At 44.2% G+C, this 144179-nt stretch overlaps 5 protein-coding genes across 8 annotated transcripts in view; 3 read left to right on the plus strand and 2 right to left on the minus strand.

The window, feature by feature from the left end:
- Positions 1-40921: 40921 nt before the first annotated feature.
- Positions 40922-64603, plus strand: LOC119387969 (acyl-coenzyme A thioesterase 9, mitochondrial). 2 transcript variants are annotated; one of them, XM_037655562.2, is made up of 13 exons: positions 40922-41377; positions 43726-43844; positions 45518-45560; positions 46503-46684; positions 47625-47824; positions 49671-49747; positions 51193-51260; positions 52801-52912; positions 53772-53862; positions 57930-58015; positions 58711-58798; positions 59667-59823; positions 64020-64603. In XM_037655562.2, exons 1-13 carry the CDS (start codon positions 41364-41366, stop codon positions 64187-64189), a joined length of 1407 nt encoding a protein of 468 aa, XP_037511490.1. In that variant the 5' UTR covers positions 40922-41363; the 3' UTR covers positions 64190-64603. The 2 variants fall into 2 exon arrangements, with proteins under 2 accessions (XP_037511490.1, XP_037511491.1); XM_037655563.2 differs by lacking the exon at positions 40922-41377 and adding an exon at positions 45665-45799.
- A 1318-nt stretch (positions 64604-65921) lies between these two features.
- On the minus strand, positions 65922-93697 carry LOC119387968 (cullin-3). Its single transcript, XM_037655560.2, has 16 exons — positions 93275-93697; positions 89343-89540; positions 88769-88882; positions 88365-88525; positions 87689-87803; positions 85773-85952; positions 81655-81703; positions 78756-79252; positions 77577-77684; positions 76948-77072; positions 73675-74021; positions 70841-70909; positions 69973-70045; positions 69258-69327; positions 68146-68252; positions 65922-67294 (listed from the first exon to the last, which is right to left on the minus strand). Exons 1-16 carry the CDS (start codon positions 93326-93328, stop codon positions 67270-67272), a joined length of 2292 nt encoding a protein of 763 aa, XP_037511488.1. The 5' UTR covers positions 93329-93697; the 3' UTR covers positions 65922-67269.
- Positions 93698-94110: 413 nt separating this feature from the next.
- On the plus strand, positions 94111-95123 carry LOC119387973 (probable tRNA(His) guanylyltransferase). Its single transcript, XM_037655566.2, has one exon. The coding sequence runs from the start codon at positions 94201-94203 to the stop codon at positions 95101-95103; it is 903 nt and encodes a 300-aa protein (XP_037511494.1). The 5' UTR covers positions 94111-94200; the 3' UTR covers positions 95104-95123.
- Positions 95124-99018: 3895 nt separating this feature from the next.
- On the minus strand, positions 99019-113995 carry LOC119387972 (bifunctional coenzyme A synthase). Its single transcript, XM_037655565.2, has 9 exons — positions 113745-113995; positions 112688-113409; positions 111430-111644; positions 107659-107790; positions 105909-106163; positions 104971-105055; positions 102679-102776; positions 100722-100868; positions 99019-99748 (listed from the first exon to the last, which is right to left on the minus strand). The coding sequence occupies exons 2-9, from the start codon at positions 113316-113318 to the stop codon at positions 99686-99688; spliced, it is 1626 nt and encodes a 541-aa protein (XP_037511493.1). The 5' UTR covers positions 113319-113409; positions 113745-113995; the 3' UTR covers positions 99019-99685.
- A 228-nt stretch (positions 113996-114223) lies between these two features.
- The window catches only part of LOC119387971 (serine/threonine-protein phosphatase 6 regulatory ankyrin repeat subunit A), a 57778-nt gene continuing 27822 nt past the window's right edge, over positions 114224-144179 (plus strand). For 2 of the 3 annotated variants that reach the window (XM_049413772.1, XM_049413774.1), the window contains exons 1-12: positions 114224-114438; positions 117150-117198; positions 121484-121717; positions 122814-122858; positions 124725-124925; positions 125341-125493; positions 127675-127878; positions 129971-130254; positions 133684-133830; positions 137337-137405; positions 140811-141084; positions 142798-142872. In XM_049413772.1, the coding sequence (XP_049269729.1) occupies positions 114434-114438; positions 117150-117198; positions 121484-121717; positions 122814-122858; positions 124725-124925; positions 125341-125493; positions 127675-127878; positions 129971-130254; positions 133684-133830; positions 137337-137405; positions 140811-141084; positions 142798-142872 (1740 nt within the window). In that variant the 5' untranslated portion in view covers positions 114224-114433. The remainder of the gene's footprint in view (positions 114439-117149; positions 117199-121483; positions 121718-122813; positions 122859-124724; positions 124926-125340; positions 125494-127674; positions 127879-129970; positions 130255-133683; positions 133831-137336; positions 137406-140810; positions 141085-142797; positions 142873-144179) is intronic. The other variant, XM_049413773.1, reaches the window with a different exon arrangement.

Consider the following 144179-nt stretch of genomic DNA (forward strand, 5'->3'; position numbering starts at 1 on the left):
TATATAAGAAAGCTTTAAAAAAACTGGCTGAGAATGAAACAGTGAGAGCGCGTGTCAGGCAACGCGCAGCCTGGCATGTTCCTGTCAACACCGCTCCTTTCCTCGAGCCATGTATTTGCTACCCGTACTCTCTTTAACCTCATTGTTATTCATGTTTGCACGTTCCTTTCTTCTATACCTTTCAATTTTTTTTATTCGCTACGATTTCGTTTTTCTCCCTTTATCTTTCACTCTGTAGCTTAACCGATCATAGGATGTGTAACCGCCGCTGAACAAGCACGTAGGATCAGACACGGACACGGCTTAACGTTGCGATATGTCCCGCATTTTCAGTAAATTTTTTAAGGTGAAAGCCTTAAATGCCTCAACAAACACACACAAACCACACAAATGATGCAAAAATCATCATCACGTGATGATATCACCATACGACGTCATCATGATGTCACAGATCGCCAAAATCTGTGCCGTCATCATGACGTCACCATTTTTGGCGTGACATCACGTCTCCTTACGTCACATGACGCCGTCATCAAATGACATCGCAGCTTGGTCAAAAGTGGGCAGATCACGGAGGCAGTTGAAAACCAGGTGAGGTGCCTCCGATCCTGGAGGCTATGCAAAACCACGCTAGGTGCACAGAGCTGAGAAGAAAAAGAAGATAGCTTTCGCCTTCGAGTCGTTTTAGGTGAATGCATAAAGGACTCCGTGAATTTTTTACACCACACATTGAAAGTTCTATATTTGTTTGGACGACGATGAATCTCGTGTATATGCGTCCAAATGCGTGGATGTTATGGCACTTCATCATAATGCGGGCGAAAGATACATGTATGCCACATTTGAAACCTTAATCTAACACTAGCAAAACACCGTGGCAATAACTAACCGACTCAGTGCTGTTCATCATCGTTTCTTGAATATCCTTTAGCTCTTCGTACGTTACATATGATCACTCTGGTGGGATAGGACTGAGTGTTGGTTTTAACGCGATAGCGTTATGCAGCCCACGCCACGAAAAATCCGATGTCAACGAACACCTTGGCCTCTCCATTTCTTTATGCTGCACATTAAAAAATGAATAAATTAATGGCAAAGCCAAAATAAGTATGCTAATAAAACTAAAATGAGACAAATAAAGATAATCGTTATCGAAACGGTGAGCTCCGCGACTTCTCTCCGTGCCACTACTCGTATAATAACTACTATTTGTAGCAATATAATAGACATATACCATGTCCTCATACTCCTGGACGTACCAAATGGATGATAGGTTCAAACACACGTTCGTCTGAGTTCCGTCAACAGCACAGAGCAGATGCTCGTTTTAATATTACAAGAAAACGGAAAAGAGGAAGGTAATGTAGGAATGAAATCCGAGAAAAATGAGAAAGAAAGGGTGCAAGAAGTATGGCGCTTGAAGTACGCATAGGAAAAAAATGGAACAGTGAAAATACAAGACACAGCGCTGACTGTCAACTCTGTCAGAGTTGATACAACAGAGCTACAGCATGGTCAGCGCTGTGTTCTGTGTTTTTACTGTCCCGTTTTTCTTTTTCCGCTGTTCTGCAAAAATGTTCATGAATCAACTAGCCCACCTAAGAACGCTTGTGTAACCATGTGACTCGTAGCTCATGTGCTTGCCGACGTAAAGAACTCAGGGCTGAGTCTGTACCGCTATATACCAATGAGGAAGCTGCTTGCCTGTATCTTCTCGTTTTATCACTTTCGAACGTCATCCCGCAACAGATGCTTCGTAATATGCATCTGCGTCTGCTTTTTCCGAGACGCAAGAGAAAGAGAGAGAATAAACATATTTATTTCGAGAATATACTAGCTATGGTCGCGATGCGCACGCTGTTCACGTGAAAAAAGTTACTTATTCAATTATCCTTTTCCACCTGAGGCCACCAAAAATGCCAGCCCATCCTTCACAATAAAGCTTATTTCTTTTTGAGCTCGTTGTTAAGCATTTGTCGAGGGCCATGAACGTACCGCATATCCGGTAGGCGCGGTGTGTGAAGTTTTCGCCGACTAGAGAAGCACATCCCCTCGTCGCGGAGTCCGTTTATTTTCTCATTTCCGACCGCCACCTTCGCGAACAGAGGATCACGAGGCACACATATATACGCGTATACGTGAATGCACATATAACCGTACATTCTGAGTTCCCTGTATCAACGGAACACCCATAGATCGCAGCCGCACACGAACGACACGCGGACACTCAGCTCTCCCGTAAGCCCCAATATTTGCGGTGGCGTATTGGTGCAAGGGCATCGCAGCACGCGTTGTAATCACCGGTCGGGAAAACTCGTAAAAAAGTTGCACTTTGCGTTCGCTGTGCCGTCTGCATTCGTTCCTACCGATGCGGTAGAGCTCGCGTGCGGTATATGGTGAACACGTTGCGGATGTAAACATGCAGCGAGAGCCTGTGACGCCCGTCGAATGTGCTGCCTTCGTCGTGATCTCGTTTTACGATTACGCTGCAGCGTGCAAACGCGAGCCCAGGAACATGTGATATAGGCGGACCGATGACGAAATTATAGTAGAGTACTCGGAAAGGGCACCGCTCTGATTGAGGCGCTGTGCATCTGTGTCAATAAACCTCTGTTAGCTCTGAATATTGAATTATACTACAGGAGCAGTTAAAAAGACATGAGCTCCTAAAGTAGCTTAAACGAGTTCCTCTCGAAACACTACAGAGTCGGTAAATCTGGATTGTTACTCGAGTTTCTGCTCTTATTTTGTTTTAAGATTTACTTACACACAAAAAAGAACAATTGAATGTTAAATTAGAACCGGATAACTCAACCACGTTGTTTTGTCTGGCTCTCTTCTTTTGTGTCCCTATCTGCACGTTTAGCTTTCTTTCATGTTGGAGTGCAGATTACATGATTATATCACAACCTATTTCTTATGTTTTAACACGCACTTCCACTCTGGAATATTGTGTTCGGCTCTCGTAATTATAAGTTAAACATTTATTCCGTGAAATTTAATTGTGTTTTTACCGATTTATGTGGACTATGGCTGTCAGAACTAACGTAGGACTTCCTGTCAGTTCTTCAAGGGTGAACTCGTATCAGTTCCGCATTTCGTGGAACATCAACCATGGCGGCTTCAATGACATTAACGCTTCTGATCTACGTAGAGTTGCGTTAATAATTTAAATGCTCGCTATAAATAAGCGCGTTGGAAGCTCATGGGCAGTGACGGCTAAATGACGAGCAAACAATACAACAAAATCGGAGTGGATGGCCATCACTGCGCGTGCTCAAAGTGTAATCAAACGCCAAGAAAGGAGCGTGCTTTTCTTTAATGCAGTTGAACAGCGAGTGGGTTTATTTGATTTAATTTGCATGATATTTTACCTGTGTTATTATATTAGAGAAACGGCGCAGAACTACTTCCACTGGGGCACAATATCGCTGCACAACAACTACCTAAGAACGTTTGGCCTTTTACTGTAGAGATTGTGCGACTTCACACATACACTGACAATAATTGACGTCGTGCGAACCTAACAGACCAACCAGAAAAAAAAAGACGATGAAAATGATACAACTGGAAGGACGAGGCGTATATACATCGGCTGCCCTTAAGCTAGAAATTCTGAAAAACATCACCGCTACTCGATGCATTTCATTTCCACTCACACGGTCATGATCATCTAACGTCGAATGTATTGCTGATGTATGTCCTCACTAAAGTTGCGATTTTTGCACAAGCCAAACTTAACTGACTGGGGCCAGTTTAATACGCAATTTCCACGTGAATATTATTCGACGTGCACAAACTAAATATTCAAGCTAATGTTAATAATAATCACCGGAATTTATACGTGCCAAAACCGCGATATGGTTATGGGGCACGCCGTAATAGGCGACTCCGGGTTGCTTTTGACCATCTGGAACTCCTAAATCTAAGTACGCGGGTGTTCTTTGCATTTCGCCCCCATTGAAACGCGGCTGCCGTGGCCGGGAATGAAACCCGCGCCCTCTAATTTAGCTACGCAACACCATACGTGCTATTCTACCACGGCAGGTCAACCTAATCATCAGCGCTAATTCAGCTTTCACTTAAGAGCTATTTCATTAAACCATACAGAATTAAGTTTATATCGCACAAATACTATGCGTGAATTGACACAACACGACTGCCACCTTCGGATAATGGCGGCCGCTAGTTCCAGACATTTAGGCTGAGCGAACCGCAGGCATCAAACCGCCACGTACGCACGTATCCCGCCCAATAAAAAGGGCAGTGATCGCCACCCTCCCGAAAGCCGCCGTCGGGCCCGCCCGGCTGAGTAACGGTAAGGGGCCAGGCCAAGGGAAAGAACAGGTTGGGGGGAGAGCGATAAAAGAACAAAAAATTTGGCAAGCGCAACTTCCCTCCCTTTCCCAAGACTAAGCAGTCCCGGAAGCGATTGGCTTCCATTCATCTTCCTTTTTTCCCAATTTTCGCCTCTCGCGACGTTCTTTCTTTCTTCATCGGTTTCCACACCTCGTCGAGACTGCCCACAGCACTACCTTCTCACCTCCATTGCTTGCTTCTTCTTCATCTTGCTCGTCATCCTTCACTCTTCCCCTCTTAGCTCTCCCGCGTTTTTTTTATCTCTCCATTTGTTTGTGTTCTTTCAGTAAAAGTTCACTGAACGTGGAGGCACATATACGGCATAGAGTGCGTTAATAACAATTAGACGGTTGGCCGCCGCACACGCGCTATTAACGCGGGAGAAAAGTGGGGAAGCGGCGGTGTTGTACGTTGTATCTCCTCTTCTTTCTCGTCCCACTTCCTTTTCTGTCAACCCCCCGCTTTTTTTACCCCCACCTGCCTTCCCATCTTCGCCTCCCCATCGGGAAGCCATTCTGCTCTTGCGTGGCGTTTAACGCGGCGGCAGCAGCCCCGCGCGCGCTCGCTTTCCTATTTCTCATCATCCCTCCTTCTTATCTCTGGCCAGATCCTTCTTCACCCCCCGTATCTCGTGTTCCTCCCCTTCCCCCCCCCCCTTTCTTCCTCTCCCCCCCCCCCCCCCCCGGTGCCTTCGCCGGCCAGCATTTCATCTTTTGCAGCTCGTTTCCCACTCGCCGGTGCTAATTAGGAACGCGCGCGCGCGACGCGCCAACAACCCGAAGATGTGGGCGGGAGAAGCCTGCACGCGCGTGCTCCAAACCCCCCCGGTCCCTGGCGTACCAACGACGTCCAAAATTCTCTTTCTTTTCTCTCCAGCCATTTTCCCACTGGCTATACCTGCTTTATTTTTGCTTTAACTTTTGTCACACTAGCAGGCTCGGTGCTTCTTATCGCTCCCGATATTGCTGCTGCTTTAGTCCCTGTGGTAACACTTTCTTTTTTCAACACTTTTACTCGCACTGTAAGCGTCGTAGTACTCCCCTAGTAATATTTTCTGTTAATGTCGCCCTCTCGGTACGTCAAAATTTTAGTATTATGAACTTTCTCTCCCTCCTGCGCTAGTTATTTTTCTTCGTCCTTTTCGTTCACTGCAACTTAGGCGTTGTATATGCCTTTCATTTTCTCGATGTAACTAGCCCCGGAGAAGTTCCTTCGGGACCTGTAGGAATTTCTGTCATAGTCTGTTTGCCTTTCCTGTCGTCACCTTTCATTTCTTCAACTGTTTCAACTGTTCCTTTTTTATAATCAAAATGCGGTCAAACAATCTTTCGAGCCGTTTTTCAAATTTTACTTTCAACCCAGAGCGTCGTCATGGATATCTCTTTGTTTTATACTTCTTTTCTTATTCCCTTTCTTCTCGCTTCATTGTTCCTTAAGTGCAACTCCTTCATTTTAATGCTCCCTAATTTTTCTTCTTACCCACAGACTCATCGCCCGACTCGCCGCACGTAGAACGCCTTTATCTTTTTATTTAGCCTCAGCTTTTCCTCCTTTCCTTTCTTTTCTCCATTTCCTCGGATCCGTAATCCTGCTTACACCGCTTTAGTATTTTTTTACATCCTCAGTAATGAAGAAACGCGCGTGAGGAACAAAACCGTCGCCATTTTGATTTCTTTGTTTCTCTCTAATTTCGCACTTTTCCTGTACCTATTTCGATCTCTCTCTCTCTCTCTCTCTCTCTCTCTCTCTCTCTCTCTCTCTCTCTCTCTCTCTCTCTCTCTCTCTCTCTCTCTCTCTATCGCTTGCCATGCAGCGTATCACACTTCGCGCTCGTATTTCATCTGTTTTACGCTTCCTCCAGACCTATATACTTTTCGCAGGCAGCGTGCACACCCTGCGGCTGTTTAAAAAAAGAGAGAGAAACGAAAGAACAAATTAAAGGACCTAGGATCGGCCAAAAAAGAAAGACGACTTCACACCAGGCAAGTCGCAGTACCGAGCACGCACGCCTTCTCTATTACGACTGCGGGTGGCGACGTTCCAGCAAAACGTCGTCGCCCTGCAGCCGACGTTATCCCCTAGAGGTAGCCCCCACTGAAACCGCAAAAACAGTGGCCGAGCACTATTTTCGTGCCGCCTGCCATCCACCAGCGGGATGACAAATTTTTAATGATTTCGGCGGGCCGTCTGAGAAAAAAAAAGCCTGGCGGCTAAGAGACAGAGCATGATTAACGCGCTTGGTGAGCGAAACAAAGCCAAAAAAAAATGAGACCGCGGGCGAGAGACTCCGAAACAAACGTGGACGAAGAATATGAAGAGCGTGCGAGTCAGTCAAGAAGCTCGCGCCAATAATAGGCAGCAGGAGTTCGCTTTTTTGAAAACGAAGCATGGTGACGAAAGCGGTCAGTCTCGTTCCTAGGCAAAGTAGCTCCGAGAAAAATGGGAAATAATTTAATTAACTGAGTCGCTATAGGCGCTATGTGCCAAAAGGCACCGGCCCAAGAGGGTAGTTATTAGCACTGTTGGTTTTTTTCTTCTATATTTGACGTTTCATGCACGCGAGGATCCTTTTTTTTAAATGCGGCCAACTTTCACGCCCCGTGGGTGCGTGACGATAGAACAAAAGGTTATGGTTAAACAGAACATCATAGAAAACCAAAAACAGCTTTAGAAAGTAAGTACATCAGAGAAGTACACTGGCGATACAATTCTAGTAAGCGCTTTTGATACAAAACGTTCGAGTTAAGAATGAAGTGAAGCTGAAAGAAGCCTGGAACGATCTTGTACAAGCGAAAGCAACACTGTTGCTGCGAATAAGCGAAGGATTGTTGAGAATCCAAGCAAAAACCAAAAATGCGGGAAGCTTGCACTAAGTTGAGCAAAGCTGGGCACAGCGAACCTAGTTGATCCTCAGCTCGTCGTGCTACAGCCCCAGAATCATAACGCCAGCGGCGATTGGATCCAGCGTGCCTGGCCGAAGAACCGGCAGCCAATAGACGGCGACGGGTGGATCCGCAACACGCGCAAAGCTTGCCACTCTGAATGTGTTGAAATCACCGTCCCTTAGCCACGGTGTAAGAAACTGTGGCGGTTGCTTTGGCTACGGCTCGGCGGCGGCTGCTCCACGGCGCGGCGGCGGCTCGGCTATTTTTAGCACAGGCACGGCGTAGCGGGGGTTCTGTGTTAACGGACGTCTTACTGCCATCTTTAACAGCTTCGCTGTTAAAAAGCTTCGCAGTCAAAAGACTTGTGACGAAACGCATGGTGTAAAGCTTTATCTAAAAAACTGCTTTTAAGCCATTGAAAAGTTGTAATGAACTCAGTTAAGTATTGCAGTATACCGCAAACAAAAGGAGGATAATGGTGGCAACTTCTAAATGTTTCAACACAAACAAACTTAGATTTGACTTGGACAAACAACGACTTGTGCGGGCATGCCTCTCAAAATCCAGATAACTCTAGTTTCTCCTGGATCTACAATTAAGGAAAAATAACGGATCTTTCGCGTATGTCCACACATACAGTGTTTTATTACACTTGCAGAAGAGTGCACTGAAACGCAAGACAATAAAAAAATATATTAAAGTTCGTTGTCTGTCTGTCTGTCTGTCTGTCTGTCTGTCTGTCTGTCTGTCTGTCTGTCTGTCTGTCTGTCTGTCTGTCTGTCTGTCTGTCTGTCTGTCTGTCCCGAGGCTGTAAAAAAAATGCCTCTAAAGCAAGCTTTAGGTTCGGCTTTGTTACTCACTCACTCATACTGAGGCGGTGCACGCTTTACAGGAGCTTTTTCTGTTGGTGGTGGGTGTGCTGTTTTGAAACATGCATAGGGAGGGGAGAAGGGAAGCTCACTCTAATACTTTCTGTCCCATACTCAAGTCTAACTAGGCTACACGGGACACACCGGTTAGATGAAAGCAAAAAAAAAGTCACACTTTCGCATCAAGGGCGAAGCAATGAATGCGATAGCAAGAAAATGGAATGTCACAGGAAGAACGGCAAGCAGTTAGAAATTTGATGCGCGCTGCTCAATCACAAAGGATGCAGGAAAAGAAAACACACAAGGCGAGTGCGAACTAACAGCTGTCACAGCTCGACAATTGCAGCGCGCTGCTCAAACACAAGGAAGGACTCATGAAAAGAACGCACGGGTATACATAGGACGAGCGCGAACTGTCACAGTTGTTACTTCAACTAGTCCCTACTTTGGCTCTTTTAGCTAGCAGCTCACTCGCAAACGCGGCCGCTGCATCGAGCAAAGTGACCTTCGTATGGTCTATAGCTTCAACGCAAACATTGCGGTGAAAACACAAGACGTACAAAACGCCTCCTCAAGAGATAATCACGCGAGCACTGTCGACCACGCCCTGTATGCCAAAGTACAAGTCGAAGGCGCACATCCCAACTCCGGCGAAACACTAGAGAGTTTTAGAATTGGAGACCCAAGAAATTTGCGAGCCACCAGGACGCATGCGCAGAACGCAAGCCACTCTCGGACTCTTGTGCTCGCGTTGTCCTAAGACCCTGCAGCGCCTTCCTTTGGGCGGCGAACAAAACCGGAGAGCGCGCGACCTCAAGAGAAGAAAATAAAGACTGCGTTAGGCAGTGGCACGTGAAGCCATGGCTCGCGTTCCCTGCGGGCGTCGATTCTGGTCACTAAAATAAAGCTCCATTTGGGTCTAGTTTGTACATACTGCCTGAGGCTAAAATTACAGCGCAAACGCACTTCTTTATCCTCCTTAATTCTTCTTTACTTCTTTGTCCCTGCACCCATCTGAATATGATTTCATGGTTTAGCGTATCTAATACACTATCATCTTTGTTACACTTTTTGGTTTAGAGCTTCGTACGTTTCTTTTCTTCGTGGATGTCTTGTGCGTTTGCGCTGTAATTTTAGCTTCAGGATTCTGGTTACTGTGTAACATATATACTGTGATTCTGATTCAGCCGTTTCGTATCTTCGCTCCTGTGGCATAAGCCTACAAGATCCAAAGCGCTGACACCACGAGCGACGTGACGCTCTTCTTTTTCCCTGGCCGACTGGCCACGAGTGGCGCGGCACTACAACCCCAAAATGGAAAACTAGCGTGGGTCGCCAGCGATACGACGCAAACGCAGTGCGGGCAACGATGCATCGTGGCCCGCGTTTCGCATAATCTTAATTTCGCCAGCCACGTGTGGCATCCCGTGCGTATTTGTCCTGGAGAATGAATAAGGCATGACGTATTTGTCTAAGGCAACGCGCTGTGGAGCAAGGGGTCGTAGATTCGAATCACCGGTCGAGCGCTTCGCAATTCGTCGTTTCTCTTTAGTGTTCCTTTAAATTCACGACTAAACATGTGCGAAATGTTTTTTTGCAACTTTGTCGCCAGCTGTACACACCATTTCACGCCATATACGTCTCAAACAATTTTTTGGCTACAGTAAAACTTCCTGGCGATCATTTAATACAAAATATCACGTTTCACTTAATGTCGCCTTCCTATGAAAAGCCCCAATATGGGCCATATCGTCCATATTAGAGGCCGCATAAAAAACCCACGAAAGCGTAAACGTTCGTGAAACCTATTTCAAGTGAAAAGCCTACGGTCGTTCTGTAGAAAAAATTTTGTCCTAGCCTAATTTAGAAAGAAGATATTTTTTTGAAAACGCGTTTTACGAGCCATAGTTTCGAGTTTTCCGAAAAACTTCACATGCGGTTTGCGCCGCTGAAAATTTTTTTCGCCAAAAATATTTGGCGAAAGGAACATGAAAGCACCATTACTTTGACATGGTCAAGAAATCGCCGGAGTTGGCCTTGAAAAAGCAATACGCTCATCGCAAAACCGTGGATTTCTTCTATATTTCAGATTCTCTTCACTACCCGAGATGATTCTCGTTGTGGTTGCAAGTGTCATCGGTAAATATATGTCCTTCTTTATCTTTTCTTTTTAATATTTGAGACGTCACCTCGGTACATCTTACGACCTCGTTAACAAAAATCGGGATTCTGAATTCAATTTCTTTAGCAGTTACATTTTCTTACACAATCACAAACAAAAAAATACGCGCGACAAACAAAACTAAAAATTAAGAAATGTCATATAACTAATTATACGTTTATAAGCAAGTGCAATTGCGCCTTCTCGTTAATGTGCACGTTGTACAGCTCGTGAAAGCTATAATCAACAATATTAGCCAACAGAATTTCAGTTCGAGTGAAGTGGTGCTTGCGAAGGCTTGCTTGCGAAAAAAGAATACCACAAAAAAATGATAAAGTGCAGAGATAAGGGGTGGGAGGAGGGAGGGGGGACACAAACACATCGAATGGTGCGCCCAGGACGAAAAACACCATATGTGTGTTTGTGGTATTCTTTTTTTTTGTCAGTGGTCCGTTGCCCTTGTGGTAAAAAAAAAAATAACTCAACCATAATAATGTGTTCTCGTCCTTTTTGTATTACTAATTTTTTGTATTACTAACTTTATAAACATGCATGTATTACTGTCTCTTGTATTTCGTTCCACTTTGTCCCAGATAGTACTGCGACAGTTTCATTAAGATTGTACAGCCTGATGGTATAACATGTACCCCGTGGGCAAGTGCTGCCACCATCTATCATTTCTATAAAAATACCACGAATCGGGAGTCAAGCCCTGTCGTCCTGCGACTGTGCGAACGCTAACGTAATCTGCTAAAAAAAGGTTCTAAGCTCAGTCATCGCTAAATCGATGTCATCCAGCAACCCTGAACGCATTTTAAGCATCAGGAATCGTTTGCTCGTTTATCAATACTGATATAATATTTATCAGGTTTCTTCTTTCACTGCAGTGTGTTCGGTGGCTTCGAGCGAGGTTCTACGCGCAGAAGAGAAGGTGGGCTTACGCACCGCAGACTCGCAGTTCATCGGCGACGAGAACTCGCAGCAACTCGAAGATTTGCCTCTGTACCAGCCGACAGTGGCAGACGTACTCGACCTAATCAAACATCCGCCAACGACACTCGCCGCTCCGTACATGAACAATGAGTACGGAAATGTGTACAAAGTACGAGGAGACCACGACGTCCGAATGAGGGAAATTAATAAACGCGTCAAAGAAAGAAAACGCTCCAGCGCAGTGAAGAAAAATGCACTAGGCGAAGCCGCGGAAGACTCGACGAATTCAACTACGTTTAACGGTGATACGGATTCTCGTATTCACACGCGCCGTATTCCGGGCCCAAAGCAACCTGCCAGACCTCAGGGTCAGGGAAGACCTGAGGATCGTCGTAGAGGGATTCCGAGGCCACCACCAGATTTCGATCGTCGCCATTCCGGAGAGCGTCTTAGTTACGAGCCACGTCCGGAGCGACTTCCGCGATCTAGGAGGCCTGTGTGGCGACCGGACGACAACGGTGAGCCTAGGAGCGCGCGTCGAGGTACACGGAGGCCCAACAGACGACCTGGAAGCGTCGACCGCACGACCACACCCATCACGCACGCAGAAACGTCGCCACCGTACTCGACAGAACTCAAACACGGCGTGAAGATTGTGTCTGAGCCCGGAGCGAAGAGGCCCCGGCAAGGACCACTTCCAAAGCCGGAAATATCATCGTCGCTGCCTCGAGGTAGCATACCCAGAGGATCGGGCACGCAAGGAACAGATGTCAAGGACGATCCCATATCCGTTCACTTGGCGGAAGCATTAGAGCAGGAACCACTGTTGCCTTACAATAAGGTCGTGGATGAAGACACCACGGAAGCGGTGGATGTGAACCGACTCGTTGAAGAGAGTTCCTTCGATCACAGGCTGCGCAAACTCGAGGAACAGCAAGAGCTGGCCGAAACGAAGATGCTATTGGACGACGGCGCCGAACCGGATCCGAACTTGAGTCCCGTAGAAGACGATTCGAAAGAAGGAGGCGACGAGGAAAAGAATGTGAGCGTGATCGGGCAGGAACCGCTAATAAATTCGCCCATGGCGCCTCAGAAGCCAATCGCCGCAGCCGAGGGCGACCAAATAGTGGAAATCGAGGACTTGGGGTACGAGTTGGCTTCGAAAAAGAACGCCTCTTCGCAACAGGGGCGGTTCTTGGTTCCCATCGTTGACGACTCATTTGATACGGACGAACTTGCGAACGCTACAGCGAACGCGACCGCAGAGATTCCACTTGATACAGGAGTCGATATCACGGACGGTGAAATCGCAAACGTCACTCTGACGGAGGCCAAGATGAAGCGCCGTAAATACTCGATTGCATCTCGCCTTCGGTTTGGGAACGAATCACTTTACGTCGAGCGGGCGAATGCAGCCAATTCGTCAGACACAATACAGAGTGGGCAGTCTGTGGATTCGAATCCTAGAATCCAGTCTAGAAAACGTAGAAACAATCGCAGAGACATGGCACAGGTGAAGTCAGCAAACGATACTCTAGACGTCAGTAAAACAAACGGAACAGGCGCAAGCTGGAAGGTCGTAACTACAATTTCACCGAAATTAAGTCAGGATGTAAGCGCTGCGAAGCTTACCACGACAAACGGTACCCGAAAATTAAGGAGAAAGAATTTAACAAACGCGAACGGGACAGTACTAACTACAATGAGTCCGAATAAAACTCAAGGTGTCGGCACTAAAAAGCCTATGATGGTGAACTGTGCACGAAAAGTTAGGGAAGAAAAGGTCAGAAACGGAAACATGACAAAGCTCACTACAGTGCCTCCCTTAAATTGTCGGAGAGTTGGAACCAGAAAGTTTAGGCCGGAAAACAATACTGAAAAAATTGTAGAACAGAATGTCACTAGTGTAAATAACGACACACTATCCACAGTCGAAGCTCATGGTGCACGAAAATTAAGAGAACGTGACAATTCAAGTACCACTTTGTTGGAACGAGTTTCGAGGAGAGGCAAGAGCAGGAAAGGTGCAAAAGCCACCACGGCTAAAAATATAGTCGTCGTACCTCCCAACAAAACAAAGTTTGCAGAGAACAGCAATCACTCCGACACACTGATCGAAATAGGAGGTAGCCAAACAAGCAGCAACTGCACGATTGCTTTACCCAAGAATCATCCGCCCCTTACGCATCAAGCTAACGTCAGCGACCTGGTCTCACAGCTGAAATATTTCGAAGACAGGGTACAACCCCGGCTACCAACCGAGACGACGACTCCTCAACAACTGCTCATTACTGTTACTAAACTTAGAAGTTATATTATGCAGAGCAAGCTTCCCCGCTGGAGCATCGATTCCGACTACTTTAGAAAAGCCGGCATTCTTACTCGTCTCTTTGCCCAGTCAAAACGGGGAGTCCCGGTCAACTTCATGTTTTATTCGCGCAACAACTCCGGAACTCCTATTACGCTGCAGCATGACGCGAAATCTCTTCAAGCTCATTCTCTCGGTCCAAAAAGCAAGTTGCAAGTAATCTGCCACGACTTCGAGCAAGGCGCCTCGGAGCGTTGGGTGAAACTACTCAAGGACGCGATTTTAAATGAGGTGAGGGTTGTTGTGAGAAGCGTAAAATCTTGAAGTGTGGTATTACCATGGATCTAGCAGGACAAGCCGATACTCCACTCAATCACAAATTTGTTTTCTACTCTATGTACTACTTCTTTGTACACCCTCACGTGCACTAACGCTCATCGACGATCTAGTTTCTGCTCACGTTTTTCCAACACTCACCAACACTCACTCACGTTATTTACTTGGATATCCAACCATACATGAGATTTACGGCTAATTTTCGTACTGTGCACTGCGAGAATTTTCCGCTTAATTGCTGTTGTGGTGTCGTAGCTGTAACTCCATAAGAACAGATTTTCCCTCTGTGATAAACGCTTTTTGTTCGCTTCTATCGCTCTCTCTCTCTCTCCTCCAATATTTTCTTCCGGTGCATATGATTACAAAGGTTACATCTCACACGTACGCGCAGGACAAGGATAACAACGTTCTGGTCGTGGGCTGGCGTCAAGCCGCGTCTCGCAACTACTGGACGGCCGTGGCCAATTCGCGGCCCGTGGGGCGCAAGCTGGCGTGCCTACTACAACGGCTGAGGGACGAGCGCGGCCTGCGGCTCCGTAGAGTGCATCTCGTAGGGCTCGGACTGGGAGCCCACGTGGCCCGATACGCCGCCGTCTCGGTCATCCACAAGCTGTGCGAGAGAGTCGGTCGCGTCACAGGCGAGTTGTAGCGTGGCCTTGGACGCAAATCGCACACGTCAAAGCTCATTCACAACGGCGGCTTGTCGCAGCAGCGGGACCAAGTTGGTCGCAAGTGGACGCTTTTGTTAAAAAAAGCGACTGTTTTGTTTTAGTCGCCGCTCTGTTAGGCTTTTCCAGACGCGCGAATGCAGTCGCAAGCTTGCGAACCAGTCGGACCAGAACATCAGCTTAGATTGCTAGAGTTACTGTACATGCTACTTTTAGGTAGCAGAGTTGCGCGTATAGGTCTGGCTAGCAACTACAGCTAAAATGAATGTTTGGGCGAGTTGGTTCATACTTAAGAAATATATTAACAGTACGAAAAAGACGGAACACACAGAAAAGCACCCAGACAGAGCGCAGAGTTTTAGCTGAATTTATGTCTGGCAACCACAGCTATGCGGCGAAGCCACACATTGTTTCTGCTGGCTACATGCCTACCGTGTCACCGATCGATATGTTTCGCGTGTCAAAGACCCGTGAATAACCTGACTGTCGATGACTAGTGTCAGTCCAGTTCGCTACAGCGGCGGCGGCGTCGAGAAATGCGAAAATTGGTCCGAGCGCCAGCTTCTTCGCAGCCCATGGTTACTAGCGACGTTTGAAAGACAGACGTGCAACTCTGCTACCTAAATGTAGCATATATAGTAACTGTACACATAGCGAGACGATGGCGGTGCAAGCAGACGTCAACGGCACCAAACGCGATGCATTTCGATGCGGCGACGGGTAGGCTGCGTGAGCCTGTGGGAACATCGGCCACCGTGAGACCCTTCTTGCTCGCCAATCGCAATCGGTCGGGCGACCTCTGCCGGTAGCGATTGTAAACGAGCCATTAGCCTCCCACTTTTACATATTCGTTACGATTAGAAACATTGAAGTGCTTTATGAAAATCTGGAATTATATTCCAAAAAACGTCTTACAATAGAACTTTTTGTTGGTACAAATTTCCGCCGACTGCCGTATTATTATCAGTAGCGACTGACTAATGGTAACGAGCACTTACGAAAGGAAAGGAAAGCTTTGTGAATTTCACTCCTGATCCTATAAGCACTTGTTCTGAGATGTTTCTATGCTGTTTATCGAAGACAATGCATCGGCGTATGACTCTGCAGCGGCAAGACGGAAGTGTGTAAGATAATTATAATGGCGTGTGTCCGTGGACGTGAAAAGATGGTAAAATGAAGTACAGGAAAGCATCAAGTACCCTCCCCCTCCTCCCCCCCCCAAAAAAAAAATAATAAATAAACGTAAGTTACAAACTCCTCTCATCTGGACAGCAAAGTAGTAGTATTATAAAAATCAAGGCAAGCTACTGGTTAGCACTAATTAACGCTTTTCGCTTAAGGTTAACTCCTCGTTAGCGCGGCTCTATAATTCATTCAGGTTGATGGCAAAAGCTTTTTCTGCCACACTGAGTGAAGCTGTGACAGAAATACTTAGTGCACAGTCAATGATATTTCAAGCATATTTCATTCTTACCTTGCGTACATCATTTTTATTCGGTGACTATATCATTAATCTGGCGAGGTCCTAATAAACAGCAACGATAATGTCAATATTCCTTTATGCTGAATACCCTAAATTAGGAGACTAAGCAGAATAGCACCAGCCACTGCGAGAACCTGCGACAGAGAGTACTTTAAGGACAGAGTCGTTGAACGCAATGCCGTCGTAAAAGCTCACAGGGTCTCTTAGGCATTCGCCTTATGCATATGAAGATGATGATGATGATTCATATGCCTAAGACGACTCGAAGGCGAAAGCCATCTTCTTTTTCTTCCTAGTCGATGTAATATTACACGTGATATCCGAGTTATTAAACAAAAATAGTTTCGTTGCTTACGAAGTCGCTGGCTTTCTTTTCTCATTATATCTTTATTTAATTCGCGTGTGTTTGTATATCTCCAGTTAATATTTATCTTGTTGTAATGAAAATTATGCCTTTCATAATGTAGGAGTAAGCCCTTCTTAAGGCTTCGCTTTTCACAGTGCTTTAGAATAGAGACTAGCCACAGCGAGACACTCATATCATCCGAATAGCTGGTGTTTGCCTGACATTCGCAAGTGTATCATCAAGCTTAAACTCTGTCGCCACGATAAAAACTGCTTTCCGATGAAAAGACCTTGACAACTTGACCTGTGCTCATTCTCACAGGCACAAGGTCACGAAAGCCCTATTGTGTTTCCTAAAAACAAGTCGACGTTAGAAACGCTGATGAACTGTTCGTGCGCATTTGTTTGTTCCAGTGGCAGCCGCTTTGTTATTTTTCCTCCTTTTCTTGTTTTCTATTCTATCTATTACCCTCCCTTCCCCTCTCCCCAAGTGCAGGGTAGCCGGCCAAAAGCGTCCTTTGCTAAATTCTCTCTCTCTCCTTCGTTTCCCTCTCCCGGCCGCTCAGGCTTGGACGTGTCGGCGCCGCTCTTTGAAGAATTTGGAGAGACGCTGAACGCGGCAGTCGCCGAGTACGTGGATCTCATCCACACCAGTGCGGACTTCGTTGACGGACTGCGAGGGCAGATTGCGGCGACTGGACACGTCGACTACTACACCTCGGGCGTGTTCTCACCGAAGAGCTGCGTCACTGCTAGGAGAGGTGAGCAGCGCGTGCACGAGGAAAGAAAGCCGAGTAAGCTGAAAAAGAACATAACACTTGTCATTTCCTTTATGTCCTTGCCATTTATGTTGTGGTGTTTTTAAACTTCAGTAAAGAACGTCTTGTTAAGAAAGATCGCTTAAGGGCGCTAGGATATCTGCGTTCAATAAAGGTGGTAAGCTCGGACGTCCTTGCAATTAACAAAGAGTTGGGCTAGTAGGTGTTCATGCATTTCCTATGACATCGTAACTAGCGCGAGGAAACTTAACGAAAGAAAGAATGAAATAGGAAAGAGCTCTAGACCTCAAGTGGCAAGCTTGAATCAGAAAACATGCAATGAAGTAATCATATGCTCACATGAATGCGCAGACAAATGCACAAACGAATCTACCATAAAGGAGGAAACCAAGTGCGCAAAGTGACGAGAGGCGGATAAGCGCTTACAACGAGGTATCACGAGTCATAGATTACAGGGTTCTTTTCAAAGTACAACACTTCATTATCGGTGAGTGCCAGAGATAGTGCGCATGCACATTCATCATCACTACTTTTGTTTAATAAGCAAAATGCCTCAAATGTTTCTTTGTCTAACTGCCTGACGAAACATCCTAGCATGTGCTCGTTATGAAAATGCGGGAAGCAGTTACATCTCCAGAAGCGGCCAGGTGCTGCTAGAACACTTACAGAAATCTGGCGCCCCCTAAGCCGATCATTCAGACGTCTGTCTGTTTGACCTATATAGCATTTTCCACATGAGAGCTAGTGGGGTCGTGCAGACCATCCCGATACTGCAGTTCAATCACGCGACCTACAACTTGAACAGAAAGTCAAAATGTCCCTTGTGTATTTATCTAAGACGACTCGGAGGCGAAAAGCAATCTTCTTTTTAGGGGCGAAGCTCCTTATAGCGGCACCCGTTCGTCCCTCGTAGCGTAGTATGTAACCAGTCTTACGCTTTGACCTGCAAGGTGGTGCCGGTGGGAGATTTTTCCTGTGCGTTGTTGAACAATAAAAAATTCGCAGCGTTAGCTAAAAGCCGACTTCTTCTGTCTCTCATTCCCATTAGCAGCCATTCTTTACCTCCAAGGTAGTGCCTGGTGAGATTTCTCCTGTGCGTGATTAAACAATAAAAATTTTGTTCAAAACGCCGTTGATTGATGAAATAAACCAACAAAAGACGCCAGATGTTTTGTAAAAGCAAAACGAAAGAACGCCAGATGTTTCTAAAGCAAAACGAAAAGACGCCAGTTGCTTAACGAAAGACGCCAGATGTTTTCTAAGCAATGGTTTTCTAAACAATGAAAATTCACAGCGTACATGTAAAATTAAAGTGCGCTGCAAGTCGTCATAACTCATCGAACCTTTAGTATAAACGCGCCCGATCTCACGTCGGTGATGATGTACTGGGCAGAATTCACGGAAGATTCACGGTTTACCGATGAACCTCCGCAGCTTCGCCCACTCATCATCATTCACTCCGTGGATATGCTGTGATTTTTTTTCCTCAGTCGAATATATTGATCCCACCCTCCCTCCCCGAAAAACTTTCTGCACTGCACCCACCTTGGTTTTGCACTGCCTCCGGGATCGGAGGCCCTGGAACCTTTCTGCACATCACGTGTTTCTTCAGTGCATCCGGCACCTGCCAACCTTTGACCAAGAGACGATGCCATGTGATGACGTCATAATGTGACGTCCCGTTATGTGACGTCATTTTTTGTGACACGATGATTTTTTGCATCACTCGTGTTAACGCCGGTCTCTTTTCGCGTTTAATGAAGGGCTTTCGCCTTTATAAAGTAAGGCGGTCTATATTGCCTGTCCTTGTTCCCTTCCTCCTTGCAGATCTACAGCGAGACTGCAATCACGCCCTGAGCGCTGATCTTTTCATCCAATCTGTACGCGACGGATGCGGCTACCGGTCCACTTCGTGCGAATTCTGGAGCACCACCGACACGTGCAATGGCTGCGGCCCGCGAGGCTGTGGACGCATGAGCTTTAGCTCGCCACGTGCCAATGGAACAGGAGCACAGTTCCTTTCTATGCATGAGCCAACACTTCACTGCGAAGACAACTCGTTGCTCACTCGTTTAGCGCTCCAACATGAGCGTTAGAACTGTGTACTCGTGTAACTTTTCAAAACTGTGAGCATTATTTTAGGCTTTCTGACCATAGAGAATGACATGTTGGAGTTCGTGATAGAACTGTCTCATGGACTACTTTACATGTCAAATTAAACGTCCAGTACATTTTGTAATTGCCATCTCTTGATGTACCACTACCTACAGCTGGGCCAAATGCAAATATGATTGTCACTCCTTAATTAATTGTCAAAAAGAAGTGAAAGCGGCTCGTTCTACCCTTTGATGTATTTGGGTTGTTTAGACATTTGTGTACAGTGTATATTGTTCGACATGCTGAAAGGTTAAGGCAAGAACAAAGGCATGTTTAGACACTGAAAGCATACTCTTGAACCCTGCCGTCGTTAAAGGAACATTAAAGGCAATAACAATTTATGTCAGAGTGAAAGGTCAATGTGTGAGAACATCTAAAACGTCGATAGTATCAACAGCAGTGCTCTAGTAATCGAGAAATTAAGGTAAATGTACGACACGATGTGCGCCACGAGTGAGACATTTTGGAAATGATATCGATGACGTCAAGAGTCCCGAGTACAATTAACCACTAGTAATCAATCTAGTTGCGATAAAAAAAGAACCTTCCGTACATCACAAGAAGTAATAAAATGCTGCGTCTTCGTTTCTGTTTGATTCATGGAAAGGAGAACCTCTTGGCGTTACCATGGGGAATAGCGCGAGTGGTTCAAAGGTTCCGTTTTCGCCGAGCTGCGCGTCTGACTGCTGCGTGCGCTTGGCTCTCGCTATTTTCGCACAGTTGATAGTATACTGCTGCTGCTGGCCAAGCTAAGCTCCGTTACAGTAAACTATACAGTTTCGGAATGGCCCGTGGCTGCGTCTTGGCAAGGCTGATGGCCGCTGTTGCGCAAGGAACCGTATAGCGTCGGCGGCCGGGCAGTAAAGGTGGGCAACGTTGGGCACGTCAACTGCTACGTCGGAAGGCCCCTTCAGGAGGGTAATTTGAAGTGCGCTAACGCCGTGAGGACCACTAAAACGTGATTTTCTTTCAAAATAAGCATTTCCTTGGCACGAAACAAGCACTACGAAGTTTCTGGAACGCTTTTCGACGATCAACGTCGACTTAATATTTGCCTTTAGTTCCCCTTTAAAGCTTGTCAATAAGAAACTGCCAAGAGTGTTTCACCGAAAATGTAAAAGACAGAACTTGAGGCACAAAAAGAAAGCGAGCAAAAAGAACGTAATTTTATACTACCGGCACGTACAGTCGCGCTCAATATGACTTGCAACACGGAAGCGCGTGGCCTCATGAGTTCAAAGATTGCACATGGGTTCAACGGGTTTTCATTTCAGCAACTAAATAATATTTTCTTATTTGGAATCATCCCCGAGTGCAAGAACAGCATTTAGTTCTGGAAATAAGGGCTAGCGGAAGCCATGAGCATTCTTTGAACTCGCGAGGCCACGCGCTCCCGTGTTGAAAGTTATGTTGAGCGCGACTGTACGTTTCAGTATATTAACTTCAAGCTAATCAATACGCTCTGGTGTGCAACCCCAGACTACGAACACGCTCACTATCACAAACCTGCCATTGCACAAAATAATGTGACTTCAAAAGCGCACGAGTACAATAAATGTGCACAAAGTAGCGGAGAACTATACTATTTAAAAAGGTAATGAAGAATCATAAACTGCGATAGTTACTAACACCGAAGGGTGAAACTTTGGCAGAGTTTTCGTGCTTATTTATTAGCATTTGTTAATGTACACATGTCCATGAAGGCTAAGCCATTATAAGTTACCCCACTACATTTCGCTTGCCTTAGAGGGCTAGGAAATTATGACATTTGTGTGCGTCCGCATGATAGTGTTTTCTGCGCATTGGCCCTTAACATCTATTGACGTTAGTGGATCAGGACGCTTCTGGCGATTGGTTCTTTCTTTTCAGTTCTTAATGCTCGCTTGTTTCCTCTCTCTCTCATAGACTTAGTCTGTTTCTCTTACTGTGCAATGTGTGTGCGTCTTATATAAGAGAAGGGTAGCTTCAATTTCCTTTTTTGACATTTCCTACAGCCCGCTTTCACGCAGCCTACGTTCCTGTCCCCCAACATCCGTTAAACAACAAATGCGTCTGAGCAAATGTGACGAAAAAGCTAGAACACGACTACACTGGACCACGACGCAAGGCAGCCGATATGACAAAGCGCTCTCGCCAGTATATCAAAACTCTTAAAGTCCACATCACCTCTTGCCGGCGATCGTGCGAAATCTCGGTAAAATCGAGAATGGGCGGCCAAGTATACCGAAAAGATAGAGATAGAAAGAGAAAGCATGGATGAGAAAGACAGGGAAGTCGGCCATACGAGCGTCCGGTTTCCGACATGTTTGTTTGTTTTTTCTTGCTTTTTTTCTTTTACAGGAGAGGCTGAAAACCGTTTCTTAACGCGAAATTGCGCATGAATCTACATGTGTACCTTAAATATGGGGGTGTTGCAGTTTGATCTAATGAAAGTAAGTTACGTAAAACACTAACACTGCTAAAAGAGAATATAAAAAGAAAGCTTTTATGTTTCTGTTCGAAAGATATACGTGCGCGAAACATCACGTGAAAGGCTATAGATGCTCCGAAATTGTCTTATAAGCTTTTTAAAAAGAGTGAGGGCGTGGAAAAGGAGTGTAATCCTATAGAGACGAGGTGTTGGAGTGACGTAAAACAAAACAAGCAAATTCAAAGTGTATACCCCGAAAGGCACCCTTCTATAAAATTGCTCGGAATCCTGTAACGGGGCTTCTATTTTTGTTTTCTTTTTCTTGTCTCAGCTGACTTCTCTAGGTTCCCTCTCCGCATGGGGATGCCGCCATAATTGATAGTGCGATGAAACAAAGCTTGCCCCGTGATCCCGACGCAGAGGCAATGACGGCGGATCGGCCACCGAGAAGCCGTAGGGCAGAATGCGAGTGATCGTTGAAGAAACAGAAAAAGAAACCAGGGAGGGTCGGGATGCAGCCATGTTTCCCGCGGTGGCAATAGGAGCAACAACAGAGCAAAAAACTGACAAAAGAAAAACGCCGAAACGCGGTAAAGAAAACGAGCTGCAAGAGCAAGCGTGGCGGGAGTCAAACGCCGTCGGCGATGCCCGTCCTTCTTCAGCGGCTCTCATCCCGCTCTCCTCGTACCCGGAGCGGAGCAAGCCGAAGCCCCCCGGATCGCTGCAAGCGCTCGCACAAGTGCGGCGTTAATGTATCAGTGACCCAAAATCTCCGACGCATTTCCTTTCTCTCAGCCCTCTTTTCTTGCTCCTCGCGGGGCAGCTTTCTCAACTCTTCTCTAACCCGTTTCATTTATTGCTTCTTTTTTTGAACGCTGTCTCTTCTCTTCTCGATTAGTGGGCTCTTCTTACGGACAAGCCGTCCGTTTCTCTTTTTTTTTGTATGTTTGTTTGTTCGGCGCTCGAAGGCGGTGAAAGCAAGGAAAGTGAGCGAAGGGCGTTCGAGGATATCCCGGGGATATCGGATCTGGAGTGTGTCCTATATAGCGAACGGCAAGCAATCGTCGCTGTATAGGTGTAGCCAGTAAGAGGAGGCAAGATAGCCATCGCTGTAGCACCGGCCGTCCGTCGCACTTCTCCGTCCATCACGGCGTTCAGCGTCGGTCCTTGTAAGCGACAGCGCCTTGCTTTGCTACGTCCCAAGTAGAAGCAGCAATCCCCGATGCTGCTGCTAGCGTCATTGTCTCTGTAGCCTCACTTGTGCCCCGCAGCGATGCGCCGACAACGTACAGTGAGAACGTCGTCCGTGGGAAAGGAGATCCTACAGTCACTTTGATGCGACCCGCAGCGCGCCGTTTCTCGAACCCGATCGCTCGGATGATAGGACTGCACCGGGGACACGAGACAGAATAGCGCGAGAATAAAATGTTTCAGCTCCACTAAAGTGAAACCTGTGGAGGGGCGAAGCATGCAGTGGGCGCCGGTGTTTCCCAGAGCGAAATCATTGCTAATGGGCAATGAGAGACAGAAGAAAGATTACACACAGAGACCCGCAGTCTGCTTTTAGTTAACGTGCAGGCTGCGAATCTTTATTCAACTACGTACAAGAGAAATCTGCCACCGGCACTACATTGCAGGTCAAGATCCAGTGCATATATGTACGCGGTGGCCGGTGAACGGTTGTGCAGAGCGAGCAGTCGGTTTTTTCAATCAAAAATTGCGGCTTTGCGCAGGAGAGAATGAGGCGCGTGAGAGGGGGGGAGTCTAGGAGAGGAGGGAGAGGGGGAGGAGACGCGCATGCGCAGTGGGGGTGTGGACGCCGCGGGAGAAATGGACAATGCCCCCGCCTTAAGATGCTTCGCATCTAAAAAAGAAAAATAAGGCGACAAGAGAATCGCTAGTGAACATCAGCTTGCAAATCCGTTCCAGCTCATTCCCCAACATCGAGACACGTGTTGCCCGAAATTCACTGTTATGAAGGCATCGGCTTTCTAATTGAAACACTCTCTGTCTCCAGGCGGCGTATTTCTAGTTTCGTTTATATATTTCTAGTTTCGTTTATATATTTTACGCAAGTGGGCACGCGTATACATTCTTTTTTTTAACAGTGCACGCGAAAACGGGCGTCACTCTGAGTAAGCGTGTCACGTGATGTCATACGCTGGCTACCTGACAGAGCCGTCGGCTGATAGCGTTGTTATCAAGTAGTTGGGACTCGACCTCCTTCGCATTATGGATACGTGATATTTCCGAATAACAGTAAAAAAACTGGGCTTTTTCGCAGTTCAATACATTTGGCACTCGAGAAAAATGTTCTCATGCCTACGGTTTTGTTGGAGGAGCACAGGGAGATGCAGTTCGAGATATTAATTTTGTATTCATAATGTAGCTTCAGGTATGTTATTCGCAAAACGAAAACTTCCATTAAGTTTTACAACTCTATAGCTTGGCATCGTTGGCGCTCAAGATAGCTCACAGGCAGGCTTCACCGTTAAACTCCCAGCTACATGGCAACCAATTCTTATCGAAGCCTTTGGCTCCATAATGAAATATTTTTTGGGAAAATATTTTAATATTATTTCGTGATGCATGAAAGGATTGCTTGTTCTATCAGTACCTCTATATTCCCTTTCTATTTTTCAGGACGCCGATTATAGTACACCAGAGCAAACCCTGGAGCGGAACTCCTGGCTTTCTTCTAAACAAACTCTCATTTCATGCTCTATTCATCGTGCTCGATGAATACGCATGTGGTTTTATGTAAAGTTGGTCATTCGCTTTCCTCGTCCGTTCAACACTCCTTAAGTAAGTGGTAAAAAACAGCACTGAAGCCTTCGTGACTACGCCTTCATCTTTCAAATCGCCAACTAAATTGGGCTGCACGGCTTCGTTAGATTATCGCGACCATAGGCGCGCGCAGGGTTCTCAATTAGGGGAAGCCAAGTTTCACCTAAACGCCTATCACACTCCTCCCTCCCCATTCGTCGAGTCCGAAAGAAACAAGTTTCGCGATGGATGCAAAAATGAAAATTAGGCGACGACCTGCTTCTCACACCGGCCGGCTTTTGGTCCCCACCTTTCCAGGGGTACAGGTGAGAAGTAAACAGTTCTTGGAAGGCGACACCAGGGGCTCTAGGCCGCCAATATTGTCAAAAACCTGCATCTCCAAAGCCCTTCGCATTAAACAATGACGAGACAGGTCCGAGTAAAGGTGTGGCGCACGGCTTGAAGCCCCCTTTAGATGTTTAAAAGGGCGACCGCCCTACCCTCTGCCCGCCCCCCTCCCCTGTGCCCAATTATGTGGTCACTACGTTTACAGTGCATGACCGAAAAAGGAAAATATGTAATTTCGTACTGTCATAAATGTTATACCTAAGAAGCGTACCTTGTCATGAGTAAAGGTGCACGAGGCACGTGCCGAACGTCGGAAAGTGGCGATTGTGCGCGAGGCATGGAAAATTCCTCGATGGTGTGCACCACTGCCACGTCCGCGCATGCGACTGGTCGGAGAAGGGCTCGCGGCACGCGACCCGAGCCGAGGTGAGAAACCCCAGAAGCGGAAACTGGCACTTTTTGGTGGAGCGCCGTACGAGGAAGGTGGCAGAAGTCAGTGTCGCACTCGCGGCGAAAGCAGCAGGCGCCAGGATCTGGAGGCAGCGGCATGACAGGCCCGGGAAGCAGCCGTCGACCTTGGTAGACACCGAGCGAGGCTCCCCGGACCTGCAGCACCTCACCGCAGCAGTTCCCGGTGCACCGGCAGCACTTCACCTTCTTGGCCGGACGGCGGCAAACCACACGACAGTCCCCGGAGCGCCACGTCATCAGTTTGGCCGGGCGGCACTCGGAAGAGAAGGCCGAAGACTGTTAGGCCTAACCCATCGAGACCGACGCCGACCGGTTTACCAAGAATGAAACGAACGGCTCATGTGGCAGATTCTGAGCAACGGCGACCGCAGGCACTGCGCGAGAGCGTCGACGGGGCACAGCAGCGGTGTTTCCTGTGCAGTCGCCTCGGGCATATAGCTATGAATTGCCAAACGAGAAATACTTCGAGCAATACTTCGCTTCGACACGAGCAGTAGACCCCAGGAATCGCCAGTGATATGCCAATTATGCCAAAAAAGGGGACACAGGGCTAACTAGTGCAGAAGTAGACCCGTAGAGAATACTGCATGTGCAGTGAGGTCCGAAGAGAAACCAGAGACCGTTAGCACAGTGATGGACATGTCGGCAGGCAGTGATATGCTAGTGGAGGAAGGAGAGGTAAACGGCCAAAAGCTAACTGTGTTGAGAGATTCGGGAGCTGATGCAGTATTAGTCAGGAAAAGTCTTGTGAATGAGAGGGATTTTACGGGGAGAATGGGAATGGTATGTGTTTGTAGACGGATCAAAGAGAACATTATCAGAGGTGATAATAAGGCTAGATACATCCTATTTCGCGGGTGAAATCACCGCTAAATGTATGGAAGATCCATGGTATGATGTGATCTTAGGAAATAGGCCACATGTGCGAAGGGTTGATGACCCAGCGCCGCGAAATATCTATGCCAACCAAACAAAGCAGGATGTCAGAAAAGGAACAGCCAGAAAAAATGAGGGGAGATTTGGAACTGTAGCGAGAGTATTGGCAATGAAAGGCAAACTGAGATTATGTTACCTATCTTGAGCATATAGGCGTAGCCTCGGAGGAACTCTCCAAAGATCAGAGGAAAGACAAAACCCTGAGGTACGCAGTAAACGAGATCGGGCGTAAGCCGACAAGAGAAGGTTAGAGACGGAGTGTTCTATGAACCGGTCAAGGATTTGATTTTCCGGAACTTTTGGAAAAGTAGAACACTAATACACAACTGATGGTGCCAGCATGTTTAAGGCAGGTCATTTTAGAGTATCGTCATGCGGGTGGGTTCAGAAACCCAAAGAACCTACGAAGGGAAGTGACTAGGGAGTAGTGATGCAAAACTGTCGGTAAATTGACTATCGATAGCGTCGACAGTTTTTTTGAAACTATCGATAGTGTAAACAAACTATCGATATTAGTACTATCGACAAACTATCGGTAGTCCAATCGGTAGTACCATCGGTAATATTACTAGCGATATTGCTATGAAAAAATCCGTAAACAGGGGGTGGGTGCTCGCCTCGAGCACCCAGCCCCTGTTTAAGGATTTTTTCATCGCAAGCTTCCATCTTACACTTCCTGCCGTTTTTTAGCGATATTACTGTCACGCGTGTTTATTGCTTTGTTTTGATGTATTAGGGTTTCACCAGCAAAGACTTCGCAGCGTTTGATGCAGACCGCGCCGCAATTTTCGGGAAGCTTCGCGATTGTTTGAGATCATTTTGTTAAGATTACGCACCGGACGCGAATAGCTAAGTTTATTCGAGAGCTTACGCGAGCACCAGCGATAACGCTGGAAGGTTCGATGACTTATGTATAATGACGAAGCGTTCCACCGATTATCAGATTACTCCAGGGCCAGCGACTGTTCTCGCGCTATCAGCGCGCAGCGTACATCGCTTGTACTTTGAGTTTAGATTTCGTGGGCACAACTTCGCCCAAATAAAGAGCTCCGTATTTTTCAGTCTTTCTGCGGCATTCTTCACCCTCACAACCATGTGACAATACTATTGATAATGGTGCGAATAATGATGCTGTCGCTGGCTGGCAATATTGCCAAAATATTTGCGTTAGGCTACTAGCAGCTTCGCTTAAATTATGAGCAATTTTTGGCGAGAGAAATAAATTATATCCGCAGCGAAAATGGCGGAATATGTCTATCAATAAATTCATATTCAAAAGCAACCAGTTACACGTTACAATTAAGAAACTTAGTTCCTGATAATGTTCTTTTATTTTGAAATCATAAAACGTAACATAAATTTGAAGCCGCGCAGTTCCACCACATGTAACGGCTTCCTTTCCGCTACAGCTGAACAGTTTGACTATATGATCATGTGTCAGCGAAGCACTCTGGTGAAGAACACAAGCATGTCAACTTTCTTGCCCTTCAGTCTGCTCCTCCGGCTCCCCTATGTAACACACGCGCAGGGAACCAAGTTTATGCTGCAATGAGTTCCCGCTGTTGATTTTATACTATCGATAGTGTTTGCTATCGATAGCGCTATCGATAGTATTTTTTACCATCGATAGTTCGATAGTGACTCCGCTATCGATAATATCGATAGTACCATCGATAGTTCTGCATCACTACTAGGGAAGCATTTTGGTCAGGCATACACAAGGGCGTGAATCCCTTTGTGAAAAGGCTTGGTCAGAAAACTTGCCAGTGAAGCGATATAATCACGACGCCGTGGAGTCTCATAGAGATTGTGGATCATAGTGTTCCGGACAATGAACACGCAAATTGTGGAACAGTGACCGAAGATTTCTGATGTGTTTGCGTGGTGAAATGTGTGATAGTGTGGTGATGTGACAAGTGAATATCGCGAAAATGTGTGGTGGTGGCAACTGGTAAGCCAGCCCGAGCATGAGGAATCACAAGTCATCGGCAGAACAGAAGGCCGCAACCCTCAGAAGGAAGAATTAAGCAATTTAAAAAAAAAATTGGCCGCGTATCTACGTGCTTCGCTACGAATGTCGTCGAAAGACGATAGTCTTCTGCCATTTATGTTTTGCCTTGCCTAAGACAGCGCCTCCTCTATGTTGAATCGGCCGCATCTGGCTGGCATTGATAAAACAGAGGAGGCGTTACGTGAAATATGAACGCCATCTGGCAGTGGCGTCGGGAAACATGAGCTTGTGCAGAACCCAGGGCCACAACCAGGTGACAGCACCATGTCGTCGGCAGAGGGCTTTTTTGTGCATTTCCAGCGCAGCCTAAGAAACACTAGGGCCTTTAGAATTACGCATCTATGTATTTCCTAGTAAAGGAACACACCGCCTAATGCTTACGTATATTGATGTTGCGCCTCAGATATGCGTATTATTTGCTTTTTGATCGACAATGTTCACAAGTATGATCGCAGCTACCAGTTCGAGATGGCTGGGCGTTCAGCAAGTGCTTAATTTTGACCGGGTATCTGAATCGTGTGACAGACAGACAGAAAGATAAGAAAAACCAAAATTTCTGCGTTCAAGTATCCCAAGAAAGACTATCGTATTTAAAGAAACTCTTAGAAAGGGGGAATTGTCATGAGTAAAGGGGCACGAGGCACGTGCCGAACGTCGGAAAGTGGTGATGGTGTGCGAGGCATGGAAAATTCCTCGATGGTATGCACCCCTGCCACGTCCGCGCATGCGACTGGTCGGAGAAGGGCTCGCGGCACGCGACCCGAGCCGAGGTGAGAAACCCCAGAAGGGGAAACTGGCATTGTTCGGTGGAGCGCCGTACGAGGAAGGTGGAAGAAGTCAGCGTCGCACTCGCGGCGAGAGCAGCAGGTGCCAGGATCTGGAGGCAGCAGCATGACAGGCCCGGGAAGCAGCCGTCGACCTTGGTAGACACCGAGCGAGGCTCCCTGGACCTGCAGCACCTCACCGCTGCAGTTCCCGGTGCACCGGCAGCACTTCACCTTCTTGGCCGGACGGCGGCAAACCACACGACAGTCCCCGGAGCGCCACGTCATCGGTTAGGTCTAACCCATCGAGACCGACGCCGACCGGGTTACCAAGAATGAAACGAACGGCTCATGTGGCGGATGCTGAGCAACGGCGACAGCAGGCACTGAGCGAAAGCGTTGACAGCGAGCGCGGCGCATCACGGACGACGAAGAGCCGACTTAGACGTCGTGCCGACTGCACAAGTCGTTGCGTTTTTGGACGTGACTGAGAGGCAAGTGTGGCCAGACAGCTGAGCCTAGCCACAGGATTTTTTTTTGTGTTGAGTAGTTATATTCATGTATTTCGTGTGAATTTTGAGTGTTTGTTAATTTTTGCCGTGTCGTGTGATAAAAGTCTGCTTGCCATGCCACCATTGTCTCCCGTCCCTCTCTCAATCCCATCTGAATTGCAAGCATTCCCGATATACGTGGCATACCTTCTCATATAGCTTCTAGCAGTGGTAATTAGTCATAATGCAATTATCTTACTCCAGAATATCCAAATGTCTTCTGCCAGTAGCCTCGCCTCGCCGAGTAAACGAAGAACATGCTAATGAGTACTTCTCAGCTGACCGCGTATACACACATCACGCTGCATAAGCTTGACCCTAGAAAACGAAAAGAACGCGAAAGGAAGAGCAACGGTAACGCATTGCCGCAGATGCTAAACCCGTGGTCAACATTGATTACAAGCCGTTAAGTCGCTTGTACCAACGCACAGACGCATACACAAAGAAATCCGTTGGCGGCAACAAAACAAAAGTACGTTTAGAAAGATGACAGACAAAAATAGATAAAAGCGGAGCCTCTAAAAGCAAGAGGAGAATCAGAGCCCGCCCTAATCTCTATACCAGAGCTCGGAGCACACTCGCTTCGCCAAGCTCCCCTGGAAAAAAGCCAGAAGCGGCGGCCAGGCAACGTTATACGCTTTGCGCACTGGAGATCCGCCCGTAATCCGTCAAAATAAGATCAAAGGGCGGCGAAGGAAGGTGCGGCGAGGGGATGGGGAGCCGTCCGATCGGAAGGTGTCCCGCGGATGGGAGCACGAGGGAGTTGGGAGTAGTCACGTGATCGGTGGACGGGACAGGGAGGAAGACTTGGAACAGCAAGAGGCGCGCGCGCTAGTGAGCGCGAAGAAGAAGAAGAGTACCCGCCCGGAACATTATTTACTCTCGGCACGAGGAAATGGAGAAAGAGAGAGGGCGCGGAAGTGGAAGGGAGGGGGTGCCTTGGGAACTGTGCTGGTCTCGGGCTCGGTGGGCTCCCGCCACCACCGCCGCCGCCGCTGCTGCGTTCTGCCGTTGTCGCGGACGCTGTTCCGCTGCCCCCTTTCGCGCACCTTTACGACCGAGGCGACTCCGGGGACCAACACAAAACGTGCGCCCGCGCGAGGCTTCGTCGAGCTCCCGGGGATTCTTTACTTTCCCGGGCCACTACTTTTTTACGACTCGCCGCTATGGCGGTGCACGGCAGCCGATCGTAAAACGTTCTCCGTCCCCACCGCTTTCCCGCGTCCTTTCTGTTCTCTCCCGGTTCCGGACCTCCTATCTACCCATCTCGGCCAGTTCGGTTTGTCCTTGATTATTGTCTCCTTTCACTTCGCCCCCCTATACACCCCCCCCCCCCCCCCCCGCTCCGCCGACTTGCCTCAGTCGAGTTTCGTCCCAGCCTTTCTTGACCTCCTTTCCAGCGTCTTCCTTCCCATTTACCTTTGTTTTTCTACCACTTTGTTCGTGTATGCGAGTCCTGCGTCGAGCGGAAGAGAAAGAAGGTAAAGGAACATTTCTGGCGGTTCAAATAGTGGAATGAAACATCAGTTTCGGTGCCGAACAAAAAAGAAGGAAATTATTGAGTTTGACGCTGGCGACACGGCGTATCTCGGTTGAGGGAACACGACGTAGCAGAGAACGAAAGAAACATGTATAACAGCATGAAGAGGCGGCGAGAGGAGGGTAGTATAGCGCTCGCTGTTACCGGAGCGAGGGATGTCGTTGCCCGGTCAAGACGGGCTCGTCATTCGCTTTGTGCTCCCCTTCCGCGAGTGTCTATTCAGAAAGGGAAGTCGTTACGGCAACAAGGAACGCTTGACTTGCCCACAGCGCAATACGTACTCCCTTCTTACCTCTTTCGTTCTTATTCGTTCAACTTGTTTCTACGTAGCACGTTCGTGCTACGTTTATGCCACGTCTACCGATATGTATACAAGGGTATAACAAAAAAATAATAATAATAATAACCAAGGCTTGAGACACACTACATGTCACCGAACCTTCATATTTTGTTCCTTCGCTTCGGAAGTCTTCGTGATCCAAGTATAAGTCGAAAAAAAGAAGAAGAACGAGTCTTGGGGAGAGTAATGTACAAATTCATCCTCGAGCGCTCAGACGTAGTTAGCGACGCGAAGAGTTCGTGCTTACTGGGCGTACGAAAACAGATGAGGTCAGAATTTTCGGTTGATCAAGTCTACTGGTAATTGGGTCAACGTCAGGACGACGCTAAAAGGCAATGAGCCCTGAGAACTGCTTGATAGCTGCAGTCGCAAGAGAAACGAAAACTTCGAGGAAATAAGTGCAGTACGGCACGGTAAGGATGGATTTAGTGGTGTGCACAGCTGAGCGAATTTTTGACAACCCGCACGTCTTGGCAAGAAAGGAGCGCTTACGTTTACGGAACTTAATTAATTTAGCCGTCATCAATATACCTATGGAAGTGTTAGCCCAAACTCACGCGCCGACAGACGTGTTTTCCTAACTTTCCTCAACGCTAGGCATTTTTCGTAGGCATTGTTCATGTAATAAAGGTATTGAGATTTATCTCCAAAGAGTCTGGCTCTTCGGAGCTCTTACCAATGGTAAATGCGTAAATACATGAATAGAAGGCGGGATGCCTTAGACACCGAGGATAAAAATCTGAAATATGATATTGTCGTTCACCTGGGTGTAACACGAAGCAACAAATGAAATTTGCATTAGTTTATCAGTAAGAAAGCTCCGCCGGTTATTAGGACCAATTTCTTTGCGAGGTGATCGTAACAACCTATATCAAATTCTAACCTTCCACTTTCGCTTGTGGGCTTCCGCAGTACTGTTTGTCATGTGTGAGACATCTCTTCCAAGCATATTTTTTCGAAAAGGGAATGCTTATGGAGTTGGTGCGCATGCGCTGCTCATGCTGATTTCCTCGCTTCGCGCCATTCGAAGGCGCTTGCCGGCCGGCCAGTAGACTGAGTGTACCTTATTTCAAGCGAAGTATAGAGCCCCTTTTTTTTCTTTGATCCTCTCTTTCTCTCTACAGTCATTTGATAAAAGTTTGCAGCTTTTAAAGCCTATGTCGAGTAACACTGACCCATTTTCAAGCAGCCTTCGCGCTCTAAACGATGAACGGTCGTCATTAGTAAATTGTAGGGAAAAATTTGCACGCGAACAGATGACAAGCTACGCGGCGTAATTGCCATAACTCGATGTTTTTAAAGAACTTCGAAGGTCGCTGCGATGAAGAAACAATGTTTTACATTTGTTTCGTTTTATTTCCAGGGGCACGGAACTACCGTGGTTTTGGGACGTAAAACCCCAACAATTATTAGGGGCATGGCATTTCGTCCGTTCCGCTGGACCTTATCACAACAGTATAATAGGCTTCGTCGTGGACGGCACAGAAAGATGGCGAGTAGTGCTCGCGTGGTCACTTCCGGGTGTCCTTCGTTTCCGTATACGCCTGTCCCACACAGCAATAGCCCTTCTTCACATTAATGAACCAGCATGCTCACTCTTCATTACAAGGCCGTTGCGCTGCCACATCAAGCGCGATGGGTGTTATTTTCGTGCTGTGTTCAACAACAACGAATTGCCGTCGTGCAACGCGGAACTTTCGCAGCGGACTCCGAACGTCCACGTAAATCGTAAGCAAACGATGAGATGGACACGAATTCCACCCGCGCTTTAAAGTATCGAGGCGCAGCCTCTAAGGAAACGCGTGATGTACCCTACTTTAGCCACTCTAAACGATCCTTTCCTATACGGCGCTGCTTGTCCACTTCCATCTATGCCACGACAGTTCCACCTCCATCCCGACGTTGGCAACGGCCGTTCCCGCAACCGCGTCGTGAGCTCCATAGACGCACAGGCGAGCGCTTCGCGCGGAGGAAAAGCGGGGACACGGTGAGCGCCATTGACACGCCTTTTTATTTCCTCAGGCGGATCGGAGGCGATTTCTCCTTTTCCGCGCCCTGGGCAGAAAATGGGCTCTGGCAGCTTATCTCGAACCGCCGGTCCTACAGGCAGGTAAGGAGGAAGGTTCTCGCAACGCTGGTCCTTTCGCGCAACGACCATTAAAAGGTGCAGCCTTGCGGTGTATACACGCTGTCGTCACTGCTGCAGGACGGCAAACGCAGAGGGGGGTTCAAATCAATGGCGTGAATCACGAGGCTCACGAGCTTTTCTCGAAAGGTGCGTTCTTCTCGACGGGATACAAGCACGCACGACGCGTCCGTAAGCCTAGTCTCAAAGCAGGATCCGATGACCGTAAGGCTCGTTTTACGGGCTCGTCAAGACGGTGCTTAAAGAGGAGAGGATCAAAATGTGCTTCCACTTCTCCTCTCTTGCCCCAGAACTGCCCTGTACGCCTCCTCCTCTCGTTAAAGCTTTCTTCTTTTGTTAGAGACGACCGGGCAAACGCGCGAGCGTTTGCTGGGGTGAGAGAAAAGGGAGAGAGAGAGACAAACGCGATACGAACTACGCGATGAGAGTGATTACCGATCCAGAACTTGGCGCAATGCACAGACGGAGCCTCGGGTCACGTTACCCAAAGGGAGTGTCGGCGCCGTGCGGATTTTGCAACTGGTTGCACACAGCACAATGAACCGCTGGGGGTTGCGCTTTTTCCCGCTAATCGGTGCTGTTGATGCTGCTTGCTGCAGGTCCTCTATCGCCGCTCGCCAGCGTTGCGACACGGCAATAAACGGCCGTGTAAACTGTGGAAGTTAAAACGCACTTGCAGCGATTTCACCCAGAACGGGATTCCGGCGGGAACTCAGTTGTGTAGGCGTGCACAGCCAGTAAGTCCTTCGCGCATCGCCACATATGCTTGCGAGGCGTGAACAACTTCGATGAATTGCCGATGAGAGGAAAGGCAGTGACGCGCGTGGTTCGCGAAACTGGGTGATTCATTTTCCTTATAGACCCCGCCACGCAATAAAACCAAAACAAAAAGAAATAAAGAACAGCAATATCGAAAATATTCGAGCGTTAGTGGTGAAATGCCCCCGCGTTGCGACATCGTTTGAAAGAAGTTTTGAACTTTCATCGTTTGTGGTTGTGACAACCTTCAATATAACGTTTCTGCTTGCACGCGTTGTAATAACGATTTGGAGGCAACTCCAACCGTTAAGCATGGAGCTTGCACTGTAATTCTTGTACACACACTGACCTGGAATGCACGATATAGTTCTCTCTTCTTTTTTTTTTTCTTTTTCTTGAATCAGGCATTTATACCTACAGCGTCACCATGGCTGAAGAAAGAAAGAAAGAAAGAAAGAAAGAAAGAAAGAAAGAAAGAAAGAAAGAAAGAAAGAAAGAAAGAAAGAAAGAAAGAAAGAAAGAAAGAAAGAAAGAAAGAAAGAAAGAAAGAAAGAAAGAAAGAAAGAAAGAAAGAAAGAAAGAAAGAAAGAAAGAAAGAAAGAAAGAAAGAAAGAAAGAAAGAAAGAGCTAGTATGTGTAAGTTAAGTATTGGTTTGGCGTGAAAACCACCGCGAAGAAGTAGTGTACGTGACGCATAAGTATAGCGTACAAAGTGACGCTTCCGCTTATTGACTTCTTGGGAACGCGTATGATTCTCTTCTTTTTTTTTCTTTTTGCTGTTCTTTTCCATCGATGTAACATATACCAAGTGGGACTTCTGCAAACCCTCCTGCGGTCGACGAGTTGATATGCTTTTCATGCCTCTAATGGTAAGGTAGTGCGAATAAATTATACAGAGGGAACGCTTTCTGCAAGGCTTCGTGTTCCACTGTTTTTGGGAAACATCACGACCTAATGTAACTCTACAAGAGCGCTCTGTACCTTTTATTCTATTTTTCCTTCCGTTTCTACCATTATCAAGTGTTAAGGGAGATACCACCGTTTTCATTCGTATACTCGTATTTGTGGATAATGATATAGGTGTCATTTTGTTTCGTCCGGTGATGAAGAGTAAAACGGTAAACATTGTTTGCTTGTTTTTTCCGTCGTACTGCTTTGCAGCGCGACAACAAGAGAAGACCCAACCTGGTAGGCTTGTAAATCATTGTATTCTAAATCAAGGCAGGCAAAAATTCAAGTATGCATAACCAAGTAGTCCCAGTCGGAGCACTGCTAAAATGGTGAAGATCCTTTGTTGTTATCAGACTACAGAATGACCACCGCCAAATATCTCCCACTTCAAGCAATGTTTTTTACATATTCTATACGTTCAGAAAAAATATTAAGTTGTTAAAAGTAATCTTCATGATGTGTGCTTTCTCCGAATTTGTCTTTAGCGTGCTGATGGTTGGTTCAGTGTTTCAACCTTATCATCATTTGCTAACGAGAGACAGCAGCGTCAACTTTATTAACAGCTGCTGGTCTATAAATTGAAATCGGGAAGTAGGGCTTGCAAATGATGACGACATCATTTTCATATTGAAACAATCGCGCTTGAGCTGTCGTGTTTGTGTAAAGGAGCCCACAACAATGACTGTCACTAGGTAAAAGCGAAAATTTTAACCTCGGAAAGAAGCTGACGGGAAGGTAGCTTCACTGCAAAAATTGTGTGCTCATGGTGGTGCACCCTTTACAGGGGAGTGGACCGCTGAGGAGCGAAGAGGGCGGGAAGGAAGGAAAGGCAGAGAGGTTAACTCGACCTTATTCAGTTTGCTACCCTGCACGAGGCATGAGAATTGGGGAGCAAAAGAATAAAAACGGAAAGCATGAGTCTATATCACTCACAAGTGTGACTCAGCGTGTCTACACTTGTGCGCATAAGCACGACGCACCCATGTACAGCAAAAGAGAACATTTAATTATTCGGGCTGACGAGGTGTGAGAGCCAAGTTCCCAAGATATTAAGGCGATAGCCTTAGATGCCTCATCAAACGCGAAAAGTGACCATCGGTGGCGTTGGCGTCAACATGAGTGATGCAAAAAAAAAAAATAATCATATGATGACGTCACCCTATGACGTCATCACATGACATCGTCACTTGGTCACAGGTGCGTTGATCCCGGAGGCACTGCAAAAGCACGCGAGGTGCAGAAATCTTCCAATGCCTCTGATCCCGGAGGCAGTGCAGAACCACGTTGGTTGCAGAAAACCACGTTGGGTGCAGAGACGCACGGGGCGGCCTGACATTTGTTTGTCAAATCAGGAACAAGGACACGGGACGTGATCAATGGCCACTTCATATTTGCACTTGGCGCACCCTCGTGAATAAGCCATTCCAATGCGATAGCTGTACGAGTTAGTAAAGGGCGGCCCCCGACCCACAACAGATACGGCAGGGCTGCGTCAACTGGAAAGTGTGAAGTGTGCGCTGGGAGCAGGATCTCGGCGGCTTTTGCGTCGTAGTTAAGGGAAAAGTGGTAGAATGACGTGCGTGATGTCTTTAATCAGCAGGGTAAATACCACCTGGGAGCATGACTTATTTTCACGTCGTTGGTAATGTTCTCATGTAATCACATACTGCCTACTAGTGGACAAGACGTTTAACACGTGCCTCGGTACATATTTCAGAAAGCTATAAAATGCATTGATTAAGCAGGGAAGTGGGGCGTGGTAATTGACGTTGCAGCAAATTAACTCGTTTGTCGCGAACCGCAATTGCTTGTGTAATTATTCTTGATGCAATACATTGCAAACACGCTATTGTGTTTCTTTATTTAAATTATTTTACATAAACCAGAAAAAAAACACTCACCCAAACTTATTTTTATACGTATGATATCGCACCAGAAGACTCTGTCCTTTACGTTCATTGTGAATATACAAAACAAAAATGTATTCCTCTTATAATATTGTTTATAGGTCAAGTTCTACAAAAAAATGAAACACAAATAATTCGTTGATTATTTTGCGCTCTAATCGTCTAAATGAGCCGGAATCAAGCCCAGAAATTCTCCGTGGTGGTAAGTTTTCTGCCACGGAGTCCCGCCAGTGCTTCACGCTCCTTCGGAGCCTTCGGAGAGGAGGCATGTTATCAGTTATGCAAATATTGCATGCATGGCAGAAGCTTAGAATAGCACCAGTCGTCACACCATGTGAATTGCGTAATGTGTGGGTAGTTTAAAACTGCCCACCAACTTTACAGGGCTCAACCATAAATCATCATCATCAACAAAGGTTGCAGCTACGTAGGTGCACATATTGCCTTGCAGACGCGTTGTGGGTAATTCGCTACTTCGCAAAATGATGAATTATGGCGTAGTGGGTATTTCGCAGCTGTACTTAATGGAGGCGCTCTCTAAGAGAATTTACAAGGGGCTTTTAGAAGACCGCTTCTCCAGCTTACACTGTGACTGTGTTGACGTATTCCACGCAAGCCTGGAGTCTTCTTATGTTAGAGATCATATTTTCACTTTTTGTATGAACCCTTGAATATCTCTGTACGTGTTGGTTTGTACACTTTGTCTGGGACGGTGCACAAACGCGGCTCAGCCATAAGCAAACGGTATGCGGCGCAGAGATGTAGTGGCGTATAAGACAACATCACTAGACCCAGTTGGCACCTACCTTATAGTTTAGCATTCGATGCGCATTAGATCTTGTCCATGAACTCCACAGAATTTAAGTCACGATTTCCCCTCTTGGTACCATCCTGCATCAAGTAAGACGAAACAAAGTTTTAAGACTAGAAGTACTCTATCTCACAAGCTGGTTGCAACAGGGTGGAAGCTGCAAGGTGTAAGCAAACCACATGCTTGCGCAGCAAAACATAGTTCTGTTTGTATTTGCATCATAGTTGGAGAAGGTTAAGACAATTGTGTTTGTTCGGAACATGCTACGTCACAGCAGTACGTGATATGCTATAATCACGATTCGCATGTACGTCATAAACATTTAATTATTGTATCAGTAACTGCCGATACCAACATGGCAGCGCTCATGCAGACACGATCGCCCGCTTCAATCTCAACTCGTGCTTGCTACTCGAGCAGCAACTGTGAACTTTGATTATAAGGTCGTGGTCGCGATCGCTGGCGCGCGCGCATCTCGGCATGCATCAGCAGACGGCTCGTATACCCATCTACGTGCTGTGCTCTCAATGCGAAGAGACTGTGCGAAAACCGCTTCTCTCTCTCTCTCTGGAGCGGCCGTATTCTCTTACACCACCGTTTTGTAGAGTTACGCGAGACCGGATTCAAAAGAGTTAGTTACCAGGCTTACTTCGTATAACATCACAACTTGTTGCTATCGCATTCATTGCTTCGCCCTTGCGGTGAAACAGTGATTTTATGCAATCATCCCTGCCACAATCGCGCAACCGTAGTTGACACTATGCGCACGAGTATACATAACCTCCGAGAAAGCGTCTTGACACAGCGTCCGGTGGCGAGTGGCTACGCCCAATTTCCAGTTTGTGTACCGTTAGTCATAGGCTATGTAATCCTGATACTCAAAGGAACGACATGAAAGCGTGTGGTACCGCGTAAAACCGCATGCACGCCACGTGATTCTCTTTACTGTGTTCTCAGGGTCTCATGTGTTTGCGGACATAGACAAATAAATACCGCAATCGCTGGCGCGCGCACGCGCTATCTCGGCAGGCATCAGCAAACGGCTCGTATACCTTTCCGCGCGCTCTCAGCGCGCAGAGACTGCACGAAAACCGCTTCTCTCCCTGGAGCGGCCGTATGCTCTTACATCGACCAGCGTTTTGTAGAGTTACGATTGATCGGATCCAAAAGAGTTAGCTGCCAGCCTTACTTCGCACAACATTACAATTTGTCGCTATCGCATCATTGCTTCGCCCTCGCGGTGAAACTGTGATTTTTTTTTTATTTGCTACTGAAAAATTCAGGAAAGGCCGACCATATTTTGAGGACCATCGGGACCCTCTTTTGTGCTTAATTGGTCTGTACGTTATCGCAGTCGGAGATTAGGAATGATATTGTGGGCTTGTATGATGAGCCTACGCACCCGCATCACTGCATGATCACTCTTTTTTCTTTCCTTTTTTTCTTTCTTTCTTTTTTTTTTTTTTTGACTGCGATACGGGCTCTGTGATTCGAACTAGGCACAGGAAGCAGTGTCTGTACAATATTGCAGGGCAAGCGTAAAAATAAAAGGTGGTTTTAGCTTCAGTGAATACATCGCAGCATGAATTTCGTTGTTTGTTTGTTTTTTTCCCGCAGATTCTGCACTATGATTCGAACCAGCGTCCTTTCGAATAAGAGCTGAATACTGTAGCCACTCGGCTACTGGAGCGGCTCCAGTAACACGGTTTACAAGTTGGTCTATTCATTATGCAGCTCATACTTAAAATTCTGTGGTTGTGTGTTCGGGCCTCGATGCACACTTCGCTTTATGAATAAACATTGCTGGCATTTTTTTACAAAAATGGTAAGGCTATATAGCTTTTGGAAATCTTGAACTTTTAGATTTTTGAAGTTACCTCGCACTTTGATGAAATACCTTTTTTCACCATTTTTGCAAATCCTCAATTTTTCGAGTTTTTAAAGGGTATACCTCACGTTTTAATAAATTTCATGTTTTCGCCATGTTGACCGAAATGCTATGCAAATCTTGATTTTTTTTTATTTTTCGAAGTTACTTTGCACCTTGATGAAATTAATTTGTTTATCATTTTTGACCAAAATTGTAAGGTAAATGGTATAGGTAAATAGCCTTTGCTAATCTTGAATTTTTAGATTTTTTGAAGTTGCTTCGCATTTTTGATTAAATTCATTTTTTGACAATTATGGGGACGCCGAGCAGACGACGCGGAGCGGATGAATGCATCGTGAGGGGTTTTCGCTCCTCCCATTGGCTGTTAATTCTTGTGTGTCGTATTAGTCGCGCCTTCTTGCAGCGTGAATCAACACCAACTCGGCCAACTTTTTATTGTACAGCCCTGTAGCTTTCATAGTGCTGCAACCAGCTTGTGAGGTAGAGTGTAGTCGATGGGTATTCATCGTAGAAAAAAGAATGAAAAAATTAAGGCGTGTGGACACGGAGGCAGTAGAATACAAATACACAACATATTCATTTATGCCTATGTTAAATGGCTACTTCGACAACACAGCCTAACAGAGAACACGAAAACGCAAAAGCTTAAGATTCAAAATATACCACCACAACGTCCAGGTGGTGTAGGATGTACTCTCTCTTTCTCTCTCTTTCTCTCTTCTTTATTTCATTATTATTACGTGTTCTAGCAATTATACTCGACGCCTATGCATTCTTCAAGCCTTTTGGAAAAAGGTATTCATAACAAAATCCTATAAATAACAATTAAACGAGCTGCGGGAGAGCGAGCGTCATTAACCCTGCGATGAAAAATATCGAGGTTTTAAATCTCGCGCTCTAGGTAGCGCAACGATGATGATGGTGGTGGCATAGGTGGGGTGGAGAGCCGGTTAGCGGTGCTGAATAGCGCACGCGCTTGTTGTAGGAGCGGTGTGAAATAGTCGCGCTCGCACCGCTCGCACACCTCTAGTGCCGCTGCCACACCCGTCTACGTAGCTCGGTTCATGAATATTCGTATATCTCGCGCTTTTGTGCAAGCGAACGCGTAAAGACGTATACGTGTGAACGCAGCGAGACTATCTTGAAATCATACATGTGGATAAGCGTTGGCAACAGCGATGTTAAATGGCGATGAAAACACGAAGCATAAAACGCCTAACGAGTAATTTGCGTGTTCATTCAGCTTTGTCCACTCGAGTTTTGGCATATTCCTCATAGTGGGTATGAGCCTCTATTTGAGAGGACAACAACAAAATTTAGAGCAATCGGTGCTTTGTAATGTGACTGCTTGATTGAGCCGCTTGCGTAATACCTGGTAATACGCCGCGCGCACAGGTAATCGCGAGTAATCGTGTGTGACCGTCGTCACCCTTCAGGCCCTGCTCGTAGTGACTGGACATACCTCGGTGACGGACGCGATGGCTCTGGGCAGGTGAGCATGTATTGGTCACGCTCATTCAATGCGCGATTTGATCACGACTGTTATGTTCCGTAAGGCTGCGAACAGCATTTTTGAAGGGCGTGTACGAGCACTTCCATGTTTTGCCCGCTTGCGCAACACTGCTTATTACACATGTGACGGTCAGTGGGGCACAGATGCATACATTTAATGCGCGATTTAATCACGACTGTTATGTTTCGTAAGGCTGCTAACAGCATTTTTGAAGGGCGTGTACGAGCACTTCCATGTTTTGCCCGCTTGCACAACACTGCTTATTACACGTGTGGCGGTCAACGGAGCACAGATGCATACATTCACTGGTAGAGTCAGTGATTCATTTGGCCCTAAAGCTCCGCTTATGCAACCCAGTGAAAAAACAACCATTGGCACCAATTGGGAATTCCAATTAGTCTCAGTTGGCCCCAGTTGGTGTGACCCATTATCCAACGGGTTTGAATGGGATGGCCTGAAATATCCATTTAGAATCCAGTTGGTCCTCCAACACATTGAAAAAAGTCAGGTCCAACTGGCCACCCCAATTGGCCTCCAATTGGAATGAGCTAAAACCAATTGGAACATCACACTTCAATGGGATAGCATAATTGGAACAGAAAGTTCAAAATGGTCATTACAGTTGGTGTAAGTTTTCCATCTGGCCATCCTATTGAAATTTTGGATAGTCCAGATGATTGCGCAATTCCAGTTGGGGTCAACCCATATTGGAACATTGCAATGCTCATTTGATCGGAATGTTTGGACGTCATTATTAGAGTTCATTTGGTATTACTCATTCAAATTTGACATTGTTATATGGGACCAATTGGAGCTTGTTATGGGTCCAATTAGTGTTCCAGAGGACAGTTCCAGGTGAACCTCATTACATAGTTAATTGATATTAGTTACATTTTATATCCACTCGAGAGAAATGTATCAGGGGTAAAATTGATCGAATTATTATACGAGCTTCATAGTAAAACTTATAAATAGGAGTGTGCTAAGGACCCTCCACGCCGGATGGTTCTAATGAGAATTCAACCAAATGGCTCCAATTGGACTTAACCGATATGCCACTTGGTTTCAACAGGACATCACAGAAATGAGTACAGCTGTGAAACAAGAAAATAGTTCCTAGAAAGATGTTTGCAATTACGCTATGACTCCTGAAATAAGATATCTTTGTACTTTAATATGATCTACGAGGTGTGTCATTCATTTCATCTTTGCGTTCTACAGTAGTCCACAAAAATTACACAGTTGTTCTGGGGACCTAGCACAACTTACTAGGCCAAAATTGCTGGCATCGTGAGCGAGTGTAATATTTTGAAGCTTGTTGATATGTCTCTAATGAGATTAACAGGTTAGACCCTTAATTCAGAGCCACTGGTGGCTGCCATTTGGATAGATTGACCTGACCAATTGACCTAAATGGTCAAACCATTTGGATTATGTTTGTGCTACCGATTGTTTAAGTTGGTTAGACCCATTAACACAACTGAGAAATCCAATTGGAACTGTATACTTTTTCAGTGGGTGAACTGAGTTCACCTACTAGTCTAATTGGTTAAATCATTTGGATTTTGATTGCGTTACCAATTGGTTATGTTGGTCAGGCCCATTCAAAACAAATAGGGGGTCATGACAATTGTTATAGCGCTAACTCGGGACAAGGACAAAAGGTACACGAAGACAAGCGCTCATCTTCATGTACCTTTTGTCCTTGTCCTGAGATCGTGCTATAACAATTACGATATGGAAATCTCCAGATGGTTTGGGCAACTTTTTTTTTTACTCGGAGTTGATGCTTTATCAACCCCACGATACAGGAATCATTGTTCGCATTAATCATCTCCTGCTGAGTAAAATTTTTTATTAAATCGGTGTTCAGTCCAGCCTAACCTCCGGCATGTCATGATACCGTATGAATGTATAATTGTAGGACTGCGATGAGTTGCTAGCAGCTAGCTGTATTGTTGAAAAAAGTTTTTATTTCAATATGCTCAATCGTTACTAAATAACATTAGCTATCGTGCCTGTCTCGCAAAATTGTACGTGCGCATCCTCATCTGAGGCAGTTTTGCACTGAATTTTTTCAACACAATCATAGGTTGAAGAGCAGAATTGGAAGTCAAGAGAGTATCTTCAAGTGAGCATTTCACAATGCCCAGTTCGCGTTCTGTTTGGTTGGTGTTGACTCAACTGAGTTCTAAGTTGCACATATTACATTACAGGCTACAAATTAACTTGGCCAGAAATACAACACACTTGGAGCTCTCCTGCGTATTCTACTTGAAGTGTGCGACACTGGCATAATATTGATGCAATTCTGCATCTCGTTTCAGAACGTTAGCCACCCTGCTCAAGCAAGCCGGTTGTCAGAGGATGACAGGGACTTCTGTCTGCTTTGTGCGCAGTATCATAACTTATAAAGAGCCACTCCGCCCGAAGGCAATGTCAGAAGGTCTGTGAACTACATTGTCTTTTTTAAAAAATATTTCTGGACGCATTGAACTAGAATTTCATATAAAATCTATGTGTGTGTTCTTTATAGCTAGCGTCCTGTAACAGAACAGTTCATCAGCCTTCCTGTGATTTTGAGGTAGTGTACAATTTTCAAATACCTGCCAGTTTTTGCGATTTTCTCATGAAATGGCCAAATGGTTCAGTTTAACTTGGGCTGCAGTTGTTATGGCTGACAGTGCAATTTTTCATACACGTCCCGAAACCAATATCACAGGAACATAAACACAGCAGTTGTGGATCGATTTCTCAAACCCTAATTTGATGTAATCACTCAATTTTTCAGGCCTACCCACAGCTGCATTAGCCGCTCGCAGAAGCAACATAGGAAGGCGAATGAAACTTTGGTGACTGTCCCATGAATATGTTGCGAATAAACTTAAAATTTATCATTTGTCTGTGGCAAAGATTCTTGTTGCTACAACCATGAAGCAGAGTGCATTCACACCATGCCCACGGAACAAATTTTGCAAATTTTTCACTTTGAAGGGGAAACTAAAACACTGCACACAGAAGAAGACGAATCTTCTTCTGTGTGCATCCTTTTAGCAGCAAATATGCCTTCAAATAGACACCAACTAGGCCAAGAACACATTCTCCTCAAAACACTGCAATAGATTTGTAGCTAGCTGTGGCACTGCAATGCTGGGTCACAGGTTCGACCCTACCTGCGGCAGACACATTTCAGCGAAGGCGATATGCACAAACACTTATATACTTATATGTAATGTTATATAGAGCACAACAAAAACCCTGGGTAGTCTAGATTAATTCAAAGTGTCGTCCTATGCCATGCCTCATAAGTAGATTGTGATTTTGGCATGTAGAACCCCAGAATGTAACCACTTTTATAGAGAGAAGACGTGGGCTCTCCACTATATAGGAGGAGATTCTTTCTTCCAAGTCCTTGATGCCAACCACCCTCTTGCCATTCTCTAGTTGAACCATGACTTTACAGAATAAAATGCTTTATTCATTTGGTCTATAAAAGGGGGGTTTTGAGTAATGAAACGACTTTTAGTATTTTTGAGGAAATTGTATTATTTTTGAAATCTTAAGGTTGGAAGACCTCTGCATGGTTATTTTGGAATGTGTTTTATTGTAGTGTCATCGGATACAAAGACGGTGACATTGGTATCTGGGGCACCACAGCATGCACCTTGTTTTAGGTTTCTCGTGTGGTATACTGTCATAACTTCATCTGCCTTTTAATCCAAACAGCAACTATCTCGTTATAACCAATTTTTCAGGGTTCATAATTAATAAAAGTTGTGTGTTAACAAAACGAGCCAAAGGCAGCGTTTTGTTAAGCACACATTACATCCTGTCTTCATTTGCATCTTAAATAATAATAATAATAATAATAATAATAACCCTCAGGAGCTGTACTTGTACTTCAAATACAGTGGCATGGTAAGAATGTGTGAAACCAATTTTCTGAGGAGCCTTTTATAAGCAGAGGCCTCTACGCAGAGTGTGTCAAATCCAAAAGACATAGCAGAGATATTCAGCTTTATCAGAATGTTCTTTGAAAAATATGTATAACTGAAAAGTATGTTTTCTTTTAGCATGATAGGTCCCCTTGGTTCTGACATTGATTTGTTACATTTCCAGTGATGGAAGCTCTCAAAAGCTACGTGGGATATGTAGGTGACATGTAAGTGTACCCAAGCTCACTGCATGCACTGTTAAAAAATGCTTGCATCTGTGAATAGCTTTGACACTTACGAATGCTCCCTGCTTTCATCTTTTCTCTTGCAGAAATGTTGATGCAAATATTACCAGGCATGTTGCTAGCTTGGCTGTTTCTAATTTTTCCTGCTCTGCCATACCTTACGCCTTTGCTGCATTGTTACAAGAGAGACCTAGTGCCTGACTGACATGTTGACATGCTTTGTGAGTGCTGATGTTGATCCCCTCCTCAAAGCTTTGTTATGTTTTTGTCTAATCCCTGCCACTGATTGCCAATTATGCATGGCATGTTTCCTTTTCTCACCAGTCTTGCATTACGGTATGTATGCACGCGAAAGATGGTAATGTTGGTACTTAATGCATGTGGCTGGTAAACACTGTTGAAGTTGCTGTCAATACACATTGGGCTATGTTTATGGCTCTTTTTTTTTAACCAGAGCATTTCATGCAGTGGTTGTTGTCTTGAAGTTTAGATTACCATTGTGGTAGTGATTTAGAACACACTGCAATCCTCTGCATCGTTTTGTGAGCCCTACTTTATTTTTAGGGAATATTATTGGTCATTAACATTGTAACATTGTAACATTGGTCATCCTAGGCACACTTTGAGTCTAAGGGCACTCCTTTACTTCAGCTCTCCACTATCTTTTTGAATAATAGGAAAGAAAGTTTATTATGTCAGCAGCAATGTGTGTGGCAACAACTTGACTCGGCTATGACAGTATTTATGTTCGCTTGCATTGTAGACTGCTCTATTCACACAACTCGGTCATCAAAGCAGAGATGTGTCCAATTCAGTTAAAGAATAGCTGGATGCTCACGATTAATTTCTTCATCGTTTATTTATTAATAGCTGCTTCACTTTGCATAACTGACCCATGTGAACTGCATTTATTTGGAACAACAGAACAAGTGCCCACACGAAGCTTCCGAAATCCCAAGATGAACTGCCAGTACGCAGCATGGTGGACAGCTATGACGAGTGCATCATACCACTGGCCAGCTCTTCGACCATGCAGAAAAGACACACCTCTGGCCAAGGCTTTGTTCGTTTTGGCCGTATTCTTGAGGACATGGATGAGTTTGCAGGCATGTTTTTATCTTTATAAATATAAATAGCCTCAGTGATTTTATTACAATGTTGCCAGTAACATGAAATAATCTCAGTGATGCTTTGATGGACCATTTGGGGCATCTGTCCAATTGTGTATTGTCGAATGCCATACCGTATTTATTCGAATCTAAGCCGATGTTATTTTCAAAAAACGATGTGTGAAAGTGGGGGGGTCGGCTTAGATTCGCGTACAATGATAAATTTTTTTTTTTGGCCTTGCGAATTTCGGGGGTCAGCTTAGATTAGGGGCCGGCCTAGATTCGAGTAAATACGGTACATGTTTTTGCAAATAAGTTATGCAAGCACTGTTGTGAAGCTTGATGTTCAGCAAAACCTTCTGTGAAATCCAGCCTTTGCAATGTGTTTAGTTTCTGCAAGCAATAAGTGTTGCATAATGGGTACTTGTATAATTTGATTCACATTCATTTTTAAGCACAAAGAAAGGAGGAGACGAAAAGAGAGGAGCTACAAGTCCTTTTTTGCACTCTAAAAATTAACATATACAAACTAGCCCGCATCTCGACACTTCTACTGAATTTGAACCTACGTGAACTGCTTATGACCTGCTTATGACCAACGTGAACTGGTTATGACCTGATTATACTTTCAAAGAAAGCTAAGTAGCCACAACATAAGGAAGGCTTGAATTGATTTTCACTGTACAAACAAGGGAAGCCTCATTAAGGTACTGTTTTGACGAGAAGCTAGACACCTTTCTCAAGGCACTGGTTATACATTATGATCCATCATGCAGGTAATGTCTTTTTGCTTGAAGCTATTTATTGTAACCAATTAATGAAATAAATCTGGGCAGAATCTTTGAAAGCGGGTGGCATGGTGCAGTACATTTGGCTATGAACATGTTTGCATTTTCTGATATGCTTCTCCTTTTTTCTTTTTTTACGAAATCCACAGTGTGGCTGTCATACCGGTACGTACAGTACCCAGGCCTGAGCTTCGGCGTACCCATGCCAGTGAACATGGTGACCGCTCTAGTGGACAGCATACACAGTGAGGACATGGAAATTCGACCGCAGCATGACCTCAAGCTTTGTGGTCACATTTCTTGGGTTGGCAGGACATCCATGGAGGTCACTATGGAGTTGCTTCAAATTGTACGTTACCTTGTGAAATATTGCAGAGGAACATCATCACTATGTGCAAATTTCGTGTGGTTTTCCATGATGGACCTCAAAGGAGGCACTCTGTTTCGTGTAGTGACTGTTTTATTTCATCACCCTCTATTAGTAGAGACTAAGGAAACACCTCTTTACTTCTGATATACACATGGCAATGCTGTGTTGTGCCTCTAGCAAGCTTGACGCACTGCACTGCACATTATCTGTGGAGTTTAGACTTGTTTAGTAGTGAATTCAGCAGTTCCTACTAGGGGTGTGCGAATATTCGAAATTTCGAATATTTTTCGAATAGTGTTTGCTATTCGATTCGATTCGCACTGGAATTTTACTATTCGAACTATTCGAACTTCCCAAAAACAAATACAGTCAACGTCCGATTGAAAGTCACCCCTTCAGATTTTCAATATGCTTCACCTAATTACACTCTCGTATTGCGGCAAAGCTGCCTTTCAAGCTCCGTTACGGTCTAACTTTGCCAAGACACAGTCAACGTCCGATTGGAAGCGGTCCCTGGATTTTCAGTATGCTTAACCTCATCACGCTCCGGTATTGCGGCAAAGCTCTCTTTCAAGCTCCGTTACGGTCGAGCTTTGCCAAGAGACAGTCAACGTCCGATTCGAAGTGGTCCCTAGATTTTCAATATGCTTCACCTCATTACACCCCGCTATTGCGGCAAAGCTGCCTTTCAAGCTCCGTTACGGTTTAACTTCGCCAAGACACAGTCAACGTCCGATTGGAAGTGGTCCCTGGATTTCCAATATGCTTCACCTCATCACAACCCGGTATTGCGGCAAAGCTGCCTTTCAAGCTTCGTTACGGTCGCAAATGTATTAACTCCAGAAAACGCTGGTTCCAACATAGAGATAAAAGATGTGGCAGAGGTGGGTGCTCAATTAATGCTGTTTTGGACCTGAAATTTAGGCAGGAAGTCCGAAAAATCGGAAGCCGAAGCTTTTTAGCATCCAAAATTTAAGATGTTCTTTTATGTCGACGTCTACGAGGCAGATTTGGAACTCCGGACTTGAAGGGAGCACACCCTTGTCCGCCACATCAGTTGGGCTTCCACAAAAGTTGAAAGAGGGGGAGAGGCTGAGGAAATGGTATGTTTGCCTATCACGTTGTAAAGTGTTGTCGGCAACACTTTGGTTGCACCAAATCATGTACATAAATATAATTCGGCCTCTACATTGCCTCATTCTTGATAAGAAAACTGTGAAACACCACCCCGCCAGTGCTTCATAACCTATCGAAAAGAAGCACTTTCATGTTGCTATCTCATAAGAATATGCTTAGGAATCCTCTCCAACTTTTTTTCTGCAATTTCACTTCGAAGTATTCAAGAAACATTCTAGAAATATTCGAGAAATATTCGAAAAATATTCGATTCGCACTTACACTTCAATATTCGAATTCGCTTCACACCCAGAATTTTAATATTCGCACAGCTCTAGTTCCTACTCTATCTTGAACTGCAATAACATTTCAATTTGATGAACTTGAACTTGTGCTTATGGATATATGATGGAACGATGGTGCATAGCACAGGACAGGGCAAGGTAGGAAATGTTACTAATTAACTTTATGATAAGAAATGATGCATGTAAGTAACCTCTAGATCTTTACGTGGTGCATGTTTCAGAATATATGTAAAATTGTGTGCTTAAATCTAGTGCTAAAGTGTAATATTGGGTTATGTATTTCGTTCAACGACCAAGCAACGCCATTGTAGTACATTTATCCATCTGTAGATACACAGTGTCATATCTAATAAGTTGTGCTAAGTCATAATATGTGCAGTTAAAACAATCATGTATTGCTGCAGCTGGTCCCGCAACAACCGGCCAGACATTTGCTTACTGCGAAGTTTGTGATGGTCGCTATGGAAGCTAATGCCTCCAAGTAAGTGTTTCTCTGCCCTGAGGCATAAAAACTGACAACAAGTATAGTCTTAACAGTCAGACAGAAGTACCGAAATCTGAACAGAATTGCTGTGTAAATTCAAGTTTCAGTATTGAAGACGCACAAATGAAATTTGACCGTCGTGCTGTTCAGCTTTTTTTGCTAATTTATACCTACAGCGATAAGAAGAATGTTAGTTTTATTGTTTGAGTTTATTGCTAATTTATTTTCGGAATGCAGGGTGTCTTAAAAGTTCTTCAGGCAGCTTTCAATTCATATGTACAGTGCATGTCCGTACTGTTCACATGAACATTTTTTGTGACACACACAAAATGACTACTTTTGTCATTATCGGGACACCTCGTCACACCCACACAGTTTCGCAATTGCCACAGCATGAATAATATAAATGTACATAACAGCTCCACTAGGATTTAGACCCGCGCCAGTTAGACAATGTGCCTTTGGGAGGTGAGTATGTTAACAACAAAGCTATCGCTGAGCAACACATGTGGAAAATTGCTGCAAGGTGCAGCACAGAGACTCTGAGATCAATTATGCATGTAGTGTGTGTATTTCCGAGCACAGAACGGAGCAGTTCTGTAACGGACGTGATTTAAGTGGTGTGCGTCACATGAAAATTGCTCTTCACAGGATGGCAGCGTGTTTCAGTGCAATTCCTCTTTTGAAACACTTTTGAAAACAGCATCAGCAGCTCAAACGACGCATGCATTACAATGATGATAAGAAGCCACAAGCCTCAAGCATGGCTCATACAAACATTGTATCTGTGCATCAAAATGATGATGATGGGTTGTAAGCATGGCGCAGACCCATATTTAGGGATGTGCCGATGGTGGTACATTTGGTGGATAGCAATATCTAAACCATGCATGGCTCACACAAACATTGTATCTGTGCATCAAAATGATGATGATGGGTCGTAAGCATGGCGCATACCCATATTTAGAGATATGCGGATGGTGGTACATTTGGTGGACAGCAATATCTAGACCATGCATGGTGGCACTCTAAAAGGTCATACAAGAACATTGTGACATACCAGCTTGCACGTGCATTTATTGAAACCCAATTTTCAGCAGCTAGATTGTACCATATATATGTATGTTATATGTTAAGTCCCTAATTGGACATTTTAGGGAGTAACTAAAGGATGTAGATGATATTGATCTTTACCTTGGCCAATCCCACATAGCGGGCATGAGTCAGAGTCATCCTTTGTAGAAATTAAAAAGAAAAAATTATGCAAATCAGGTAGATAAAAAGTGGTGCTGTTGCAGTACATGAGGTCGGAGCTGGAGGAACCACTGAAGTCTGCCGTCTTTTTCTTTTTTCATGCTATAGGGTGAACTACTGAATGCTTCATAATCTTAGCCATATTGAGCAGAGTAATGGTGCTACATATGTTTTCTTTTATTTGCCAGAACTGTTCCAGTAAATAAGCTTGTACCGAAAAACGAAGAAGAGCAAGCTATTTTTGATGAAGGAGCAGGTAAGATGGACTTAATATGTACCATGTGTATGCATTTACGCTGCATTTGGTGTAGTAGTGAAGCATCATAAAGACATTAATATAGCATGGCTCTGAAATCCACTTGATGAAATTGTAGTTTGACAAGTATAACACCCAAAATTCAATTAACATCAATGAATTGGCTAGTACAACATGGGTAATTTGACATTACCGGAAGAGGTCTTCATCCTAATGTGTGCATTAAGTAGCGTCTGCGGCTGATGATGACTTACTGTTGCCTGTTGTGGGACAAAAAAAACAATGTAGCACATTTGAATGACTCCTGCTTTATTGAGGTGACAGGAAACTATTCCGTATTGAAATGTTGTGGCCTAAGTGAGCTGGGACAAAGTGAACGCCCACTGCATTATCCACATTATTTGAGCACTGCATACAACCTAAGAACCATGCAAAATTTAAAATGAAGCGATTCTTATACCTGCTGCTATGTTTGCTTAAAGAGGCCCTGCAACACTTTTCCAAGTAATCGTCAAATGGCTTCATTAAAAGAGCTTATTGCCTCACGAATCGACTGCCGCAAAAGTTTTTATAATCCGTCAAGTACGACCGGAGTTAACAGGGACTTGTCGCACGCTTCAAGCGCTTTCTCTCTCCTTTCGTACTAGCGAGCTTGCTGAGGGCTATGCAAGGAATTGGATGACAAGGTGGCAAGAAAGTGTGTCTCTTTGTCAGTGTGCGTCGTGACCTTGAGCGATTTATTTTCTTCGGACGCGCAACTTACTTTCAGTGTAGTCATGAGCGCACACGCGCGGGCACGTGGTGGCATCTCGCGGTGCTCACGGTATCTATGCAGCTCACGATGCCCAAATCAGGTCCGTGGACTTTGTGCTTATAACGTGGTAATTTTGGGTATATGGCATCATTTGTCGAGAGAAGAGGGAGCGATTTCTAGCTGACTTTGAGAATTAATTGTAAGTTCCAGGTCGCATGCTGTGCTATAATGTTTGGCTAGCGTGTTCTCAGGAACCTCGACTACAGATCAGCAGCGTTTTCTGACCATGCTGAAAAAGTGTTGCAGGGCACCTTTAAGCTTGTGGCTTGCAGCTTAGATATTTTCAGGTCATTGTTTATGGATGTTTTTAAGTTAAAACAGTTGCAGTTTAAGTTAAAACAGTTGCAGTTTTGAGTGTCAACAGATAACAGTGGTTTTAATAGAAAGTTAACATTGGCACATATTTTTTCTGCTAATGCTTAATGTAATAAAATTTTGCAGTTTTGAGTGTCAACAGATAACAGTGGTTTCAATAGAAAGTTAACATTGGCACATATTTTTTCTGCTAATGCTTAATGTAATAAAATTAAATAACGTTTTAATTTATCCCAGTAAAAGTGGCCGTCAAATCTGGGACTCCGTCTAGTAGTGTTTTCACATGTGCATACGTTCCCGCTCTGTAACTGCATGGCCATAGAAAGTTGTCCACAAGTATAATTAGAGCAGCATAACATAAGTGGCGAAATATTAAGTGCAAGTTGGTGTCTTCTTTTCGGTGTCTTGCAGCCAGTGTTGCACGAAGAAAGAAATTCCAGGAAAGTGGCATTTTAAGACAACCACCAACACAAGAAGAGAGGGATCTCCTTCACAAGCTTTTTCTGGAAGACTTTGATCCAGAGTAAGCTGCTTACATCCCACTGAGAACAGATAGCCTTTAGTTTTAAGGATTATGCATTGTTTACAGTTCCATATTTTCACTCAAGAAAATTGTCATCAGTCTTTCGTGCAGGTACAGACGAGTGTTGTTATAATGAGGTTGCCAGAGTGAAAAATATAGTAGTGATTCGGTCAGACTTGGGTTGAATACACTCCGATTTTGTCCCTGTTCAGTTCCAGCTTGAAGAAATAAAATCTTATAATGGTGCATGAACCATTCCACAACAGTGAACTGGTTCACAAACTGGATTTTTTTTTTCTGCCTCATGGCAATGTGTTGCATGGTGCTGTCAACGTGTCCGCATGTTGCATGTGTAAGTATCATTAAGAGGAGGCAGAAATGGGCTTCCTGGAATGTGGGATAGAGCAACTGATGTTTTTATGTGAGTATCCGTTATAATGAAGTTCACAGTGTTGTTCAGCTGTAGCGGGCACACAGAAGAAGACAGCCATGCTAGGAAGCGGCATTGCTGGGGCGAGTGTTGGTATCCTGCTGGGTATAAATGTGGTTCCGAGTGAGCTGGTGAGCTTCCTCGGCTCTCTGGATGACTTCACCAATATCAATGCTCAGCAGTACTTCCCTTTTTAAAACCGTGTACGCACTATTTTTCTGTCGGAAACGGTGTGGGAATATTAGTTTCACTGTTCTTTATTTTGACGGGATATCCCGACAGGAAAGTGTCAAGTGAACATTAAGGAAGGAAGTTGTGCACAAGATTGACAATTATTGTTGTGATACAAGAATGCAGTGTTTAAAGTGCTTGTCTCTGGGCCCTGCCATTATGGTCAGCTAATGCTCACATTGCGTCTTTTTATTGCAGGACATATATCTTGAAATCTGATGAGTGTCCCGCTGGTGCCATTTGGATGCAGGATGCAAAGCTGACCAACGTGGTCATTTGTCAGCCCGAGGTAACAAAGCCCTCTGGAAGATAACACATTCATTGCAACTACCTTAAATTTTGAGGTCCTAATGACTCCCACGTCGTAGCTTAGCTGAGGATGACATGTCGTATATATCAGATGCATAATGATCCACCGGTAAACCACACACCTTTGCTCGAGCTTCAGAGAGATGGCACATCTGTGTCTGCAGTTGGAACCTTCAAGAAGTTCTTGCGTAACATTGACAAAGACATCAGCTCTGTACTACAGGAAAGACCCCCCAATTTTACAACTGCTCAAGGGAAATGGCCATTCTGAACACTGTAACCCAGCCTGCAGTGAATGTGTTAGTGGGTGGCACATTATGTGGGGGAAATTTTCTTCCTCATAAAGCTGTTCCTTTGTAGCACATTAAGCTCTATGTATCACCACACTCTGTAACTGGTGCGATTTCAACGACTACAAAGAGAGCTTATAAAACTGTCCTACAGAAGTTCTGAATTGCTGAAATGCACTAAATCTATGAAAACAAAGGACCTAAAAGCAGTGATTTCACTCCTGCGCCAACTGCGCCAAAGTGCGCCAAATTGTATTTACTGCGCCGTCCTGATAATATCGACGAAAATTGCACCAAACTGCGCCCAAGTCTCGGGTTTGGGGGCGTCTATCACCGGCAATCGCAGCTGCGCAGCTCGATCTTGGGGCTACCAATAAAGTCGCAACCATAGACCAAGAATTATTCCACTGAATAAATAGCGCTCGCGCGTGCGTTCAGAGTAAGCCACGATGCCATGCACGGTGCCGACGCAGCTTCTGTTCTACAAGTCGGCTCGACAGCAAAACGCGCTCTCCGCAGAGGCGTGACTAGGCTTATCGGTAGCGAGAAAGTGCGACCGCGATTCATCAGCAGACGTTGTCTGTTCCAGAAACGCTGCTGATAGCTCGTTTCAAGCGTCGCACGGCACGTAAGGAAAGCATTGTTTCAGTAATAACTACATGCGTGCCGCTAAAATGTCTGTCACTTCTGTTTCCGGACATGGCGGAATGAAATCTGGGATCGCTCGCAATAGATATATGGGACAATATCGAATTTTCCTTGCTTCGCGTTTATGGAAGGGCACGCGAACGGTGGAAACGCGTTGGCACTTTTCCTCAGATATACTTTATCCATGGATCTTCATCCAGAAGAGCTTTTTCGTAATTCCTTCCGCCAGCACGCCCGAGTTTGTAATCACTCTGCGGTAAATACCCCCTAAAAGGCCCTGCCCTTTCGAGCTCACGTGGTAGGGTTCCAATTCGAATTTTTTGCTTGCTTTTCTAAAAATGTCATCTCATTAGTAAAAGCATATCTCCTGGTCGGAGCAGCCGCAAATGCGCAGCTGTCAGTAGCGGGCCCGTCGCTGACGGCCCATAGTGAAGCGGCTGCGCCATGTTACACGTCCACCCCTCGTTTTCAGGGCTCAATAGCTAACGGTTAAAAAAACTCAGTTTCACTTAAGGGCGAAGCAATGAATGCGATACCAAAAAAATTGTATCGTTAAACTAAGTAAAGCTAGCAGCTAACTCTTTTGGATCCGATCTCGCGTAACTCAACAAAATGCTGGTTTAAGGGAATATGGCCGCTCCAGGAACCTAAGCGTTTTCTTGCTCCGAGTTCTCTAAACGCGAAGTAAGCGTTGAGAGCACAGCAAGTTTACGAGCCGTCTCCTGATGCCTCGAGATAGCGCGCGCGCAAGCGACTGCGCCCTTCGAACGATGCTGTCCCCCCCCCCCTCCGCTCCCCTGGCGTCCCTTCATGCTCCTTACGAAAGACGGGCGGGGCGTTTCCTCTCTGTTTGATAAGCAATCGATGGCAGGCCCGCATGCGGGAAGATGTTGTCATGCGCTGTCCGTGCGACGGAGACCGACGGCCGGCTAGTTTAATCTCCGCTTCAGCCGCGTTCGTCGCCAGCGCTCGCGAGCTTTTACCCGCGGCTAGAATGCGCGTGGTGATGTTATTGTTTTGGACTTTATACAGAAAATTACGGCAACGGCGACGGCAAATGTCCGCCGAGAGTGTCCATATAATTGCTATCACAATAAATTTTTTTTTTAAAGTTGAGGAGCCATTTCACTCTGTGACGTGGATAAGCGAAGCTGTTTCGCGCATGGCACAGAGGTGACATGGTGGAGGACAGTTTGGTATGTAAGGCCAGGCTGTTAACGTTCAATACACAATATTAATGAGAAAGCCTGAGATGCTTTATCAAACACGAAAATTGACCGTCGGCGGCGTCAATCAGTTGATGCAAAAATAATCATGTTATGGCGTCATCATCACGTCATAGATCGTCAAAACTTGTTACGTAATCATGGCGTCATATAGTATCGATCGTGATGTCACGTGATGACGCCATCACATGACATCGTCACTTTACACTGCTTCCGTGATCGGTGCGCCGATCATGGAGCTAGCGCAAAGCCAGGTGAGGTGCAGTAAGCTTGCAGAGAGGGAGGGGGAGCATCAACCCGTCGATCGAGAAGAAAAAGAACCTGGCTTTCGTCTTGGGGTTGTCTTAGGGGAATGCATCAGGGACAGTGTGGCTCTTTGGGATTGAGGCACTGCTGTATATCACGGCGTTTGTCATGTCTGCTGATAACCACATAGGTGTATTTAGAGTGTTATTTCATAAAGTACAATTTTCTTGACCCGGTATTCTGTTTATTTGCTAGTGTCGAAAATAATCGCCGAAGAGGTTAATCCAGAACACTCAACTGCATGAGCCCTTATTTTTTCATTAGCGAGTGAAATATGGAGTCCTCCTGAGCATAGGCGTGCGCAGGGTTCCCCATAGGGGGGGGGGGGGGAAGGTTCATCGCAGCGCCCCCCCACCCACTCTACTAAGTCAATGTATGGGGCAGATTTTGTGCCCCCCCCCCCTCTTAGGTGACTAGAAGGGTCAATGTACGGGGCAGATTTTGCGCCCCCCCCCCCCCCTCTTTAAGTGATTAGGGGGGGCGCCCCCCCCTGCCCCCCTCTGTGCGCACGCCTATGCTCCTGAGATGATTTTTACCATAAGATTTGCAATGAATCGAAATATTTCTAGCCTACATAAGAGCCCCATAATAATATTCAGGTGCTTGAATGTTAATGCAATATGCTTCTGTAGTGCACTCCAGGATGTAAAATTCGCTGCTCCAGAGTGCTCCCAGATGCAAAATTATCTGCTCCAAAGTGCTCCAAGATGAAAATTTTGCTGCTCCAAAGTGCTCCAAAACGGAAATTTTGCTGCTCCAAAAATTGCTCCAAATCAGAAGTCCTTGGTGGCATCACTGTAAAAGCCTTCTGCAGAGCTCATCAGAAAATCCACGTAAAGGGATGCATGAGAGAAATCTGTCATTAAGTGGGATTGGCAGATCACACTTCTAAAAATCTGTGGATAGACCAGTCTTATCTAGAGAGGAGGCTGCGTAAGCCATTAAGAACACCAAAAATAAGAAATGGTGACACAGACTTGAAATTCATGTACCATCTCCTAGCTGCCACAGTACGGTCAGCACTAGTTAATGAATGTGTATCTAAGAAATCGACTAGACATTTTAATCTAGTCGCTTTTCAGTACTTTTGCTACGCAGCTCAGATCACTGTCATCAGCACTACAGTTTGGGTGCAAATTTCTCAAAAATAGAAGTTTGTATTTCAGTCTTCCTAATAAAAAAATTTCTACTAATTTGACCGTTTGTAAGGCAACAGGTGAAATAGTCATCGCAATGTACAGAAAATGTATTAAGGCTGCCGTTTGCATTGTGAAAAACCTGATTACATGCCTAAATTGCTACTACTGTAGGTAATTCAAAATTGAGGACCTACTGAAGCAAAATTATTATTATTATCCACTTTTCCTCCTTTTTTACTTTCTTGTCTTTGTAATGCTGGTATGAAGCCTCAGTTTTTTTAGGGCACCATGAGTAATTAATTGCAGCTTTGTTTATTTATGTAACAATATTGTCGACACTTCACTAAAGGCATTTATAACTGTAATTCACAGAAGTTTAAGGGTTTTATTTTTCACCACTAAATGCCAGTGTTTTTTCTTCTTACATTGGGTGTTTAGTTTGAGAATCTCTACAACAAGGTGTTTGGTGGCTTTCTCATGAGAAACGCTTACGAACTCGCATGGGCAACAACTTACATCCTCAGGTCAGTGTAATCTTTCTCATTTCCATGATGTTACTGCACCATGCCAAACTAGTTAGGGCATCTCAGTCATCAATGAATGTTAAGCAAACTGGAAAGTGGATAAGTAGTGCAAGTTGTAAATTTTCAGTCATTATAATAATGAATCTTGCCAATGTTCTATTGGCTGCTTAAAATTGCTTTCCAAATTGTGGAACACGCTTGACTTTCCAATTTCTGACAACTACATAATTCATACCATCATTGTTATTCATGGCAAATCTTTGCTATTTCGTTTAATTCCATAAAAAAGTTTCTTAGAACACTGCTTTTTTTGGCTATAACTTAACTACATTCTTACTGTGCTCTCTATATGACAACACAGTTAATGCCATTTATATATAATCAATTCATCAGTTCATGGAGTGAGTTACAAGTTTAGCACATTGAAATCATTTGGTTAGCCATTTTTAAAGATATGAATATGTTGTTGCGTGTGCTTTTATTACAGTTAGACTCCACTGTATAGCAAAATAAAGCCTTGAAGCTACTCCTCTGTTAAATCAACACAGGCAAGCCGAATGTGAACTTTGTAATAATTAAAGGTTTAACTTTATAATAATGAACAGAGTTTATGCCAATGTAATCTTCAGAGTCTAAATTTGCTAATTAGGAACAGATGCAGTGTCATGGCAAATAACGAACTTTCTTTTCCACAGCGGACGTCGCCCTAAGACGTACCACACAGATGACATCTGGTTCAGGAGACCAGTGGAGTTGGGCTCTCTACTCCATTACGAATCACAGGTATGAAGTGCCTATGTGGTGTGAAGGCCATGCATGGAATTCCTGTTTCTTCTTTCTCGTGTGTGTGTGTGCACATTGTGAGGCAATTGCACAGAAGAAACAATAACTGATGCTCTACCATTTAATGTTCTTTCCTTTAAGTACGCTAACATAGTCAGTGGTCCTCAGGAACACATTGTGATTATGCTTCGTGTTGTAAAATAGTACTTATTTCTATCTCACTGCTAATGTTACATGCTATTTTAGGCAAATAATCATGTAATTAAAAAAATAACTTTACTACAGTTGCAAATGTGTTACGGTCATTGGTACAGATATATTGAATTGTAGACTAACTCGTTTCTTTGCAGTCTTTCTCTTAGAGAGCCAGATCCCTTTTTTACTATTCTCTCAGTTTTATTGCTACACTTCACACTGTTCACACTGCAATTCTTAATCTCATGTTCTCACATTCTCTTTGTTGTCAGGATGTTTACCCTTTGACATGCAGCGTACACTTGGCAAGTACTAGTACTGTTGCTTGAAGCATGTAGCATATTATCAGTAGAGCACTAGGCCCAGAATCAAGAGATCAGGTGATTAGACCGCACTGCAGCTGGTATGGACATATTCACATTACCAATGACGGCAATCATTTGGAAAGACTCTTCCAAGACAGCAAAGCTCAGCGAGAGCTATGCAAGCTTGGTTGAAACATACTCAGTACCGCTTGTAAGCATTTCATGCAGAAAAAGAAACTAAGTGCAAGTGCCTAGGTTATCAGTGTTCTGTTAAAAAGAGAAAGTATTATATAAATTAGTCTGACAGGCTTTTGTACAAGCTTCTTGCCATGACAACTAAGACTGCCTCTCTTGCCATTGTTACACAGGTTGTGTACACCCAGGACCACTTTGTCCAAGTGAATGTGAATGCAACAGTGATCAAACCTGACGTAGGCACGAAAGAAATAACAAATGTTTTCCACTTTACTTTCTCCCTTGATGGAGATCATCCGGCTCCCAGAGTGATCCCCAGGTCTTACCCTGGTAAGTTCTAGAAACAAAGGCATATACCCAGCACTGTGAGTGAGTTCTGCTTTTGAATCCACCAGGAAATCTCTCTTGGGAAATGTTAAAACTATGTTTCTCATTATATCTAAGGTTTGCTCATGCATACATCGTATGTTTGTCAGCAATGTGCACTGCCTAAGGTAAAGCAAGTTGGCTCGATCGCAAATGGGCTTTGTTTTTAACCAAATTGGCTCACAGACTCCAAAATTGGCCCATAGACTCCAAATAATTGCAGAAGCTAGCATGGTTCGTCATGATTGTAAAGTACTACAATCATCCAGAGCCGAAACGCTCTTGTATACAGTTGAACCCCTTTAAAAGAGACATGCACCGGGGAGCAATTCTTGTCTTTTATATGAGGTGTCTCTTATAAGCAGGGTACCACGTATGCCTTTTCTTATCAACCTTTATTTTTATGTAGGCCCACTGGTGTCTCTTATACCCAGTTGTCTGTTACATCAGTGTCTCTTATAAAGGGGTTCGACTGTATATGCAACGTTGCGATCATATTGAAGAGCCCCGAAATCAACTTTGATAAGAGTGCTGTATTTCTTCAAACGAAGTGCCCTTGTTTTGTGCAAGCTCATAGCATGCAGTTATTTTATTATTATCAGCACCAGTCAAATTCAGTCTTGTTTGTCAGCATAGATTCCAACAACATGTCACATTGTAGTCCCAACGGTGTCAACATCTGAGCATAAAGTGCCCGACTGAATTAACGGCAGATGTCTGCATATAGCATATGCGTAAAGTTTTGGTAGAATTGACGGGTGGGCGAGTTGGTGCATGTATGCTGTAACGTGCAATTCATTCGTTTTTAAAATAAAAATCTTTGCCAGTGAAATTGTACTCGTATGCTTAGAATATCACCTTAAAGAATGGTGCAATGCACGCACGTACCGCAACACCCATCACACGTGGATGTTGCACACAAGGTACCAGGTTGTGAATGAGTGCATATCGCACTAATGAATTGCCAGTATCCCTTGTGTTGTAATGTTAGAAAAGGAGTGTGATGTGATGTGCTGTAGTGAGCCACCGGATCGGGGCATGGCTGGCACATTCACATAACAATGTCACCTAGATGGGTAATGCTGCGGAGGAACTGTCTAATAGACATACACTCCCCAGAAAAGATAGTTTATTGCAGTTGGTCTTTCGTATAATTCCTCCCATTCACTTTGTTGCTCCCTTCATATTCACAAGCCAGTGCCCCTTCGAAGCTGCTAGTTTTTTTTACAAACCTTAATCGTGCAATGGCTGGACTTCCTTTGTGCTTTGAATTTCACCAATACAGGAGATATCCAAACAAGACGGAAGTTAAAGGGGCCCTGCAACACTTTTCCAAGTAATGATCTAATAGTTTCATGGGCTTATTGCCTCACGAATCGACTGCTGCAAAAATTTTTAGAATCCGTGAAGTACAAGCGGAATTATAGGGATTTGCTGCACGCTTTAAGCGCTCTCTCTCTCCTTTTGCACCAGCGAGCGCGCTGAAAGCTACGCAGGGAGGGGGATGACAAGGGGGCAAGATGCATCCCTTCGTCAGCGCGCAGCTTTTTAGTGCGATCGCAAGTGCGCGTGCAGGCATGTGGCGGCATGCTGTGGCGGCCACAGTAACTATGCAGCTCATGATGCTTAAATCAGCCGACGGCTGTGGAATTTGGGTATATGGCACAGTAATTTCGGTATATGGAATCATTTGTAGAGAGAAGAGGGAGCGATTCTAGCTGACTTTGAGAATTAATTGTAAATTCCAGGCCACGTGCTGCGCTATAATGTTTGGCTTGCATGTTCTCAGGAGCCTCGACTATTGATCAGTAACGTTTTCTGACCATGCTGAAAAAGTGTTCCAGGGCCCCTTTCAGGGGAAGATAGAGCCTTGAAGTGATGAGAAATTAAGGCATGGGGAATGTTGCTGAAGACAGCATTTTTTTTTTACAAAGGGGCATGTCCCTTTGACGAAGACAAATTCCCTCTTTGCTATGGTGGCTCCAGCGACATTCCCAGTTAGACTTTTTCTGAACACCTGTACAGACAGGTAGTGCTATTTATATGCAGAAGAGTACCCCTCACCACCAAATCCAGCGCACACATTTGCACGTTGGATAAAAATAAACACAACGAATGGTACCTGCTCGCACTCAGCTTGCAGAGTGTTGAACTTGTTTTAAATGTTTGATTTTTTAATTGAATAAGCATTAAATCACAATATTAAAAAAATTCGGCAGATCCCACGTACCGTGGGAATCGATGTTATGCGAAGCATGCGGCTGTATGGTGACTGGACGTAATTTTTGTTACTGAGAAAAACGTTCCAAAATAACGCTAAAGATCTTTATAAATTTTATACGCACACATATATGCTGAAGAGCCACATATGTGTTATTTAACCAGTTGCTTACAGTTGGGTAACGCTGCCAACGGCAACGTGCGTATTACCAACACTAGAAGCGGTAAGCTGATATGTTGTGCTTATACTTGTCTCTAATGATGGAGAATGCACGCACGTTTCACGAACCCGTGTGCATGTGCGGAAGCGGTTCTTGACAGTTCTTGAAGAAGGTCATCATGACCGTGGTGAGTAAGCACGAGCAGCTGGTCATGACTTGTTACTGAATTCGGTCGTGATCGCGGTGACGAGCGGTCCATGTTTAGTGAAGTATGAGGTATAGTACAGTTGTTGGAAATCGTGCATGCCTCGGTCATTTCGTCGACAAATTGTATGTCAATAGAGCCGGCGAAATGTCCGAATCTGAAGTCACCCTTCGCGTTGGTGAGGTCTAGGCCATCGAGGCTGGTAGGCCTCGATAGTGCTACGTAGACCAACATCAGTGGATGGCGCTTGTTGTATTCGAAGACTACATGGGCGTCTGTGGCCTACGTAGCCTAGTCTACAAAGCGGTTGTCAATAAATCTAACATCATCATCGGTCAGCATGAGGCTATCGCCCAGCCTCATAAGGAAGGAAGAGGACACTGCGTCGTTCTGGCGGACTAAGTGCATTTTACGGTGCGATGATGTGAATACCATACGTAACTTTCGTCAGTGTATTCCTCCGGGGTCGAGCAATGCTTCAATATAGCTTGCTGAATCATAGGAATATAAATGTAACGTTTATTAGACTGCTATAAAAGCAAAGCCAACACTGGAACCACAGACGTTAATCTGATATGACGCCTGTATCGTAGAGTACACATCGTAGGGGTATCATGTAGTGTTTATTGCTTTCTTGTAAAATTATATAGCAAGCACCACAACCACATTTGACGTTGCACCGAAATTACGCCTGCATAGGCTGTTTTTCCAAACCAGTTTATAGAACTGGCGTGGCTCTGTGGTAGAATACCTGATTGCCACGCAGAATGCTTGGGTTCGATTCCTGCTGGGATCCTAATTTTCATTCTTTCCATTAGTCAGGTCAACACTGCCGATGTCGGTTTTTCTTACCGCTCTCGCATTTAAGTTACCAATGTCTGTTCTCGCCATTCCTGGGTAGATATAAACTGTCAATCACCTGTGGTGCATACCCGTACACCGCGGCCCGTGGTAAACGGGTATGTGCCACACGTGTCTGGAGGAAAGGGTTTGACGACGTACGCGACAGGATTTCCACGTTATTCATGTCCTGACCCGACAGTCACGTTCGTTAAATCCCCTTACCCTCCCATGCCAATTTTGGTCCACACCTAGTTGAGGAGGCAATCGTGAGAGCACCCAGACGTAGGCGGCTAGATAGATAGATAGATAGATACGTAGATAGAAACGCTCAAAGTGCCAGAGGTTCGCTAAGAAATGCTTCGCATTTAAAATTTCCATTACTCGTAAACTACTAGAGGTGGCATCACTACAGGAATGATGGGAAAAAATTATATTCACTACTTAACTCATGCGACATGAGCAGGCGTTTCTTGGAACTCCATCAGCACAGTGTTTAGGCCAGCAATAACGTGATAGTTAAGATAGCGTTAAGATACTATTTGGTACAAGCAACATGTCAGAAACGAAGTTGCCATCATAGTGCAGCATTTCAATTACACATATTGCCTTGCATTAATTGCAGCTGTGCAGATTTATTGCAGGTTCGTCCATGTAAGGCTGATGTTTGAATTTTTTCACTAAAAAAAAAAGAAAAAAAACTTACTAATAATTACTTGTTGCCCTTCATGCAGAAAGTATGCTGTACATTGAAGGAAAACGGTACCTGGATCATGCCTTGTCAAAGCGAAAGCCTGCATCAAGCCACAGTCACAGTCACAGCAAAATCCACCGCACAAGCCATGGCTCAACCCACGAGTCAAAAACCAGAAGCCATGATGAATCAAAAACCAAGGGAGCATGAGTTCAGCAACAGTAGAGCATTGTGCAAAACCACGACCACTGAACTGGATGCTCGACTTGAGGTTGTGAAGATGCATTTTATGGCAGCCAGACAAACCCGTGGCCGAAGAAAGTTGAGCCTTTACAATGCTGTATACGTAAAACAACAGTCTGTATGCCACCCATGCAACTAACAAGGAAAAAGGGCTTTGTTTATTACGTTTGTACTTATCTCATTATTGCAGAGTCTTTGGTGTCCATATTTACAGACTTTTTAATGTTGGCCAATACATGTGCATTTAGCTTTTACTTGCAAGGTTTTAAACTTTCACAATATGCTACCGCGCTTCAAAGTTGTCATTTTTTTGTTTTTACATTGCTGTTACGTAAATGTATTCATATACAATGTATATTAAAGAACTAATTTTACCCGAGACTGCTTCTGCACTCCCAATTTTTTTTTACATTATGTTACAAGTACTATGTATAAAATGTATGTATATATACCACATCAGAACTAATTTTACCTGTGGTAGCTAATTAAAGGCTTTATGAACTTTTCGGCATGAAGCACAAATACTGCACCAGATGACCACTATTAATGCCACATTGTTGCATGAAGTGCAAACTTTAAATGAAAGCACAAGGATGAAAACCATGCATCTTTATCTTCACACAATGATTTAAACAATTACATTGAGGGTTTTCTATGCGAAAACCACGATGCGATCGTAAGGCACATTGCAGTGGAAAGAGGCTCTGCATCAATTATGAACACCTGGAGTTCTTTAAAGATGCATCCGAGTTCACAAACATCTTTTGGTGTCTAATTTTTCTGAACGGCCACTGTGCTTTTGCAGCAGCTACACACAAACAAAAAAAAAGTATGCCTATTTCATCCTTAGGCGAATCTGCAGAAGCTAAGTACAGTAGAATTTCGCCCTTACAATTTTGCATAATTAATATTTCGGCATAAGCTCTTTCTTTTTTCATGCAACGTCCCATAGGAGCAGTGTATTTTCATACAGTTAATACAACAGCATTTTCGCCCAAAATCTAGTATACGACTGAAGTCTGCCTTTACTGACATCCAAGTTCATAGCTTTGCTTTCCAGCGCACTAGCTTAAATATTTCAACTACGAATATGTCGCATGCTCACAGCCATGGCGGTTCTGCAGCAGTAGTGCAAAGAAATCTCCACAGGGAGAGAGAGGAGAAAGCCATTGCCATATCACCAAGTCTGTGTTGTCACTACACACTGATATTTTCAAACTTTTCTGAGCTCGCTTTTGATAATGCGATTTTTTAACTTTTATTTTTCTATTTCCATGAAGATTGTATCGAGATTACACTGTAGTGTGGCCATAGAAGACTACACGCATTACCCAGTCCAGTCGAGTTTGATCAACACTTCCTATGGAATAACCACTTGACATAACTACATGTGAATTTAAGGTTACAGTAAAGTTAGGATAAATCTCGCATCTGTGCACCTTTGTGGTTCCAGCAAGCAACGTGCGATGTCTTAGTCATGAGTGCGCGCAGTTTGCCGTGGCTGCTGGGAGCGGGGACACAATAATTCTATTGCTGAATGTTACATTAAATAACATGAAGCCTATCAATACACAATGTTTTGTGGTTGCAAATGCAAGCAGTCTGGAGTCTTCAACCTCGGCAGCATTGCCTGCTTCGCACAAAATTAAGTATTGAGCAATCAGCCGAATCGCTAGAGGCGACAAACCACACATCCACAGAAGGAAGAAAAATTCTTTACTGAGACAATTTATGTACATCACATAACACTATGTACAACATTAAATGAAGGCATTAAAAAACTGCACCCCATTTCCCCTACTGGGAGGCTTGAGCCAATAAGACTCGTGGGGCAACACACTTCTCGTGGCAGCACACACTTTGAAAAGCGTGCCAGCAAACTTAGAGAGACCCAGTGATGCAAGCTAGGTTTCTTCTGTACATACAGTAGTGTACAGCACACCGGAACGGAAAAAAGAAAAAAAAAAGGAAATGTACACTGTTGTGACGACAGACTGTCCAAATAAGAAGGCATTGACCTTTAGTCAATCACATGCACACACTTTCTCGGCGCTGGCAATGCAAAGCTCGTATGGCAATGCTTCTTTGGTGCCTAGGCTTTCACCCAAACCCATTTATTCCCTTTACTAACAACTGTATCTATAACTTTCTACTAGGCAATGTGGCAGGGACATTTGCATCATAGAACTTCTCACACGAATGTTGCAGCTTACGATCATCGTCTCACCAAAAAAACCACAACATACTACACGCTGCTTGAAACTGGACAACTTTTACAATTAAAAAAAACGCAAGGAAAAAAAAAGAAACCTCGCATCCCACTCTTCATTGAAACAGCATTACATAACTGTCGCACAAAAACTGAATAAATAGCTGTTATTAGCTAATATATAAAGGTGAGGCACCTTGTGTGCTAACGGAACACAGCACATAGAAAGGGGCACAATTATCCATGCACGCAGACTCGCACGCATACAGAGACAATATTATGTGTCCAGTTATCCACAGCCTGTACAAATTAATGTCCCACATTTAACCTTACTTTACGAGCCATTGTAGAAGTGAGCAGAAATTGATCTGGACATCAGTCGGAGCATTTACATGGCAGCAGACTTGTGAGACATATCCGTTCCCGAACAAAGAGCAGGTGCAATTTGTTTTCAAAAAGCCTCTTCACTTCAAAAGAAAAAAGAAGAAAAAAAGACCCCTAGCCTTATATGTGTGCCCAGAGAAAGCTTGGAGCAAATGTGCCTAAATGCCTCCATAAAACTAAGGTACTGAAAAACAAAATCTGTTGAAGGCATCTCCTAACGTGGAATGAAATGCAAAGAAAAGAAAGGAGGACTTTGTTTTCTTTTTTTTTTCTCGGCAGCAGTGACCAAAGGTGAGAGAACGAGGGCTGCCAAAACCGGCCTTCCTTGCAGGCTGCACTTAATGCCAGCACTTTCGCTGCGACTCAGTCCATTTCCCCTGCTCCAATAAATAACCGCACATCTGCAGCCACAGGCACCAGTGCTCTCTTTCCGCAGGCTCCAACACCACCAACTTCACGCCACGTAGGTGTACACCTTCCTGCAAGTTAAATTCAGAAGTCGTGAGCTATATGCACCTGGAATTTTTAAAAAAGCAAGGCTGTAAGCTACACTTACAATTTGTAATACACATACATCCTTTGCAAGAATCAACCATTCTTCTCCACCGATCCGATACATTTTTCAAGGAAGCATTCATATCCAAATCCTCAAAAGTGGCACGTCATTGCTACTGTGCTATGCGAAATTTTTTTCCCTCTCGCAATAACAGTGGTAATGATGCTGGGCCTGACAATCAACTGCCGCTAAAAACGTGAACAAGGTTTCGGTTTTGTATCGCACTGTAATCTTCAATTTTCAGACCACTTTTGAAAGAAGACACCTTAAAATCAGCTATACAGTTATTAATTGCGAGCTGTCATTTACACTTCCAAAATTTCAAAACAAAGTATTTGGTTTTTTGATCGTAAACAATGTTTCCTTCAACTGTCCCTTACAGCCATAAGACATTTATGCAGCCAGAATAGGAATAATCAGGGATAGGCCAATTCATGACCAAAATAATCTAACTTCTGACCTGCACAAATGTATGGGAGCCATTTGGGACCTTCAGTCACAATCAACTGAACCGGAAAATCAAATGATCTGAAGTCAAATTAACCAAAGTCTATCGCATCACATTCAAAGCAAGTAAACCTACCATCGCCTTCCTACATATAGCATTTGCTCCAAGCTGTGTTCTTTGGCGTTAAGCATTGCAAGCCATATATGACTTTAAACCTAAATATGGCAGGCCACTGAATTTTCGCTTGTCAAAAAGCAATTGGAGCATGAATGTCTCCCACCACAAAGTGCATGCTCTTGAGGCAAGTGAGACGAATATGTCCTTACCTGTCCTCAGCAGTCCTGGCTAGGTATTCCCTCTCTATAAGGCCTTCGATTCTCTTCTTGATGACTACAGGACTGGGATAAAACCTGGACCGCAACTGGCTGGTCACCTGCAAGAAAGAAAAAAGGGGCCAACACACACATTACTGCATTTATGGACGCTATCAATGCTCCAGCCAACACGAATATTTTGTACATGCTGGCATGATGGTGATATAGAGGCTGGAAAATCACATCAAGGCAAAATGTATTCCAGATACACTGCACTGGAATGTGGGATAATCATCAGCCCTACTTTTGTTTCCACTGCAGGATGAAAACATCTGTGAGCTATCCTCAATTACGTCAGTCTTGCAAAATTTAATTTCGAGCTGTGCCTACAAAACACAGCAACTAAGTTGTGCACCTGAATAGTGTGCCACACTGGATTTGTAAAAAATAATTTTCACATACATATATGTCATTCAACGACATTTCTGAAACTAACTGCAATGTGGGAAGTAGCACAAACAGCATAGTGCTGCTTCCCCTTTCAGTCGTTTTGGACTCTGAAATTTATGCACAACTTGTTGATGCCTTACCAAGACATAGTAGGCACTACACAAAATTGTGAAGATAAAAGAAATCATGAAAAAACTTGCACTTATGTAGGATCACCATAATATGACATTAAATTAAAAAATTATCGGAACAATTGAAACCTGTTAGTGTACAACACACAAGTGTTCTTTAGCCCGTTTCTAAGCATGGAGCTGTCTCAAGTGTATGTTTTGCTGCTCTAAGCAAGCAACTGTTACAAACGCAGGCAAAAGCTTTACTGCAGGTTTTAAATGTGCTCAACAATCACCCAGTCTGTGAGGGATGATGTGCTATGCGCTAATGTCATGGCACTGTTATGCAAAAACTGCATGTAATAGCAGTCGGGCGGAACAAATAAAAATCAAATATGCATTGAATACTCCAAACCTGTGCATCTGTAATGTAACTCATTGTGGAAGTATGATAATGTGCTGCGTTGTGAACTATGTGGCCCCTTGACATGCTTCCTATCACCTCTATCTCTCATCACATCGAAATATAGGTATACACAAGACGACGCAAACGGGGCAGCTTACCTCAGTGACAAGGACATTATGTGACAGCTTCTTCCTTGCTTTCATTATCCTCACAATGGCAGCCTCAATCGTAAACTCGGAAGTTAAGGAAAATCAACACAATCAAAAGTTCATGAACGACTACAAAAGCAGGCATCAATGATGAAGCAAATTCCTTGCTTATAACTGACCTATGCCAGCCTTGGTTCCTACAAGTAGTGCTCATTTTATGAGCACATGAGAAAAAGACAGTAAAGTTGAGAAACAAGGACTTGTTTGTCAACTATCTGTCTCTTTCATAAAGAGTGCTGCAATCATAACACAAATACAGTCACCAAAACACCAAACTTTTTCTACCATAGTACTCACTTCTGGCATAACAAAGCTCTAACCTGCGAGACTTGCTCGGTTTGTCTCAGGCAGGAGAGAATGACAGGACAGCTGCGTTACCCGGACTTTTAAAAAAGTGTGTTTAACGAGGCCAGTTCTCACAGGATATGCTGTAGTTAGCAGTCATACAGCTAAACTGATAAAGTGTACCTCAAATGCTAATCTAGGGTTTTAAAGAAGCATGAACGTTAACACAAGCTGCATCTTACCATCACTTTTGAACAATTACAAGATCAAAAATAGGTGCAATTTGAGACACACTACTCCATTCACTGCTCTAAAAAGAAATTGCACACCACCAATTCAGAGTGCAGTATACTTGTGAAAAGCTTTAGACAAAGGATATTCATGCTTTCGGTCTTCGTCCACCTTGCTCCTTGTCTCATTCCTCTCGGGCTCGCTCTCCCCCTTTGCTGCAACTAAAGGAAAAGACAACAAAACGACAAACTTGGAGTCATTTAGGCATTCTTTCCAGTCCTTTCGTGTAGCTGTCAACCATATCTCTCTCTTTTTACAGAAATACAATGTGTCAATCATTTTTTCAAGCAGTTTCTCGTCCCCCATTGCAGAATTTCAAGTCTTTAAAGTTTATTTTGGAGAAAATAAGTACACTACTTTGTGCACGCACTATATGGGTGCACACAGCACTAAACCAAAGAAAGAATGAAAGAGTGCAGTGCACTGCATTGATCGCAGAATACATTTACTGTACATTGCCCCTTACAGGAGCAAAAAATGCAGATTAAGTGCAAGGTTTCTCTGGCAAATCAACAGCAACGTGACTAGTATCTAGCTAAAGCAAGAAAAACAACATCTTTGTCACATGCTGTGAATTCGCTTAATTTGAGATCTTATTTCCCAAAAGACTTAATGACAACATCTAAGGGGGAAAAAAAATCAAGGAAAAATGAAAAGCAAGTATGGAATGAGAATCACCACACTAAATAACATAAAGCATTTGTTACAAGACAAATCAATGGAACAATATGTAGCGCATTATATTACAGCAACTTTTGAACAATTTTTGTTGCTGCAATTTCTTGTGGCACAGCAGAAGTTTTAAAGCATATCCTATCAATTTGCCATAAACCTACTGCTTATAAAACATTTGCTACTTAGCACCCATTTTTTCTCAACTAAATTAGAAAACCTCAATCTAAGAAACTTCTCAAGCAAGTATAAGAAAAAGAAAATTGCAACAAGTATCTCAATACCTGCTTGAATCTTGACACGGTACAATTTGGAAGTGAAGGAGTCATTGACAGTGAACGTGTGACTTGGCTCTGAAATGAAAGACAGGAGCACTCGCTTATAATTTGTCTCCAGCAAAGACACCACGCAGGCTAGATAACTTCAATGCAGGGGAGACAAAAAGGGGGGGGGGGGGGAACTATGTCAACAACTGTGAAAGTGCAAAATAATCAGGAGCACAAAAATAGCAGACATAAAATCCAGGCTACAGAATTCTAAATAGACTACACCAACAGACTTCAAAATTTTGGTTACGAGAACATGCATGAACAGTGGGTGCAAGGTTTGGCACACTGAACAGCCCTTAAAGGGGCCCTGCAACACCTTTCTTAGTTATATTGGAATAGTCTCATTATTGACGTATGACTCTTCACGAGTCATATGCCGCAAAAATTTTTCGAATCCGTCAAGTCTAAGTGGTGTTACCAAATTATAGAGATCACGTTCCGCAGCTTTCTCCCTCAACTCAACGCAGCGAGCGCGCAGAAAGCTGTGCGCGGCGTGAAGGGAGGGAGGGCGGAAGTGCGAGGAGGCGACGTCAGTGCCGGCTCCATTTTTTTTCTTCATTTTTTTCTCTCTGGCGTCTCGGCGCAACCACGTGGTCTGTGGTGCCACTTCCGGTCGGCTCGCGCGGTCGTCGTCGAGCGGCAGAGCCCATGGCACCGTGTATCGCGCGTGCTTGAAAACTGTGAGTCGGTTTGGTAATGTTGGGTGTGCACCTCGAACTGCCATAGTGTTTTCATCGCTCTGCCAACCGTGGACGCAAACTTGCGTGCGCGTTTGGAACGAATGACAGCTGAGATGGGTTTCGACCCACACTCCGATACACCGCCTCGTCGCACTGCTCGCGCTTGAATCGTATTCAACACGGCAAAGCTGCGTGCACCCTTCTCCCAGTGGCGGTACTTCGATGCTGTTTGCTCTTCGAATGCGGGCGCACAGCGAGTGCGGGCTGACAACAAAGAACTAAAGACTAGAAGAAAGAATCGTGGGGCATCGGGCAGGCGCGGACCCATCCCCCGGCTGTCTGCAGCTACCGTGAAAATGCGAGTCTGCTTGGTTGCTGTGTCGCGGTTTCTCGGGAACCTGAGACTACGGGGAGGATACGCCAAGGTACGGCTCGATGACATACTGAACAGACAGCGAACGGGACTCTCGCCATACAGCGAACACAGGTATCCTAAGCTAGCCGGCGCCAGCATTGTTATCGGAGAAATGCTGCACCGCTGCCTCGGTCGGTCGTGAGAACGTGCCGACGATGCAGTTTCCAGCTGACGAGGCAACACTCGAACGGTTGCCACTCTCAACAGCAACCGGCGATGGTCAAAAGCACAGAAATATATTCACGATTTCGGCACTGCACATGGTGAAGAAAACGCAACCACGCAACTACGAGCAGACGAGCTGTCGGTGAGACCGGAAGTGCTAATATTAATGTTTGTTCGGTGTTTTAACGGCATAACACAATATAAACATACATATTATCTACTTATTGAACTCAAAATTAACAACTAAGGTAATAATGAGGGTGTTATCGTGATTATAACATCAGCCAATGGTGGAACTGCCGACAATCGCGTCATATATTGCGGACTAATATCATTTGTCGAGAGAAGAGGGTGCGATTTTCAGCTGACTTTGAGAATTTATTGTAAATTCCAGGCCGCTCGCTTCGCTATAATATTTGGCTCGCGTGTTCTCGAGAGCCTCGACTACCGATTGGCAGCGCTTTTTGACCCTGCCCAAAAAGTGTTGCAGGGCCCCTTTAAAGGGGTCATGAACCACTTTTCCAAGTAATGATCTAATGACCTCAGTATCGGAGTTTACTGCCTCCCGAATCGATTGCCGCAAGAATTTCTCGAATCCATCAAGAATCAGTGGAGTTACGGGGGTTTGGCGCACGCTCCCAGCGCTTGCTCTCTTTTCTCGTGCCGACGAGCGCACTGGAAGCTAGACAGGGAGGGATGGCACGGGGGAAAGAAGTTACGTCAGCGTGTGTCATGAAACGCGATCGCTCTCCCGCTGTGATTCGCTTGCGCGAGTGCGGCTACCGTGTACTGAGGAGTGCGGCGCCGGCAAGTGGCGGCACCCCGCGGCAAGAAGCGCATCTGATCTGAACGCCGCTCCCGATTTACGTCGGCTATCGGCCAATAAGCATGCTATGTCTCTTGCAACGTAAACTGGCAGATCCGCGACGTAAACGTGCAGACGCCCCGCCCACCGACGAGAGTGAGAACCGGCCTCTGTTTGAAAAGAGGGCGCCTGAGGAAACGGCAACTTCGCGCTCCGCTTGTGGCCTTTACGCGGCGTGCACGACTGTAATATTTGGCAGAGCAGTTCATAGGCGTGTCAGCTTTCCGCAGGATGTGTTTTTTCAACAAGCCCAAGGGGTGCTTCATGGCCCCTTTAAAGTCTCGCAACTGCCTTTTATCTCTCTAAATTAAGAAGCTTAGGAAAAGGCAGCAATTAATTGAGAACTTCATTCAATACTTGCACTCAGCTGATCTATAAGATAAAACATAAGATTTGAGTTGTGTAAGAAAATGTACAAATCTGCGCATTTTTGATGAGTGGCCCTTGTGTGCGTTCGTGGTTCATTCTGCAGAAACAGATGGCCAACTAAGCCAACACACATCCCGATACTGAATGGAATACAGATACGTAACACTATGCTTATATTATTGAGTTAAATGTCACTGTCTTTAGATGTCTCAAGCTTGAACCAGAATAGCAACACGGAGATGTCAACATAAGGAAGTAAACCCAGTAAGAGAGTTCTAGCCCCATGGATACTCACCAATCTCCTTAGTCTTCGGGCTTTTGATGAGAATGCGCTGTGTAGGCTTTCCCATGGCCAATGACTGAAGTGCACGCACCAGATCCTTTTCGGGGATGTCTGTCTCAGAGGCAATCTCCTCGTAGAGCAGCCGGTCACGGCTGTTGAAGAGCATCAGAACACACATCTGATACGTAGACACTTGGATGACGTGCTTGCGTGGTGCACCCGCAGGCAAGTTCCCCACCGAAGATGACGACGCTTCATTCTCCTCCTTGCGTGGCCCGTAGAACACTGCATTTAGATCCGCCCAGCCTAGCTGTGGCTGCAGGGTCAGCTGCCGGCCACTGTGCTTGGCCAGGTAGAACCTGAAAGATGACCACTACCTCTTTGAATGCCTGTTCTCTTTCGTCCTCTTTTCTCCCTTCTGGCACCTTTATACACCGCCATGGCACACAATGCAGCTGGGTTCGCAATCGGCACTTTAAACGTGCCTCCAGTCTGTGTTGTCTCTGCAGTGTTGCTCTATTTACTAGGTATACAGTTGGACCCCTTTATAAGAGACACCAATGTAAGGGACAGTTGGGTATAAGAGACACGAGTGTGCCTACATCAAAATCAGTTGTTCAGAAAATGAGAGCTTGGTATCCTGCTCATAAGAGACCCCTCATATATAGGACAATACCCTGCTCCCTGGTGTGCTCCTCCTATAAAGGGGTCCAACTGTAACATGCATCAACCAGCTGAAATAAACACTCTTTCCTTTGGTGTTACCCACCGTTGCAAGAATTACACAGCGACTACAGACAATGTTTGCTCCCTCAGGAAAAGCTAGTTGACAGAGTTAGCATTACAAAGCAGAGATTGTACATTTGGTTGTGCTCAGTGGTTCACTATGGTATAAGAGCAGCTATAGGAGCTAGTTGGTTGTGCATCTTTGGTAATCGCTAGGCTTGTGCGAATATTCAAGCACATCGAATATTCGAACGAACAATACAGTATTCGAATTTGCTTCGATTTGAATTTAAATTATTGAAAATTTCGAAGTATTTGAAATGAACGAATAGGTGTATATTAGGGGTGTGCGAATATTCGAAATTTCGAATATTTTTCGAATAGTGTTTGCTATTCGATTCTATTCGCACTGGAATTTTACTATTCGAACTATTCGAACTTCCCCAAAACAAATACAGTCAACGTCCGACTGAAAGTGACCCTTTCAGATTTTCAATATGCTTCACCTCATTACACTCTCGTATTACGGCAAAGCTACCTTTCAAGCTCCGTTACGGTCGAACTTTGCCAAGACACAGTCAACGTCCGATTGGAAGTGGTCCCTAGATTTCCAGTGTGCCTCACCTCATCACACCCCGGTATTGCGGCAAAGCTGCCTTTCAAGCTGCATTACGGTCGCAAATGTACTAACTCAAGAAAACGCTGGTTCCAACATGGAGATGAGAGATGTGGCAGAGGTGGGGGCTCAATTAATGCTGTTTTGGACCTGAAATTTGGGTAGGAAGCCCGAATCGGAAGCAGAAGCTTTTTAGCATCCAAAATTTCAGATGTCCTTGTATATCGACGTCTACGACGCAGATTTGGAACTCCGGATTTGAAGGGAGCATACCCTCGTCCGCCACATCAGTTGGGCTTCCACAGAAGTTGAAAGAGGAGGAGAGGCTGAGGAAATGGCATCTTTGCCTATCACGCGTAAAGTGTTGTCTGCAACACTTCGGTTGCACAAAATCATGTACATAAATAGAATTCGGCCTCTACATTGCCTCATTCTTGATAAGACAACTATGAAACGCCACCCCGCCAGTGCTTCATCAACCTAGTGAAAAGAAACACTTTCATGTTGCTATCTCATAAGAATATGCTTAAGAATACTCTCTTTTTTTTCTGCAATTTCGCTTCGAAGTATTCGAAAAATATTCCAGGAGTATTCGAGAAATATTCGAAAAATATTCGATTCGATTTGCACTCACACTTGAATATTCGAATTCGCTTCGCACCCGAAATTTTTCTATTCGCACAGCTCTAGTGTATATTAATCCGCTTATAACCCCCCCCCTGTAAAGGTGGTTTCACTGCAGTGCAGGGGTGTTATACCGTGAATACACCTTTCCAGAAAAAAATCCGCACGGTCTGCTTGTAACCTTTTGTAAAGGTGGTTTCACTGCAGTGAAAGGGTGCTATACCGTGAATACACCTTTCCAGAGAAAATCCGCAATGCCGCGAAGCCCCACTTTAAGGTTAATTGAACACATTACCCTCACATCAATTCATCATTTTTTAAGTTTAAAAACTTGTTATACCGGCTTATATGCTCCAAGTATAGTAAATTTTAAAACTTAACATATTTTTCAGGTTATCATTTGCATTCTACCGAAAGCCAAATCCTGCTACTATTCAAAGTTGCTTCCACTTCCTTTGAACCAAAAAGAATGACATTTGCACATGCCTTGTTACAATTTAAAAAAAAAAAAACGTTGTGCAGGTTGGTTGGGTCATGACAGATATGCTCATTTTTCTTTATAATATGTGATATATACTATTCGAATTCGATTCGAAATTATTCGACCAAAATCACTATTCGCTTCGAACCTAAAATTTACTATTCGCACAAGCCTAGTAATTGCGCTTTTTTGAAACGTACAGGGACTTACTGAATACACCACAAAACACAGAGCGCAGTGTTTGTAAAGTATTCAGTCAGTCCCTGCGCATTTAAAAAAGTACGATTACCCAAGATCACTAGGGAAGGTACGTCTAAATATAAATATGCTCAGTACACTATAAGGTTAGGAAGCTTTCCTAGGCTAGTTAACCTTTCTAAAACAGTGTATCTAGAAAAAACAATTTAGTGATCAATAGCACTCAAAAGTGCATCATTGCCAGTTACAATAACCAATAAAACTCAAGTAGTGCATAGCACAGCTGCCTTTAAGGTAAAAAAAACACTAATGAAAAAGGAATGTCTCCTTGTAATAATGTTTACTCCAGCGATATTCCTCCTCCAACAATTTTTCATCACATAACTCTATAATTAGTAATTTGTGACATGTAAGTGTCAAAGGTTTAGTAAAGAAAATTGGTTACTTGAAAGTACTGAAGTGTGCATGCAGCTTTCAAGAGACTACGTGGAGAAATAAAAACAATTTTGTTTTGTCTTCCTTGTTCCCATTGATGTAGGTAAATCAATGAACACCACATAACAAAATATGAGTGCCAATGAAACAAACAGTTCCTCTAAATTTTTTCGACTCGTGTGACAGGAAAGCAGTAGTTGCGTACCTGCGGAAAGCCTCGAAAGCATTGCGAGGAGCTGTGGGAATGTTGCTTTTGGGTGTGGAGGCAGGCGTGGGCCAGAACCCCGTAGTGAGCACGCGCACATTCAGGTCCACTCCGTACAAGTTCATCTGCCCACATGAAAGACATACAACACATCAATAATATACCATATCAACATGCAATAAATATTCACAAAATATAAAGAAATGTCAATTGACGGTAAGCCCCACACAGATACAGCACAACATTTTTCATGCAGAAAAACAGAGTTAAATTATGCTGTCTGTAAAATTGCACTACTGTGAGCGTTGGCTACACAAAAATTATCATGAAAAGGTTCAAAACAAATTTCACCGTGAGGAGCATTGCACAGCAAGCCATATCCATGAAGTCTTCAAGAGTTAGGTTATGTAGAGAACTGCTCATTCTAAACATGGCCACAGTGTTGGATTACGTAAGGAAACTATTCATTTTAAAAACATGGCCATAGGTTGGATTATGTTAGAGAACTATTAATTTTGAACATGGCCACAAGCTTTAGATTACGTTACAGAAGTGTTCATTTTAAACATGGCCAGACTTTTCAGTAACACAGAACATTGAGAAGATAAAAGGTCATGGATGCTACTTACATTGGAAGAGGCCACAGCAGCTTTGAATTCATCCATCATTGTGTTTGAGACTGACATGTCCTTGAACATGCCTTCCAATTTAGAGGTAAACTGGCAACCACATTCCGTCTGCAAGGACACATCTCATGTTACTTCAACCCAGTATGAGTATCGCAATTTGGCTTGAACACATTACACCACAGTAAATATACACAGCGCAATCAACAGCATTGCTCTGCATGAGGCGTTACATATCAATTACATAGGCTAGCAACTTTTTTTTTTTATTCATTTATTTTACGAGGACACACAATGTTCACAGAGAAACTTAATACAAGCTGCAAATGGATAGCAAATTTCTTTTAACAAGTGGGTGTCTGAGGCAGAGAAAGCCCTTCTGACACGAATTCATGAAGTGAATTGATATGATGCAGCTGTATCAAACGATGCTTGACTGCATGCTAACAAAAGCCCTGCCCTAAAAGTTATTGCTCTGTTGATCCTTGCACATCAGTGTAGCATAGAATTTACCAAGTCAACAACCGATTATGGGAGGTTTTATGTGCCAAAACCCCCGAAATGATTATGAGGCATGCTTTAGTGGGGGACTCCAGGGTAATTTTGACCATCTGGTGTTCTTCAACATGCAACTACATCGAACCTAGTTAACAGATGGAACATTTAATGCAGATGTACAAGAAATGCAAACACAGAAATGTACACATGGCAAATTTTTCTTTTCATTTACCATTATACATAACACTGAGGTGATCGTTTCAAAAAGGCTTAGGGGCCCGTAGCAGCCTTAGGATCTAGCTAAACCTCAATCCCATCTAACTTAAGTAATCAGTAGTAAGTGGCCCTAAAGTTTTCATACAGATTGGGTTTTACTCAGAGAAAATAGTGCACCTGCTTAAATGTTGTTGCTGCACTACATACCAGGTGCACGTTACTTTTACAGCTAGTTTCTCCTGTCAAAAATACAGTGTAACTGCTGATCACACAGTAAAAAATACACCTCAGAGCTTTTCCAGGTAACTCAGTGCCTCCAACCCAAACACGTACAGCCATAATAAAGCTTTTCAGTCAGAGAAAAAGATTAGCCAGGTTTATGTAACAGGAAACCTGTACAACAGGATACCAAGACCAAAACATAGCCCATGCACCAAAATCACAGGCTATAATGATCCAGCCACTTGCCTTGAGCTTGGAGATCATGTTCTTCTCGGAGTCGTCGGAGACACTCTTGTTGAGCAGCAACCGCTTGGCCAGGTGCTGCTTGTAGTATCGCTCAAACAGGTCCTTCTCCTGCAGGTAGCGAAACAGCACCATGGTTTTGTCCAGCACCTGCTCAATCTCCTGCTCAGTCATGCCCTTCAGCCCCTTCTTGAGCTTGTCGTCCACAAACAGGGACAGGTACTCAGGCGACTTGCGGTTCAGGTTGAGGAAGTACTCAAAGTCGCTAGCAATCATCTGCTTGAACTGGCGTTCGCCATTGAAGGAGTGGTGCAGGAAGTGGTCGAAGCGATCCTTCAGGTCCAGAAGGTTCTGCACAAAACTCAGAGCGTCCCCCTTGCCACCGTCCTCCTCGGTCACCAACGACTTGCCCTGCTCACGCAGATACTGGCTCACACAGTCTACCACTGTCTTGAGACCGTCCTGGACCCGATTGAAGAGGCGGAACATCCGTGCCAAATCTGCACAGCAAAAACACACGCGTGGCCACTGCATGAGATAAACAGTAACGCTGTAAAGTCCTTACACTCAAAAACAGCCTTGATTTGCCTGACCTGACATCAAGAAGGAAGCTCACCGGTTTGTCTCTCTTCCATAAAATTTTACGAACCCAGAATTAAAAAGCGACCTTCTTGCACTACCCACTTACACATCAACGCAAATCGACCACAACTTCAAGGTCCAAGTGCCAAGTTGCCAGACGAACCTTTTCTTCAATTCATTCCTGCCAAAGACAGCATCTGAATGCAACCGCCTTCCCTCCTCCGTCGCCAACAATCCAGACCATTCATCTCTTCAAGCTGCCTTGTATAACATTGCATAATGTACATGTATTAACCACTCCTCTCTGTAATGCCGTTCGGCATTGAGAGTATTTTAAATAAACAGATAAATATTAGTAGAAAGGGGTTATGTGCCGAAACCACAGTATGATCATGAGGCATACGGTAGTGTGGGATTCCAGAAAGATTTTGACCACCTGGGATTTTTTTTAACACGCACCTAAACAGAAGTATGCGGACGTTCTTGCATCGCGCCTTAATTAAAACGCAGCTACGATGGCCCGAAATCAAACTTACATCCTTGAGCTCTGTGGCGAAATGCCACAGCTGGTAAGTATTTACACATGAATGCACATGAAAAAAACTATAGATGTTAGATTACAGATGAGAAGTGCAAACTAAATTCTTTAGAGAATATTTCAGCAGGTTAAGCAACACTGGTGTTTAACCCTTTGAGGGTCGAATTTTTTCGCAAAATCCAGTCCAAAAATGTGTAATTTTTTTATTGCTGAAATAAATTCTTCAGACGATTCTATTTCAGAAAAAAATTGTCTAAAAATTTTTTTCGTGACCGTAAAGTGACAAGAAAATCTGTTTTCTTGTTACATACACATGGTTTATTCATAGTAAAATCAAGCAAAATCCTAAAAAAAAAACTTAACAGTTCTTTTATCAATCAAAATTATGCATTGTATTAAACATAGCTCACAGACATACAAAAATAAGCGCGCCAGAGTACTTTTCCGGTTAAAAACGTTCGTGCTCTAACACTAAAAACTTTTCAGCGGGTGATAGCCTTTGAAGCATGGCTCTCCGCGCACGCGTTTCGGATGTCGCTCCTTGATCGTCATCGGAGTCTGAACTTGTCAAAAAATCCTCGTCTGACAAACTGAAATCCAATGAATCAGATCCTGATTCGGCACTTGGGGAATAGTCCGCATCGGAAGAATCGCTGTTCGGCAGCAGAGCAACCGGCGCGCGCTTCCATAGCGCAAGCGAACTGCGTCAGTGAGCGCACGGAAGAAAACTATGGTTGTGCGCCCGTCCGGAAAGCAAAACGAGTGAAAAAGCTACAGTAATCCTTCGCCTTATCGCCAACAAGACGTATTTAGTTTTTCCGAGACCCCTAAACTGGAAACGCAATCACGGCGGCGTCGTTTGTGTAATTTAGCGCCGCACGAAAACAGATGTAATCGCGCGCCGGGGAGCAATAAACGAGAGAGTAACAAGCGGTCACCCTTTGAGAGATTAGAAACCAAACAGTCATCAGCTTTGCGGGCGCAAGAAGCGAAAACCACCCGAAGGACGAAAACGAAACCAGCCAGACCGCGTGCGCGCGTTCTGATGCGAGACTACAAGCCGTCGCGCCTCTTTGGAAACAAAAAAAAAAAAAAAAAGACGAAGAGGCATTGGCGCATTAAAAAAATTTCACGTATTCCCGAAGCGTGGCAGCACATTCCAAGCAAGAGAAATGGAAGAAGGCGCGCGTTTGAAACCAACCGCGCCGCGGGCGCGCTCGGTTGCGCAAGCGATAGCCGGCGCGAGGCGCGCCATTTTGCGAAGCATAAAAAAAGCAACAACGGAGAGACATCGGCGCATGAAAAAAATTCTGCGTATTCCCGAAGCATGGCAGCACATTCGAAGCAAGAGAAATGATCGAAAAAGGCGCGCACTTTAAACCAGCTGCGCCGCGAACGCGCTCGGATGGGGAAGCGATAGCCGGCGCGCCGTTTTGGGAAGCGAAAAAAAAATACAATAGAGAGACATCGGCGCAAGAAAAAAATTCCACGCATTCCCAAAGTGTGGCAGCACAGGCCAAGCAAAAGAAATGATCGAAAAAGGCGCGCGATTTAAAAATAAACGCTATGCCGTACATGTACGACAAAAACCCTTTGGTACCAGGAAGCTTCTGCCGTACATGTACGGCGAAAACCCTGAAGGGGTTAATGTCATATGAACCAGCTCCCATGAAATCTGTGCTAGTTCTTCTATTTATAAAGCCATGACAACTATCTTATTATATTCAGCCTGAGAATTAAAAAACATGTCACATGTACGAAGAGTTAAAAGAAATCTCTCACCCTCAGTCTTCTGATTCTTGAGCATGTGCACTACACCAGAGTTCTCCATCTGTCGGGGAGTAAATGAATGCAGAGCAGTGAGATAAAATGACAACATTTGTTATCTTAATTGAAAAGACCTTCAAGGACGAGGAAGCTATCAGCCAAAGGTTTTAGTTCCAAAGCCATTCCTATGACAAGATAGTAACACTGCTTTGAATACACAGAAGCACTGTACTCAGTCGGCCTGCCTCCGATGGAACTGTTGTTTCTCAACTAAACAACTGGAACATTTAATTTGTCCAGTTCAACCAACACATAGCACCCAGATTCTGCACCAGCAACTACAATTATCATTATACTCATCTCACACTACTTAAGGGGAGACTCTGGTCTTCTAAAAAAAACTTTTGTTTATTGTCATATTCAAATGAAATTTTCAGGCAATGTATATTTTAACCTGCTATAAACAGATATGCAATCCATTTTTTCTTAGCTCAAGTAGTTTTTGAAATATTAAATAAATAATGAATGATCAAATTGCCCAATTGTTCTGCAATTTAATCATTGAATATCCTAGAAAACTTGATATGGCCATATTCTGGAACAATCAAGGATCCCAACTAAACCATTACTGTAATTTTAGCTATATTTTTATAAAAGTTATTGCCATCTGTAATGTAATGGTTGGGAACATGAAAATTTTTATCAGTTTTATCAGCATATAAAAAATTTTCTCTTGACCAAGTCCATAATTTAGTAGTATTATTGTGTATAGGTATTCATAAGCTTTCAATTGCAACAAGAATCATTCACATCTGATCACAAGATCAAAAGATACTGTGGGCAACAGTATAGCACATAGGCGAAAAACGGATTTTGAGAAAACTCAAAAAGAAGTTTGAAGACTTGGTACAGGTTTCTTCTTGCTACTAAAAAGCAACAGATGGAAGTCCTTTTCACTCTAGAAGCCACCAGGCACATAATCACTATCATTTTCTTTCACACGCCTCCTCTTCATGGCATTCTTCATGGCTTCTTGTCACATGCCGCTAGCCGCCCCTGGTCCTTTTCTAGACACCTTTCAACATCTGTGCTGCCTTGACTCAAATGCAGCTCCTTCAAAATGGCCTCAGAGGCACGTTTCTTTCCGGCATTGAACCGGGCAACTGCTTCCGCAACAGCAGTTTCGACTGTGAAGAGCGAGGCGTGCCTGGTTTTTGGCACAAGCGACCAGATTACTGAATGGAGGCTCTCATTTGAATTCTGAGTTTTGCCTCGTTGACAGCGCTCCAACAGCTTCCGATCTGAGAGGCGAGTGTACACTGGGAGGAGGGCTTCAGCAACGTATTCAGGGAGGTTGTACCGGCGCTTGGGAGGAGCCTGCTGCCTTGCCACTGCCTTGTTGTGTGCACACCATGATTCTTCGCCTCTTGGGCACCGTGAATGTTGTGGCTTTGTATCTGTGGAAGTCACATGATAGTACGTGGCAAGGACAGCATTCTCCATCTCATCAATGTTTCCCTGGTGTGCCTTGAGTGCCCAGCCATAATAATTCGTAAGCTTTGTAACAAGCTCAGCAGTGAGCTTGCCTTTGCCACCGAGGCTTGGCCGACCTTCCCCTTTGCTCTTCTGCAAGAGGTTTCTCAGTGCAGCACCCATTCGTTTATGAATGTGATTAACACAATCCTCCTTTTCGATGGGCACAAAGCCATACACTTTCTCCTCCTGAAGGCTGTTGAAAGCGCGGCTATCTCCGTCGCACAACATCGTTGTGTAACGCAGTCCATGTTTTTCAAGGGACCGGCCAAACAGAATTTTGGCAGCCTCCACCTCCATTTGGCCAGGCTTGCTCGAAGAGTTTTTTTGGCACTTATGTCGAGCTCGCCACTCACTGTATCGTGCGTCACCGTCCTTGGGGCCGATTTCGCAACCCAAACAGAAGTTCGATAGAACTTTGAAGTCCAGCACGTATCCCGAAAAGAGTTCGATCACAGTTCCCACACAAATGTGTGACAGGTGTCCACGAGTGAGCCAAGTCCCGTCATATGAAACTGCGATATTGCCGGGGTTCCCGAAGTTCAGTTCGGAATAGATGGCCTTCACAGCTGTCGCGCACTCACTCATGACGCCCGCGGATGCGTTCACGGCGGCAGGGTTCATCTTTGTTTTTACGTAGTTTTGGTAGGTTTTGTTATGCATACCGCGACGAGAAACGTTCAGCGCCGAGAAAATGTCGTTTAGCACGGTCTGCCCATTGCCCGTGCTCATAACTGCCCGAGCAGCAAGCACATTCACCTCGAATGGGTTGCAGGTCGCATTCCCCCCTGCTCTCGGCGAGCTCCATCCGGTGCTGACATCTCCACAGACGGCACAGTTCACCACTATTTTAACTGCCACTCCGTACTCACGGTCGCCTCTTGAAACATTCAAAGGGCCGGAGCAGAATTCGCACTTCGCGCACCGAAGCAGTTGGTTCAGCAGCGGTAGGCTTAGCAGCGTAAACTCGGTGCCGCACCCCGCCGCTTCCGGGGAATCTCCGATAAGCGACTGCTTTCGGCGGGTAGCTGATAATGAAGACAGCTTCTGACGTTGCTCTTCTGCGCGATGCTCAATAGCCACTTTCTCATCTTCTGAGACAAGGAGCGTGTCGACGCGCATTGTCCTCGACGTGCCGTTGGCCACAGGCATCGCTTGCGCGGCCGCAGCTTCGGTGGATGTCGTACACCCGCTAGCGCATGTCGCAGAGCTCGTCGCCGTCGATCCACTCAATGCTGCTTTAGGTATCCGAAACCGACGCTTGCGTTTTTTGCCGTAGGCATGAGCCGTCGCGAACTTGCGTCGCCCGCCAGCCATCGTCGCGTCCGAACAATTTTTGACAAGGCGTCTCGCATTGTCTGGCAGACGAAACTCCGGTCGTCCAATCAGAGAGCAGGATTCACCCCACGTGGTACAAACGCGCCAATGCCGCGCGAGTATTTCCTCTTTTTCGGTGGCGTGCAGCTCCATAGTCGCCAGACCTAGAGGTGTTTTCTCGCTAGAAACGGAATGTAGAAGAATTCAGCTCTCGAATGATTCGAAAATGGCCGCGCTGCGGCCAACGGTTACCGCAGGCGACGGCATCGAATTTGCCTGTTTTCGGGGGGCGTTTTCGAGCGAAAGCGATCATGAAGCTCTCTTTAGAGCGCAATAACAAAATAAATACTCGGCGGAACGCGTTAATATCGCAGCAATAGATTTTTTAGGACGTCTAGATTGCGAAAAAAAATATTTCAAAAAGTCGATTTTTTGGCGATTTTTTGTTCTAGAAGACCCGTGTCTCCCCTTAAGGTAAGGGTTCATACTCCCAATCTATCACATTTTGGGAATGCTTTTACTTTTAAATGATTTGCTGTCAAGACCAATGCCTCAGTGAACATATGAGCATCCTGACAGCTGGCTCAGTCAACAAAGGCACATTAAAGGAACATCCTTGAAAGCAAATTATGAAGAACATAGCTCAGGTTGTAGCATTTACTTGTAGAGAATTCACAGCCGAGACTAGAAGCAACATCTTTTAACACAGCAAACATCTTGACAGTAGCATGTCCGCTATGTTTTTCAAATACCACAGCCACAAGGATCGAGAGAAAGTAGGAGGAAGTTAAACTTGCTACATGGCATTACAAGCATACACATTCAATCAACAATCATCAATAGTGACAGTAAAATTCAGAACATAAGCAGCAAAGTTGAAACAACAGTTGAGACCACAAGCAGCTGTGTTTTTAAATCACAGCTTTGCTTTTTTGTTTTTCAGCGAATGTGCTTTTGCTGATCTCGCCTGCTTGAAGAACCTATCACTATAATTTCACTCAAAGCAAATACCTCTCTAATGTACTTTTACCATCACAGGAATCGAAACCAATGCACTAAACGTTTCTACAAACTATCTATATTTAGTAAAGACTCGTACAGCACTCTTAAAATCATAACGGATAGGCAAAATTTGACAGTCTATGAGAAGCATGCGACGGTTTGCAGTACCAACATGAAGCGGAGAACAGGCAAAATGTTCAAATTCCATCTCAGTCTTGACAATCGGTACATAAGAAAGAAAGTGTAAGGCAAAAGAAAGCCTAAGTGAAACAGGAGGTTACCTCAACAATTGTCTTCATGTGGTTGGTGATGAGCTCCTTCTCAACCACCTGCACAATAAGCTCTTCGGTGAACTCGTCCAAGTAGTGTTTGGCTCGTTCCGCCTCTTCGTTGATGCGCTGCTCCACTTTCTTGATGTACACGCATGCACTGTTCTCCGTCAAAAACTTTTGGCTCTCCGCCTGCATGCATATGTGTTGTCATTAAGAGGCAAGGAATGACAATTGCTCTCTAGCTAAAGCTACGTCGAGTTGTCACATCCCATTGCGACATGGTGTCCTCATTAGTAGATACGACATTAAAGAATTTGCATAACAAGTTAAGCACAGCAGAAGTCAAAGATATAATGGGAATTGCTAAATGCTGGGATTCAAGTAATTGCATCAGTTCTACATGTTTATGTCATCGACCAACAAGTATTTAAAGGGGCCCTCCAACACTATTCAACCCCCCATTTTTTACTTGCGGGTTGCGTAGACTGATGGCTGGGGATAATTTTAGCATTAGTTTAAGCACCGATATCAAATTATTTAGTATTTTAATCACGCGTTGAAGTCGCTACATCGCTGCTGACCGCATCAGCGCGTAGTGGCGCTTGCCAGAATTATTGCGGGCGGAAATGACGAAGATGGGCGCTGGCCTATGATTGGATAGATGTAACGTTAGAAGTAATAACGGCGTTGCATCAAAGTTGAGATTACTATTGTGTTTCGTTTTTCTTTTCTGTGCTTTCTCAATGAACTCCAAATAGCCGCCGTCGCAACAAAAAATATCACTACAACCACAAAGTACGACAGAGGCGCCGGTTGCCATTTCGCCTCTGGTTGCTCTGGCTTTCTTTTTTTTTTTTTTTTTTTTTTTTTTGCCTGCGCCGGTCGGATGTCCATATGAAACGCTTGCCCCTCTTCCTTCTTTTTGCGTCTGTACGTTTGCGAGCTGCCTCTTTCCGCATGTGCGGTAGGCTCATGATTGTTGTTGAAACGGTGCAAGTAATCCTCTTCGTTGAATTGTTGTCGCTGCACACTTGTAACTCGTCGGGCTGCTCACCGAACAACCCGCGTAGGGGCGACCGTGTTTAACCGCCCATGCCGCTCCACAAATTCCCTTCTCAGAATGAGAAGAGGGAATGACATGGAATGTCGTTGTAAGGAACAGCAGACAAGGCCTCCCCAGCCTCGCTACGAAGCAGTAGCGCCCGCTCAAGTTCTGACAAGTCAGGAGGAACCACGTTTGTTACTATGGCAACGACGTCAACAATACGTTGGAAAGGAGAAGCAACAATGGTGTGCGAGCTTCCCCTACGTAAGAGCTTTCAGCCCATTTCATTGGAGCGCCATCCGACGTCACAGCAGAGAGTGAAATGTGGTCACGTGACCCCACGAAAATCGAGTTGAGGGCAGGCATTTTTTTTCTTGTATTTTGAATTTTCTAAATTGAATAACTTCGTACTGCGTGCCGCTATCGCTGCCGTTCTTGCTGCACTAGTTCGTTCGTACTTCAGTCTACGCAATCCACGAGTAAAAAATGGGGGGGTTGAAGAGTGTTAGAGGGCCCCTTTAAACAAAGAAGTGACCACGAGGATGGCAGAGTAAATCGAGCATACCAAACATTTTCGGGGGCGAAACTTCTTTACAATACTGGCATCGCATGAAGCTCATTAATAGAGTCTTTGTTTGGCTGCAAATTCTACTCTAGATTTCAAAACACTTGTGCATTTTGAGCTAGCTCAACATGCTTGATACCATTATATGTCACACGTTGCGCAAAGTGCCATGAAAAGCAAACCTAGGCAGAGTACCATCATTACTTAAAAAAACTTAGCTTGGAGGTTTAATTTTTTACCGTTCACATCTCGATGTGATTTAGTAAAAAAACATTGCTTAATGAAACCACTTGCAAGAAAGATAAGTCGGCTTACCATATAGAATTCTGCAGATTGTGCTAGGAAGGGCCGCTCGAAGTCTTCCTCATAGACTGACCTTGAATCAATCCCCAAGTGTACCAGCATTTGGCAGGCATTCTTGATTGCTAGCCTAAAAAGAAAAGTATGTTCTCCGTTAGTAGCCATGCAATTGAAAAAAAAGGCTATGCTGAATCAAAGACACAAATACTGCAGTAAAATAAAGCCAACGAATAAAGCACTAAACAATCAAAATAAACAAATTTTCTTGGGTCCTACATAGTTTATTCACAAATATTTGTTTCTGCATATCCTAATTTTCTCAAAAGTCAGGGGGCAACACAAATATTAATTTAAAAGCAGGGCTGCCACGAACACTCTGCTAACTGCTGCTGCAGACAAGGCTGCAGGTAGGGCTGGTTCTTTGTCAAGAAACCCATTTGGTCAAAATCAATTTTGAGCTGACCTCTTTCATAGGTCCTGTACTGCCTCTGAGACATTAGAAACAACGGTAGCAGTTCTTGTATTTTATTGATAAAAGACCCTGCCACTTTTTTGTATGCAGGCTTTTACTGAACTGCACAGCATAACGGCCATTAAGCCATCAGGACAGTTTGCATATGGCATCGCATCACACAGATACTGCAGCTCAGAAACACGACAGTAGCTGGAATGATGAAGACAGAAGGCAAACCTATCAACCACTTCTCCCTTGCGTTCCTGCTGGACCATGCCAAGGAGTGTGTCCCGAAGATGGTCCCGGATGTTGCCATACCGCACTACCTGGTCTCGAAAGATGATCAGGCCCAGGTTGTACACGTTATCCACATTGTTCTGCTGTACATATACTCGGTCCTGCACCAATGCAAGAAAGCAACAGTACCTCAAAAACAATTTCTTCGAGGAGCACTTGGAGAGCTACGCTAGACCAAGCAAGCAGCTGCAAGAAATAATGAGTAGCTTAGGTGGAAAAAGAAAAAGTTTATGTTTTATTTCCTCCTTTAAAAACTAATTTATTACACAGCTCCTATGCTTGCTTTTGGTCAATGTCCCAATAAAATATGTATGATACAAAAAGAGGAAATGACAAATACGTACCATGTACATGAGAATGTCCCTGATCATGACCATACTTGTTTGGTGATCATTCCAGGCTTGATTTAGTGTTTGCAGGAAGTTGTTGTGCAGGGAGGCTAAGACATCTGCCCGAACCTGAAAGTGGGAAGGACATATATTGAGCCTGCACAGTAATGAAGAGATTACTACATTATTATATGAACTTGCAATGTTGCATAAAAGGTCAGTTCAATAAGGTGCCCACTGCATTTGCTGGCACAACACAAAAATACTCTGAACTGTGACCTAAAACTGAAACGCACAGTTTGAGGATTTAAGCTAATCATTTTCTGAATGTGAGACCATTTGTTTGATTTTCATAGCATATTGATGAACAAGTGAATGTATGTGTGTCTCTTATAACAAATGGAATAGATAGGATGCATCCGCTCCATAGTTCTTACATAGCAAATCTATGCCTTGGATGGACTAGCAGCTTGTGTGGAACCCAAAAGCAAGAGACAAACAGAGAAGAGCAATAAACTAAGGAATACCAATATCCAGGAGCTAGCACATGACTTTCCGATATTGGCTGAGATCTGTTGGAGCCACAAACCTTGTTCACTAGATGCTCCGTAACCACCTCCCTCAGTCCAGTGTAGAGACGCTCTCCGTGTTTGTGCAACACCATGGTGTATGCATTGCGATACAGCTCCTCAAAGCTCAATCCACTGTTGTTCTTTTTCTGTATCTCCTGGATGGCATTCCGCAGGAGACCCCAGATGTTCTGGACATACCTCTCATCCATAGACATCTGTGTGAAACAAAAAAAATTAATGAATTGCAAAGGGGAGGAGGAACACCACACAGCATAGAAAAATTATTTAAACTACAATAATGGGAACTTATGCTTGGTTTAATCCACGATTGAGAAGGACTACTACTTAAAGGGTCCCTGAAACATTTTTCCAGCGCGGTCAGGAAACGCTGCCAATCGGTAGTCGAGGCTCCCGAGAACAGGTGAGCCAAACATTACCACGTAGCACGTGGCCTGGAATTTACAATGAATTCTCGAAGTCAGCCAGAAATCACATGCTCTACTCTCGATTAACGATGCCATAAACCCAAAAGACCGCGCCATAAACCCAAAGTCCACGGTCATTGGCTGATTTGAGCGTCACGGGCTGCAAAGTTACCATGGCCACTGCGGATGCCACGACATGCTCACGCTCGCTCGTGATCACAAAAAGTAAGCCGCACATTCGAAGAGAAAAAAGAAATGAAAGTGCTCAACGTCATGATGCATGCTGAAAAACGGACATATCTTCTCGTCCCCTTGTTATTCCCCCTACCCCAAGTAGCTTTCAGTGCGCTCGCTGGTACGAAAGGTGGAAGAAAGAGCTTAAAGCGTGCAACAAATCCCTGCAACTCCGCTTGTACTTGACGGATTCTAAAAATTTTTACGGCAGTCAATTCATGAGGCAATAAAATAAACTCCTTTAATGAAGCCATTCGATGATTACTTGGAAAAGTGCTGCAGGGCCCCTTTAAGTTAACCATCAGCACATATTTGTTGTGCACACCTGCAAAAGTTCAGGTTTATAATGCCAGTGGCCAACGAGTGCAGAGAGAACAGCTGAAATAAGTTCATACACCATTTTCCAGACACGCTCAAGCGCCGCCATCTTGGACTGACAACGTTGCAGTTTTGTATCCGTATCAAATAAACAAACAGTGCTACGGTGAACTCGCATGCGCGAAAACACTTGGGCCGGTACATTCAACGTTTCATGACCATGATCATTTCATATTACGACATAGAAAACAGGCAAAACAATCGCTTATCAGTCCAAGATGGCGGCGCCCATGAATCGAAAATAAAATCGTGTATACAATCGGCCACTCTTCAACATACAAACAAGTCCTAAAATATAAATGAAAGAAGGCTGTTTTCAGTTGTCACTTCTTAAAAACTATCAGCCGTTTCTGTCTTCCCATAAGATGAATCATTACAAGAGCCAGTCGTGTACGCTTAAAATAAGGTCACATAGCACACCTGCCTCTTCAAAATTATGTACCTCACTTCCGCGAGCACTGGCAGCACTGTAACCACATAGAGCAAGCTCTAAGAGCGAGGCAAGACCACAAGCAGATGGACCCGTAGTTCTGCAATGAATTACATTTCGTCTCCATTTGTGGTAAACCACTTTTCACAATGTTTGATACTACACTGGTAACATCTATTGTGAACCAGGCAGGCACATAAACTCATGTGCCTTGCACTCCATTTTGAATTTGTTCTGCAACAATCCCGTTCATTTTTCTATAATCATCATCATCATCTATTGCACTGAACGGTCAACTTCCAGTTCATAGCAGCCCGACATCATCAGAGCAAAAGACGATGAACAAATAAAGAAATCAGCTGGTAAGCAAATAATGTGTACATTTGTCATCACTATTTCACAGCCGCGAACACTAATTACAGAAGCCAAGACTGTGTGTTCTTTGTCAGAAGATTGAAATTTGCGTGCCACTTTTCAGAATTTGCTGTAACTGCAAAGGACTTTGCCCTCCTTATAGATTCTTAAAGCAGTGATCTGCTTTTAGACGAAGGTTTGAGCGACACGCAAGCAATCTGCCAACAAAAGTACGCTTGGTGTTTGGGGAAAGCTTTTCTGTCACAAACTCTACAAGTTTGTGACAGAAAAGCTGGAACCAAAACAATAAAGCTACATTTGGTCAAAACACAAACCGTCAAAGTGCAATGGTCGACGGAGGCAGAGGGAGACTTGAGAACTTTTCATTTAACAAAGCACAAATATAAAACCCTAAAGAAGCGCAATTTCTGCATCTCAATTCCAAGTTTCTTCACCTCACTAAGCACATGACCACTTGCTTGTGCTTCTCTTGAAGTGGATAACATTTTGCTTCCAGTCACCACCCAGTATGGTATGTGTCACAAACATGGCTATCTCTGCTAGTTGGCAATGTACAACTGCATGCCACTTGTTACAAGCCATCTTCTTTACCTTTACCCTCTGTACCTTCTTTCTGTGTGTCCCCATCTTTTGTGCGCACTACAAAATTTTTAAACGTGAAGCCATAGCATTGATGGCAGACTTTAAACGTAAATACAGAAAAACCACAACAACGATATCCATTCGTCTGAACTGCACAGGGCTTTGGATTATTATTTATCAAATAGGATTCCTCCAGGCACTCAAGTAAATGTACATAACCTTGGAAAAGTTGCTTGAATGCCTATGATATGCATACAGGAAAAGCAGAGTTCAACCGGTGTCACAATTACGTATGCAGAAACATAGGGGAAACGAAAGGTTAGCACGTGAAGGCAAACTGTTGCAGCTACAACTATGGCTGCGCTATCTCGAGCTTTCGAAAAACGAGCAGCACAACAGAATTCGCATGACATAAAAATGTCTTCTAAAAGATGGCGAACTATATGCACTTTCTTAACTGTAAAAATTTCAAAGTGGTTTCAGCGGCATGCATGAATGTCTAAGGTCTGTCATAGTCACCCAAGCTATGGTGAACGAAGATCACAATTGTGAAATTGCACACTAGTGAAAGAGTCCAGTGCCCTCTAGTTTAGGCCGAGGTGTCAGCGACCAACAAGTCTGTGGGTGTGGTGGGCGATGCAAAGCTGAAATAGTCTCAAAAAACAGATGCCCCAGGAGTGTAAAGCCCGCGTTATTTCTTGACATTTCACGAGGGGCCACAACTTTAGACGATGTTACTGCCTTGTGTTCCTAGCTCACACAAGTCACATTTGGGATTTGTCGCGATCAGACTAATGAAACGGCCAATGACTTCTATGTGAAACTCTTGCAACAGGGGAAAAAATGCCACCTGCGATCACGATAACGCGTGCTTCCTACGTATGACCGTTTTACTGATTACTGATTAAAACTGTGACCGAAGCGTGAAGCTGAAAGGCCTTCTTTAGCTTGAACGGTTGCCTGCACATCACCCTTATAACAAACGAAACCAAGGGGACGCACACAACACTCTACCACCAATGTCACTGTCAGTGAATTACCTATCGTTTCTGCAGAAAATCTGATATGAAAACCATTATTTTGTGCAGTAAACTCGAGAACTTCTTAACTCCGACGAAGATCACGGAACCGGGCCAAAGCAAAAGAATAGTGTTGTAATCAGCAAACCGCCGAGGCTGGCCTTGGTCGCAGTGTCACGAGGTAAACTTGATATCGTGAGGTTGCCTGTCCTTAAAATTTGTTTAAGGACATCGTTCACAATTAGAAAAACCGAGGTATTTGGGAAACAACACAGTTGAGCAGCACTAGTTTACAACCCATTTTTCGTCGGGCTAGAAAAAGAAACTTCGATATCGCAGCTGCTGCAAAATCACTTATAATGAAACCCATTTCACGGCTTAAGCGTGCTAATCGCGTTACGTGTCAAATACAATTCGCGATCTAGTTTTTATCGGCCGCTAAAAGCACTTCATGAAAGCACATTAGGCCTAGAAGTGATCGAAGTAAAAGGTTTGCAGACACTCACAGGAAATGCTCGGATACGCATTTTGGTATCCTTCTTGCCGGGCTTCAAGCTCATTGTGCGTTCAGGACACGGCAAGAACTCAGACGAGCGCACGCATCCACGGAGAAAGCTCTAGGCGACCGTTCTAGCGTAGTTCCCAGCCACCGACATCAGTAAACAACTGTTCTGACAGGCTTAGCACTCGCGCACTGTAGCCACTGCCATGACCGACTTTGAACTTGCACCTATGCTTTGCAGTTCTTGCAAAAACTAGCGCAGTAACAAAAAAGTTGCAGTAACCATATAAAAGATTAGGACGCTTCCATGGGAACCCGGAGGTTGCCACGCAATGCCGAACTCGAGGAATTTTACATCAACGTGACGAGAGACGCGGCTTTACGTGACCGGCCAGATTATTCATCTGCCCAATGCCGAGCTGGAAAAAAGTTTCTCGAATATCAATTTTACGAAGCAGGAACTTCAGCCGATTTAACACAGTTCCAAAGAGTACCACTGCCTATTTACGAAGCTAGTTTTATTCTTGTATCAGGCATAGTTTTTATTCGGCCCTCATTCGTCATTTGAATCGCAATAAATTCCCATGACATTTTGGGTAGAAATTATTTTCAGGAAAACAAACGAATATTGCCGACACGTCTATTTCATTTGACAAATAGTACAGCTGACGAACTTTTGGCTGCAAAAGTTTTACGTAGGAACTATTTTTTCAGCTTTCGAAAGCATTCCGAAAGTACAGTACGCGCATCATTACACAGGTGGCGCGTAGCCATTTCCGGCTCCAAGAAGATTTTCCGGTTGTGCGCTGTTGAAAACATGTGCTAGGGTGCATGCTAACATGTGCTACAGATGTGCCATGTGCCTATGTATGTGCTCTTTTCTCTGCGTTTCGCTCGGGCAGTCGGGAAGAATTTAATTAGTACTGTGATATGACACACTTTGCGCAGTCATTGTGCGTTGTAGCTATCAGAAAAACGCGTACATTGTCTTGTCTGCGGCGCGCGTTGCTTCAAACTGACTTCCATCCCGCCAGCAACGTTGGCAAAATGGCCAAAAGCAAATTCGAATACGTGCGACAGTTCGAGGCCGACGACAGATGCTTGCCGAACTGCTGGATCGTCGTGCGCATCGACGGCAAGGCCTTCCACAAGTTTTCCGACGTGCACGGCTTCGAAAAGCCCAACGAGAAGCGTGCACTGGACTTGATGACGCGCTGTGCGGAGCGCGTCATGGAGGAGTTCAGCGAGATCTGCGTGGCTTACGGACAGAGCGACGAGTACAGCTTCGTGTTCCGAAAGAACGCCGAGCTCTACAACCGTAGGGCGAGCAAAGTCATGACGAACGTGTGCAGCTTGTTCACGTCTTCGTACCTGTTCTACTGGCCCTCGTTTTTCACGAGCCCCATACAGTACCCGCCTTCGTTCGACGGCAGAGTAGTTCTGTACCCGAGCGACGCAAATCTCAGGGATTACTTGAGTTGGCGGCAGGCCGATTGCCACATCAACAACCTTTACAACACTGCCTTCTGGGCACTGGTGCAGCAAGGAGGCCTTACTACTAAGCAGGCTGAAGAGAGATTACGAGGCACCCTGTCGTCAGACAAGAATGAGATACTCTTCCAGGAGTTTCAGACCAACTACAACAACCTCCCGGCATTATATCGCAAGGGCACCGTCGTCATTCGCGAGCCCATAAACGATGAGTCGTCAGGAGACGGTTCGAAAGTGTCGAAAAATCGCAAGCATGCGAAAGCATACAGAATAACGGCACTAAACGTCGACATAATTCAAAAGGACTTTTGGAGCAAGTATCCCCACTTACTGGCGGAATAAGCTGAGCTTTTAATACTTTTTCCTCACATGCAGAAAGTGATCCCCATGAGCTTGCTTACTGTTGGTGCAGTGTCTGTGACATGAAATATAACTGACAAGTCCAATGCCCAAAACAGTTCTTTATTTCAGGTTACGATCTTCCCAAAATAATAATGACATGCACTCACAGCCACAAATGACATTGCACGAAATAGTCTTCAAACGTGAACACTTGGCCATCACAGTAGTCGCCTGCATTTGTGCCAAACATGTGTATTTGCAATCGACGAAACATACTGCAAAAGCATGGCTTTTCATACATTGTAAATAGGTCCTTTGTTGATGAATAAAACAGCGCTTAAGATGGGATGAGATGACACAGCGCTAAACTAACGACTAAGGTTTTTTGCAAAACAACTGCAATATAGTAAGTGGGTGTCTTCCATGCAATATATAGGAAGTGGGTGTCTGCGCAGTTGTTTTGCAATAAACCTTGGTCGTTAGTTCAGTGCCGTATCCATTTCTTCATCTCGTCCTGTCTTAAGCACTGTTTTATTGTTCATCTACTATGCACCAACCAGCCCAATCAAGCACACTGTTCAAGTTGTTTGTTTTAGAGTAACACAAAATACCTGTTTTCGCATCCTGAACAAGTTGTACAAAAATCACGCTAAACCCAATTTCTCCTCGAAGTTGGCCCTTTCATAAAAAACAATAACAAATGTAAATGCTACAAAACAAAGTAACACAGCCACCTTGTGCGGGCTACTGGTCGACACATAGTTATGAATATGTCAACATGCTATGTTGACATTCAACTGAGAACTGGCATATGTAATATATTCAATGCCTGTCAGTGTTGCATGAATGAAAGCTCCGTGCTTTTCAACAGCCATGAACACTAACGGTCTATTGCACTGCATTTCCAACACTTCATATATGTGGAAATGGTGGTAATGTGCCAGGAAGTGAACGCAGTACTGATATAGTGAATGATAGTTGCAATGCTCAGATGCAGTTTACCAACTATTCTGCATTCAAAGAAGGGTGGCTGATTCAGCTAGCTGGCATTCCATTTAATTTTGCAAACATGTATAACAAAAAACAAGGCCTTACAGGTCTAGAATGGACATGACAATGCTTAAAGTATATAAGTCAGCAAATGCTTGTAAGATAAGGAAAAACATTGCACCTCTTGTTAGCGTGCCCATGTCCATAAATGTTTGTACTTATTTCTTTTAAAATAGTTCAAAGAACAAACTAAAGAAGGGATCAAAAACAAATTCCAATTTGTTGTTTTCGTTGTCAGGGCATCTTTTGAAAGTAGTAATGCCTGCATGCTGACAGAAGATTTCTACAGATTTGTATAGGTGACTTTGCCCAAATGAGGTGCAAAAAGGTCTCTTTTTCATTCCATATTCCTGTCAATAATTTTACTTGTTTAAATAGACTGAGTCCTGAGAACCACCAGTGCAACTGTTAAGTGTTTGTGAGAGGAGAAAGTTGCAACAAAAATTTGAGACTTCGGGCTGCCATAGAAAAAATACCGAAATTTCTCCCCAGTTTTGTTCCCAAAAATTAGCAGTATATTTACCCCCTGAATTTCAAACAACGTAAAATGCCAAAACAAAGGACCCTAAATATACGGTGCTTGTGTAACTAAAAAAATTTGTAAAATTGCATAGTTTAATGTGACTATAAACAAGATTGGTGCTCTAATCACATTTTTCACATTCTTCCAAAGCAGTGCAGTGCACAATGCAGCAATGTTCATAAGTTTGAGCACTCACATTCCAAAGCTGCAAATACATACCTTTCATTTTGGCTGATTATTGTTTAGCTTATAGCTATCTCCTCTGTCATAAACATTAAACTTGGCAATACAAATTTGTGGACTTGTTGCACTTGTGAGCGCTAACTTAACAACCATTAAAGGGACACTAAAGGCAAATAACAATTTATGTCAGAGTGAAAGCCCAATGTATGACAACTTCTAAAACGGCAATATTATCAACAGCAGTGCCCTACTTACCGAGAAATTAAGCTAAATGTATCACATCATGAGCGCCACGAGTGGGACATTTTCGAAGTGATCCCGATGACGTATGGAAGTCGGCCTACAATAAATCACTAGTAATCAAACTAGCAGCAGTAAAAAAAGAACATTCCGAGCATCAAAAGACGTAATAAAATGCTGTTTGTTCGTTTCCGCTTGATTCATGGAAAACAAAACCTCCGTGGCGTTGCCATGGGGAACGGCGCGCGTGGTTCAAAGGTTCCGTTTTCGCCGAACTGCGCCTCGCCTGTCTCAGTGGTAGTTTCGGAAACCGGTGTGTCTTTTCACTGGGTGCCGCGGAATGAACTCTTACGCTCAAAGTGGCTTAGTGTCATGCCATTGCGCCAGTGTGCTAAACAGTCAAAACCTCTGCGTGTGTGCTCGCTGCACTTTCGTACTGAGGATTACAAGACCAACCGCAACTTGGCGAAGGCTTTGAATGTGCCCATCCGAGCAAGTCCTTGCCGCAGCGCCATTGTTGCTACTGTGGGTCCCGCTGCTTCCGCTCGGCTGCTACTAGTGTCGGCGGCCGCGCAGTAAAAGCGGGCAACGTTGTGCACGGCAGCAGTGACGTAGGAAAATCGTATTTTCAGGCGGGAGATTTGAAGCGCGCTAACGCGATGCGGACCACTAAAAAGGTGATTTTATTTCAAAATAAGCACTTCCTTGGCACAAAAGCAGCACTACGAGGTTTCTGGACCGCTATTTCAACATTCAACGTCGACTTAATATTTGCCTTTAGTGTCCCTTTAACACCACCTAACAAATTCAGACTCCTTGTTATGTTTAAACAATGCATCACTCAATGCAGCATTTTCAGTATTAGCAGCCAAGGAATTAGGTTCTCCATTGCTGGTGTTTCAAACTGATTTTCTTTCACTGTACAGTGGCATATGCTCGCCTGTGCCATGTCACTGCTCTGCTTGGTGCTCTCGGCACATCAAACAAATTAGATGGTTAGGTTTTCTGGCACAAGGCTAACCAGAGCTGCCTTTCGCTTCAGTAATATCATGTCTTTAAGACGCAGAAAAACACTAGGATGGCTGTACAGTAAACTACAGACATACATTGGATGCTTATGGCAGACACAATAGCTGAATCTGTGCCAAGTTTACTCATTCGTAGCTGCTAAAAACTGTTGGCACATGTCTCTTGGGACAGTGTTGCCATTTCAGTGGGCTGACTGCCAGATTTGATAGATCACTTTAGGAAATTTAGCCTATTTCTTACAGGACCCAGATGAATGTTCTTAAAATAAATTCTTGGTGTTATTAAAAGATATCTAAAAGACTCTGGTGTAATTTAAATGATGCTTTAATGTAACTTTCGCCAGAGAAAATAGTAACAGTGGCTTGCACGGACTGTTTGACAACACTCGTGTTGAAATGTACCAGTTATTCACAGAACTCTTGTGCCTTCTTTATTCTTCGGAACCCTATGCCATTAATGAAAGGCATTTAAAAAACACTTGCGCATCAGCGTTAACAAACAGCATCCTAAAAATATATGCTTCTTAAAGCTACCTGGGTGGTACCTGCAGTTGCGATTGCTATTTCATTCGTACTTGCACAGATTAAAAACTGGCTGCTCGCTGCTGTTAACCTTGTACGTTCATTTTTATTAAGGATTGCACTTAAGTTTTTTTAGCAGAGCCTTTGCAAGAAAAATTGTGGCAGACTGGTTAGAAAGAAACCTCGAAAAATGTGATTATCCTTGTACTAAATGCAAGCGAGGACTGTCACAAGTGAGACACTGATAATATTCACTGGGAGGTTGTGTGTGACCACTTACAGATGTACTAACTGCACCAAACTAGTGTGCAATTAGGTGAGTAATGTAAACATGATGCAGCAACATAGCACATGCGAAATATTTCCCCCTAAGACCACATGCGCCTCGGCATGCACAGTGGTTTTAATTCTACCAGCTCTTCTCATCACAAGACTGATCACAGTACAGAATGGTAAGCCTTTGCTCTTGTAATGAGTGGTGCCATGCACAGAGGAATGATTTCGTGACTTGCAGCAGCTTATTTCAGAGCCATGGCAACACGAGTCGGGCGATTCTCGCTGTATTGACACACACACATAAAAAAGGGCAAAATTCACTAACACCTCGTAAAGTATAGCTCTACGCTCGCAGCATTCAAACCAGCAGCTTGCATGGCCATGCAACAGCGCTACCTAAAAGTTCTCAACATCCTTGCACTTTGTACATAACGCTTATTAAATGAGCATATGCATATATACCTAGGAAAAAATACATATATGTATATATTTACTTTAATTGCTTATACGTTGCATATCCTGAATCATACAGGAATGGTAGATATAATTATCGGAGGTCGGGTGCCTCTTAACTTCACCTCAGTTATGGTGCCAGTATCACAGGTTCATGCATCTCCTCACGAACCATAGAGAATCATCTCCATTTCATAAAGTTAGTCCAGTGATTGCCCAACATGATTGCTAACCCCATCGCGAACAGCACTACCTACATTAACGCCAGAGATGAAACCGCAGAAATGTTTCTGTACACAGACGGTGATTATAGGGCTGATGACTTCTTCTTGCCTAAGAATGCCTGCAGTTCATTCCATGCTCTTGCAACCTGAAAGCAAACAAATATTGCACTGCTAAGCAGTAGTTACAGATGAAAGGCATCAGTTACTGTATTTCAATGACACTTAATGCCCTACTTATTTTCTTCTGTATAAGTTTCAAATATAATGCAAAACGAGCAGCTCTAGATAAGCTATTGTAATCAAAAAATTTTGAAAGCACATTTTCAGACGTACAGCTAATATGTCCACACAAACTTGAGCATACTATCATAACATCAACATGGAGTAGAAATAAAAAATTTTCAGTTCCTGAACTCACAGTGAGTTAGCCTGAAGCAGTTGTAAAACGATTTTGTGATTGCAGTAACTTTCCTTTACTTTGCCATAGACACTTTTCCAGCAAAGAGCACATTTTGGATCAGCTGCTAGGGCTTCTATTCGTCCTGAAGTCCAACAGAAAGAACGCCTTGCTCTTTATGCACACTGAGTTAAACAAGTTTATCCAGTTTTGACACTACAGACACACAGCATGGTGCTTTCCTGCGCATTGAATGTTTCCTAAAACCCAGCAGTAAGACACCATGAAGTAGAATCGCTTGGTGATGCCAATCAGAGAAGTGCCCTTGCTCATGAAACAGCTGCTCATTATCACTTCTCTGCCACTAGGAAGTGCCACCTGCTAGATTCACCAGAGAATTAAGTTTTCTTTTCTTTCCTTCTTCCTATATGTCAGTGCCACTCCATGCGTCCAAATCAAAACCGGTAACGCTGCAGGTGAGTGATATCATGCAGTTTCCTGCCTCAAGCATAATATTAGTGCTGCAAGCACCTCCAGAAATTTGAACCACCTGGGTTCTTTAATGAGCAACTAAATATAAGCACACAAGCGTCTAACATCAAAATGTGACCATTGCAGCCGGTATCGAACCCGCGTCTTTTGGGTCAGCAGCTAAGCACCGTAACTACTATACCACCGTGGCAGTTAGCAATCCGCCTACACGACGTGTCTTTCGTCTTTACCTGTCGTTCTGTTGTGGCATAGTCCCAAAGGGAGCAGAAGATGACATTAGCCTTGCTAACACGCTCCTTGTTGGACATCTGTGCTTGGACCCGGCGCAATGCTTGGTCTTTCTCCAGGTTGTCCCTGGCCATCACTCGCTTCAGCGCCTGTTTTCAGACAAGGAGACAAATTGTGAAAAGAGGGGCATCATGTTTCAAATACCAACAAACAACAAATTTCTTTTTCAGCAGAATGTAGACTGTTCCTGCATAGGACACAATATTTGCCATACCTTTAAAAGGGGCCCTGCAACACTTTCCCAAGTAATCATGAAATCACCTCACTGTCGGAGCTTGTTGCCTCATGAATCGACTGCGGAAAAAATTTTTAGAATCCATCCAGTATGAGCAGAGTTACAGGGATTTGTCGCAAGCTCTACCAGCTCTGTCTCTCCTTTCGTCACAGCGAGTGCACTGAAAGGGACACAGGAGAGGGGGCATGAAAGGGAGCACTTTATTTTCTTTGAATGTGTGCACAAGCAGCGTTGCGCGCGGCCCACCTGACCGCGGTGCGGGTGTGTTGTGGCACACCGTGGCGGCTGCGGTAATGTCCAAATCAGTCAACGGCCGTGTCTTTTGGGTATTTGAAGCAGTTGATTTGGGTATATGGCATCAAGTGTCAAGAGAAGAGCGAGTGATTTCTAGCTGACTTTGAACTTCAATTTTAAATTCCCTGCCATGCGCTGCGAGCCTTGACTACCTATCGGTGGCATTTTCTGACCATGTTCAAAAAGTGTTGCAGAGCCCCTTTAATAATGACCAAAAGTTGGAATATGCCTGCACACTATAGGACTTGCAGACTAAGGACATTCACCAGGTTGAGGTCCAAAGTAAAGTTCAAATGAAAGTTAATCTTATTTTCACAAAGTACAGGCGGCATGAGGCTATCTCCACAGTGATGGCAAATAATCAGATTATGCCCCTTCAAATATGCAGGAATATAGTCCACTTATCTACCGCTCCTACCACAACATTCTGTTCAACATAAAGACCACAATGCCGCTGTCCTTTCTAAACCAATCAACACCATAAAGAATGCATCACACTCCGAGCCATGCATTAAAATTAATCTTTGCTCGAACGATTATTTTTCAGAATACCAGTTTCGTATCGAGAACAATAGCAGATCTGAACAAACTTTCAAAGTTCATCTTTCAAGCACCCAATTTTCAGTAATGCCTCGAACAATATCTGTCACTGAATGTTTGATATTACCAGTGTTTGCTGTCATGGTCAGTTTGTATGCCCAGTGGTGATAATGCACATTGTTTAACCTTTATAAAGTGTAGTGAAAACCGAATAGTACTTACTATACATGTTCACACTTTCTTGTATTTCTTTTATTCCTTGTACAGACTGCAAGTTCACTTATGGATGTTTCGCACTGATGCATGAAGTAACAGGCTCAACAGCCAGTAGTGCTCTTATGTGCCAGATGGCACTAGGCGTGGCAGTGCTTTATTGTCCCTGTAAATATTATTGTCCCTGGTGCTCCTGTCCCCCACAGGAACACCACGGGTATTGCTTTGGTTCTTTCATGGTTTATGTGAAAGACGGCACTGATAGTCTCCGCGCAACTTTCTTGCTTGTCAGCCTGTTCGCAAAGTCACTGCTATCGTTTTCCTTGTCTTCGTATGTCGGCAGCCTGTCATAGCTTGAGGTGATCGTCTACGTGGTCTGTATTGCCCATACATGGGAGGCTCCATGTCTGGGCCGCGACTTTTTGCATGTGCAGGTGTGAGTTAGAGTCGAATACAATGCTGCAATAGCTTTTGGGTGCTGTTACGTTACGATTTTAGATTTCTAAGGACCGAAAAATCCCTTTCCCGATTTTACGAACTTCCTGATTTATCAAAATTATTTGAGCATGGTCATCACTTCATTAAATCGAGTTTCAACTGTAGTTTCCAGCACTTACTTCCTCCACAGGAATGACGCACACCCAGATCTGGTGAAACTTGTTTTCCCAGCCAGCCTCCAAAAGAAGTGCAGACTCCAAAACCACTACTTCGGTACCTGAGAGGCAAACATGATCCAAGTTGTACAAGCTTATAAAGTTTTAAGAAGTCACATTGCTGGAAGTAAGTGAATGAGACTAAAGCCTGTACCATTGCTTCTCCTGCAGAAGTTTATATGTCACACGAAGAGCACAGCCCCAAAAAAAGATTCCTAAGGCACAAACACATAACAAAATAACTGAAAGGGACACCACAAGGTATTGCAACCAACAACTTTATTGTTGAGAAATAAGCTCCACATATATAGGCTACACTCGTGCAAGTATCAGACAATAGGGGCTTTTAGTTTGTACGTATACTTTTTTACCATTACCGTGTTACCGGAATACCGGACTTCGTTTACCATGTTACCGGAACACATATTTTAGAAAAGTTTTAGCTTCCCATACGTAAATGTTTACGTACGTACATAAACGTATATCTTTACATTTGCGTGAGCCACTGAATGATGATAATAACTGCATTCAAACTACATTTAATTTAGGTAAGATTCAATCACCGCTGTGGCAAAATCGCAATGGAGGTTTTTTAGCATGTACGGCATCCCAGTATACGCGAAGGGTGTAAAAATACCGGGTTACCGAACGATGGTGCCGACATCTCGTGATGCTTCGTGCAACCACAATCGTGGACACGTTTGTTTTTGCCTAGTGTTTTTATGGGAAAAACAGATTAAAAAGGCAACTCATTCGTAATTACGCCACTGCAAGGCATTTACACCACAACTAGAATGCACCACGTTTCTACAAGAACAATTTTGTGCTTGCCTGGTACATTTCGGCCCCGCTAGATGGCACCACCTATCCACCCTTTCAGGGGCTTTAGGCCTCTCACGTTTACGGCTTCCGTATTCTAGGTCACACTAGCTTTGGTAATTCGGATCAAACAATGTGGTCGTAATTGGCATTCACATGCCAGCTTATTTTGACTCAGTGGCTGGAGCCTTCTTAAAGTGGATATCGCGAGTAGCCATGAACGAATGTGAATTCGCGAGCTATGGCCACAAACGTAAAACGTATCCGGTGAGTAGTTTACGTTCCGTGAAAGCAAGTATACGTTCCGTGAAGGCCTGCGCATACACAGATTCCGTCCGGTATCCGGCAACATGGTAACGTAAAAAAGTATACGTACAAGCTAAAAGCCCCTAATAGTCACCACAATAGTGTGTGACTTGTACAAACACCTTATACCACTCCCCACTGCACATAAATTTAGGCTTGTGCGACTCTTCGAGCACTTCGATTATTTGAACGAATATTACAGTATTCGAATTCGCTTCGATTCGAATTTAAATTCTTCGAAATTTCAAAGTATTCGAAATGAACAAATAGGTGTATATATTAGTTAGCATGTAACCCCCCTGTAAAGGTGGTTTCACTGCATGAAAGGGGTGCTATGCCGTGAATACACCTTTTTAGAAAAAACCCGCACTGCCGCGAAGCCCCACTTCAAGGTTAAATGAATATATTACCCTCACATTGATTCATCATTTTTTACGTTTAAAAGCTTGTTATTTATATGCTCCAAGTATAGTCAATTTTAAAACAATGTATTTTACAGGTTACCACTTGCATTCTACCGAAAGTCAAATCCTGTTAGTATTCAAAGTTGCTTCCACTTCCTTTGAATCAAAAAGAATGACATTTGTGCATGCCTTGTTTCAATTTTAAAAAGATATTGTACACGTTAGTTGGGTCACAACAAACATGCTCATTTTTCTTTATAATGTGTGATATATACTATTTGAATTCGATTTGAAATTATTTGACCAAATCACTATTCGCTTCGAATTCACTTTGAACCTAAACTTTACTTTTTGCACAAGCCTAATAAAATTGTTCAAAACACTGCACTGCGGCACCCAATTATGATGCTGTCACCACGTGTCTACATTTATGTTCTAAAAATGCAATACCAACAAGCCCAGTTGTTCACACTAGCAGTAGAGATATGCCAGGCCCACCGGAGATGACTCAGCGGTAGCACTGCACACATGCACACACATGAAATTTGAGGCATGTGGGCTAGCATGTAGTAAATCATGATGCACAACTGTAATAGGCTCCGGAGGAGAGTTATCCATAGTTAAGATGCTAAATTAGGCAACTAGAAGCAATATGCACCTACAAGACAAAAGAAAACATATTATGAAAGCTCGAATTTTACAGCTCGATGAAAATAACTCGGCATACCTTTTCGCCTATGCTCTTCGAGTCGCTCATCAATGATCCGAGAGACTTCTGGCCAGACAATGCTGTTTAGTTGCTGTCGTTTTGCCTGCATGCAAGAGTCAACAAAGCAACATAACATTATCGTTCGAAAGTAAAGAAGGTCTTCCAAGTTGAATTTTAATGTGAACGAAGATTCAGTGCAAAAACATGCAAAAATCTGGTGATCATAATAAAAAAAATTGTTGGGTGCAAAAGAGAAAAAAACGGTTAGTAACAACAGACAAACAAATTCAGAAATCCGAAGCCAGGGCAAAGTCGGCTGATGCAATACAGGAGAAATTGGAGGCCGCTCTGAGAAGCTTTTGCCCTGCAGTGGACATACATATAATGGCAGCAACGGCTTTTGTCGAATAGTTCCTTTCATTTCCTTTTCAACATTTCTCTTGCCTTCCATAGCCCAGATAAGCAAACATTTTTAGAAATAAATACAAAAACTGACAAACGCAGAAAAAAAATTATGTGGGCTGAACTGTGTGCGCTGGCCAGTAAAAAAAAGCAATTACAACTTCATCAGTCTAATGTCTTGTGTTTCATAGCAGTTATTACTGGGAAGTTTTTCTTAAGGAACTTCAAAGCAACCAACAGAACACTGTCCAAGGACTACAGCAATATCATGTCTGAAAGTTGGAAAACAAGAACACAATTTTGAACAACAAGCACCAAATGCATCTTGTAAGTTGCATATAGAGACGCAAAGGAAAGGTATGCTGGAACAGTTGAGCACACCACAAAACCACTAACCAGCTTAACTGAAAACAGCAGTAAGAAATTTTATGCCTTCTATGTCATATAATTTACAGATACTTAAGACTTTGAAGATAGCAGTTTGATATTCAATTTTTTAATGGCCACCACAAACTCGCATGTCAGCATAATACAAACTTATTTGTCAGCCTTACCTCATCTGCAAAAATGATGGCGCCAAGAACTTTCCTGTTGATTGTGCCATCACTGCTAACCACTTTGTCACCAAAGGTCTCCACTATGCGGGAATATGCCTTTGTACCCGGTCGATAGCTCTCGTGGCCAAGTGGGTCGCAGTTGATCACCACAGCGCCGAGGGACTCGAGTGTCTTGATGATGTGGCTTTTTCCAGTGCAGATGCCCCCAGTCAAACCAACGAGGTAAGGTTTATCAGGGAGGTCAGGCCTTGGCTGTAAACAGATGATCACCGTAAATCCAGCTGGCATCAGAGGTTTATGGAGTGCAGTTTTTTTACCAAACAAAAATTTCCGTTTGGTTGAAGCATGCAACCTAAATCGGTGAAACACTATGTTAGTCTCACATACTCCTTAAGAGGGCACTGACACAAAACAAAATTTCGCTGATGGGACAGCCTGCAGAATCGATCTCCATGAACACATATATGTCATATACCAAAGCTCAACAGCGAATACAGCTTGGGAGGTAATTTGTATGAACATTAAAGTCCGCATGTGCAATCAAGCACTATATGCCGCACCTCATGACATTGACATGCCTTAGGGGACCTGATGGGAAACCCAAACTTCTGTGACATCACCATTGCAGCCAAGCTTTGAGCTGGCACAGCCAGTAATGGTGACGTCATAGTCGCTTTTGCCGCCGTGCTTGCACCAGTAGACTACTATTTGGTGGCTGTTCATGAGTCCGCGCCCATGGTGAACGCATTGAAAGTTTGTTCTTGGCAACGCTACGTTGTCGTGCCCAGACAACAATGACGCCGATGATGGCAATGGCAAACACATGTGCCAGAGAGAAGGGCAAATGACATTCAAATTGAAATTTGAGCTCTTTCTGCAGCGCGCAGCGTTGTAAATCTTTGTGGATGTCATCATAAGTGTGCAATGTATGCACTGCGCTTGTCAGCTCAAAATGGGCAGACCTGGTGAGACCTCTTAGGACTGCCAGGCCACGTATAATGGATCTACTACTCGCTTTTCTACATTTTATACATTTTGGGAAGCACAATATATTTTTTTCTTACACTGCACTCTTGCAATCATTCGACAATGACACAAGAATGGCAATCCATGCCTATACATTACAGCACCGTTATGCAGGACAACGATGAATACAATGCAGGAGATTAATCGACACAGCCAAGCACTCAGGGTGCCGATTGTTCATCTTGAAGCAGATAATAAGGCCACTGCAGGTCTCGTCAATCAGCACACTTGCTTTAATCTCAGACTTTGTATCGCAGTACTGTTCTCACAGACTGTCCCTAACAAAATACCGCATGTTATTTCTCATAACATAAGCTTCTACCAAATGACACATTATTCAATTTCTTACCTTGAGTGCATCTCAAACAGCCTTTTCTTCAGTATATTTATTAGCTTGAGCAGATTACACACCCATTGCACAAGCTCGCCCCTTACCCTTTAGCAACTGCTATTTGAAAGATGATGGTTCTGCCATACTGCAAATGCCATTTGAAAGGAAGGAAATTATGTCCGAAGAGAAACCAACTGCCACGTTTGCTCAAACAATCATTCCTCACCACAACTTTGTCATTCACAAAGGAATATAGATCACTGTAAACATGATTTTGACTGCTATGTCTCGCGCAGAGTACATTCCTTGGAGCAATGACAATCAACAATGTAAGGAAATGCACATGCAAGTTCATGAACACAGTTAAATTGCACTTTGCTTCCGACATACCTTGGGTGGAGTGAGCAATGTGCCGAGCTGCCGCCGCCTCAGTGATGATGAGCTCACTTTAAATTCCTCACCGCTGCCACGACAGACGTCTTCGGCTAGTCCTACGGATCTGATAACCATTGGAGGCATGCCCTGGATGTCAGCAGAATTTTTTTTTTAAATAATAGTCAGGTATTTTCTAAACGCGTCTGCCTCATGCAGTAATATAACTTTTAGCAGCATCAAGAGCAATTCTTTATCAGCTAATATTTTCTTAACCCAAAAATATCAGATATCTAATGAACAAGGAAGCTGGCTAACTATAAATTCATTTCAGCTGAACTTCGTTATAACATCATATCCAATATCAAAACACCTTCATTAAACCAGACAGCTGTTGTAAGAGGTCTATATACGCATCACACATATATGCTATACACAGTTGCAAAGGGGCAGCTTCCCCCTTTTATGGAGAGGGGCTGCCCAGACCTCAATGTACAAGGGTGAGGTTAATGAGAACTAACAGACAGCAATGCCAAGGAAAGTATAGGGGTGTTATTTGTAGTAATTAGAATATAAATGTGAAGACCTTTTGTTCAGTATCCCTTTAAGTTTCGCGCCGGAACCCCTGCGCATGACGTCACAAATTTCAAAATGTGTTTCTTGTATTTTCGCATCATTGGCTCAACAAAATTTTCTGAAACTTGGTATGTTAGGTTGGAAGCCAAAGTAGCTGTGTATTGAGGGAAGCACACAAAATAAATCATTAAAGGGACACTAAAGTGAAACAATGAATCAGTTTAGACTGATAAATTATGCTCTGAGAACTCTAACGTCGTTAATTTCACCATTATAGGTTTATTAATAGTGGAGAAAACCAATGTCACAGTTTCTTTTTTAAAGGGATACTGAACAAAAATTTGAAAAAGCTATGAAAACACTTGCATTCGACTCGGACGACACGACTGTTCCTATAAACAGCGTTTATTTCACGTGATTTCGAGCAGTTGGCCGTATTTTTAGTGGATTGTGAGAGCGCGGCCGCTGCATGCCAGTGCGCTTGTCGACGGCCGTGACGTCGAATGCTCCAGCAAGAGGGGGGCAACCGGCACGCTCTCTCCTGCCCTGCCACTTCCCTTTCTCCACCTCTCCTCTCAAGAACACCTTCCCGACCATGAGAACACGTTTTGAAAGAGACGCGCGGCAGCAGGTGGCGGCTTGCAATGTCAATTGGTAAGCGATTTTGCAGCAAGCACGGTTGGTGAGTCAGTATCTGCCGAGTTTCACGTCACTTCCTCTCTAGTTCGCGGCGCGGCCGCTAGACGCGCCAATTTGCGAAAAATGCATTAAATTCAGTATTTTCTGCTAGTCTCTGGCTGAAATGAAGGTTGTTTCAACAAATTTCAGCACCCAATCTTTCAATTGGGCCATTTATCTTGGCGGTGAAAATTTTGTTCAGTATCCCTTTAAGTTTCACGCCGGAACCCCCGCGCGTGACGTCACAAATTTCAAAATGTGTTTCTTGTTTTTTCGCATCATTGGCTCAACAAAATTTTCTGAAAATTGGTATGTTAGGTCTATGGCCCCCTCAGAGGACAATGTATTTCATCTTTGCTGATTAGAAACTACGTAGGACCTAGTAGACGCCATCAAAATCTATGATGTCGCGGTGTTTGGGGTGGGAACTTCAAGGTGGTGTCGCCATCCGCATTTTCTTTCTGCGCATTTTCTCCCTTACCAAGCGTCTTCTCACAGCAAATGTGGTGTTTTCGGTATTGTGAAAGGGTAACTTACTAATAGGAGAAAAATCATATTTCTCTTTAGGGTGCCTTTAAGATCAAAATTTGAAGTTTACTTATGCCAGCTTCATTTCAAGCATTATTATGTCTAAAATATATTTAGCTAGTAATTAATTAAATCCCACTAAGACCATGCAAAAAATGTGCCAGCCAGCATGATATAGGCAACAGAAGCAGGTAATTTCAATGTGAAGAAAAGCAATGCTTCGATAGCACAAAAGACAAGAAAAAGACAGCACACTTTTTCTTTCGCTTAGCTACTGCATCATTTTCTCACTCAAGGCACAACTAACTTGTGCAGTTCCATCCATTAATGATCTCTTGTCAATTTCCTGCCCCTTTAAGATAAGGCAAGCACAAAGGCTTTTTTTTATGCTGCAGTGGCTAGACGCGACGATGAAAACACAGGCTTATCTTGCAAAACAAACAAACAGCCCCTGCATCAATGCTTTCCTTCAACACGCAATGTCACGGTCAGAGTTGCACTTTTAAAGATAAGATAAGAACGCAAGCTCGGAAAGTAACATACTGTGTATTGATCGAGCCTCTTTCTTATCACGTCTGGCCTCAAAGCGACAATAAGGTATAAGGCAGATATTTGCTGCTACACGCGACAAAAGCAAACATCCTTGTGTGAGTGTCAGGGGCATGCATACCTGTATGTTGACGCCTTTAACGAAGTGTGTTTTCGTGGAAGGATGACAAAAAAATAAACAAGCAAATCAATAGCAGTAACAGATACAAAATTGACCTTCTGATGCTTTAGAACAACCTGGCACAAATTCACTTAAGTCAATTGCAGCACCATGCACTGCATAGCATTCATCTAACTTGCAGTGGGCACGATCACCAAGATACCTTTAACACTGAACATTACTTCAAACGGTAATTAGTAAAGTTCGTAGATATATGTGTTCTTTTCTTTAGCACAAGTGCCTAACTAGGTGACCTGCGGTAGAACGAAATTAATGTAAAAAAGATGAGACTAAAGCAACAACACTTGTGTTGCCCATTTTGGTCTTTCTATTTCCCATTACATATCATGCATACTTTTCCTTGGCTGTAATGACAATTACCCTGTGTGACAATTATATTGTGGTGCCCTGTGTGTGCGTATTTCCCTTTGTCTTTTGTCGTCTTCGCGCCTTTCACCTCGGAACAGACTATGACCAAGGAAGCACAAGGAAAAATCTCAAAAAGCTACTCAAGGTCCTTGGTGAGGTTGTTTTTTTTTTCTTTTTAGCGCAAAGCACTTACTTGCCTAGCTTAGCTTACCCAGGTATTTTTCTCAAAGTCAATGTGGTCGTTGTAATTTGCCCAATTCTCACGATTTTTTTTTACACTTGGTAAATGAAAATTGCAGCATGAATTTGGTTTCCTTCTCTAGTGAATCTGCCTCTGACTTGCGAGCTTCCACAATTGTTACCGACTGCTTCCTGTGTCTAATGCGCCTCAAATGGTTGAGCACTGGATTTCAGTCTGGTAGGCACAACACACATAATAAAACAAATGCAAAGCTGGTAGGCTAATAACACAGTCCCTATATAGACAGCCTTTACAGTCTTGAAGTTTGATGCCAAGAATAGAAAACGATAGCCAAGCCCAAAACTTCGTCCTTTCACAGCGTAGAGCAACAGGTGTTCAGGCAAGTGTATCACAGCTGTTCTGACGTCAGAGCACCAGGAGGGAAATATTAATTGCAGTTTTATTATTTTGCCTCTATTTTAAATTTCAGTTTTAATGGTCTCCTAATGCAATGAATGCTTCACATCAATCGCCGTATACGATGGATCTGAGCTGGGCTAGTTGATTCATGTTTACTACTGCGAAACAACAGATGTCAGGCTGGGTGAATGACAGAGCAGTGCATTGTCTTGCCTGTTCATCGTCGCTGTCACCTGCACCATTTCGCAATAATGTATTTACGGTACTTCACACCTGTTGCCAATTCCCCCGCCCCCACATCTCATCATGCCTAAAGATCAACACAAACCCGTCTGGCTCGTTCCTCATTGACCAGTCTGCCTCCTTTCATAGTTTCTTCACTGACGTACAGACATTCCAAATTACTGTCTTCGATGGTAGGACCATAGGGGTTGTAGATGGGCAGCACATCATAGTGCAGTGTTGCGTCGATGTCGTGTAGAAAGTCTAGCAGGGCACGCATACGAGCCTCCACTGGCTCTATCAGCTCCCAGAGTAACTTGCCTGAAAAACAAGAAAAAAAGCACGAAAAATAAAAAATATTATTTATCGGATTTTACGTGCCAAAACCATGATACAGGCTGTGTTGAGATGACTCCGGATTTGTGATGACCACACCGGGTTCTTAATGTGCACCCGAGCACACGGCTATTTTTGCATTTTGTGCCCATCGACATGTGTCCTCAACTGCCGGGAATCGAACCCATGCCCTCAAGCTATCAGTGCAACAGCTTAGCCACTAATCTACCAAGACGGCTAAAGTAGGGGAAATGCACACAGCATCTATGAAAATGTACATCTACATGAAACATCATAAAGTTCATCATGAACTCTTTTGAACTCTTTTCTAGTGATCCGAAATAAAAGAAAGTAAAGCCAGAGAAAAGCACACATGTACCATTACATATCCCACATCTCATTTACTTCTGTGAAAAAGACATAAAAATTAAATTACACCAACGTTAGATTCTCACAACTCGCATATTACCTGTCACACACAAATGGCTTGCATAATTAAAATATGCACTTGCATGCCTATTAACTGTATAAATACAAAGACAAAAATATGTGACACTGCATTCCTTTTCAAGCAAGCATAATCATTAAAAGTAAGCTTCCCTCAAAGCCACCTAAACTAAGAAGAAAAGTACAGAAGCCAAGCTAAAGAGTAGGTTGTACGAATTGTACAAAATATGAGATGTCCTTACCTCTGTCACACTCAGTTTAAAAAAAGAAATGAAATATAATACCTATGGCTTACAAGAAGTGTGCAAATGCTATCTTTCCTGCATAGCAAGAGCACATGTCTAGAATGTTTGAAAGAAGGTAAAAATTAACAGAAATGAAAGCTAAGAAAACTAGCAATTGAGTCGCTATGCTTAACAGTGGTATCCACAAATTCTGTTTCAGGCGCTTGTTAGATTTAATTTACTAGCCTACCGTATGTCATTATTTGTTTACACGAAGCTTTAATATTTTGCTAATACTGATAAATGCGTTCAACAAGGCTACCATTTTGCATTCTACAAACAGTAAAGACCCTTCACCTTTCAACATGTCACCATCCGTTACTCCGACAACAAGTTTGCCCGATGCATGCAACACTGCCTCTGAAAGCAGCACCTTGTGGCCAAGATGAAGGCGGTCGAAGGTACCTCCAAGACAGACGCTTTCAAAAGTCTGAAAGGTGGAGTTGTTTTGGACCCCGTTGTTTCCATGACTGAAGCCGTTGAAGTTGTCTTCGTTGGCCTCATTGACAGTCAACTTGCAGTCAAGGCGGTGGAAATTTGAGCAGCTCTTGTTAAACTGGTGTCCCACATACAGCTCCAAATCGGTACGGGCATGACTTCCATCCGTTAGCACAACATCAAAAGATGGCTTCAAGTGATTCTCCTTACGAGCAGGATCCTTGAAGCAACTTTGAAGAACCCTGATGTCAAGGTGTGCGCATACTCCGGCGGCTTTGAAATATATGTCTGGTATAAGCTTTCGTAGTTGGGACAACTCTGAAGGCGTGAAAACAGGCTGCTGGACAGGCCACAAGTGGTGCTGGTTGGGTTCGAGCTTTATGTATAAAGTCTTGTTAACAAAGTTCTTGGCAGCCTTCAAATAGGCGGACACATTAGTTGTCAAGATCCTAGGCGATGAGGTTAGAATTAGGAGACCTGTATGAAACATGGCAGGCCTCAAGGCAATTCCCTTTAGACGTCAGTGGAGCTTTCCTTTTGCATAAACCCAACCAAATGAAGCCAAGATCTTCACCGCAGATCTGAAAAAAGAAAAAAAGATTACAAGGTGGAAACAAAAAAGACAGCTGAGCCCGTGAATGTAACATAGCGCCAAATTAAATGATACGTGGATTGTTACGTATGCGCAATTAAAGTTACTTAGTCAAAATTGGGCTGCCATTCATAACTTTAATTAAGCAGTGCGGCGTTATGTCTTGCAGCATCACCGCCAGCAAAGAGTACAGCACCTTTATAACAACCAGTTCACGCTAGACGAGCAACCTGAAAGCATGCGTGATTGAGAACGAGATACGAAATAACCTGGTCACAAAATACCTGCAGACTACAGCGGTTCACTCGACCAGCGGGCACACACCTGAATATTGTAGGAGATGTGGTCCACTTTGAATCGTACTTACGCTCGAGGAAACCTACAAGGAAACATCAGCGCGAACCACAGCAAACACAGCTCGGCGACAGCAGCCGCATTTCGCAAATCCTTCTCGCCTGCGTGTGGAAGGGGAGACGAGGGAGGACGTGCGCCGTGCGCTTTCATACCACGTGCTTCCTGCTTCCGTTCAAGCCTTGCCCGTAGACTCGACAAGATGCATCCTGCGTAATAAATACTCGCATTTGTCTTTTTTCAACGCAGTGCACTGCACCCATGTTGCCATAGTTCTAGATCTGACCGTTACTTCAATTGTCGAATAAGTAACTTCAAAAAATGACGCTGCAGTACAACCCATTGGTTGACCTGCAGCGCTAGTTTTTTCGAGTAGCGGTAGAAACATGAACATGCACATCTACGTGCTTTCCTAGTTGCGAATGGTGTAAAACTGGAAGAGCGACCGGGGTGTCTTCATTCACCGCACGGCTGGTCCATCCGATAGAACCGCCCTCTTGTTTTTACCTTTAAAAATACAATATTTTCAATAACGCGTCTGCGAGCACCCGAGTGGACTGGTTAATGAGGCGACGCAGACAAGATGCCTTCCCATTTAAGTTTGTGGTTAAGTTGTTAACGTGTTGGTGTGGTGGGTGAAATGGTCACGAGACAAATCTTCGATGAGGTAAGGGTGCTGTGCACGAGCAGTTTCGCGTCAAGCGGCTACATGGGCCGTATTAGGCTTAATATTTATGTCGATAGGCACGTGGCTCTTTCTACAGAATTATGCTGTACTTGTGTTAGCATGATCCATCATAGGTTTGCTCCTGCAAACGATAGAGGCGGCAGCGCAACGTTTGCCCAGAGAGAGATGGCTCGATTCCGCGCTGCTCCGAAGCGGCGCTTCTGCACTGCGGATCCGGTTATAGCTCGCGGCCAGTTAATATTTTCACTCTTTTCGCTGCTAAATTTAATTGTTGTTAACCTCTGCTAATCTTGAGGCGCAGTACTTGTCCTTCTTAAAGTTGAGGAGTGAGCGAACATTCGATCACTAATGCACTTGCGTAGTAATGCAGTAGTGGTGCGGTTGGTGCGGCGACCTGACCAGCATTAAAGAGCCGTGTGAGATTTAACGCAACACTTCACTACCGTGTGAATGCATTCAACGTTGCTATAGGTTTGCGATGCGTTATGCCTACTCTAAATGTTTCAAATAGATAGGCTAATATAAGAAAACTTGAGAACACCGTAAATGACCCTGCAGGTTTCGGTTATCTGGATACAGTATCTGCTTGTCATTGGAAAGAACGAATTGCCGGCTCGCTTCAACAATTACGTCGTTGCAAAATTTGACGTGAAAAATGTATGTTGCTCTGACTATGCTAGGAGTTCTGAACTGTTTCATATCACTGCCTTATCGAGTGGCAACATAGGAGCCATTAGAAGTATGCACTATGTTGAGCATGTATATTTTAGTTCATTTTTATTTTACCTAGTTTAATTAAGAAACACAGGAGGTTATACTGGTCTCCTGCTTGATCCTGACAATGATATATGGTAACAAGAAATGGTATAGTTAAGAAGGTAACATCAGTAAGCTTCGTTCATACACTAATCGCACACACGAAATAAGCATAAGGGCATAAGTGAGAAAAAAATAATGTGATGCAGTATTACAAAAAGCGTTATAAAATTAAAACGTAGTATCACCATGTGAGTAATTAAGTGAATACAAATGACCTTTTTTTTCTCTGTCTGCCTCTCTCTCTCTCTCTCTCTCTCTCTCTCTCTCTCTCTCTCTCTCTCTCTCTCTCTCCTGTCTTCTTTTTTTTTTTTGACTCTTGCAGTGTTCCGATCAATCATGCTTTATTAGATAGGTACAGCTGAATTCGCCTTGTTTCTTGTATTGTTTTAGTCCGGCCCAGTAACTGACTTTGTGTAGTGTTATCCAGACTGGGTTGTGTTATTGGTGTGTCATTGTTTGGCGGCAGTTAAAAATTGTGTGAATATGTTAGAAGCTGTGCAGTGAACTACTTGTTGGGATAAAACTTATGAATGCTGTTTCCGCTGTTTTAAAACTTTTGGTTTGCAAGTTCCACAGAAATGGCAACTCGGGTGGTTTTATTAACCATATTAAAATAATGTTTCGAGTGGTATTGACAATCTAGTAACCAATAAGGTGGTTCAGTTTGTTTTCAAAATCATCAGTAATTCTAAATAGCCAAAAAACGATGTTTTGAATCCAAAATGGGCAGCTGCTTCATGTAATGTCTGCAATGACGTAGAAACAGTGTATGCACAGTGTATGCACAGTGCTAGTACCAAAAATGCAAAAGATATGATGACGTCTGACAACACGGCAAGCTGTGCGAGCTCTTCAGAACTTGACAGTGGTGGTTTCAGCAATTATATGAGCGCTGAATGGTTGCTGTGCCGGGTGATATCGCAAACACAGGTTGGTCCGTAAAAAGTTGTGGACTTGAGGGCATAATTCACGAACATGCAGCCGATCATCAAAATTCGTTTTCAGGAATACTAGGTTACTTACAGTCTTATCAGTGGCACAGATCATATTATCAAAGAGAACATATATTAAAAAACTTAATCGAGATCAGTAGATGTAGAAAAATCACTGGAGCTGTTCTTGAAGGCTTGATAAGAATGGTGCGGCTTGCTGAACTTCAGTTTCCTTATTTCAGATTGCAGGTATTGATGTCCTCCTGGTACAGAGCAATTCCATATCATCGCATGATCACATATACCATGATAAAACCACCGTTTTGTTGTCAACCATTAACACAGTCTAGCAGCACATTGTGTGGCTCATGCATGAGTGATCAGATCCTAAATACGCAACATTATGAATTGGGGCGTGCAGTTGTCTACAGGGCAAACAGTTAAAGTTATTTTTTTAGAGTCTTTCTAATACACTGTACCACTTTGCTGACTTCATGTTAATTTCACTTAATGGTAGCATGCGTTGGTTTAAATGATAGCTATGGTAGAGCGTACTATAAATTGTTAGCTATGAAGTCGAAAATTTGTGACAGTTGATGCTTCACAGTAAGCTACTGCCCATTTGCAAGTCAGCCATGATCCTTGTTCTAGCTCATCAGAGATTGCTTTGCACATTTATGAAGTAGCGCTATGCTAAATAATGCGTTCCCCAGAACACTAGCTACTGGTTACATGTGATGTGGGGTCGAGTGCCTCACTGGTAAAAATAAAGCATCCCTTGGTATGATGACATTTCTGTTGCACCCTTTCGCCTTGAGACATGCCAGCTGACATTATTTAATCATGCAGCTCAGCTTCATTGACTTGCAGCAGTCCCTGTTCTGTGTGTTCATGTTATCGTGATCTTTTCTTTTTCCTTTTCTTTTATTGCCCGAAAAGTCTTAAAGGACCCCTCTCGAGATTTGCGGATTGCCAAAAAACAAGCCTGGTGCGTAGATCGCATGATGACAATCGTGTCTGCAATATATTATGCTTACGTGTGTTGCAAAAGCAGCTGAGAATAACCAAAGTGTGCATGCCCTCATTCTAAGTGCAGCCAGTCTCCTGGCCGCCAAAGGTATCACATTTTAACCTCTCACAGAATCCATCTTATCGGCGAGCAAGCTCAGGACACAGTGCAACATACCAAAAGTGAATAGCAATAAACCTTAACAGAAGGATTCCCGTGAACTGCAGAATGCACTATATCGCCACTGGATAGTTAAATAGCTTTTAGTGTATTGCTTCATCTGAGGTTTCACCGCCTAGACTCCTTTAACATGCACCTGAAGTTCTGGCAGTACTGAAGCAATTCTTGTATTTCACCTGCATCAATGTGTGGCTGCCACAGCTGAGAGTTGAACCTGCAACCTTGTGTTAATATTTGCCCCTAGATCTTTGAGTGGAGCCCTCTCGCGTGTGACGTCATCGCGGGGACTGTCGTGCCACTCTGCACGCATACGCTCAATACGTGAAGGCTCCTCGACACTGCCAGCCGGTCTGTCCCGCTAGAGTTATTGAAACATTAGTGAACAAGTTCATAAAAAAATCCCCGCATCTATACTAATGTGAATCGTGACGAGTGGCGAAGCACTGGGTATCGTACCGGTATGTCACCGTACATCACCCGCGCGTTGCCACAGCAAATGTAAATTGAATGACATAAAGTGTATATTTATACAAATGTATTTATTTGGTTCCTCTTTAATGCTCTTCTATTTTAATCCTCTCGTTATAATTCATATATCGTCTTGAGTTCTGGATTCTGTTTTTCCTTCATTATTACTGCTTTGTGGTCTGTGAAATGGAGAACCAATGGCCAAACTGTCAAGTACGACACCTTCCACATCCCACTGTGCACATCCTTCAGAATTGTGATAGCCAGATTTGTTGATTTCGGGAACATAGTGCCTTTAATTATTATTTGATTTCATTTTTATAAGATATTTCAGGAGTGTTTTGAGTTCTACATGACTCTTATCTGAGACTTCATAACCGTAATCGCAATCGCAACTTATAATTCATACATCGTCTTGAGTTCTGGATTCCGTTTTCCCTTCATTTCGTTTTCGTTTTTCGTTGTGCACGTGTTCAGTTTCGGTTTCGGTTTTGTGTAGCATGACGGACGCCGACAAGGCTAGGCCCTCAGGAGCTTCACCCCTAAAACAATTTGCACTGAATGTTCAAGCAAAGTGCTCCGCAAAATCGAGCGGAGTTGCCGTCAGGAGTACGCTCAGGGTCGATTGCTCCTGGTGTCGTCTGCTGGCCATCAATTTTTGCACCTGCATGTATGGCGAGGGATTCTTGTCATGACTGTTCTATGGCCTTGGCATACTTGTAATGACTTGCCGGTCTGTTTTTGATTCACTGACTGCAGCGTTTAGGCTTCGGCTTCTGTGTCTGCATTGTAGCGCAGTGTTTGTATATAGAATGCTGTGCATGTTCGGTTGCGAAGCCTGCTCCATCGGTTAAATTTCGTCGTTTGGAATTTTAAGCATATGACGATTGACGTGTTATGTCATTCAAATAAATGAAGTGATCATTACAGGCAACAATCTCTGATTAGATCCAAGTTTTTAGCAGTTGCTGTATAAGCGTGTCTTAAGTACTTAAATTTTAGACAAGACAATGAGAAGGTTGGGACCATGAGGAAAAAGGGGATGCACGACGGTGCTATAAAATATTGACAGGTTTTCTCGCATTCTCTTGTGCTGCATATTTTAATCCCTACGTTGATAAATTGACATTTTCTGACTCGGTCACGGTCATCTGAAAGTATGCTGAACAGAATTAGTGTAATCATACCAACGTAAATAAATACACAGCTTTTGTATTGGAAAGTTGTAACAAGATGGATCTGGAATAAAACAGTGTAAGTCACTCTCAACGGTCGAGTCTTAATAGGGCGTGGTGCGATCATTGTATGAAATAATATCCAATCTTGTTACAACATGGTAAAGTATACAGTCGGAACCCGCGATAACGAAATCCCGAGGGAACGAAATTCTCACCGCAACGAAATATTTTCAGAGCACCGGCGAACGCCCATAGGAGTCAATGCATTTCGTAACTCGCGACTACGAAAGATATTCATACCGCAGTCCCTCATTAACGAAATTTTTGAAACATGAGTGCGCATATAATATGCTCTCGTAATATTAACTACATTCGAAAACTGCTGAAATGCATTCATGCTACAGTTAAATTGTGCAAAACTATCGCTGCAGCGTACTTGGGAAGCGGCCGCCATCATTGTTTACAAAAAAAAGAAACATAAAGCTGGCGACAATGATGATGATGATGACTTGCCGAAACACCTGCTCGTTATCGCGGACTACGTAGCCAAATCTACATTCCTCATGAAGTTTCGTTCGCTGACCTGGCTCTGTGCTTGGCTTTGTCGGCTTTGCGCGCACATGGTCGCGTGTGTGGAGCCATTTGTGGAGCGTTTGCTTGGTCGCGTAGTGCAACGTGAACTGTGTGTTGCGATTGCTTCGTCCGATTTCGCTGCCTGCGAAGATGCCGCCTCCAACGAAAAAGCGGAAGTTCATCACGCTGGAAGATACGGCTGCAACAGGGGCGTAGCCAGAAATTTTTTTCGGGGGGGGGGGGGGGGGGGGGGGTTCAACCATACTTTATGTATGTTCGTGCGTGCCTATATACGCAAGCAAAACTGAAAAATTTCGGGGGGGGGGGGGGGTTGAACCCCCCCCCCCCCCCCCTTGGCTACGCCCCTGGGCTGCAATCATCAGTGAGGTGGAAAAGAGCAGGGACAAATGGACATCGTCGAAGAATTCGGTGTTGCGCGCAGCTCGCTGTCCACGATTCTGCGCTGATCGGCGCTGATCCAGCGGAGCCGGAAGAAGATTCGCCTGTCGGCGCACTTGATGACGGTACTGGTGACAGCGCAGTGCCGCCGTCACTGACCAGTGGATGTGGCGAGCTTTGTACCGTGGTGAATGAGATTCCCGATCGAGAGACATGAAATTGCTGCATGGTAAGGCCCGCCAATGGAAACATACTGACTTTGGAAATAAAATGCGTTTTTTGTAAATTCCATATGATTTCTGCCGCATTCTCGCGCCAACGAAATTCCCGCAAGAGCGAAATTTTGTGCTTTCCCCGCCGATTTCGTTATTGCGGGTTTCAACTGTAGCAATAATTGGTCAAAGGGGCCAGAAGAGGTCGGGAAACAGAGATCTTTCTCCTCTTCTTGGCCCTTTTTGCCAGTCTTTCCCACTTTTTACCAGACTGTACTACCGGCGTCAAATGAAAAGCGATTCTCATCCAACTCAAGTGCTGCTTATACCATGCCAAATTTTGCAAATAAGCCCTGAAATTTGTAGCGCTAAAATTTGTCCAAAGCAACGTAGACTAGACTCTCGTTAGTTCGCTTGGTGAGATATTCACGCTTTCAGGTAAGATATTTCAACACTACCTAGCCCAATGAGTTATATTACCAACTTGGGGCACGATCCTGACTGCGATGGCTGTGGGTATATAGAAGGTACATTAAATGTAAACGTTCCTTAACCTCCTGTAATGCTGGCAGAAGAAAACACAGCTAGTAGTCGAGGAGCGCCGCACTACGCGAGTGAACTATAATGAAAATGGAGCTGTTTCTAGCCAGAGCCTAGCAGACGACAAAAGCTGAACCCCCCGGATTGCGTCACCGGAGCGCCATTTGTAGCGCCGCCATCGGTGCCACACGAGGCGAATATTGCCTCCATATATTATTGCATTGCAGCATAAAGCTTGCTTCTTCATTCGCTATTACTAAATTCTTTTGACGAAGTCTCGTAGAATGCTCCCTACATTGTGCTCATACAATAGCAAACTGGACACGTCTTCTTATCCTCTTTTTTTTAAATGTTGCTTGTTCCCTCCCTATCGTAGCCTTATAATGGGCCCATCAATGTTTTCCACACATAACTCGAATGCTTGATCATACTGCAATAACAGTAATAAGCACAAGGTAACAGGTTTGATTCTCAGTTACAGTGACTGTGCTTTAAGGGCAGGGCACAAAAATCTATGGAGTTGGACACGTTAAAGAACTCCAGATGGCCAAAGCACTAATCTGGTGCCATCGTCCACGGCATCCATCGTAGCCTGTGTGTGGCTGTGGGATGTCAAGCTACATCAGATTTGGCTTTGATGTCTAGTTGAGTATAGGATAGCTGGGTAGCATAAGTGACGTTTGTTTGCTTGTGTGTTTTGCCTTTTTGAAAAAGCCCCACCTGGTGCAAGCAGTGTTCAAGGGTGATGTGGAAGAAGTGGAGGAGTTGCTGGCAGAAGGGGAGGAGGCCAACTACCAGGATGCAGAGCGGCGGAGCGTGCTGCATGCGGCTGCTTTCTGTGGCCTTCACCAGGTCACTGCCCTGCTCCTGGCACATGGTGCTCGCGTCAATGCCAAAGACAACAGATGGGCCACTCCACTGCATCGTGCCTGTGCCTCTGGATATGAGGCAAGTCGTCACTCTTGCCCATGCCAACCATTTGCAATGTCAGAATGAAGCTGGCCAAGGTGTTTTCTCAGTGTGCAGTTGAGATTTGGTACGCCATTTGAAAGTCATGTATGGCAAAGCAGTTGGAGGTGCCGCAGTCTCTCGTTATAGTCTGTTTCTGTTTATTAGTTCCCACATAGGGTTTTCTCAAATTATATTGTTTATAATAAATATCTTTTTCATCTGTTGTGACTAGTGCAAAGTAGCCTTAGACACTCTACATTTGCAAGAATATTTATTTATTTATTTTATTTATTTATGTATTTATTTATACACTGTGATATGGACAAACATTCATCCACCACGATATGAGAGTGTTTGTTTGCTGATACTGATAGCATGTGTAGCCTATACAAGATGTTTTAAAGGGCCCCTAAACCACTCAGAGCTCAAAATTTAGTTGTTGTGTTGCAGTTGTACACAAGTCTTGAACAAGCATGCAGCCGCGATAATTTTTTGAAAAAGTGCCGTAATACCGGAGTTACATGTGTTTGATAATCCAAATGCATCTCCCGCTCGCTTCGCTCTTTCCTTCACTAAGCTCCAATCACCGGCTCGTCTCTCCTCCTGGCCGAGTGCTCCTCCTCGCATGGTGAGGAGGAAGAGCGGCGAGCTTGCATACCTGAGAGCAGACAAACAGGTTCTTTTTGTGGATGACATGACCAGACGCAGATGTTGATGTCACTGCCAACTCTGGGGATTACTAAAAGACCTGGAGAGGAGAAGGGATTGTTTCTTGGAATTTGTGGGGCGCCTGCGGCTCGTGGCGCTGCCGCATTTGGCATTGTTGGTTGTGACGCCATTCTGAACTCGATGGGCGCATTTAATTGAAATGTTAAAAATGTCGGAGGTGGTTTGGGGCCCTTTAAAGGAAATGTGAGTTAAAGGCAAAAGAATTGCCACTTTCATGTGCTTGCGATACCTGCTTGAGGAATGTGCTTGCATCTGTACAAATCAGGGCTCTATAGTTTCGTAGAGCCTTTTTTTTTTCTACCTGTCACCTCTGGTCTCTGTCAGTTCTTGCACAGCTAATTTGAGCCCTTTGTTTTTCCTTCAGGACGATAACACCCACCAACTAAAGCCCGAACCTGTAGATGTAAAGGTAAGCATAGTAATATATATTCCCAAGGAGAATGCTGGCCCCCTTCTGGCTGTTACCTTATGTTGGCTTTTGTTCACGGTACACATTGTTAGATCGCACTTGCATGCAGGGGACTTTTTGCAGAAGATGCCCGTTAATTGCGAAATCTTCTAGAGGTAATAAAATTTGTTTGTGTCCTAATGTTTAGTTTTGTAATTATACTTATGGTAAGCTTGTAATGAAAAATGCAGTAGGCCTTCATTAATTCAACTCTAGTTAACTTGATTTTTCACTTTAATTCGACCTCTACTGACGGTCCCTTCTGGCATCTCACACATTTCCACGGTATGAAACGTCTGTCATTTCGACCCTGGAATCTGCCTTTGCCAGATAATTTGATCTTGGCCGGTCACCTTACACGTGCCTGACTTTGACATTCACTGTAAAAATGGTTGTAATAGCAGCAGCATACAACCCAGCACCGCTTTAGGAATGGTGAATGTTTCAAACACACGTCATCTTCCGCTGAAGTTGCCTGCTTCCTACTTTAAGAATATATTAGCGTGAAAGTGGTAGCCTGCAATGAATTATTACAGCGTTGGTCTGATTCTAATACGTGCTTTTATTGACGAGAAAAATTTGTCCAAAAATTCATTGGAACAAGATAGTTGGAGCCAAGCCTCGTTAGCAGCATCGCCATTATCATCACAAGATCATGACCGCTATGGATGGCACACTTGCGTAGCATAACAACAACACTCCACTTTCAATCTGACCACGAGTGCACCTTTGGGCAATGAGTTGTATTTTACTTGTTCAGCTATCGACAACAAATTGCATCACGTGTTCCCATCGTTCCGGATGTTTGCACTTGTTGCAGGACAGATTAGCAAAGTGGTTTGTCTGGCCAGAACCAGCATCCCGTTTCGATTTTTGAGGAGTGGTTTGATAAATGCAGGACATTGTGGGGATTGAGGCTTGCCCGTCGCCATTGCGCGGGTTTTTCGCCTATTTCTGCCATCCTCATGTCCGATCATGTCGCTCCCCTCCTCCGCCGTCCTACGGCGCTGGGCGAGCGGGGGTGACGTTAAACCCCTTGTTTGCGCTTGAACGTACGTGTGCAGCGGCGCGCTAGTTCACGCGAGGCGACGGCAGACGCGGCCCTGTGGCTCGCTAAGTCCGCACCCACGCTAGTGGCCGTACTCCTGTGAGGTACGTGCACACTACAACATCGAGCATTCTATCAAATGTAATGGGAGTGACATATTTTGTACTTCATGGCGATAAAGTTCTGGCTAAGGAAGATGATGGCGTACGTCAAGCAAATGTAGCTTCACTAAGAGCATAAAGTTAGCTGGTTTTGTCTTTTTCTTGCTGCAAGAATCGCAGGTACGTTGTTTTTTGCTTGCTAAAAAATCTGGTGAACTTTCAGTTTCTTCAAAGCTTGGGCACTCCAATGTCATTCCGAATTTAATTTTCTACATTGGACCCACAAAATGCGGGTATGTGTTCTCTTCGGGGGTGTGTCACAATTGTGTAAAATACTGCCGTATGATTCAGCAGCGTACTTTGTTGTTTTTCTAGATATTCTACTGTATCACTTGAGCTCCAGTTCAAGTAAAGCAGTTGCTATGAGGCTTGTGTTACAGTCTCTCAAAATCTGGTATCTTAAGTAGAACTTCACATTTGCCCAGCACAATTTTTTCGCATGCATTTTGTCTAGTTTTACACAGCCTTTGTCAAAATTATATATGTTGTTCGAATTGCTATTAGTAGTTGTTGCCTACTAGTGTATATGAAGTCCAGTGCTGCAGTTGGGAAAACACTGAGTGCTCCTGTACAGGGAGTACGTGCTGCAAGTTTTTTCTTTTTTTTTACATCTTGCAGAAAACTGTGGAAGTGCTACTGCGACATCAGGCAGACGTGAATGCACGGGACAAGTTTTGGCAGACTCCACTACACGTGGCAGCTGCAAATAATGCAGTTTCATGTGCTGAGCTTATCATTCCTCTGCAGAATAATGTCAACATCTCGGACCGTGCTGGCCGCACCAGCCTTCATCATGCTGCCTACAATGGGCACACAGCGGTATGTGCATACTTATTCTTGCCCAGCATCTAGACTCTAGTCCAAGCTACTCTTGGAACTCTATCAGGTTCGACTATGGATGTGTGTCATCAAACAAACTCATGCACATGAGGTTTAAAAGTCTTGTTTTGGTGTGAACTACAACTGCGCTCTATCTCCCAATTCATTGTGACTGACATTGTGACTGATGTCATGACAAGACTTTGAGCCTTTGCAGTGCTGCCAGCAGTATTAAATGTGCCTTTGCTAGTTTCCCCTACAACATAAGTAAATTACCAATCATGATTTTCATCGATAAGTGGTCATCTCGTAGGAAACTAGATACGCAGGTGCTCTAAAGATTGTGGCTTGGCATGTTTGAGGAAGTTGCGCATTCCCTTCGCTTTACATTTGCACCCCCGTGTGCCTCTCCCAGATGGTGGAGCTGCTGCTGCAGAACAACGCCACCTGCAACTTCTTCGACAAGCGCGATCGTCGGGCCATTCATTGGGCTGCCTACATGGGCCACACAGAAGTTATCTCTCTACTGGTCAGCCATGGAGCTGATGTCAACGTGCGAGACAAAGACGTATGTTCCCCCACACGTCATTGAATCTCACTTTAAATGATTATGTTATGTTAGAAAAGCTAATTTTGCTGCTTTTTCGAGCACATGCTTGACTGCCTTTAAATAACCTGAGGCCTCGGGGTGCATTGCGCATAAGTTCCAAACAGCATGTGCAAGTGTGCAAGAGGTGAGCTCAGCGCATTGCTAATGCCTACTTTATTGTCATTTCTTTTTACTAAACCAGAAGACTGGATACTGTGTTAGCTAAAAGTGGTGTGCGTTTTCTGAGAACTTGGTTTAAAAGCATATTGGAAGGCTCATCAATTCATCAACTCTTGCAGTCGTGCTTTTGATCCTCGGCCTGTGCTTGACTTTTACAGGGCACCTCATGGGTGTGGCTCGAGAGAAATGCAAGGGAGAAAAAGTGTGGATGGTCTCATAGACATCACTTGTGTTGCCTTGCGTGTTGTACTGCTGCTGTTGTAATCAGTCAACCATAATATGGGATTTTATTGTTGATATTGGTATAATTCATCTCATTTTGTGTACACTGCTGTTAGGTAGCTATGTGGACTCAGGAGTGCAGATGCAGGTAGTTGACATTCTTTTTGGGAGTGTGCATTTGTACTAGTACAGTAAAAGCTTGTTAATTTGGATTTCTAGGGACCGGAAAAAATGTCCGAATTAATCGAATGTCCGAATTATCGAATGGTCGAAATAAACACAATAAATGCAAGAGTTTTTTCAACATCCCTTTACTTTACAAGGTAATCGCGGATGCATCTCTGTTTTCGAGCAGAAATTCGCGCGGACACAATTTTTCTGAGCACTTCAAGGTGCTCAGCAGCTCGCATGCTCTCTGCAGTGCCAAAACAAAATTCTTTAAGGACGACGAGGGCCTCCGCGGCTTCCTTCACAGTACGAGGGGGCCTGTGTGGCTCATAGTGTGGCTGCTCTTCTTCAGGCTCTTCGTTCTGGGATTCGTCGCCATGCATCACTTCCTTGGCGATTTGCTCATCAGTCAGAGAGCCGGCAGTGGCAACGCCATCAATGCCGATATAATCGTCGAGTGTCACTGCATCAGGCATGACACTTCCGAAATCCTGCCCGTCATCGGCACCGTCGTTCGGTGACACTTCGGCCACTGCGGCATCGCTGGAGTCGGGTACAACAAAGCCACTGTGCCTGAAACAGTTGGCAATGGCGTGCGCAGGCGTGCTCTGCCACACATACGCGAAGAATGCTAACTGCGCTCAGAAGACTCACGTCGTATTATTCATGGCACAGGAGCTACTTCTTGCCGGGAGAGCCCATTTTTCAGGGCACGCAAAATTTCTACTTTGGTGGTGAAGTCCTTGGCCTCGTACTTGGGCTGCTTCGCCGGCATTGCCATCGGCGGAGAGTGCGTTCACACGAGAGGTCAGCACAAAAGCAACAGCAACGATCATGCTAAAGGAGCTGTACTGAATTGTTCCTCGATAAAACGGCGTTCAACGATGCAGCATACCAACGGGAACAAAGCGACAAAAATGACACCGCGCCAAACCCACACGCTATCACGTGCGAAGAAAAAACGTTCAACCAGTCTCAAGTCAAGCCAAGCCGATAATTGATGTCCGTGGCGATGCTGCATTTGAGCTTCACTTTTGTTTCGAATGGTTCTTTTTTCGTTTTCGAGCCTCTCCAGCGGCCCGAAAGTCTCCGAATTATCCATTTTGCGGTCAAATCTGTCCGAAATAAAAGAGCGCCCAGTCTCATAGAGTGATGCATATATTTACAGGGACCAGATGACGTGTCCGAATTAACCGATTTTCCTAATTAACGAGAGTCGAATTAACGAGCTTTTACTGTATAATTAAAAAGTATAGTTGGGAAAAGTTATGATGTGTATGTCAGACATATAGAGGTCTTTCACGGAAATGAATAAGTAGAGTCCTAGAGTAAGGGAAATGCAGTTGGTGATCCAGGGGATTAGTTTACATTAGAATGTTTGTAGGCACAGTCGCAATGTCCAGACAAGGGGCAGGGATAAGTGGAAGTAGGCTTTATCCTGCAGTAGGCATAAAAATGACATTGAGAATGAGCTCACAAGGGGAGCTAGTTTACAGTATTTGTTTGAGAGCTGAACATCGTGCGCTGTAATTAGTGGAACATTGCTGTGCACCTGGTATAACTTCAGCCCACATTCTTTCTTCCTGGCAGTACTACACCCCGCTACACTGTGCGGCAGCCAATGGCCGCCTCAGTGCTCTGCGTCAGCTTCTGACCCTGGGTGCTGACGTGGATGCACCGAACGGCTGTGGCAATAGTCCCTTGCATGTGGCATGCCTCAATGGCAAGGAGGACATTGCTGACGAGCTGCTTGCTGCCGGCGCCCACATTTCTGCAGTCAACTGCCGTGGTCAGGTGAGGTCACTGTCATGGCAGAACTTAGCTGTGCAGCAATTCACTCCTTTTTTCATTTTTGTTTACTTATTTTGCTGTTAGACAGTTGTGTCTATGGTCACTCTTGGGCATTGTGCTTCTGTTGCTGCTCACATATTTAAATTTGAAAACAAGAAATAAAAAACTCAAGGGTACCTTATGCATTTGCCTTAGATGACCCGAAGGCAAAAGCCATCTTTTTCTTCACTGTCGATGTATTGATCCTCCCCCATCCCCCTCGGAAAGCTTCCTGCATCTAACGTGGTCTTGCACTGCCTCCAGGGTCGGAGGCATTGCAAGCCTTTTACACCTCACCTGGATTTGCGCTGCCTCCGTGATCGGCCCACGTTTGGCCTAGCAACAATGTCATGTGTTGATGTCATAATGTAATGTAACATTATGTGACGTTATGGTAACATGAGGACATCACAAATTTTGAAAATATGTGGCATCATGATGATGTCATATGGTGACGTTATCACGCAATGATTTTTTGCATCAATCGTGTTGGTGATGCCAACAGTCAGTTTTCGCATTTGATGAGGCATGTAATGCTTTCGCCTTAATAAATTTGAGCCACTATTTTGCATAGTTACACTCATTGTGATACCCTACTGCCTCCTAAATGTAATGTAGCGTCAAACCAGTGTTTGAAAAGCTCAGTAAGTTAGACACATCAATTAGAAGAATGCAGCGGACCAACCCAATACACTCAAACCTCATTATAAAGAAGTTACATCTTACACGAAAATAACTTCGTTATATCCGAAAATTCGTTATAAACGTATATTCCTAACACTGCATGTATTGCAAGACTATTTTTCATTTACTTCGTTATAACCGATATTTCGTTATATCGAGGTTTCAGTGTAGCTGGGCCTGCAGACAGTAGAATCACAGGCTTTGCTTTTGCGCCTACAATGAGTGCCTTGCATCATCTGTCTGTAGTGAAGCAAATTGCTCATGACAATTATTTTCCTCTCTCGCAACAAAGAAGTGGCATCGACCATGAATAGTGTTCACATGAAGGTTTTGCCTGATCCACTATACTAGGCAATAAGAATTAACATGTACTGTCTATATCTTGGCACATTGTACCGTGGTGTTTTTATTCAATAATGAGCAACATTAAATTGCTTGAAACCACCTATAGTCAGATACAACTTTAGAATGCAGCGCCATTTCCTTCTCAAAGGCGGATGAACACAAGCCTGCACCAATGGGTGTGCACTCGAGACTGACGTCATGAGCGGGACAGCCGGTGGCTTCGCCTTCGGAGAAAATCGGCGCGTGCATGAGCAGGACTATTTCATTAGTTGCGTAAGCGATCGGCAGCCGCGCTTCGGTCATCTGGGCGGGGCCTCTCCTGCCTTCTCAAGTTGTATCCGACTATAGTGGCATTATGTATTTCACTGGGCTGTGCCTGCTGACATCTTGGGAAAGCATCTCATCAGGGACCAAGAAACATTTCCGTTTTGTCCATTGCCCTGAAGTACAGCCGTCCGAATCTTTAACCAGCATGTGCGAGCTACGACTTTTCTGTGCGTCAGCACCATATGATGGAGCCAAGTCGCAAACAGGGCGAGGGTAAGCGCATGCTCACAAAGTGCACTCAACTGGGCCCATCGTCTTCTAGGCTGTTCCTTCTTGAGGACATTCCCCCATAGTAGCACACGTCAGACAACCCATGTTTTTGGCTTATCTCATAAGTAGGGGTGTGTGGCACATCATTAAATTTTATTTCTTCAATTGCTTGCTGCAACATTCACCTTCAAAACAAAATATGAGCAAAACCATTCCCCTACTCCTGCTGCCTGTTCACCTGAAGTGCGTTTGGGAGACGTCCTTTAAGAAGGAACAGCTTAGCAGAGGATGAGCCCAGCTGAGCACTGTGTGGGCATGCGCTTACCCTCGCCATGTTTTCAACTTGGCTTCGTCGTATGGCACTGACACATAGAAAGGTCGCCACTTGCACACTCTAGTTAGAGTTGGGCGGCTGCACATGGGGTCAAGCACCTTCAATGCTGCTACACAATTGAATGTTTTCCTCATGATTGCACTGGTGCGCTTGCAGACACCGTTGCATTATGCGGCAGCCTCAACACACGGGGCAGGCTGCCTCGAGGTTCTCCTGCGTCACAGAGGTGCTGTAGTGAACTGCCCCAGCCAGGATGGTCGTACACCATTGCACATGGCTGCAATCCACGGCCGCTGCAGCCGTGCCCAGACTCTGTTGGAAGCCGGTGCCCACGTCGATGCCCAAGATGTGCAGGGCTGCACAGCACTGCACGTTGCTGCCCGTCATGGACACGACCTGTTGCTCGGAGGACTTCTGCTGGCTGGAGCTGCCTGTGACACGTATGATACATACTTTTCTTGTTTTTTTTTTTTTTGTTGTTGTTTAATTAACCAGTTGTACTTGCATGCTCACGAGGCCTGTAACTGCGAATAGCACGAAGGGAGATCTTCAGTTGGACGTTGATCGGGAAAAGTTACTTCAGGCCGACGACTGGAACATATCCAGACCTCATAGAAAAGCTTGCAAACTTTCTTAAGCACTTCAGTGTATATTGACTTCATCAAGGTAACGGTAAATAATTGAGGCATATTCAGAAGGGATCTTAGAGCCAGCAAAACAGGATCACAGAAGAAAATGAACTACCATGAGAATAAATATCCCAATCTTTTAAGACAAATTGTGCTGGACTCTCCTTTTATTTTGTAATCATCAACATAGGGGCACGCACAGTTTTATGTTTAAAGTCTAGTAACAGTGTATTCGTGTGCATTTTTATATAGACCCACAAGATTGGGTGTGCGTTAGATTCGTGTAAATAAAGTACTTGAAGACATAGTTTTGTTCACTTAAGCCAAATAAATGCTTTTTCTTGTTATTTTTCCACCATTGTAAGACTATTTTATTCAGTGTTTTTAAGTATTATATTTGGATGTACCTGGCATGTTCGTAGTATGTCTCTTTTGGGGGCACTTCTGATGAGCCGAACTACTGATAGGATGCACAAATGTTCACAGTCCCTTCGAGTTCATCTTAAAGGGACCTTGAAACAGGTTTTGAAATTTTGTCAGCATTAAGGCTACATCACCATCAAATAATTCGGGCCGACAAATTAGCAACACACCGTGTATCAAGGCAGCTATGGGCAATTATATATTTATATCCTCTTTCTCACCACTTCCTTGCCTCCTCCACTCGTGAAACACCCAGGAGCCGTATTCTCAAACGATCGCAAAAGGCGGCAATCACAAAAGTCGCGTTTGATGCGCGCTGTTTGGCTATTGAGTAAAACCGGAAAAGTGAGGCGCCATCTAGTATTTCCGTCGACGTGACTGTGCTCTATGGCGCTCCCGGCATGTCTGGAATAAACAAACACACCTTATCACTGTCGGTTGGTGGTGAAGTCTAGAATTTCAATGACATAGACGGTAGCTTCTAGTATTCAATCCTTAGTGGATGTGCGCAGCATTTTTTACGCTGAAGGTTCCAGCGAGTATACCTTGGGGTGTTTTCACTACTTGTTCTTTGCCAGTGCATATTTTTTCGTGGTTTGAACATTCCAGGAACATGAATTGTACGTTGCTCGCGTGGTTTATCGTGCGCCGGCAACATGTTGAGACGATATCGCTGTGGTGGCACACTAGAGCTGAACTATCTGAGTGTGCCGTGTTAAACTCTCAACAAAAATACGTTTCAAGCAAAGTTGCATTCTTCAGATATTCTGCTGTGCATTAAACAATTGCACAAAAAAGATTGATAGCACTTTCAACACGTTCTATACTTCAAGTAGCCACAGCCAAGCCTGGCCACTGTGTAGAAGCCAGCATACGCTCGAAAACACCGCACTCGGGTCACTCTGCGCTCGTACGGTACGCTTACTTCTGTGTTGTGAGACATTCGTAACACCAACGGCCAGTGCAACAATGATGTCACAGGCAAGTGTTTCTTCAGTTATTGAACACATCAGATTCCTTGTCACCAAACGCGGTACTATCGCCTTTTGTGATCGTTTGAGTGTACGGTAGGGGTGTGCGAATATTCGAAATTTCGAATATTTTTCGAATAGTGTTTGCTATTCGATTCGATTCGCATTGAAATTTTACTATTCGAACTATTCGAACTTCCCAAAGACAAATGCAGTCAACGTCCGGATGAAAGTGACCCCTTCAGATTTTCAATATGCTTCACCTCATTACACTCTCGTATTGCGGCAAAGCTGCCTTTCAAGCTTCGTTACGGTCGAACTTGGCTAAGAGACAACGTCTGATTGAAAGTAGTCCCTAGATTTTCAATATGCTTCACCTACTCACACCCCCGTATTGCGGCAAGGCTGCCTTTCAAGGTCCGTTACGGTCGAACTTAGCCAAGAGACAGTCAACGTCCGTTTGGAAGTGGTCCCTAGATTTTCAATATGCTTCACCTCATCACACCCCCGTATTTCGGCAAAGCTGCCTTTCAAGCTTCACTACAGTCGCAAATGTATTAACTCAAGAAAACGCTGGTTCCAATATGGAGATGAAAGTTGTAGCAGAGTTGGGGGCTCAGTTAATGCTGTTTTGGACCTGAAATTTGGGCCGGAAGTCTGAAAAATCGGACGCCGAAACTTTTTAGCATCCAAAATTTCAGATGTTCTTATATATCGACGTCTACGAGGCAGATTTGGAACTCCGGACTTGAAGGGAGCACACCCTTGTCTGCCAAATCAGTTGGCCTTCCACAGAAGTTGAAAGAGAAGGAGAGGCTGAGGAAATGGCATCTCTGCCTATCACGTGTAAAGTGTTGTCGGCAACGCTTTGGTTGCACTAAATCATGTACATAAATACAATTCGGCCTCTACATTGCCTCATTCTTGATAAGAAAGACAACTATGAAATATGACCCCACCAGCGCTTCATCAACCTCGCAAAAAGAAACACTTTCATGTTGCTATCTCACAAGAACATACTTAGGGATTCTCTGCAACTTTTTCTGTAATTTCACTTCGAATTATTCGAAAAATGTTTGAGAAATATTCGAAAATTATTCGAAATTATTCAATTCGATTCGCACTCAATCTTTATTATTCGAATTCGCTTCGCACCCAAAATTTTGCTATTCGCACAGCTCTAGTGTACGGGTCCAGGCGTCGTTGGCAACCACAATGCACACGACCGGTTCAGCTCCGTCAAATGCGCTTCGCAGCCCACCCCGTCAGGCAGCAGAAATGAAGCCTGCAGAGTGGTTGAGATCTGCTCCGCCAGATGACACCACACTACCAGCCGTTCTTAATTTATTCTGAACAGAATGCCACCTAACATTGCCATTTAAAAGAACGCCTTACCCACATCCCATATATGGGTCACTTTTGAAGGGGATTTGACGTCAGGTTTCGAAAAACATAGCGATACTGATTTCCACAATGACTAAAATCTGGATGCCAATTCTCTAATATAAAGTTTTCGTTCCGCGGTAATGTTTCAACTGATAGTGACCGAATGGGGGTGCCTCACGAAAAAAAAAATTCTTGGGACCAGTCCTGTCTCTCTAGCTTACCCGAACGAAGTGCTATTAATCGCAGTAGGCGAGAAAATAATGCGAGTACTATTTAGCAAAATCACAAAACTTTATTCTGTGTGAAGCCGCGAGCAGCTAGCGTAAGGTCCACGGGCAATATGCTTGAGACCATTCAGCTACTTGATTTGCGTTGGAGAGCTCTCTGTGCAGAATTGTGCTGCTCTTCTGTTTGCATCCTTGGGAGCAGGTGTTAGATTTATTACTCCTTGCTTTTGCAGTCACGGCTCTGCAGGAATGACGCCACTGCACATGGCTGCCTTAGGTGGGTATACCGACTGTTGCCGCAAGCTCCTCCACGCAGGTGCAAAGGTTGATGCCAGAGATGACCAGGGGCGAACAGCTTTGCATTTTGCCGCATACGGCGGGTGAGTTGTGACATTGTGGCGAATCAGCATGCGTAGAAATTGCGCCAAGTGGACACAGACGGTCTACAATCTACAAATAATGTGTGAACGTGCCCGGCATGTCTGTTATAAGATTTCGTTTAACATTCAGTATCGTCATTTGTCAGCAATGAGAGTATTCAGCAAGACATACGAGTGACTTTTTGAAAGATATCCAGCGCTAAACTTTGAACACACGCACACAGAAAGACATGATGGGACGGACACTGTACTCCAACTGTTAGAGTACAGCGCCCATCCCGTCATGTCTTTCTGTGTGCTTGTGTTCAAGGTTTAGTGCTGAATACAGTCGAACACGGATATATCGAACTCAAAGGGGATCGCGAATTAGTTCGATATATGAAAAATTCGATATAAAAGAATACAGGCCCCGAGACCTTCCCAGTGGCGGACGATCACCTACAATCGGCGCATTCAAGAATGACAACTAATTCCACACACACGATGCAACAGAATGTTTTATTTGCATGAAAAAAAAAATCTCTTATCTTGGCCTGCTTCTTCGTCATCGAAATGAAGTTGAAGACGCTGGCCTCGATCTTATCGAGGCTGTCCGGGTGCGACAGCCCGGTTCACTCCATGTCGCCGCAAAAACGGTGAATCGAGCCGAACGCTGTTGCCACTTCAGCGGCGGAGTACGCACGTGTAGCCACCGCCTCGTCCGGACGATCTTCGTCGCCACTTGAGCTGTCGGCCTGGGCATCCTGGGTCCCTGCGACCACAGCTACAATGTCCTCGTCAGCGAGGCTGAACATTGCAGTCCACTTCCACAAAATAGTCTGCAGACCCTTCGGGTAGAACGGCAGCCGGGAAGAGCGACGACAACTCGTGAAATGCGTCGTCTATGCGTTCGTCATCGCTGCAAGTTCTGCCGTCACGAAGCCTGTCTTCAGGAAGTAGTTGGCCACTGTGTCCGTCTTCACGTCTCGCCAGGCGCCCGTCGCCATTTGAATGGCACCAAGCAGGTCAACCTTCAGCTCAGTGCCCATGCAGAGGTTGACCAGCAGCCCACATTGAAGGACTTGATGATGCCCTGGTCGAGCGGTTGCAGCTTCGTTGTCGTGTTGGCCGGCGAAACTTCAGCTTGATGTTTTTGAGCTCGCAGGGGAGCACGCACGCAAAAGAGGAATGCGGTGGTATGCGACAACTCACGGAAGTGAACTTCGCCAACAAAGCGCTCGCGATCAGTCGCGATGGCGGCGATGGCTACCCGGGCGCCCGGGCTACCTGCGAGGGCAGCAGCGATGTACGGTGCGAGCTGTGGTTGGCTGGGCAAATACGAAAGGGGCGGGCTGTGGTTGGCTGATCAAAACTCACAAAACAGCAACAAAAAAAAGAAAGAAAAGGCGAAAGGAGGAGGCCGCCAGCTCCTTTGTTCCTGCTCTTAAAAAAAAAGAAAAGGCAAAAGGAGGAGGCCGCCGGCTCCTTCGTTTCTGCTCTCCGAGCTGACGGTAACGCGGTGAAAGCATGAGAAAGAGAGAGAGAGAAAAAAAAGGAAAAAGAAAGCCGTTCCACAATTTGGAGAACGCGCCCAATAGGAGTACAGTCCGAGCCCTCTCGCCCTCACGTTTTTCGAGCGTTTCGGGTGTCGGCTGAGGCACGGTGCCGCGAAGGTCGCGGGGCGAAGCGAGTGTCAAAGCGCACCTTCCAGCTTGTGCGGCATTCGATATATCCGATGGCGGGTAAAAATACTGTTCGATATAGACGTGCGAATTTCAATACTTTTACAAAGGATTTTCAAGGGGATAATTTAAGAGTTCGATATAGCCGAAAATTCTATATATGTGAGTTCTATATATGTGATTTATCGAACATTTCGGAATGGTTTGCCAGGAATCAGCTGACTGTTAACTGTACTAAAACAAAGTACATGGTGTTTCACTCTCGTAGGAAACATATTGACGCTGAATCTCTTAACCTAACAATAAACAACGCTCCTATTCAACAAGTTCCTTGTTTTAAATATTTAGGCGTCACTTTTGATGAACATTTACACTGGCATGAGCAAGTAAAGAGTGTGTGCGCAAAGGTAGCCTATGGCTGCTATTCGCTAATAAAAGCTCGCCAATATTTTCCACAAGCTATACTTCGCACACTCTACTTTTCATTGTGTCACTGTCACATAGGTTACTGTCTGGAATCGTGGGGTGTGACGTACAACACTTATCTAAAAACTCTTGAACGACTTCAAAAGCGTACACTGAAAATCATAAGCCAAGGTGAATCAGTAGGTAATATTTTCCAATCACAACGCATTCTCTCGGTTCCGATGTTGCGCGACTACAAAATTGCCGTTTCAGTAAATAACATAATTAATAGAAATTCACCTTTGCCTGCTGATCTTTTTTCAATTCCTAAACGCAATACGCGACATGCTTCGAATGGTAATTTCAATCTGCCCAAATGTTTTAATGTTTAGGTAGAAAGACTAATACAATTTAATGGAACAAAAATATGGAACACGGTCCCCCTAGAGATTAAAACGGCACGTAATTTCAGCATGGCATGTAAATCATTTTTTCTGTGGAGTCAAGACATGTAAGCATGTGTGTGTTTGATTCGATTTTCATTGTATTGTTTTTTTTTAATAAGTGCCTATGTATAGCAAGCTAGTTGCAAGCTAATAAGTATGCATGTCTGCAGGAAAAAATGTATTACTGTGTTGTCTGTATTTATATGATTGCTTTTGTTTGGTTTTTCAAAGCTGACCTGTACATTTTTTTATGTTGCACATTGTATTGGACCGGCCTCTAGCCACTTTAGGCTATCGGTCCAAATAATCCCTGTAATCGCATATATCTATTCATGAAAATAAAGTTTCATTCATTCATTCATTCGATATATCAGTGTTCGACTGTATTTTTCAAAAAGAAAAATATACATCACCAGCTAGCCCCGCAATGTGTTTTGTTAATACGAGTGACTCTTGGCACGCAAAATTTTCCAGTTGATTCCTACACGTGTTGCAAACTGTGCATGAAGTAAAAGCGCTCAGTGCACGGGGCCACTGTGAAGTCCACAAATCGCACAAATTTTAGAGTAGCTGTTATGCAACAAGTCTTAACACTGCTGCCGCAAGAGTCTCTTGCTGCTCATGGACTCCCAGTGTGGGGATGCAGCATGAAATGACTTCATCATATCCAGAATACTCTTTCTCTAAATCAATCAATTTTGTGTTGCGTGGAGGTGGGGGGGTAAAACAGAATTGAGTTGCATTCATTCTGACTGCTCTCACAAAGGGTTCTGTGGAACCCTTTTTGAAAGAACACTGTTTTTTTTTTTTTTTTAAGGGGAGGCATGGGGGCTTGAAATGTGTTAGAGGGTTCTTCCTCTGCTTACACCACAACATGGTAATGGTGTCCAAATGTGTGCATGTGTGTATATGTATATTTGCATGCAGATCTGCATGTATGCAGATTTCTTTAAGATGTGTTACACAGTGTGGCCTTTTTTTTTTTTTTTTTAAGCAATCAAGAAACCTTGGAGTTGCTCATTAGCCGAGGCACTGACTGCTTTGCCTGTGATAGCTTTGGAAGGTAAGTGGCTGTTCAGTTGAATCAAAGATTCACTTGACTCTGGTTTTCTTTCTTTTTCTTTATAATCATCCAAACCACTAAAGTTAAGAAGCTGCTCTGCAGGGGAGGCTTTCTATAAATATGGGTGCAAATAATAAGTACAGTGAACTCCCGTTAAGATGAACTCGGTTAAGACGAATTCTCACTTATGCCAAACAACAGAGAACCATTTGTTTGGTTTCCCATAGACTCAATGGGAAAAAAATTCGCTTAAGACTAACAGCCCAACTGTACTCTTGTGTTAAGGCGAACTTTCGCGGTGATCGAGAACGCTGGTGATTCTGCGAAACGAACACTGCAGTCTTGGTGGAGCATTCAGGTGACCGAGAAAAAGCAAAAAAGAAAAAAAGGGCTTCCCGGAGCAAAGACTCGAAGCAAATTGCGACGCAGAGGGCGCAACTGTTGGCGGATAAAGCCTGTATCCCCCTCACGCCCAGCCGGTGAGTGGGGGAGGTGTGGGCTTTATCAGCAGAGAAAGCAACAAAAAGAGTAGGGGGATTTGCAACTGGGACACCCAAGCCATTGCGTCCTTTTGTATCATCCCCCCTCCCCGTTCTTTGGTTTCCCAGCTGGAGTATAAAGGAGAACAGAACACAAGAGCTTGGGGCCCTCCGTCGCGGTCAGAGGGGCAAACACAAGGAGAGTGAAGGGAAAAAAAATAAAGAAAAAGCAACGGGAACAAAAATTGTCTGTGCATTATAATCGAGTACGAAACCGAAACCACGTTTGTGGCGCACTCTCATCAGAGGGGTCAGGTGCATTGCCATCGCCATCATACAATGGCAGCCGAGCACATTTTTGTGGTCAGTTTGCGTTTGTTCGCATAGGGCGTGTGCGCGTTGTATCTGTTTCCAGTGAAGTGCAAATTGTGATGAGCCATTTTGATTATGGAAGTGCACGTCAAGGGAAGGTTATTTTGTACACTGAATATAGCTGCGTCGTGTCTTTTTCGTGTGCGCGAGGCTTGTGACCGTGAGTAGCACAATGGGATATCTTCAGCTGCACGTCGATCAGGAAAAGTTACTACGGGCCGAAAACGGGAAAATATCCGGACCTCGAAGAAAACCTTGCAGGCTTTCTTAAGCAACTCAGCGTATCATGACTTTGTCAAGGCAACAGCACGCCACCGAGGCGTATCCAGAGGTGCTCTTAGAGCCAGCAAAACAGGCTCACAGAAGAAAAGGAACTGCCAGGACAATAAATTTACATTATTTGAAGGAAAATTGTGCTTCTCTCTCTCTCTCTCTTTTCTTTGTAATCGTCAGCATAGGAGCGTGCTACAGTTTTATCATTAAAATGAGGTAGCAGTATCTTCATGAAATTTTTTATTTTTGAACCCGCGAAATCAGGTGCTGGCAGAAAAGCTGGCAGTGCCGTGTGGGCTGGCAACACTTCGCGGGGAACTAAACCACATGTCCAGTTACATGCGCCCACAAGCGTCTTCGCGTCTTTTTGCACTTGCGCCTGTTCACCATTTTGGCATTTCGCTTCGCTTGCGAGCAATGGTGTGCGTGATTTTCAACGCTGCCAAACGGACGCCAAGATGCCACCGCTACGTTGGCAACAGTACAGCGCTGCTTTCAAGAGGCAAGCGATCCTCTACGCAGAGTCGGAAAGCAACGTTGAAGCAGGGCGCAAGTTTGAGGTGTCGGAAAAGTGCGTGAGGGAATGGAGAAAACAAAGGACCAAGATCTTCGCGCGCGCTGCTACATGCCGTTCCTTTCGCGGACCGAAGTCTAGACAATACCCTGCCGTTGAGGAGGCGGTTCGAGATTGGGTTCACGACCAGACAAGCAAGAGCCTGAGTGTTTGCTATGATGATATTGAAGCAAAAGCACGTACTGTCACGAAGGATATGTGCATCCCGCAAACCGACTTCAACGATGCTGGTATGGACTGCCAACCGACATGGTCCGCGCGGCATTTTCCACGTGCGGCATCTCAGTACCACCGGCACCCGTTCCGACGGCGAGCAGCAGCAGTGGCTCACACGATAGCAATGACCATGACTGCGTCCTTCTCTCAAGTGACGACGAGTCGTAAGCAATGTTTCACGGGCAAATAAATGTTTCTTTGCATCACTCCCTCTTCTGAAAAACATATTGGTGAGCTATGGCCGCATCGCGAGGCTCTGTTCGGTGTCAACTTTTTTTTTCCCCTAGAAGGGGTTGCAAGTTGGGGGGTCGACTTATAATCGGCAATATATGGTATATAATCAGCAAACCAAAGGAATAGATAAAATATTAGGGGTGTGCGAATATTCGAAATTTCGAATATTTTTCGAATAGTGTTTGCTATTCGATTCGATTCGCACTGGAATTTTACTATTCGAACTATTCGAACTTCCCAAAAACAAATACAGTCAACGTCCGACTGAAAGTGCCCCCTTCAGATTTTCAATGTGCTTCACCTCATTACATTATCGTATTGCGGCAAAGCTGCCTTTCAAGCTCCGTTACGGTCGAACTTTGCCAAGAGACAGTCAACGTCCCATTGGAAGTGGTCCCTAGATTTTCAATATGCTTCACCTCATCACACCCCGGTATTGCGGCAAAGCTGCCTTTCAATCTCTGCTACGGGCGCAAGTGTATTAACTCAAGAAAACACTGGTTCCAACATGGAGATGAAAGATGTGGCAGAGGTGGGGGCTCAGTTAATGCTGTTTTGGACCTGAAATTTGGGCAGGAAGTCCGAAAAATCGGAAGCCGAAGCCTTTTAGCATCAAAAATTTCAGATGTTCTTATATATCGATGTCTATGAGGCAGATTTGGAACTCCGGACTTGAAGGGAGCACACCCTTGACCGCCACATCAGTTGGGCTTCCACAGAAGTTGAAAGAGGAGGAGAGGCTGAGGAAATGGCATCTTTGCCTATCACGTGTAAAGTGTTGTTGGCAACACTTTGGTTGCACCAAATCATGTACATAAATACAATTCGGCCTCTACATTGCATCATTCTTGATAAGACAACTATGAAATGCCACCCCGCCAGTGCTTCATCAACCTAGCGAAAAGAAACACTTTCATGTTGCTATCTCATAAGAATATCCTTAGGAATACTCTCCAACTTTTTTTTCTGCAATTTCACTTCGAAGTATTCGAGAAACATTCTAGAAATATTCGAAAAATATTCAATTCGATTCGCGCTCACGCTTCAACATTCGAATTCGCTTCGCACCCAAAATTTTGCTATTTGCACAGCTCTATAAAATATGCTTCTATAAAGATACAACAGATGGTGCAATCACCTCAGTAATCGTGAACTTCTTGTTAGTGCGCACAGATAGGTAGAGGTTTAAAGTAAGGGTTAGGGTTAGCTATTGACAAATGGCTGTGTGCCGGCACTGCTTTCCTTTGCACTTTCCAGGCTGCCCCTGCACTACAGCGCTGGTGGTGGGCCCGAGCAGCAGCAGCAGGGAGGGGGCTGCTTGAGTGCCCTGCTTGCACTGGGCTCGGACGTGGACCGAGCAGACGTCGATGGGCGCACGGCTTTGCTGGTGGCATCCGCTTCTGGCGACTCCGAAGGGCGCTCCTTGACCCTGCTGCTCGAGCATGGGGCCCAGCCTGCGACGCAGGACAGCAGGGGCTTCGGGGCCCTGCACCACCTCGCCGCTGCTGGGCATTTGGCCCCCCTCACAACTGTGAGTGGCCTTCGCATGCATTTGATTGGACTAAAGGGTCATGAACCACCCCTCAGGCTTGGTGAGAAAACACATCCTCCGGATAGCAGACACTGCTATCTTGCAGGCCTGTGCAGCACGGAGAGCTTACAAGCGGGTGGTTTTGGGACGTTAAACCCCAACAATTATTATTATTATTATTAGCTTACAAACAGAGTGCAAAGTTGCCATTTTCTCAGACAGCCTCTTTTCAATCCTCCTCGCTTCGGAGCTGCCAGTACCAACTGTTTGACGTCATTCAGCAGGTAGCATGCTATTGGTGAACAGCAGACATAAATCGGGTGTGGCGTTTGGATCAGATGCGCTGCTTGCCACGGGGTGTTGCCACGTGCTGACGCAATGCTCTATAGTCTGCTAACATTACACAATGAGCCACACTCGTGCGCAAGAACAACAGGAGAGAGCGATCACGTTACATCACTTGTGCTCACAGTCATAATGCGCTCTTACAAACTTCTTTCGCCCGTGCCATCTCTCTCTGCTTAGCTTCCCGCACACTCATCAGGACAAGAGAAGAGAGAAATCGTTTATAGCCTACAGTGAACCCCTGTAACTCCGCTCATTCTTGACAGAGTCAAGAAATTTTATGCTCGTTCTTGACAAATTCGAGAAATTTTTCCGGCAGTTGATTCATGAAGCAATAAATTCTGATCATTCGATGATTACTTGGGAAAGTGGTTCATGACCCCTTTACGGGCACGTAAAGAAGGGTATGAATTGACCCATTTATTTTCTCAAAGTAACAGCAACCAGAAAATAAAGTTTCATTTTATTAGCAAGTTTCATCCTGCTATACAATCGACTATCATTGCAACGAACCAAAATAATCCAGCTAGAAAGGTTCGTCCTATTCATAGCCTGTTCTATCCAAAATTAGGGCCACAGTAGGTTCTGAAATGGGAAAACTTAACATATACGATCGACTTCCGGTAACTCTGTAGGTAAAACTAAGCGCACCATTATCACTGAGGGTTGCTTGAAAAATTGACAGACTCCCGTTGTTTCACACTCCTTGCATCTTAAAGCAAATGTGGGAGAAACTCCATTCAGATCTCAGCATCAGAAGTACCAAAATCAAGGTGGGCATACCCAAAAAGTTGCCAGAAATGGTATCTTCAGAAAAATATTTTGTAGGTGAAATTGAAAGTTCATTTACGCATCAAAGACATGCTTTTTTGTGTGCTTTTGTGTGTGCATGCGTGGGTGGGTGGGTGTATGCGTATCTAAGGCGGTGGGTGGTTATTGCGTTAAGGCAGCTCAGGCAACATTGGTTATTTTAAGCACATAGCTTGACCGAACTCCTAAGAACCGCAATAGCAAGGAGCTGCGCTGTGTCAGCCAGACTATACTAGACAGTACAAAGCTTCTCTCTTTTTAACAGCCACATTGGGCTCTTTAGACATGATTTGAACACATTTCCAGTTAAAATTCAGCTTTGATTTTTATTTTCATAAAGGAGAGAAACTCAACATAACAAAGTGAAAAGTAGCAAAAATTTTAATTTCTTAAAAAGACTCACATTTTTCAAGTAGCACCTCCTCTTTACTTTCATCCTTCTCTTGTGTGCTGCCACTGCTACAGATAACATCAGTAAATTTTACAGCCTTGCGACTGTTATTTTATGTACTGAGTTTCTTAGAACTCTTGTCAATAAACATTGTGCATTTCTTACAGCTTTTATCTGTGATGAGCACTGAAGAAGTCAGAAGAACAAAGTCTCGCAGTGGACTGACACCTCTTCATCTTGCGGTAAGCTAGGAATTAATCGTCGAATACAGTCAAACCTTGTTACATCAAAACTGATTATAACAAAGTATGGCAAATGGCAATTAATTACAACAAAACAGTTTATATGAAAATAACACTAAAGAAAAATCCTTTATGTTATCAGTACGGCACAAATAGCGTCAAGCTAACAGAAGTTGCAGAATACAAATACCTTGGATTATGGATAACTAATGAACTCAACTGGAACAAACACGTTGACATAACTACAGGTAACTGTCTACGTAAACTCTTTTTTTCTAAAACGATCCTTAAAGTATTCTACCCCGTCAGTACGCATGCTAGCATACAAAACACTCATTTGTCCAATGTTGGAATATGCTGTGATAATATGGGATCCATTCACTAAACGTAATGTTAATCAACTAGAAAAAGTGCAAAAGAAAGGCCTACGTTTTATTTATAACTCCTACGGTAGAACATCGGTATCTGAGCTGTTGATAAAAAGTGGCCTCCAATCCGTTGTGGACAGAAACCGCATTTGCCGACTTAAGTTTTTCTTTCAATCAATAAATGGCCATTTAAATGTTGACACTACAGGCATCCTTCAGTACTCTTCCGGTTACGCCACTTGCAAGCGACACAGTAAAATGACAACCCCTTTAACTTCACGGATTAACTGCTACAAGTATTTATTCTTCCCTAGAACTATTAATGACTGGAATAGCCTTGCAAATGATGTCGTTTTACATAACACACAGTCATTGTTTGAAAACAGCCTCACCTAAACCATCACTAGTTATTGTATTGTATTATTTGCATTATTATAATTATTGTGTTAGTCGGTAACATGTATTATGCGTATTACATTACTTTGTATTATGTTACTCTGTATTGTGTTACTCTACGAATTTACTGAAGTAAGCGTGTTTGAACCTTAGCCCTGTATATTCAAATCGTACGTTGATTGTCCCCTTTGAATGTATGTACATATTTTTCTAACATTTTTCCCACCCTGCCACGATCTTTCAAATGAAAGATCGCAGTATTTATAAATAAATAAATAAATAATTTAAAAAATTAGATGTAACAATGTACAGTGGAACCTCAATTATACGTCCCTCGGTTTTGCGACAACCTGCATTTTACGGCGAATCGGTTTGGTCCTGGCAAAAGCCCCGTAGAAATGATGTATTAAAAACCTCGGTTATATGACGCAATTTTACACCAACCCTGCATTGTACGACGACTCTCCGATAACGTCCGAGAAAAAAATCACCTTTCTTACTTAGATTTAACGCCCACCAAATATTCGCGGTTGCAAAATAAAA

The sequence above is a fragment of the Rhipicephalus sanguineus genome, chromosome 3 (assembly GCF_013339695.2).
Source record: "Rhipicephalus sanguineus isolate Rsan-2018 chromosome 3, BIME_Rsan_1.4, whole genome shotgun sequence".
In the NCBI taxonomy this organism is placed as follows: Eukaryota; Metazoa; Arthropoda; class Arachnida; order Ixodida; family Ixodidae; genus Rhipicephalus; species Rhipicephalus sanguineus.

What these genes read in the sequence shown, in the direction of transcription:
- LOC119387969 (XM_037655562.2), top strand. An exon ending in GGACATGGATGAGTTTGCAG is followed by an intron (nt 46,685 to 47,624) that starts GCATGTTTTTAT and finishes CGAAATCCACAG; the next exon opens with TGTGGCTGTCATACCGGTAC. An exon ending in CTATGGAGTTGCTTCAAATT is followed by an intron (nt 47,825 to 49,670) that starts GTACGTTACCTT and finishes GTATTGCTGCAG; the next exon opens with CTGGTCCCGCAACAACCGGC.
- LOC119387968 (XM_037655560.2), bottom strand. Translation starts at nt 93,328, where the DNA reads ATGAGCTTGAAGCCCGGCAAGAAGGATACCAAAATGCGTATCCGAGCA. An exon ending in AAGGGAGAAGTGGTTGATAG is followed by an intron (nt 87,804 to 88,364) that starts GTTTGCCTTCTG and finishes TTTTCTTTTTAG; the next exon opens with GCTAGCAATCAAGAATGCCT. An exon ending in GCCAGGACTGCTGAGGACAG is followed by an intron (nt 67,295 to 68,145) that starts GTAAGGACATAT and finishes TTTAACTTGCAG; the next exon opens with GAAGGTGTACACCTACGTGG.
- LOC119387973 (XM_037655566.2), top strand. Translation starts at nt 94,201, where the DNA reads ATGACACACTTTGCGCAGTCATTGTGCGTTGTAGCTATCAGAAAAACG.
- LOC119387972 (XM_037655565.2), bottom strand. Translation starts at nt 113,318, where the DNA reads ATGTTTCATACAGGTCTCCTAATTCTAACCTCATCGCCTAGGATCTTG. An exon ending in GGATGGTGACATGTTGAAAG is followed by an intron (nt 111,645 to 112,687) that starts GTGAAGGGTCTT and finishes CTTGTTTTTCAG; the next exon opens with GCAAGTTACTCTGGGAGCTG. An exon ending in CATTGCTCACTCCACCCAAG is followed by an intron (nt 106,164 to 107,658) that starts GTATGTCGGAAG and finishes ATCTGTTTACAG; the next exon opens with CCAAGGCCTGACCTCCCTGA.